Here is a 133,563-nt window from a genome sequence, read left to right on the forward strand (position 1 = left end):
TGTGCCTTTACTGGCTCTTGGGAGTGAAATTCTTTTCCTCTTGAGGGCTGCTACTCTCTGCCACTTCTTTGCCATCTTGATTAGTTTCTTTGTGCTGATCATTGTTTCTAAAGAAAGCAAGCTAGAAAAAGAGTATGTGAAATTCTTCTTCTTTGAACAATGGAAGTGATTGTTAATCTGCTGCAGAATGCAATGGTGCTGGATGAGTTATATACCACTAGACCATTGAAAGAGTTATTTTCATGTGGGGTGACCTTGTGAGGGGTTAATGGGTATACAGCCATGTGATATGTGATTATAGGACATGGACAGTTTTGTGATAGGTCATATAATATTGAGTAGGTTACATTTGTGGCTGTGCATCCATGAGCTCCTCACCCACATGGACCACTATGTTTAGATAGTGAGAGGATATATTTCAATGGTGCAATGTTTGGCTCGTTGGACAATCAATGAGGATATTGTAGAACAACACAAAGCTTGAATTAATGGCCACCTGCAGGAGGTTTAGCAATGCATTTGGGCGTGGAAACTTCTCTAAATCTTCTTCTATGTGTAAAAGAATTCAGATACAGATGGATTAATGATGTACAAAAACATGCCAGCCGTATTGTACAACAAGATATAGTCCGAATTCTTTAGCTTGCTGCCCACTACCTATACAGGAGTCAGAACCTTGTAAGAAAAATGAATCATAATGTTCTTTAACTATGATTGCATTCTTGGTAATTAAATTGGAGATAGAGGCTAGGAAATTTTAGACATTTTGATTACTGTTTAGAAATTATAGTTACATTAATGAAAGCTTTGGCTTTAGCCACATAAGTTTCTTTTTTCTTTGCTAGTAACTGCTAAACATGTTGGACCAAGATGCTATGTCTTGCACATGCCTAGATCTGCCAAATCTTTCTCACATTTTTTGACAAGTTGAATCTTCTAAGATCTTGAAACAGTTAAAAATTAATAGAAATTAAGGATTAGAATATGGTGTGTTTAATATAAAAGAAAGATAAGTGATATATTATATGTGTCCAATCATCTGTGCTTTTGTTTTCTGGTCCTTAGAAACAGTGGTAGAAACATATGCCACATGTTTTTGTATACATGAATACCCTCAAAGTGTAACCCACATGAAAAGAAGTGTCTCACTGGTCTTGTGTTATATAACTCATCCAATCCTGTTGCATTCTGCATCAGTCAGTAATCCCAATTTTCCAGTACTCTAAAAAGAAGTTATCCATCTCTTTCTTTTTCAGGTTAATTTTCTCAAGGACAAATGATCAGCTCAAAGAAACTCATCAAGATGGCGAAGAAGTAGCAGTGTCTAGTAGCCCTCAGGAAGAAAAGAATTTCACTTCCAAGAGCCAGCAGAAGAGGAGATCAAGACACACCATCAGTGGCAGATAAGGGCCACTTTATTGTTTATACTGCAGATGAAAGTCGCTTTGCCTTCCCTATTGCATATCTCAACAATCCGCTTATCATCCATCTCTTTGAATTGTCAAAGGAAGAGTTTGGCCTCTCATATGATGGACCAATTAGATTACCTTGTGATTCAGTCTTCATGGAGTATGTCATCTCTTTGATAAAGAGGAATGCAGCTAAAGATATTGAGACTGCATTGCTTATGTTCGTGGCAGCCCCTCCCTGCTCACAAGTTTCACGTCTGCATCAAGAACAAAGTAACCATCAGTCACTAATTTGTGGCTTTTGAACAAATTTTTTGTAGGCAGATTATACTGCTGTAGATTAGAACTAATTAATTAACAGATTTTAATTCAAAGTGAAGAATCCCAAGTTTTCTTCCTTAATTCTTTGCTTTTATTTATTGTCTTAAGAGAAATTGTGGCCATATGCATCTAAGAAAGCCATTTCATGACTAATAACTTCAAATCTATTACCTTCTAAAGTTCTTCTCTTTAATATAATCATCAAGGTAAATATAGTTTTCGTATTAACATATTAGAGGAATTTCCTGACGTCCAGGACACAAGTAACCGTCACCAAACAAATGTTTAGGTCCTCAAACTCGAGCTCAGATTGTTGCACTGAGTTCATTAATTACATATATTTCTAATATAGGACGTGGATACCACAAATATGTCTACTCCAATCTTTAATGTACTCATCAAGACCAAAAATTAAAATTGCAATTTATAATCAAATGCTTATAAAGTCGAAGATTGTGCTAGTGTGAAAGCATTCGGCTAGCATGTATTTTGAGATCACATCATAAATCACAATTAAAAGTCATAAAGCTTATACATGCTTTGATACCACTAAATTGTGATGGCCCATACCCAACTGGGTAATGTTGCAGCGTTGCATGTTTATAGAAATACGTCTGAAATAATAAATAATAAATAAATTCTTCGAAGTACAATTACACATGTTCTCTTATCTCTCTCTTCTTGAACTCTGCTGTCTTAGCCCTTCTTGGAGCTCCACTAACTTGATTTCTGGAATTACCCTGCAATAATTTCATATTTTTTTACTCTTACTTCTACCTCCAACTGCTACAGTTTCTAATATAGTAAAATTCTGACGGAAAAAATAGAACAAAACTATGGCACACGAGGAGAATTTTATTAAACCTAAAAACTTTACTTTCTGGCAGTCTAAACAGATGCTAAATTATTTTCTTCTAATGCTCATGAAATCCACACATTGGCAAACTATGGCATCTTTACTTGGCAGGACAGTATCCTTTGTAAATATTTAATAATCTGGGAAACACAAGACATCCAGAAATTTGTGAGAAATCTAAAAAACGTTTAGACAAGAATAGCTGGCATAACAGTGTCTATCCACAATTTTTCTGTTCATACAATCATGATATTCATTCTCAATGACTATAATGAAATATGAACTCATTTGAAAGAAGCACGCAAGCTACTGAGGGAGCCTGTTGGTAACATTTGGTATAGAATTGCAACATGTCACATGGGATGAACTGGGGAAATTACTTCTTGTAATTGATCTCTGTAACTAACATACAGTCATGATATGTTAGGTATAGAATTGCAACATGTCATCAAGAGGTAGTTTTTTTTTTATCCTGAAAAGCATCAAGTTCAACTGTTAACTTTTTTTATATAATGGTGACATAACTAAAGCTTGCTAAATAAGGGGATAGCATCAATCCCACTGTCAACCATGAGTATTGTACAAGAGAATTCAATATCACAAGGGAGTTTTAAAGAAATTATTGGCAATGGCAGTGCAGTATGAAAATGAAGTTGGTAATCCATTGGTGTATTAATTGAAGACCTTCAGTATGTCATATACAAAATTGTTTGCATATAAATTTGGAAATTAACAGAGAAGTGATTGCCCGCTACATTGTTCTCGATGGAAAGAATATGACAACATGCATCTGTTACAAGCAATTGACACTAAATACTTTCCCCAAATTTCTTATCAACATGTTTTTCAATCAAATTCGTCCTCAGATATTTTGAAGAGTTCTCTAACAATGTGAATGCTGAGATATGCTATAATGAAGGCATACCACAGTAGAAAATGCTTGTATGATTCTGCATCACTCCTGCTCAGGAAATAACCATTAACAAATATTCTCTCTCCTAAGATCAACTTGTCTAGAATTAAAATACACTCTCTAATTGCCTATAAAACAGAAAAAGCCACTCTAGACGAAGCTTTAACCTTCCAAATCTGCCTTTATGGTATCTCTATACAATGTTCATCTTTCTCAGCCAAATGAAAGTGGAAGTACTTTACATAAAAATTCTCTAGAGTTAAGCTCTAAATAGGATAATCTTCAACCCATTGGGAATACATTTAGATAGAACCAGGAGAAAATATTTATATTCATTGATTCTTTAATCATTAAGGTTCCATACATGCTCCACAATCCACGGTCCATTCCAATGATCCATAGAAACACTCCTCGATGCGAACTCCTTATGACTGAGCCGTAGCAAATATCCAGGGTAAACTAAAGCTTGAGGCTGTATAATCATTTATGTAATTCGCACACGTAATCCAGATGCTTAGGATCTTCAAAGCCACGTAGCTGGTACATTTAGAAATCCTCAAAGCCGCCGAAAAGAGACAGCAGGAGAAAATTATCTGAATGTAAGACTGGCTTGACCACCCGTCTGTAAATTTCATCATAATCGACCCCTTCTGTTGCTTGAAACCTTGTGTCACTTACTGTGCTTCAAGATATTCAAGAATGCCATCAGATTTTGTTTAACCCAGTACACCCATTTAGAGCTGAAATGTTAATTCTAAGAAGAGGACCTAAGGACTAGGTGTTGTTTTCCAGGAGGTTGTTTATACTCAGCTCTCATTGCATGCTTCCAAGCAGAGTGTTTGTTAGCTACTGTGGAAGGGTAGGAGATAAAGATGAGGCTGATAACTCACTAGGACAGTAGCAAGAACGATTGGAATTTTATTTGGATTCAAGATTAATTTCCATATTTTAATACTTGATGTGTGTGATTGTAACATTCATGGGGAAAAAAAAAACAAACTTGATAATTAGCAATTACATACTATGTTTGGTGATGGGAGTTAAAGAATACGAAAACACTAAAACATGAATTTACTCTTTGAAACAGTATGCAGACCCCAAGGATTGTCATTCCTTAGTTAAGGTTAAAGTCGCTTGGGGTTCTGCATATTGTTTTCAAAGAGTATATCTTTTTTTTATATCTCTATCAATCGATTAACCCCATTATTCAGACCTTCAGACACATTTATACAAGCATTATGATCAGAAAGGAATTCAAAAGATACCACATACTCGGGCAAAACAAAATCTAAAATATGACGAGTTGCAAAGAAATGATCAGAGAGAAGTTTGGGGTAAATCAATGAGCAGTAATCCTATCTTATTGCAGACAGTACATCTAGCCCATTCATGAACGGAAAGAAAAATTAGGCATGCATATTTACCCTGTAGCTCATCCCTCCATTTTCATAACACAGTCAAATGATTGCTGAATCAAAAAATTATGCATGAAAGCTGTCATAGTGGATACAGAATGTGTTCATGGGTTCATTTGAATGGAAACAGCTAAATTAAAGTTCATTAGCATTCCTAACACTCTTTCACGGTATTCATGTTAAGAAACTTTCATTCATGGTGACAAGTATCTTCCTTCTCTTTCAATTTACCCATCATAGTCCTCATTATTAGGACATTTTGCTTACAAGAAGCACAATTCAAATCAATTTCCAAAGAATACAGATTTAAATTCATTACCAGGTATAAATTATGAAGACAAAGTCAATAGAATTTACCCCCTGTGAGCTTCGCAAAGCTGACATCACGACATTGCTTCCAACATGCTTCTGATCTTTGACTGCAAACTCCTCCTCTCCCTCCTTTCTTTTTTCCTTTCCCTCTGCATTTTAATTCCTAATCCCCTGTTTCTGTATTTCTTTTCTTTTTGCTCCACCATCTCTCAACCTTCTCGGCCTTGCTTTTCCTTCTTCTCAGCCCCCTCGCCTCTCGTCTCCCCTGCTTCTGTTTTTCTTTTCATTTTCCTCCACCAACTCTCACCTTTCTCGGCCTCGCTTCTCCTTCTTCCCAGCCCGTCGCCTCTCGTATCTCTGTGTTTTTTTAATGGAGGGACAATGAGGGAAAAAAACAGGACTTCAGGAATTTGTAAGACAAGCAAAAAACGTTTTACATAAGAACGGCTGGTATAAAAATGTCTTTGCTGAAGTTCCTTTCCAAACGATCATGATTCGTTTAAAATGTAGTCATTGACTCGTTGTCAAACGCCGCAAAGAAATGTGAACTCACTCGAAAGAAGAATGCTACTGTAGCCGCCTGCTGATACTGTTAAATACATGAAATTGCAAAATATCACATGGGATGAGCTGGAAAATTACTTCATGGAATTGATATTTGAAAGGGGTAGTTTCCTTTTTGATGTACAGCACCAAGTTTCAACTTTTTACATGAACTTTGGATAAAGTTTGGTTGAAAAACTATGAAATCTTTTAGAAAATAATTAAGCCTGCTCCACAAGAGCATAGAAATGAATTTACAGTCCTAGTATTAGCATTCTATAACAGAAGGCAATCCAACAGCACAAGAATTTTAAAAGAAATAATTGCCAATACTAACAAAACACTAAGATGATGTTGATTTATCCATTAAATATATTATTAGTTAAAGAACATGTATCAGTATATCATGTACAAAACTGTTTCTGTATAAATTTGGAAACTAACAGACAAGTAACTGCTGGAGACTCTGTCCTTGATGCAGAGAATTCGACAATGCACATCTATTACTAACAATTGACACTAGCAGTGCTTTCTCAGAATTTCTGTCAACACATTGTTGAATCAAAGAATCTACATACTCCATGAAGGCTGCCTCACAAGGCAACATTATTGGTCCATCACTTGGTAGACCAAATACTTCCTCGGACATCTTGAAAAGTTCTCTAATAATGGGATTGTTTAGATACGCTATAGGGAAGACAAAACGTCATTCATCAACTGCGTAAACAACAAAACTGCCTTTATCTGCCACTAACTTTGCATTTTTAGCAGTTTGGTTTGCATCTCCACTTGATCTTGGCAACGAAATTCTTTTCCTTTTGAGGGCTGCTACTCACCGCCACTTTCTTGCCATCCTCATGAGCATTTTTGTGTTGATAATTTTTTTCTAAAGCAACTAAGCTTCGAAAAGAAAGAGGTGAAAATCTTGTTTGTTGAGTGGTGGAATGTGATGGTTGATCTGGTGGAGAATGCAAGGGAGTTAGATGAGTTATTTACCACGAGACCATTGAGAGAGTTTTTTTCATGTGGGTTACCCTTTAAGAGGTTCATGGGAACACAGCCATGTGATTATTTGACATGGACCATTTCTTGAGTCGTGGAATGTGATGGTTGATCTGCTGGAGAATGTAAGGGAGTTAGATAAGTTATTTACCACTAGACCATTGAGAGAGTTTTTTTCATGTGGGTTACCCTTTAAGAGGTTCATGGGAACACAGCCATGTGATTATTTGACATGGACCATTTCTTGATAGGTCATAATGTTGGATAATTTTACATTTATGATTGTACATCTTTGAATTCTCTCATCTCACATGGACCAGTATGTTTAAATCCTAAGATATTAAAGATCCCTCATCCCACATGTATATTTTATTGGTGGATTGTTTAGCTGTTAGAGTTACAAAAGATATTAGAGATTACAGGTTGTCTAACAATGTATTAGGCCCCAGCAACTAATCTCAAAGGTCCTCTATCCATAAAAGAATTGAGATGAAGATAGATCGGTGACATTGAAAAACATATCACTTGTGATGTATGACAAGAAAATTAAGATGAAACTAAAATTGGTAATATATTAGTAACAGTATTTCTACTAATCAAGTGGGAGCTAACTGGGTCTGTGTGTGGCCATCAAGTTTCTGGGACCTTGCTATAATATTGCATTCCAAGTGGAGACTCAGATGGGCGAGCCTTTGTTTTCTGTTGAAAAATATCTAGAAAAGGCTTGCTTTGAGCCACAGATAATTTTTTTTTTTTTTTTTGTTTGCTAGTTAATGCAGAACATGTTGGAACCAAGATGCTATGTTCTGCACATGCCTGGACCTCCCAAATCTTTCTCATGCTCTTTTTGCAAACAGCACCTTCTTGAAACAGTTACGGATTTGCATCACTTAAAGAAGATAAATTCTTGAAATATTTGTATGTGTATACATATAATCACATAAGCTTTTGTTCCTGTTTTCCTGAAAACTTTGGGAGATTATTCTTTATTAGTTGCTAGCTTGGGGACCCTACAAAGCATAATTACTCACATGCCTGTGTAAACATTAACTTCAAAGATTAACCACATGAAAAGAAGTGTCTCACTGGTCTTGCCTTCCATAACTCATTTGACGCCATAGCATTCCTCGTCTGATAAAAAATAACATTGTACTACTCAACGACGAAGTTATTCTCTTAATTTCGTTTTTAGAAGTTCACTTGCAATGATCAGCACAAAGAAATTCGTCACGATACTAAGGAACTAGCAGAGTGTAGCAGGCCCCAGAAGGAAAAAGATTTCATTCCTAAGAGCTGGCAGAGATGCTAAATAAAACACTAGCAATGTACACCCAGTCATTAGAGAACTCTTCAAAATGCCAGAGGAAGAGTTTGGCCTACCCAGTGATGGACCAATTACTTTGCCTGTGATGCAGTTTTCATGGACTATGTCATCTCTTTGACTAAAAGGCATTCAAAACATGATGTTGAGATTGCATTGCTTATGTTCATTTCTACTGGCTGCTGCTTACCAGTTGCAAGTCTGCGTCAGGAGCAAAGTAACCAACAGTCACTAATTTGTGGCTTTAGAAGATGATTTTTGTAGACAGGTTACAGTGCTTTACATTGATAGTAAATATATTAATTGAGTTTTTTCCCAATTTTCTGGTTGCTTTTATTTATTATCTTTAAAGAGCGAGTAAAAGAAATTTTGATTAGTAGCATCTAACAAAGTGTTCTACAATATAAATCATTACTCCAGGTGTATAATATGCCTCGGTTGCTGTCTTGTACTAGGATAAGAGAACATAATAGTCGTTTTGGCCTTTATACGATCCTATATTTGAGATTGGATTGTAAATGTTGAACTTTATGCGAGAACTCAAGTCGTTCACCACTAATAGCTTTGAGCTTGAGCTTTTTGAGTTTCCATAGTTTATATTCAAAAAAGTAGTTTCAGTATTATAGAGACCTTCTCCAATGCAAAACATGGAATAGAAGTTTCTTCACGATACGACAAAAATAGATTTTCTCAAAGTATTCAATCATGATCTATTCTGGCCAAAGATATAGTCACAGGCTTGGGCATTGCCAAACCCGACTCATTGCATAGTCTTGGGTACAAACATGATCTAACCCAACTCGTGGTTAGATCCAAATGCTGCTCCATCTTCCACAGAATCCTTAACTCAACCTCTAAACTACTATAGAATTAAACATAAAATTAATTTAGAATTAGAGCATTATTTTGAATTAATCTTATCATATTTGTATTATACTCTATTCCTACATTTCAATATAATAAAATTCGATTTCACAAAATTAATATATTATAAAAGTAAAAAGACAACAAAATGGAGTCTGTACCAAAATTGTTTAGGCAATTACAGCTAGGTAACACCATGTGCAGTTCCTGGTGCATGATTCAATTTAGACACTATCTGGTTTCTTTTTCTCCCTTGAGTTATGATTCATTTAAAATGTTAAGTCATTATCAAAGACAGCAATGAAATGACGCTTAAGCACTTCAAAGATGCATGATACTGGGGCAGCCTACTGATAATAATGGCTCATAGAACTGAAACACATCACATTGAAGGACACAGGGAATTACTTCTCGAGTATTGGTCTTTGTAATTACCACCAATAGGTAGGCTTTCTATGTCATGAACAACATGGATTTCTAACTTATTCTAAACCGAATGAATTTGCATGACAGAATGAAATCTTTGGATAAAGTTTGGCTTGAAAAATTATGAGCTACTTGATCAGATAAGTCACTTATCTCCCCTATAAATTATTCTTTTTAGACAAGAGAATATGAATCAAGACAAAATTCCAGTAAAAATGTTAGCATTCTACAACACAAGCCAACATCAGGAGTTCTGAAAGAATAATTAGAAACTTCAAAAGAATATGAAGATAAAAAGTTGATTATCTATTAAGTTCACTAGAGAAAAACAATCAGTGTGTCATATACAAATTTTTGGCTAAGATTTTGGAACTAACAGACAAGTAACTGCTGGCTACTATCTTCTTGATGCAGAAAACACGACACTGCACATCTATTACTAGCAATTGACACTAGTGCTTTCTCCAAATTTCTATCAAGACACTTTTGAATCAAAGAAACTATATACTCCATGAAGACTCCATCGCAAGGCAATATGATTGGGCCTTCGCTTGGGAGACCAAATTCTTCCTCGGACATCTTGAAGAGTTCTCTAATTATGGGATTGTTGAGAAATGCTATTGGGAAAAGAAAACGCCATTCATCAGTTGTGTAAACAACAATATGGCCCTTATCTGCCAAAGATGGTGCGTTGCTAATGTCCTTTTTTGGGCCTTTACTGGCTCTTGGGAGTGAAATTCTTTTCCTCTTGAGGGCTGCTACTCTCTGCCACTTCTTTGCCATCTTGAGTAGTTTCTTTGTGCTGATCATTGTTTCTAAAGCAAATGAGCCTGGAAAATAAATAGGTGAAATTCTTCTTTCTTGAACAATGGAAGTGATTGTTAATTTGATGGAGAATGCAATGGTGCTGGACGAGTTATATACCACTAGACCATTGAAACAGTTATTTTCATGTGGGGTGACCTTGTGAGGGGTTAATGGGTATACAGCCATGTGATATGTGATTATAGGACATAGACGGTTTTGTGATGGGTCATATGATATTGGGTAGGTTACATCTGTGGTTGTGCATCCATGAGCTCCTCATCCATATGGACCACTATGTTTGGATACTGCCGGGATATGATTCAATAGTGCAGTGTTTGGCCAGTTGGACAATTAATGAGGATATTGAAGAGGAACCAAGACCTGGAATTAATGGCTTCCTTCAGAAGGTTTAGCAATGCATTAGGGTACTGAAACTTATCTCAATCTTCTTCTATCTGAAAAATAATTAAAATACAGATGGATCAATGATGTAGAAAACATGCCAACCAGATTGTATAACAAGACAGTCAGAATCATATAGCTTGCAACCCACCACCTATACACGAGTCAGAACCCTGTAATACCAACCATAATTGCATTCTTGATAATTGAATGGGAGATAGAGGCTAGGAGATATTTAGAACTTTTGATTTCTGTTTAGGAATAATAACAACATTAAAGAAAGCCTTGGTTTCAGCCGTGTAAGTGTCTTTTTTCTTTGCTAGCTACTACTGAACACGTTGGGACCAAGATGTTGTGTCTTGCACATGCCTAGATCCGCCAAATCTTTCTCACTCATTTGCGAGAAGTTGAATCTTCTAAGATCTTGAAACAGTTAAATATTTACAAAAATTAAATAATATAATATTATATGTTTTATATAAAAGGAAGATAAGTGATATATTATATGTATTTTATCGTCTGTGCTTTTGTTTTGTTGTACTTAGAAACAGTGGTAGAAACATTGTCACATGTTTTTGTATACATGAATCCCCTCAAAGTGTAACCCAGATGAAAAGATTAGTCTCACTGGCCTTGTGTTATATAACTCTTCCAATCCCATTGCATTCTGCATCAGCTAGTAATCTCAATTTTCTAGCACTCTAGAAACTAGTTATCCACCTCTTTCTTTTTCAGGTTCATTTTCTCAAGACAAAATGATCAGCTCAAAGAAGCTCATCAAGGTGGCAAAGAAGTGGCAGCGCCTAGCAGCCCTCAAGAGGAAAAGAATTTCACTGCCAAGAGCCAGTAAAAGAGCAGACCAAGGCACACCATTAGTGGCAGATAAGGGCCACTTTATTGTTTATACAGCAGATAAAAGGTGCTTTGCCTTTCCTATTGCATATCTCAACAGTCCCCTTATCATCCAGCTCTTTGAAATGTCAGAGGAAGAGTTCGGCCTCCCAAGTGATGGGCCGATTAGACTACCTTGTGATGCAGTCTTCATGGAGTATGTAATTTCTCTTATAAAGTGGAATGCAGCAAAAGATATTGAGACTGCGTTGCTTATGTCCATGGCTGCAGCCTGCTGCTTACCAATTTCACGTCCGCATGAAGAACAAAGTAACCATCAGTCACTAGTTTGTGGCTTTTGAAGAATTTTTTTGTAGACAGATTATACTGCTGTAAATTCATACTAATTGATTAACAGATCTTAATTCAAAGTGAAGAATCCCAAGTTTTCTTCATTAAATCTTTGCTTTTATTTATTGTTTAAGAGAAATTATGGCCATAAGCATCTAAGGAAGCCATTTCATGAAAAATAACTTCAAGTTTTCTACCTATTAAAGTTCTTCTCTTTGATATACTCATCCTGGTAAATATAGTTTACATATTAACATCTTACAAGAATTTCCTGATGTTTAGGATGCATGTAACTTTGTGCAACCAAATCCCTAGGTCCTCAAACTCGAGTTCAGATTGTTGCAGTGAGTTCATTAATTACATATATTTTTAATATAAAACATGTATACCACAAACATCTCTATTCCAATCTTTAATGTACTCATCAGGACCAAAAATTAAAGTTGTAAATTATAATCAAACGCTTATAAAGTCAAAGATTCTGCTAGTGTAAAAGCACTCGACTAGCATATATTTTGAGATCACATCACAAATCACTATCAAAAGTCATAAAGCTGGCATATCTTTGATACCAATAAATTGTAATGCCCCAAACCTAACTGGTTAATGTTACGAGATTGCATATTTACAGAAATATGTTTCAAATGATAAATAAATTCTTCAAAGTACGATTACACATGTTCTCTTATCTCTCTCTTCTTGAACTCTGCTGCCTTAGCCCTTCTTGGAGCTCCACTAACTTGATTGCCGGAATTACGCTGCAATAATTGTGTATTTTTTTACTCTTACTTCTACCTCCACCTTCTATAGTTTCTAATATATTAAAATTCTGATGGAAAAAATGGAACAAAACTATGATACACGTCGAGAATTTTATTAAACCTAAAAACTTTACTTTCTGGCAGTCTAACAGATGCTAAATTATTTTCTTCTAATGCTCATGAAATCCACACATTGGAAAACTATGGCATCTTTACTTGGCAGGACAGTATCCTTTGTAAATATTTAATAATCTGGGAAACGCAAGACATCCAGAAATTTGTGAGAAATCTTAAAACAGTTTAGACAAGAATAGCTGGCATAACAGTGTCTATCCACAATTTTTCTGTTCATACAGTCATGATATTCATTCTCAATGACTATAATGAAACATGAACTTATGTGAAAGAAGCACGCAAGCTACTGAGGGAGCCTGTTGGTAATGCTAGGTACATGGAGTTGCAACATGTCACATGGGATGAACTGGGCAAATTACTTCTTGTAATTGATCTCTGTAACTCAAATCAATAGGTAGTTTTTCCTTTTTCCTGAAAAGTATAAAGTTCAACTGTTAACTCTTTTTAATAGAATAGCGACATAACTAAGCTTGCTAAAAAAGGAGATAGCAACAACCCCAGTATCAAGTATTACTATTGTACAAGAGAATTCAACATCACAAGGGAGTTTTATAGAAATTATTGGCAATGGCAACGCAGTATGAAGATGAAGTTCGTTATCCATTAGGGTAGTAATTAAAGAACAACTATCAGTATGTCTGTTAGTCGAAAACCGAAGAGCTTTGAAGTAGGCTCTGCAGAACAAACTTAGAGAGAGAGTTGAGGAGAGAGAGAGGGCAGCAAAACAGAGCAAAAACCTGCAACTGACTCTGTTTTGCTGTTTTCTAAGAGGAGTTTCACTTTCTGTTTTTTGAGAGAAGAAGATAATTGATCTTTTTATTTCAGCATATATATAGAGATATCGATTACAAGTGATCAAGTCAAATCATCCGAAAACCATTCATACACGTCTCGTGAAGTTTACGTATCCTACTGTGATACATCTTCTCGATACATTTCCTTCCTTTTGAATTCAAACTGAACAGATAAAAAAAGTCATTAATTTTAACACTCCCTCTTAATGACTTTTTCCACCAACCCCTATTTTTTCTCGTAAATCCTCAAATTTAGCTTTAGACAGGGCCTTGGTTAGAATGTCAGCAAGTTGATCATCAGTGGAGCAATGTATCAGCTTGATTTCTTGATTCCTCTCAGCCTTACGTATAGCATGATACTTAACGTTGATGTGTTTAGTTCTCCCGTGCATTACAGGATTTTTCGCAATGGCAATTGCAGACTTGTTGTCAACATACAACACTGTAGGTGATTGTTCTTCCAGCTTTAGATCGTTGAACACCTTCCTCAACCAAATTGCTTGGTTAGTTGCTGTAGCTGCGGCTACATACTCAACCTCAGCTATGGATTGAGCCACAGTATCCTGTTTCTTAGATGCCCCATGAAAAAACACTGGAGCCTATTTTGAACAAGTACCCAGTTGTGCTACGTGCATCTTCTACGCTTCCTGCCCAATCACTGTCACTGTAGCCGACTAATCCACATTCTGCTCTTGCTTTGAATTGAACACCAAAATTCCAGGTTCCTTTCAAGTACCTCAGCACATGTTTGGCAGCTTGTAAGTGTGATTCCCTCGGTGAAGCCATGAACCTTGAAAGTAAACTTACTGCAAACGAAATATCTGGTCTGGTAGCTATGAGATACAGAAGGCTCCCAATTAGACTTCTGTAATTCCCTTCTTCAACTTGGCTACCTTTCTCATCCTTTGACAATTTCATGTTGGACACCAGTGGTGTAGATACTGATTTACAATGATTCATATTGAATTTATTTAGAATTTCTTTGGCATACTTGCCTTGTGAAAGAAAAATACCCAAGTTGCTTTGATGAATCTCCATTCCCAGGAAGTAGGTAGTTTCTCCAAGATCAGACATCTCAAATTCCTTCTCCAATTTCAGCTTGAACTCTTTCATTCTCCTTTTGTTGCTGCCTGTCACCAGTATATCATCAACATATACTGCAGTGATAAGTCGGTCTTCTTTTCTATTCACATACAGTGTGCTTTCTGTCATACTTCTCTCAAACCCACAGTGAAGTAAGTATGAATTTAACTTATCATACCAGGCTCGAGGAGCCTGTTTGAGGCCATATAGGGCTTTGTGAAGAAGATAGATATGACTCTCCTTTCCAAGTTGAATGAATCCCGGTGGCTGCTCAACATAAATTTCTTCATTTAGCTTGCCATTTAAAAAGGCCGATTTCACATCCAGGTGCATCACACTCCAACCAAACTGAGCTGTCATGGCCAGAATGAGTCTAATTGTTTCATATCTGGCCACAGGAGCAAAAGTTTCTGTGTAGTCAATTCCTGGAAGCTGGGAGTATCCCTTTGCCACAAGCCGTGCCTTGTGCTTGTTTGTTGTCCCGTCTGGATTGAGTTTCACTTTGAACACCCACTTGACTCCAATTGGTTTTTTATTTGTACTTAATTTTACCAGAGACCAAGTATTGTTTTTGTCAGTCATTCTGATTTCCTCTTCCATAGCAAGTCTCCACTCTTGTTGCTGAAGTGCTTCCTCAACAGAGGAAGGTTCTTTTGAGGCAAAACTGCACCTTTCATAGATGTCAGCCAGACTTTTCAATTTTATTCTCTCTTCTGCTTCAGATTCTTTATCTTCTTTATCTTCTTCATAATCGTCATCATTTTCACCATCTTCATCATCTTTATCTTTCTGAGTTGAGATTGATATTGTCACTGATTTCTTTCCTTCTTCAATTGTGACACAGTCTTGTTCGACTTTCTGCTTCTCTCAATTCCAGTAGCTGTTTTCATCCACCGTTACATTTCTTTGAATCATAAGCTTGTTGGTTCTCAGGTTAAGAATTCTGTATGCTTTTGCTTCAATACTGTATCCCAAAAATATTCCCAACTCAGCCTTCATATCTAGCTTGGATCTCTTTGTCATCCGAGACATGGCAGTAGCACACTGATCCAAACACCTTTAGATACTTAGTTGATGGTTTGATGCCACTCCAAGCCTCCACCGGTGTCATCTGTTTTACAGCCTTTGTAGGCAGCATGTTAAGCAGGAACACAGCAGTGTTCACTGCCTCAGCCCACAAGGCTTTAGGCAGGTGTTTGTCAGCAAGCATGCTTCTTGCCATTTCCATAATGGTTCTGTTCTTCCTCTCAGAGACACCATTTTGCTGAGGAGAATATGGTGCCGTGAGCTGCCTTTTGATCCCATTCTCAGAATAGAAATCATTGAATTTGCTGGAATTGAATTCAAGCCCATTATCTGTCCTTAGACACCTCAGTACGCTGCTACTTTCTTTCTCTGCTATAACTTTGAACCTCTTGAATTCACCAAAAATTTGAGCTTTATTCTGCAGGAAACAAACCCAAATCATCTTGGAAAAATCATCTATGAACAAGCCAAAATACTTGCAACCACTCATAGAGTTTTCTGTCATTGGACCACAAATGTCAGAATTGATAAGTGTCAGCTTCTCTTTCGCTCTCCAATCTGCTTGCAGAGGAAATGAATTTCTTGCCAATTTCCCCATCTGACATGCTCCACATATTATCTCAGTGACAGCAAAATTTGGGAAGTCCTTGGTTAGACTTTCCTTCTGCAGTTGTTGTAGCCCAGCCGCATGAAAATGCCCAAGGCACCTGTGCCAAATCTCGCCTTCAGTTACAGAGGCAACACTGGCTCTTTCAACTACATCTCTTAGTTTCAAGGAGTAGACTTGATTCTTCTTTTGGATGAAGGCAATCAAGCGATCCTCAGGATCATATATCCTGCAGCAGTTATCCTTGAATCTAACCGAGTAGCCTCGATCAGTCATCTGATTAATACTGAGTAGATTCTGTGAGAGGGTAGGAACAAAATTTACATCAGTGATAAGTTTTCTGCCATCTTTGGCCTGTTGCTGATTTGTCAAGTGACACAAACATGGCTTCATTCTTGCACATGAGTGAAATGCAACCACTATCAACAACTTAGAGGCTGTCGTCTTCCACTATCAATTCACTTGAAGCAACAAGTATTGTATTACTTTGCTCACTAGATATCTCAGTGACATTTACTTGTTGCAACTCCTGCTTAGATTGTGCCGCTTCCATCTTTTGTTTTTGCCGACAGAACTTCTCCTTATGGCCCAGTCTTTTGCAGAAATTGCATTGGATAGCTTTCTTTCCCTTATACCAGCATTCATTCTCAAAATGATTTGTGAGGGAGCAAATGTTGCAAGGAGGATACTTCTTCTGTTTTCTGAAACTTTGGTTTCCAGTTTGATTTCCTCCATTCCTTCTCCCTTGATACTGATTTGAAGGGGTATCTTTGATTTGAGATGAGAATAAGGCTCCTTCAATAGGTACACGAGCATGCATGTTGACACGCTGCTCCTGTGTTTGCAGCTTATTGATTAGTTCAGCTGAAGAAATTTTATCAATATCTGCAAGTTCCTCCAAAACTGTGATTTTATACTCAAATTTTGGTGGAAAGCTTATAAGAATTTGTTCTACCACCATTGATTCAGGAAAGTCCTCCCCCAACAATCTCATTTTATTCACAATATCCGAGAGTTTGGAGGCATAGTCCCTAACAGACTCATTTTCCTGCATTCTGAGTAATGCAAATTCACTTTTTAACCTCAGTAGCTTGATCTTCTTGCTTCTGTCTCCTCCATCAAACACTTCCTTCAGTTTCTCCCACGCTTCCTTAGGTGATTCATAGTTCATAATCCTAGAGAAAACCCTGTCCGAAACCGCTGAGAAGAGATAGGCAAGTGCTTTTGGTTTCTTGGTCTTCTCTTCCTCATGTCTTTTAATCTGGTTCAATGTAGCAGTTTCTTGTAGTGGGGTTGGTTCACTATCGTCTATAATAACGTCCCATAAACCCAGAGCTTTGAGGTGAGCTCTCATCTTTATTGCCCACACATGGTAATTTTCTCCGTTGAACTGCGGAGCAGGGGTAGTTCCTGAGGTTGCCATCGGGTTTGAGAAATTTTTTTTGATTCACCTGATACGGGGGAAAACCAGGCTCTGATACCAGTTGTTAGTCGAAAACCGAAGAGCTTTGAAGTAGGCTCTGCATAACAAACTTAGAGAGAGAGTTGAGGAGAGAGAGAGGGCAGCAAAACAGAGCAAAAACCTGCAACTGCCTCTGTTTTGCTGTTTTCTAAGAGGAGTTTCACTTTCTGTTTTTTGAGAGAAAAAGATAATTGATCTTTTTATTTCAGCATATATATAGAGATATCGATTACAAGTGATCAAGTCAAATCATCCGAAAACCATGCATACACGTCTCGTGAAGTTTATGTATCCTACTGTGATACATCTTTTCGATAGATTTCCTTCCTTTTGAATTTAAACTGAACAGATAAAAAAAGTCATTAATTTTAACAATGTCATATACAAAATTGTTTCCATATAAATCCCGAAATTAACAGAGAAGTAATTGCTCCTACATTGTCCTTGATGCAGAGAATATGACAAGAAGCATCTGTTACTAGCAATTGACCCTAAATGCTTTCTCCAAATTTCCTATCAACATGTCTTTCAACCAAATTCGTCCTCAGATATTTTGAAGAGTTCTCTAACAATGGGATTGCTGAGATATGCCATAATGAATGCATACCACAGCAGAATATGCATGTATGATTCTGCATCACTCCTGCACAGGAAACAACCATTAACCAATATTCTTTCTCTCCTAATATCAACTTGTCTACAACTAAAATGCACTTTCTAATTACCTAACAAAAAAAAAAGGCCACTCTAGACGAAGCTTTAACCTTCCAGATCTGCCTTGATAGTATCTCTATACAAGGTTCACTTTTCTCTGCCAAATGAAAGTGGAAATACTTTACACAGAGAATTCTTCTAGAGTTAAGCTCCAAATAGGATAATCTTCAACCCATTGGGAATACATTTAGGTTGAACCAGGATTAAATATTTATATTCATTGATTTCTCAATCATTAAGGTTCCTTAAAAGCTCCACAATCCACGAGCCATTCCTGATGATCCATGGAAAGACTCCTGGATGCGAACTCCTTATGACTTAGCCGTAGCAAATATCCCGGGTAACTAAAGCTTGAGGCTGTATAATCATTTATGTAATTCACACACATAATCTGGATGCTTGGGATCTTCAGAGCCACGTAGCTGGCACATTTAGACATCTTCAAAGCCACCGAAAAGAGACAGCAGGAGAAAAATTATCTGAATGCATTCATCATAATTGACTCCTTCCATTGCATGAAACCCTGCATCACTAACTGTGCTTTATGATCTTCAAGAATGCCATCAGATTTTGTTCAACCTGGTACACCCCTTTAGAGCTAAATGTTAATTCTAAGAAGAAGACCTAAGGACTAGGTGTTGTTTTCCAGGATGGTGTTTATACTCTGATTTCATTGCATGCTTCCGAGCAGAGTGTTTGTTGGCTACCGTGGAAGGGTAGGAGATAAAGATGAGGCTGATAACTCACTAGGACAGTAGCAAGAACGATTGGAATTTTATTTGGATTCAAGATTAATTTCCATATTTTAATACTTGATGTGTGTGATTGTAACATTCATGGGGAAAAAAAAACAAACTTGATAATTAGCAATTACATACTATGTTTGGTGATGGGAGTCAAAGAATACGAAACAGAGGGTGCTGCAGCCTTGTACTCTATTTTGCAGTTCTCTCTCTCTCCTTGACTCTCTCTTTATAAATTTACTCACCGTCTCAGCTTCTTTTAAAGCTGTTACTCATCCGATCCAACAAGTAGTATTAGAGTCAGGTTCTCCTACGTATCAGGTGAATCAAAAATTCCTCAAATCCGATGGCTACCTCAGGAACTACCCCTGCTCCATAGTTCAACAGAGAAAATTACTATGTGTGGGCAATAAAGATGCGAGCTCACCTCAAAGCTCTGGGTTTATGGGATGTTATTATAGACGATAGTGAACCAACCCCACTACAAAAAACTGCTACATTGAACCAGATTAAAAGACACGAGGAAGAGAAGGCCAAGAAACCAAAATCAATTGTCTGCCTCTTCTCGGCAGTTTCGGACAGGGTTTTCTCTAGGATTATGAACTATGAATCACCCAAGGAAGCGTGGGAGAAACTGAAGGAAGAGTTTGATGGAGGAGACAGAAGCAAGAAGATCAAACTACTGAGGCTGAAAAGTGAGTTTGCATTACTCAGAATGCAAGAAAATGAGTCTGTTAGGGACTATGCCTCCAAACTCTCGGATATTGTGAATAAAATGAAATTGTTGGGGGAGGACTTTCCTGAATCAAGGGTGGTAGAACAAATTCTTATAAGCTTACCACCAAAATTTGAGTCTAAAATCTCAGCCTTGGAAGAACTTGCGGATATTGATAAGATTTCTTCAGCTGAACTAATCAATAAGCTACAATCACAGGAGCAACGTGTCAATATGCATGCTCGTGTACCTACTAAAGGAGCCTTATTCTCGTCTCAAACCAAAGCTACCCCTTCAAATCAGAATCAGGGCAGAAGGAATGAAGGAAATCAAACTGGAAACCAAAGTTCCAGAAAATAGAAAAAGTATTCTCCTTGTAACATCTGCTCCCTCACAAATCATCTTGAGAGTGAATGCTGGTACAAGGGAAAGAAAGCTGTCCGATGCAACTTCTACAAAAGACTTGGCCACAAGAAGAAGTTCTGTAGGCAAAAACAAAAGCTGAAAGCAGCACAATCTAAGCAGGAGCTGCAGCATGTAAATGTCACTGAGATATTCAGTGAGCAAAGTAATACAATTCTTGTTGCTTCAAGTGAATTGACAATGGAAGATGATAGCTTCTGGGTTGTTAATAGTGGTTGCACTTTTCACATGTGCAAGAATGAAGCCATGTTTGTGTCACTTAACAAATCAGCAACAGGCCAAGTAAGACTTGGAAACGGTATGCTGGAATCCATAAAAGGCAAAGGTAATGTTGCTATAAAAACGAGAAAAGGTAGAAAACTTATCACTGATGTGAATTTCGTTCCCACTCTCTCTCAAAATCTGCTTAGTGTAAATCAAATGACCAATAATGGATACTCAGTTTCATTCAAAAACCAATGCTGTAGAATCCATAATCCTGAAGACAGATTGATTGCTCTCATTCCAAAAAAGAACCAGGCGTACTCCTTGAATCTCCAAGAAGTAGTTGAAAAGACAAACATTGTCACAATACCTGAAGGAAAGCTGTGGCATAGACGTTTTGACCATTATCATGCTGCTGGGTTACTTCAGTTGCAAAAGGGAGACCTAACCAAGGATCTTCCAAATATAGGAGCTACCGAAAAGGTTTGTGGTGTCTGTCAGTTGGGAAAAATGGCTCGACAGACATTTCCTACTCAGACAGATTAGAAGGCAGATCAAAAGCTTGTACTAATTTACTCGGACATATGTGGTCCAATGAGTGAAAATTCAATGAATAGAAACAGATAATTTAGTTTATTTATTGATGATTTTACCAGGATGACCTGGGTGTGCTTTTTACAGAACAAAGCTCAGATAGTAGACGAATTTAAAAGATTTAAAGTCATGACAGAGAAGGAATGTGGCTATGTGTTGAAGTGCTTAATAACAGACAATGGACTTGAGTTCAATTCCGATTAATTCAAGGAATTTTGCTCCAAAAATGGGATCAAACGACAACTCACAGCACCATATTCTCCACAACATAATGGTGTCTCGGAGAAGAAGAATAGAACCATTATGGAAATGGCAAGAAGTATGTTTGCTGACAAACATTTACCAAAAGTGCTTTGGGCTAAGGCTGTAAACACTGCTGTGTTTCTGCTCAACATGTTGCCCATAAAGGCAGTGGAAGGAATGACACCCGTGGAGGCCTGGAATGGCATCAAACCATTAACTCAGCATCTGAGAGTGTTTGGGTCGATTTGCTACTGTCATGTTTCAGATGACAGAAGAACAAAGCTGGACGAGAAGGCTGAATTGGGTTTGTTTTTAGGATACAGTGCAGAAGCAAAAGCATATCGGGTTTTGAGCATGAAAAACAATAAGCTCATGATCCGGAGAGATGTTTTGGTAGATGAAACAAGCTACTGGAATTGAGAGAAAAGGAAAATAGAAACAGATTGGTCAACTGTTGAAGTTATAACCAAATCTAGTCCAACTCTAACATCTAGCTCAATTGATGCAACAGAGGAAGAAGGTGACAGTTCAGATGAGGAAAGCATAAGACCAAAAAAAAAGAAAAGCCTCACTGATATTTATGAACGCTGCAGCCTTGCTGTGGATGAACCTGTAACCTTTGAAGTAGCTACAAAACAAATTCAATGGGTTAAAGCTATGGAAGAGGAAATGCGTGTAATTGTGAACAATGGAACCTGGACCCTGGTTCCAAGACCGGCAAACATAAAACCAATCGCAGTGAAGTGGGTAGTCAGGCTAAAGCAAAATCCTGAAGGTGAAATCAACAAATATAAGGCCCGGTTGGTTGTAAAGGGCTTTGCACAAGTACCTGGTGTTGATTTTGCTGAAATGTTCGCACCAGTAGCAAGACATGAAGTCATACGTCTTATTTTGGCACTTGCAGCTCAGTTTCAATGGCGAGTAATACACTTGGATGTCAAGGCTACCTTCTTAAATGGTGACCTAAAGGAAGAAATATTTGTGGAGCAACTGAAGGGATTTTTAGTTGCAGGACAAGAAGATCACGTGTATATCCTGCATAAGGTTTTATATGGATTGAAGTTGGCACCCCAAGCTTGATATGAGAAATTGAATGATTATCTCCTACAGTGTGGCTTTAAGAGAAACAAAACTGAAGCTACTTTGTACGCCAAAATTGAAGGAGAATTAAAGATATTCACTGTTGTGTATGTGGACGATATATTGGTCATGGGAAGCAATGAAGCAGAGATAGATGGATTCAAGAAGCAGTTAGGAGATCAATTTGAGATGTCAAGTCTAGGGGGAGCTGCTTATTTTCTTGGACTGGAGATCAATCAAACAAAGTGATGGATCTTCTTAAGCCAGTCCAAATACGCTCGAGAAATCTTGAGTAAATTTAAAATGGAAATGTGTAAAGCTGTAGGGACTCCATTAACGCCTAATCTAAAGCTGTTAAAGGATTACGGTGGAAGTGAGGTTGATGAGGGTACCTATCAAAGTCTGATTGGTAGTATTCTCTATCTCACTGCCTCAATGCCAGACATGTTATATGCAGTGAGCCTTCTATCAAGATTTATGGCGGCTCCCAAACAGATGCACATGGCAGCAACTAAGCATGTGTTGAGGTACCTGCAGGGGACTTGTAATTTTAGAATATGGTATGATGCCAAAGTAGGTGAGCTGCTAGGATATACAAATAGTGATTGAGCTGGTTGTATTGATGATGCAAAGAGTACTTCAGGTTATGTATTCTCTGTTGGCTCAGGAGCTTTCTCGTGGGCTTCAAAGAAATAGGAGGTAGTTGCACAATCAACAGCTGAAGCGGAATACATTGCAGCTACTGCGGCTTCAAATCAGGCCATCTGGTTGAGGCAAGTAATGGCAGACTTGGGGCATGCATTACACAGGCGAATCGTGATACGAGTAGATAACAAGTCTGCAATTGCTATCACCAAAAATTCAGTCATGCATGGACGAACCAAACATATCAAAGTAAAGTTCCATGTCATTCGAGATGCTACGAAAAACCAAGAAATTAGTTTTCTACACTACCCAACTTATGAGCAGCTTGCAGACATCTTTACAAAGTTGCTGCCTAAGGCTAGGTTTGAGGACTTGCGAAGAAAAATTGGAATCGGAGATAAAATCATTAAGGGGGAGTGTTGATTTTACTGATCTTATCCATTTACTTAATTCAAATTCAAATTCAAATTCAAAGTAGGTTGTGAAGAAAGTGCTTCATAGCAGCCTGCGCAGCTGCCATGCAGCGTGTTTACATGAATCTCTGAGTTTAATTTTATCGGCTCATCTTTGGTGTAATCAAGCACAACTCCATGCTTATAAATGTAATCGTGCAATTCAATAATTAGTTTTTTCTTCTCTTAAAAAATAAAAATCAATATCCTTCTACAATTAAAGAAACAGAGTGTGCTGCAGCCTTGTACTCTGTTTTGCAATTCTCTCTCTCTCCTTAACTCTCTCTCTCTAAATTTGCTCACCGTCTCAGCTTTTTTTGAAGCTGTTACTCATCCGATCCAACAAATATCATCTCTTCTTTTAATAACATTGTCAACGTATACTATTATGATAGTCACTCTACCCTCTTTGTGATTGAAGAACAATATGTGATTTGTCTATGACTATATATAACCTTGTCCTTTTATTGCTTTCATGAATCTGTCAAACCAAGCATGTGGAGACTGCTTGAGGCCATACAAACTTTTCCACAATTTGACTACCTTGCCATGGCTGCCATTATTAAATTCCGGTGGTAGGTTCATAAAGATATTCTCATCAACGTCTCCGGTTAAAAAGACATTCTTTACATTTAATTGTTATAAGGGCCAATCTAAGTTAGTAGCAAGAGATAGAAGTACATGTACCGTATTAATTTTTGCAATAAGAGTAAAAATTTATTGATAATCTACAGTAATTTTTGTGATTAGTCTGACTTTATATCTTCCAATAGTACTATTGGCCTTGTATTTCACTTTGAAGACCCACTTCCATCCAATAACAGCTTTGTATTTTGGCTTTTCCACCACATCCCAAGTCTGGTTCTTTTCTAATGCACGTATTTCTTCCAAAATAACAACTTCCATACTGGTTTTTTCAAGACTTCACTCATTGTTTTTGGAATCTCTACCTCTGTCAGATTTGTAATAAACGGCTTGTAATGTCTAGAAAGTTTACTATACCCAACAAAATTTGAGATTGGGTGATGAGTGGAAGACTTAGTTTCCTTTCTCACATCCATAGGAACTTTTAGGTCATGATTCTCAATATTTGAATTGGGATTTGAGGTTTGAGATTACAGAGGCTCAATGTCCTTTGCTTTCTTTCGATTTTTTCTTCTTGACAAAGTTAACATATCTTCGACTCTATGATTGACAATAGGGATAGGCTGTAAAGTTTTTCCTGATGGTGAATTTGTGTTTATGGTCTCGGTTTTTGTTAAGAAGATTATTTCTTTATTTTTCATCACAGATTCTGATATAGACTTAGTAGAATTTTCTACAACTTTTGGAGTTTGTGAGACAGGATTCCAATTCAACTCCCACAGATTTAAGGCAAGGTTTAGTGTGATGGGATTTAATTTTTGAATTGAATCTGAAATTTTCTCATTTAAATCTATATCTAGAGATTTGGACTTTAAATCTAAAAAAATAATCTCATCATTGCCTATTTTAAATTGTTCCCAGAAATTTGGATCACTCTCACTCTTCTCTATAGGTAAATTTTGAGTATAAAAAATATAATTCTCAAAAAAGGTAACATCAATAGAGGTATATTTTTTTTTTTGGGACAATAACACCAACAACCTTCTTGGGTAGCAGAATATTCAAGAAAAACACATTTTAGGGAACGAGGGTCTAATTTCGACCTCTCTTAATTAGGCACATGAACAAAAGTGACATTTTCAAAAATCCGATACTATAGTTGAGAAACAAGACAGTAATTTGAAAAGAAAGTTGAGAAATATTCAAGTGGTATTCTAAAGTTTAGTATTTTTTATAAAAGTCGATTAATCAAATAGCACGCAGTTAAGACTGTATCCCCTTAGAAATGTTTAGAAATGTTTTGGAACGTTTGTTGAAAACATGAGAGCACATGCAAAATCAAGGAGGTAGTTTTTTCTTTTAGCCACACTGTTTTGTTTTGAAGTATTAATACATGAGCTTTGGTATAAAATACCATTGGTTTGGAAAAAATTACCAAGAAAAAAATTGAAGTATTATATATTATTATCAGTACGAATAATTCGATTTTTGTATCAAATCGTGTTTGAACCATTTGATAAAAATTCTTAATAACTAATGAGACATCTTATTTGTCTTTTAGAACATAAACTCAAAATATCTGAGTATGATCATCAATAAATATGATGAACAATCTTTGAGAGAAAAGTATAGAAACACGTGAAGAACCCCAAATATCACTATATATGAGGGTAAAAGGTGTAGATAGATGATAATTTTGAGTGGGTAAGAATGTGCAAGTGTGTTTTGCCAATTGACATATATCACATTAAAACATTCGACTTTTATTTGAAAATAAATGAGGAAACAAATGTTTCATATAGGTAAAACGTGGATGACCCAATCGAAAATGCAATAACATTGTTTATTTTTCAACAGAAATGGCAGACAAACACATAGAAGAGCCAACATTATTCATTAGTAAAGAAGAAACCGAAAGATAGGAAAGGTCATTTAGTACTGCCCATCCTCCTCCCTACCTTTAAATCCTAAAAACACAAGCATTTTTTGATAAATTAACACTACATGGCAAGTCGATAGTTAGTTTACAAACAGAAACTAAATTATAGGTTAATTTTGGAACATAAAGAACATCCTGCAAAAAAATTATAGGTGATAGACGAATAGTTCCTTTGTCAGCCACTACAGGAAAAGTTTCATCTACCAATTAAGTCTTTTGTTGTCCTGAACTAGATGAATAAGACAAAAAAAAAATGAAATTACCAGTCATGTGATCGGTAGCCTCGAAATCAACAATTCATTACTCACCTAAATTTAGCACACTTGAAATAGAGGGTCCTGAAATACTTTGTCTTGCCATGAGAGAAGTGCTTGTTGTAGAATTACTTGTGACAGAGGTAGAAGAATTGGAAAGAATGCTACACAAGTGTTCGACTTGTGCTTTTGTGAAATTAACAATTCTTGATTTATTAGTTAATAATGCTGCCCTTTTCTTTTTTAATTGATTTGGTACAAAATTCTCAGGCTTTCCATAAATCAGCCAACAAGTCTCTCTTGTGTGATATGCCTTGTTGCAGTAATCACACTAGGCATGTTTTTCTGCAGAATTTTGTGATCGATTGGAAGGAGGATAGTTCACAGCAAGAGCAGAGGCATCCACTCGGACAGCTGCGGTGTTACCAAGCATAGCTCGAGGACGATGATCTTCACGACGAACCTCTACAAAGATTTCATCTATAGATAATAAAGGTCGCACACTCAGGAGACGGTCACGTACATCATCCAACTTTTTATTTAAACCAGTCAAAAACTCATATATATGATTTGTTTGGATTAGTGTATTGAAAATGTGACCATCACCAGGATCTTTCCAAGGGGTTGAACGAAACATGTCAACCGCTTGTCACAATTTTCGCAAGCTGCTATAATATTGAGTTACATCCATATCACCCTAACAAAAGTTACGTACGCGATTTCGCAATTCAAACAATTGTGATAAATTTTCCAAATCGGAATAGGCCAATGGCATCCCATATCTCTTTTGTCATGGAATGAAAAAGATAAGTTTCACCTATCTCATCCTCCACATAATGAATTAACCACGCCATGACTAAGAAATTGTTAGTGTCCCATAATGCATACGAGAGATTATCCAGACGAGGAGAGGAACCGTCTATAAAGGCTATTTTGCCTTTTTTCCTAATCACCAAAGCTGCCGAACGAGACTCTTGCAAGAAATTCTTTCCTTTCAATTTTTGAGCGGTGATCTGTAAATTATGATAAGTATTTTTTGCAGCAACAATAAGAATAATTGTGAAAACAGATTGAGAAGCTCCAAATTGAGCCTCCGAACCATTTTCTTTTATTCTCCAACATGGTTCTCTCAACTTACTAGTTCCTTTTTTTCGTGGTTCTAATACCATAAAAGAGACTAGCAAGAAAAAAACCTTATGTGTATACTGTACTGATTTGAATAATCTTCATCATTGAAAAGAGAATAATGTACAACGATATTATATAGTAGAGTAAGAGAAATATACAGACCCTAATTAATGGGATTCTGTCATCCTAATTTAATCATTCTAAATATAGAAGATTTATAAAGTATTATAAAATATTAAAGATTTACAAGGTATTATAAAATATTGCTACATCCTAAAATTACAACCAATCATCTTAAATATAAAATAAATAATTAATACTGAAATTACAGTCATTCAACTTAAATGTAGAATAAATAAATAATTGACTTTCCTTCGGTATATCTTAAATATAAAATAAATAATTAATACTGAAATTACAGTCATTCAACTTAAATGTAGAATAAATAAATAATTGACTTTCCTTCGGTATATCATATACAAAATTATCTCTGTATAAATTTGGAAACTAACAGACAAGTAACTGTTGGCTACTCTGTCCTTGATGCAGAGAATTCGACAATGCACATCTATTACTAGCAATTGACACTAGCAGTGATTTCTTGGAATTTCTATCAACACATAGTTGAATCAAAGAAACTACATACTCCATGAAGGCTGCATCACAGGGCAATGTTATTAGTCCATCACTTGGTAGACCAAATTCTTCTTCGGACATCTTGAAGAGTTCTCTAATAATGGGATTGTTTAGATACGCCATACAGAAGTAAAAACATCATTTGTCAACTGTGTAAACAACAAAATGGCCTTTATCTGCCAATGACTTAGCATTTTTAGCTGTTTGCTTTGCGTTTCCACTTACTCTTGGCAGCAAAATTCTTTTCCTCTTGAGGGCTGCAACTCGCTGCCACTTCCTTGCCATCTTCATGAGCTTTTTTGTGTTGATCATTTTTTTCTAAAGCAACTGAGCCTGGGAAGAAAGAGGTGAATTTCTTGTTTCTTCAGTTGAGGAAGGTGATGGTTGATCTGATGCAGAATGCAAAGGAGTTAGATGAGTTATATATAACTAGACCATTGAGACAGTTATTTTCATGTGGGTTACACTTCGACACGTTCATGAGAACGCAGCCAAGTGATTATTTGACATGGACCATTTCTTGATAGGTCATATATTGGATAATTTTACATTTGTGATTCCAAAGTTGGATAAGCTTCTGGGACCTTGCAACCTCGCAATGATATTGCATTCAAAGTGGAGACTCAGGTGGGTGAGCCTTTTGATTTATGTTGAGAAATATTTAAAATGGCTTGCCTTGAGCCACAGATAATTTTGTTTCTGTTTGCTAGTTAATGCAGAACATGTTGGGATAAGGATGCTATGTTCTGCACATGCCTAGATCTCCAAACCTTTTTTATCCACTTTTTTCCAAACAGGACCTTCTTCAAATAGTTATAGATTTGAATCACTTAAAGAAGATAAATTCTTGACATATATGTATATGTGCATACATATAATCGTCTGACCTTTTGTTCCTGTTCATCCTCAAAACTTCAGATTATTTTTTATAAGTCACTGGCTTGGCAGCCCTCCAATGCATAACTACTTACATGCCTGTGTGTACATGAACTTCAAAGTGTAACCACAAGAAAAAAGTGTCTCACTTGTCTTGCCTTATATAACTCATTTGATGGAATCGCATTCCATCTCATATCAAAAATCAATTGTACTACTCAACAACGAAGTTATTCTCATGATTTTTTTCCCAAGTTCATCAGCACAAAGAAACTCGTCAGGATACTAAGGAAATGCCAGAGTTTAGCAGGCCTCAGAAGGAAAAAGATTTCGGAGAGGACGAAGTTATTCTCAGAAGGAAGAACACAAAGAAGACAAGGAGACAGTGAAATCAGAGAGGACGACCACGCAACCTGCGGCTTCAGAAACAACAAAGGCCGTTGGAGAAAGAAGAGAGGGATGAGAAGCGCGAGGGAGGAGAAGGTTTTTCGAATAAAAAGGGGGAGCAAGCCGAGGGAAAGGAGGATTGAGTAAATAAAGGAGGACTGGGAGCACGGTAAGCCGACAGAGGGGGCGGGGAAAGGAAATCAAAGAGGAATTGAGAGATCGAGCCGTGTTGTGTAACCAACTCGAGCTGGAATGAATGAGAGAGACCAAGTGTGGTTTCAGACGAAAGTTTCAGTGAGAATGCTAGAAATAGTAGGAGGTAACATGATTCCCGCTGTAAATCTAGGTGTTTTGGTTGAAGGACTGTGAATGCTGAAAACAGGATTTAAAAGGGCTTGCGAAGGTTTAGATTAGGGGGGTTCTGATTTGGAGAGGCTGGAGCTCCAGGAGAGGACAGACACGATAGAGGGTGAAAACAGGTCTGATGCGAGAGATAACAGAGGCTTGTAAGGAGAACGTAAGAGAAGAAAACTGGAAGAGATTCTGGGATTTCCGGGATGAGAGGCCGAGAATGACGGAGGGGATTTGCTGATTGGAAGAGGCTGGCTCTCGTCTTTGTTGAGACTCATTGATAAAGGGGTAAAATTGATTCCTTTCTCTTCGTCCTTTTATCTTCGTCTGTGTTCTTACGTGTACTGTTCGAGAGGGTGGAAGTAATTGATTCATATGACTGAAGGTCAGGAGTAATGGAAGCGTTTGAATGCATATTAATTTGTATGATGAAAATGGTCAAAACGTTTAATTGATATGATTTTTTCTATTCCAACCTAATCTTGGATTGCATGTAATATCTTTGATAAAATGAACCAGGGATAAATCCTTACTCCAATTAAATACTTGTTTGTTTGTGGAATTGGACTGCAACATGCACTCAATTGGGTGACCTTCGTGTTGCTCTGGTGTTTCCCCTTGTTGCCGCACATAAGCAAGTTGCTTCTTGGTTAATTTCCGACTGTAGACAGAAGCAATTTTGTGCTCTTAGTATACTTAATTGATAATCAATTCTTATCTTCATGTTCTTCTGATTATTTATTTCTTTCAAAATTCCTTCTGATTTTACCTTTTTCTGTTGTAGAATGCTAATATTTACAATGGAATTATAAACTATTCCCATCATCTTATCTAACAAGACAAGAATAATTAGAACGGAGATAAGTAACTAATTTGATCAAACAATTTAAAATTTTTCCAGCCCAAATTTAATCTAAAGATTTCATTCTGTTAAGCAAGTTCATCAGGTTGGAATCTAAAAGATGTACGCATGAACTTCCTACTAACTTAAAGCCTATGTTAAAATCTTATAGAAATAACTATTAAAGTCCATGTTGTTCATGACAATAGAAAAAATAACCTATAATGAATTATGAAGATCTTTCTCAAGAAAAACTAATTACAAATATCAACTTTTAAGTAATTTCTCCTGCTCCTCCAGCGTGACATGTTTCAATTCCATGAGGCGACATTATCAGCAGGCTACCCCAGTATCATCCCTCTTTTCGGTTTTTAAATGTTCATTGCTGTCATTGATAATGACTAGCCATTTCAAATAAAATTTGCCTAGACAAAGAAAAAGAAAGAAAAAATTGGCAACCTCTAAATTGAATCATGCACAGAGAATTGGACATAGTTGGTGTTGAACTAGCTGTTCTTGCCTAAAAATAATGTCTTGTCTCTGATTGTTTGGTTCTTTCTCATTTCCCCTCATGTATAGATTTCCAAATAATGACGTTAAAAGTCACCAATCCTATGAAGCAGTCCATACAGGGAAAGTTTGCTTTTCCTCGAGTGCATTACAAGAATTTAGCTTTAAAAAGTGTCTTGAACATGAGACAGTTCCCTTTTTCTTCCATTAGAATATGTGTTTATCTATGTAATATATATCTGCCTGTACAGACTATATTTGTTCTCTTTTTTTAACATAACAATAGAGTAAATGTGATATGCCTTGCAAGTAACTAATTAAATGATTTTGTGCTGTGTTGGGACAGATTACCAAAATCAGTCGCAAAGTTCCCCAGCTTGTTAATTGGCTATAACTTAATGATAGATCTGGTCATTTTTTACCTATTAAGAAGTATTTGAAAAAAAATTCAATTTAACATTGTTATTTCATATGGTATCAAAGAGAGAAATCTAATATTTAAATCTTCTATTAGGTTCGATACCAAAAGGCATATAAGTATATAAAGAATATGCTAGATTATCTTCTTTCAGTGTAAGTTACAGATACTAATAATCTATCAAATAGAACAACTTTAGAGACTGCTAATTACCATTATTATTTTAAGAATGAGTTATTTTATGACACTTTGTTACGTGTTGATGATCAATAATTTGTCTTTGAAAATAACAGTAGCATCCAGTTATGGACAATATTCTGGAATTCTTCATTTAATTAGTATAATCTGTACAACAGTATAACCTTTTCTACAAAAAGAAAAATCCTTCAAATACTGCAAATTAGTGACTGGCAATGAGATTGCTCCCTGTGCAGATCTGAAACTGGTAAGCAGCAACCAGTAGCCATGGACACAAGCAGTGCTGCCTCAATTTCTTTAGCCGCGTGCTTCTTTATCAAAGAGATTACATACTCCATAAAAATTGCATCACAAGGCAATCTAATTGGTCCATCACTTGGTAAGCCAAACTCTTTCTCTGACATTTCAAAGAGTTGTCTAATAACTGGACTGTTGAGATATGCTATGGGGAAGGAATAGCGTCTTTCGTCCATGGTATAGACAACAAAGTGGCCCTTATCAGCCACTAATAGTGTGTTACTCTCTCTTCTGGCTCTTGGTAATGAAATGTTTTTCCTCTTGAGGGCTGCTACTTGCTGCCACTTCCTTGCCATCTTGATGAGTTTCTTTGTGCTGATCATTCTTCCTTCAGCAAGTGAACTTGGAAGAAAGAAAGAGGTAAACTACAGATTCTTTGTTGGGAGTGGAATGTATGATTGTTGATCTGAGCAGAATGCAATGGAGTTGCATGAGTTATATACCTCATGAGAGCTAAGACACTTCTTTTCATGTGGGTTACCCTTTGAAGGATTCAACACTACATAGCCATGTGTTTAGGTTCTGGCAGGCTATTGGCACATGTTCCTGTCTATAGCAGTTTATCCAAAATAAGGCCCCCAGGCCGGTAAGTGAGAATTTCCTGTGGTTTTTTGGAAGAGAAACAAAACATAAGGTTACTAAATAGCAAAAATTGTCTTCTTTGAGTTACATTAACTTTATCAATGTTTCAGATGTGTGGGGATAGCCGCAATTTATTATTAAAGATAATAATTCTTGGCATGTGCAAGAAATAGCATCTTGGTCCGTCATGTTCTGCAGAGACTATGAAACAACAAAAATTATGTGGCTCAAATCAATCCTGCTTTAATATAGCTTATCAAATTGAGTCTTCACTCGGGATGCAATATCAGCAGACCGTAGTCTCTTCTTTTTTGCATCCTCGTATTTCACATTTCCTTGTTTGTCTCATAAGAAATGCCCGTTTTTGTTTGAGTCCTAAAAGGTAATATCAGTAATGTTCCTTAAAAAAAAATATAGGATTTTGATCTTTTGTTTAGGTTCCTGCTCTTGTTCATAGGGGCAAAAAAAAATGGTTACTTATTACTTGATGATAATTACAAAGAAGCAAAATGCGTGTGAAATGTTGCAATTTGATGAGGCAACATTATCGCTGGTTTGTTTGTAGCATTCATCTTTGAAGTAAATTCTACTTTAATCACTGCCTTTGGTAATGATTATTGCGCCAGCGCGAAGAACTAAACCAATACATGCTCTTATACCATTGTATATATTCAGCTCATGTATGACTATGTTAATAACTTTTTGTTAATTTGTCAATCTTCAAAAGTTCAAAACTAAGTTACTAATAATATTTTGAGTTGAGTTTTTACATAAAATTCAACAATTATATACCTTTATAATGTGCGATTGAAGTACCATAAATATATTATATGAAAATTAAAAAAAAAAAAAAAAAAAGAGGTTGTGGATATCATTTTAAAAGAATCACGAGAAAAAAAATAACTTTGGAAGTAGTGAGTGTTTATGTATTGTTCTTACTTTGCTTGAAAATTTTAGCAATTGTCTTTTGTTGCATTGATATTTTTACTTTGTCTGTTGAGAATTTAATATGAGAAAAATTATCATGCCTAGCAATCACTAATTATATGTTAAGTTCCTCAACTCAGAAAATAGTTTTATGGCTGGGGCTTTTGAATGAAATCACAAACAATGATTACTCAAGTGATTATCTCCCATTGAAGTGGTGGTCAAATAGTCTTGCATTCTGTACTTTAAATAGGAGATCTTCTATTAAATAATCAAAATATTAATTCGTAAAATTTTATCTGAAATTTTTAGATATCATTAAACTCCTATTCCGGGAGTTAATTGAATTACTAGTGTCCCAATTGAAATGGAGGGTTTCTTCAAATAACAAAGAGGTGAATCAACTATTTAATCAAATGATACTGATCATACTTTTAATTTCTTCTGTAGAAATAAGTGGGCTATTTATTTGCAAAACTGTGCTCAATTCATATGTAACAATTGCACCAAGATCTCTTCTTAATTGGGGAAGAATCTGCACGAATCAGATTTTTCAAGGAACATATCAAGAGAGAATTAGATTTGGTTAGATAATGGTTGGTAAACAAGGATCATATCATCAAATATTCAATTCGATTCTGTAAGATTTAGTTTTGTTTAAATATATTGCCAATAACTTGAGTTTAAGATTTTAAGGATCAATTATTAGAATTCAAAAGGTTGTCAAGTTAATGATACATAGATCTAGGATATTACAAATACTATAAGAGTGCATGTTAGTTCAGTGACTTGTAAAAATTGTGATACCCCAATCTTACATTGAAAAAATATGTGATTGTTGATTTTCATCAAAATCTGATACTATTGATAATATTCTGGTCCCAATACCACTAGTCCAACAACTTATTTGACCCAAACAATTGACTCTCAACTATTGCCGATAACTTTTGAGCTTGAACTATTGACTGCTAGTGGTTTGGATCAGAAAGTCGTTAGGCCACTGGTTTCTTAGGTCTATAGTTTTAGATCTGGGCACTAAAAATTATATAAAAGTATATTTCAATTTGGGAACTCCGAACTGATGCGATCTTGGATCTTGTGAGTTTTTATATTGTGATTTATAATTGTGATATATAGTTTTGATGACTTGAAGTTTTTGATTATTTATGGTTTGGGTTAAAAAGTGGTTGGGTCAATAGTGTTTGAATTTGAAAGTTGTTAGGTCAGTACTTTTTATGTCCGAGTATTACAAATTATATATAAGAACGTGCTAGGTTGGTGATGCCAAGCTAGTACGAGTTGGGTCTTGTAGTCCTCTAAATTATTATTTATAATTTTGATATGTGTTTTTATAAGAATATTAATGATTTAAATGGAAAAAATTGTAATTTTCTAAGCTAACATAAAAAAATATGTGATTACTGAACTTCATATAAATGTTCAAGCAGATGCTACTAATAATTTAAGATTGTGTTTCTGTAGGTCAACAATTTGGATATGAAAGTTTCATAGATTAGTGGTGCTTGGGCTTAGGTGTTGCAGAATTTCTTCCATGTACAAGTTGTTTCATCCTTACCTAACTTGAATATAATATTTGAGAGTGTCTCAAGCATATCCCTTTCCACTTTCTTCTGAAAAGGACCCCAGAGTTAACAAGATATTGGGGAGGTTGCATAAGAGAATAAAGAACTATATTGGGTCATGATAGGTGAAGAAATTGTTGTTTTATTCTGTAAGATCAGCATTTTATATTGGAAGCAACCCTGGAGGGATGAGAACTTTGATTATATAAAAAATCCAAAACTGCTACATTCAGTACCCACTAACAAGTGATTGTTGCCCTGCATATTCTTCATGAGAAAAAGCAGCTAAAGAGCAGTTACCAATAGTAACAGAATTGATTACTGTTCTCTCTAACTCTCTACCTAAACCTTGTCTAACAAGCAACATTATGTAATCCATGAACATGGAATCACATGGAAAAGTTATTGGCCATTTGCTTGGTAGTCCAAACTCCTCTTCAGACATTTTGAACAGCTCATAGAAGATTTTGTTGCTGAGAAATGACAAGGGAATTGCAAAGCGCCTTTGATCACTCGCATAAATAACAAAATTTCCCTTGGTGGAAATAGATTATCTGTTTTATCTATCCATAGCAAAAATTCCTGCAACTCGCAGAATAGAAATTCTTTGCCTCCCTAAAGAAACTATCTTTCTCCACTTCCTTGCCATTTGGACGAGCTTCTTGGCACTGACCATCCTTGGCTCACTTTGATATAAGAAATGAATACTTGGAACAGGAAAGGAAGGCAATTAAATATTTACTTTGAACCCTGAAATTATGCTTTGGAAGCAAGTGAAAGCGAGGTACCTATATATGCAGGAGGACTGATAGCCTTTCCCCGACTATTTCTCTTTCTGCTGTTAATTCAAAGCGAAAAAGCATGCAAGAAGTTACGTGGTTTCAATTGATATTTTCAAGGGAATATTTGCATATGATGTGTTGTAAGAAACCTGTCAATGGGGAATCCATGCTGTATTTTTCTTTGAGGACACAGCAGCTACTATTTCCTTAGGATGCTAAGCGTTCGTTTGCTTAACTGTCAAACTTCTGAAGTCCACAAGAATTACAGATTAACTAATGGAAATTCACAAGATTGGATCTATAATCAATGCTAGAATACTAAAGTTTTGTTAGGATAAAATTATTGTTCGATAAACTTCTCTTGAGTGTGATAGGATCTCACAGTTTTTTCTTTTCCCTTTTTCTTTTTCAGTATTTTACTGTCTTTGAAATCTCCATACCTCGGAACTATCACCATTTCATCCTCTTGAACCAACGAATTCCCATTAAGAGAGAAACGTTTAGTATTTAATAGAATCTTAGCTCCATTTAGAACATAAAACATCTTTTAGTTTTCGTATCTTAAATTTTACATGTTTAAACATAAAATAGTATATAGAGTAATGTCCATGTGAGGTACTCAAGTACAATTAAAAGTAGTGTTCTAAAAGAACATTAAAAACATATCATTTTTAGAACTCAGGCCACATAATATTATTTTTTAAAATATTGTTTTCTTTTCCTAAGTTTAAATTACCACTAATATTTTTATGTACAAAGACATAAATATAGAAAATAAAATTAAAAGATATTTCTGCACCAAATAAAGCCTTAACTTCTTATGAAGAAGATTTTCTCTATTATATTCATGCAGAATGAAAAGATAACTTCATTACAAGAAAATTTTTTTAGTTTCAACCAATGTAATATGAAAACTTTTTATAAACCAATAAAAAAATAATAGATTATGTAATTTCCTACTAACTTTCGAATTTTCTAGGATCCCTTTTTTGATATGAAATTGTGGTATCACCAATCCCTACCTCACTGATTCTTGATAACATAAGTCGTATTTACAAACATCACAAGTCAAAGCCCCACAAGTCGTCAAATTGTGTGAGCATGGTATGGTATTCAACCTCCATTGGAAAGAAATAACATGAACTTAAAATTGTAGTTTCGATCTAAATTGTTATTGGGTTAATGGGGTTTAGGTATGAGGCTTTACGAATGACATTAGAATACTGGTCAATTCATCGATTACAGATTAATACAACTTTCAGATTTTTAAATTATGATTTATGATTATGATACATGCTATTAATTAGTACATTAAAAGTTTGATTGGTAAAAATTGTGATAAAAATATCATCAATTTTCAAGCATGAAGTCATATTGATATATATATATATATATATGTATATAATGAAATATTCAATTCAGAATAGAAAATATTCAAATAAAAAATGAACATCTAGTTTTAACAGCATATTCATATTTTTGTTACTCCCAACTATAGGAGCAACTTAAAAATTATCTTTGTTGCTATCCTGATTTGTAAAGAAACATCAAAAATTCCTCTAAGAAAATGAAAACTATAGACAATGTTTAAGAATTTGACATCAATTAATTGAAGTTAAAACCTTTTGATACACTTGTTCAGCAAACTTAAATCAGTGAAAGATGCCTTTATTCATCTCTGATGCATCTGGCAGTGCTGGAAGAGTCCAAGTATCAGAAATGACAATTAATAGATGAAGTAGCATCTGATATTCATTATTCTAACCATTAAAGCTGCAATGAGAAATAGATAGAGTGATAGTACCTAAAGAAATTGTTTCTCATTCTCTAGTATCAGTATTTTACATTAGAAGCATCTCTGAAACATAGAAAAAGCGTTGATCATCTACGAAATCCAATCTAATAAATATTCAGTGATCACTAACAAACAAATGTTGGCCTGCATATTTCTGGTGAGCATAAGCAGCTAAAGAATCAGTTAGTGGTATTAATATAATTGATCACAGCTTTCTCAAAACTCCGGCCTAAACCTTGCCCAACGAGAAAGACCATGTTATCCATGAAGACAGAATCGCATGGCAGTGTTATAGGCCCTTCACTTGGTAGTCCAAACTCCTCTTCAGACATCTTCAAAAGCTCATGGAATATCTCATTGCTCAGAAATGACAAGGGAATTACAAAGCGTCTTTGATCCATCGTACAGATAACAAAGTGACCCTTGTTGACAACAGATGATTTCTTACATCTGTCCAGATCAATATAGCCACTTACTCGTGGAAAAGAAACATTTTGCCTCCCAATGGTAGCTGGTTTCCTCAACTTCCTTGCCACTTGGAGGAGCTTCTTGGTGCTGACCATTCTTCTTTACTTCGGGAAAATCTTATGCAGGGAGTGAAGAGGAGGGATTTATCTTTTGAGTAGAAACAAGTGAAGCTGTGGAATTTATGTATTGTGTTCACAAGAGTTGATATAAACTAATGAAAAATCACAAGACTGGGTTCACAATCATTGTTAGAATATATGTGTTTGTTACTTGTTAATAAAATATTCTCAATCTTTGCTGTCTTTGGAATCTCCTTGTATTGGACTTACCACCAGTTAATCTCTTGAACAAATAAAATTTAACATATTTTTATAAATTAAAAAAAAAAAAAAAAAAAACATTTTTACAGTAACAATAAAATTAGCAGAATCTTGATTGCTTGCAGCTGCCTGATTTCAAGCACTAGTATAAGGCCAATGGTTCAACAAAGTACCTTTTTTCTAGTTTACATATCCAATTTTGGGCAACCTCATAATTATGAGTATGAATCTCTTAGTTCCGTAGTTAAAAATAGGATATCTATGTTTTATATTACCTTATTAGAGATTTGTATTTCAACCTAGAAGAAAAAGCTTCTGTACCAAACAAGTAAGCAAAAGCTTGTGTAATTTTTAAAATGATGTCGACTTTATCAGCGAGAAAATACTCTGTGAAACATGATTCTCATATGCTTCCAAGCAGCTATTTTACACAGCATCCTTGCCAATTGAATGAGCCTATTTGGGTTGATCATGATATTCTCATGTATTCATTTGTGTTTTTTATGCTCACCTCTCAAGTGACATTGTGTAATATGATAAATTGCAGAGTCAACTCAATAGCAGAAATAAAAATTCACAGAATTTAGATAGTTCAATAAACCATGACATATTCTGTGAAAAGGATGAATCTCAATTCACTGTGAAAAGAAAACTCTAAAAATTACAATGTGTTCTACATCTCAAACTCGACTTTTGCATACACAAAATCATAAAATATTTCTTAATAATTAAAACTGAAATTTATGAGAATATTTTAACTAAAAAAAGATATGAACACACTTTGTTTGTATGCATAAGGTAAGATAAATAGAAACTTTTCTGATATATGTGCAAAATATACAAAATTAATTTTCTTGGAATAAGTCAATCATTACTTAACAAAATGATTGATATATTTTTTTTTTATATATATAATATTGTAGATTTGAGTCGGATTGTATTCTTTATATATATATATAATTATTTTAAGATTATTTCTGTTATTATATCAGTGGTGTATGTATATCACGTAATTGATACATGTATATTTTTTTTATTAAAAAAATAAATATTTACAAGATAAGTGTTCATAAAATACGATACTGCTGTCTCGTTAATTGACAAGAAAAGCAATTTCAGCGTAAAAGAATTGACAAGAGGAGAAAAAGTTAAGAAAGAAACCAGTAATTAGCAACACAACGAATTCACATGGATTTGGAGGAGATGAATAGAAGGCAGACGAACACGAACGGCAATACTAAATGACAAGAAGAGCAGTTTCAGCAGAAAAGAAGTGACAACACAACAAATTCACATAGATTTGTCTCAAACCATGTTGTCATGTGAGAAAATGTTGTCGGGGATAAAAACTATGGAAATTAACCCTCTGCAGAGAGCAATGTAATTTAATGGTGGAAAAGTTAAATTACCATGAATTAGGCAAAAATAAATAAATAAATAAAATCAGGAATATGAAGGAAAGAAACAGATTAAAAGCTGTTTAAACTTTTACCTCTTTCCAGCTTTTATTATATTGAGAATGATTTTAGTTGTAAATCGCTTTTTGTAAATACCAAAAGTTTACTATTTCTAAAATTATTATTTTAAAATTAAAGTAATATAATTGATTTTTTGAATATTATTATAGAAATCATATAATTGAGAATTTGTTAGTAATAAAATATGTTTATTATTTAATTGTGATTAGATTAAATAAAATATTAGGGCAACTTCACTGCAGGTTTACCAACCCGAAGACAAGCCACTGCAAATTTGGATCTTTTTAAATTTTCAGGACCTCTGTCAGGTTTGCATATTATGCAATTCATTACATTATATTTATATCAAAAAAAAAAAAAAAAGATTTATTAATAATTATATTTATCAATATAAACACAATTATATTTATTAATATAATATATTATTTTATTAATATAAATATAAATATATTTATTATAATAAAAAATTAACATGGCGAGTTGAGTTTCAAGAGATTTTAGAAGGTTCAATTCAAAATCTTTTCCTACCAATTCAAACCTGACCCGTGATCCAAAACTTAATACTTTAGTTAAAAAATTTCAACTCAGATTGATCTAATTATAGTACATACTCTTTGAACACGTGAGGGTTGTAAAACATGGGATGCTACTAAAATCTAAAATCTTTGTTAGTGATGGTAGAATTATTTTTACTCGAGGGTTGACAATTTTGCTTTCAACCAGAACTTTTTTGTTTTATATGCAGCCTTTGGTCTTTTTGAGTCGTAAAAAGCTTGTGTATTATCTTATTTTAGTTTGACATAAGCTGTCTTGGATGGCTGGTTATGTTTGTCTTTAAAATGTTGAATAATGCAGAGATAAGCTGTTCTTTTTTTTTGTCTTTGATTTTTCTGGGTTTTTCACTTTGCATTTCCCTCTGCCTTGAAAAGAAAGTGAATTCAGATTTACTAATAACAAGTCTTACTTTAAAAGCCCAATTTAAATCCTTTATTTTTCACAAGGCTATTCTCCTATTGCTTCCTTATGGGCTTAAAAACTTTAGCAACAGGCTACAAAAGAATTACCCCCCATATATAAGTATACGTGGGCTTGAAATCTAGAGAAATACTAAATTTAAAAAAAAAAAAAAAAATTAATATTCTAGTTGATGCGATATTCAATACGGTAGTTGAAGTGACTAGGGAAAAAAAAAAAAAAAATTAAATAATTCAAAAGTTTCTAAGTGTATAAGTTTTTTTTGTTATTTTTTCGAAAGGAAGTATTATTATGATAAGAACTTAGTAAAATACTGTTCATCCATAAATATAGCTGTGAAGGCTGCAGCGCATGGGTAGAACCGAAGTGATTGCAGAATAATTATAATATATATCAATCAATTTATAGCACCAGCAGTACAAATTAATATCCAAGTAAAATATTAATATACATCTGGGTTAATGGCAGTTTCTCACTTAATGAATCTCGAAGGTTCTCTATCGCCATATTAGGTACATCATTTAAAATGCTCAACCAGACACATGAAGCCATTAATGTAACTCAACTACCAAGCCAAACACTTCCTCTATATATACAAACCCTCACTTGAGGGAGCATCATATACAAAACTACCTAGCTAGCAAGAAAACATATCCCCGGAAATAGCGAATATGGCCATGTCCTCGAGCACAACAATGAATTGGTTGGCGGCCCTTGTGGTGATAGCAATGATGGCAGTACAGAGCGAATCAGCAGTGACATGTCCTCAAGTGGTGTCGAACCTGAGGCCATGTGTGGTGTACGTTGCAAATCAAGGGCCATTGCAGGCTGAATGCTGCACTGGAATACGAGCACTCTATTCCTTGGCTCAGACCACGCCAGACCGTAGAAATGTCTGTAACTGTATTAAAAATGCAATATCTGGATTTTCATTCAGTTCGACCAACCTTAATCTCGCGGCTGGCCTTCCTGCCAAATGCGGCGTCAACCTTCCCTACAAGATTAGTCCCAGCACTGACTGCAACAAGTATTAACATTACTATTAACCTTGACATTAATTAAATATACCATTCTTCAAATCATTTATTTATATAATGCATTTAACATGATGTTGATCCTCGTAATATTATATTGACTTGTGTTATTGTTTTGCAGCATCGTGTGAGGAGATATATATGTATAAAAAGATATGGACAACCAGACAACTCCCTCCATGATCAAGAAGTACTATGAGAAATAAGGGACGGCCGGCGCCTGCCTCTCTTGGAGTTGGGTTTCCTATATTATTTATAGAACCAGCTCTTTTAGATGTCTCCCTACCTATTATGTTCACGTAACTCCATCTATATATATATATATATATATATATATATATATATAGTTATCTGGAAGTAACGTATGTTTTAGTTGCAGTAGTAGAGAGGGAGGTTGTACTTTGGTTATCTGCAATCTATTCTCATATATTAATTTAATAGTAGCTTTTTTATTTGTGTCTTAATTTATCTTCATATAATTATTTTTAAAATATATTATACTTAATTGGTAATTAAACATTCAAATTTATAATATTTATTATTGTTGTTATTATTATAGAAATATTGAATATAAAATTTAACACCTTTTTTTATTTTGATCTGTTTAATCTTAATTTTTTTTTTGTATTTTTGTGTTTAAAACTCTAGACATTTGCATAAATTCTTTAATGAACTGAGTTTTTATTTGTAAAATAGACGGTGAAAAAAAGAGAGACGCGTACATAAATTAAAAAATTTAATTTACAAAATTGAAACTAAATCACTTGAAAAAAAAAACAAAAAACTGCAGTGCTACTAAGTTTTTTTATTCACAGGTGTAATGAAAACATAATTCAACATCATTTTACCAATATTTATATTGGCACCTGAGAATTGATGGCAGGTTAGCTCGTGCCAATTTCACCTGCAGATCGACTCAATTGAGCTCAGTCTATGTCTGAGTGGACTCGACCAAATTCAACTTTATCTGGTCTGCCTAAATCAACTCAAACTTTATAAGACAAAATTCAAACTGACTCAAACCCAACTGGAATGACTGCTCAAACTGGCCTCTTAAAACAACTTGGGCTTGGTTTAGATGTCTTTACCACCTTTAAGTTAATCATAAGAAAATAAGAACAGTTTATTTGACAAAAGTAACCTTCCATTCATTTGAAGGTACAGTAGCTTTGCATTATTCAACTAAAGATAATCTTTTGCATCTTGTATAGTAAGGTAGGTAGGGCCGTGAAAGATGTTCTTACCTAACCAAATGTTTGTCTATAATTGAGTAAGACAAGAATTAGCTAATCTTTCAAAGCTATAAAATATCAACTATTTTAATTAGTATCTTACAAATTAATATCTATTAATTTTGTATAACTATAAATCTAATTTAATTAATTAGTATTTACAGCTAGCATGAGATATCCTTATCATACCCAGGACATTTTTTAAAAAAAGAAATCTAAAGTGTAAAAATATAAAAGATAATATGTCTTAAATGTGTAAAAAATTACAGAGAAATCAAAAATAAAATACATACTGAATCAGAACAATGTTAATGGATTCCTAATATACATAGTAACAAAACAAGCACTCATTAAACTTCGAAAACATCAGTGTCTCCTCTGTATGTATTAAAATAGAAAATTCATTTACCGCAATCCAAAATATAGTTCAATTCTACTACAGTTAACCTTAAATTATTATCTATTCAACATTTAGATCAAGCAACAGTCGGCAGTCTGTCCATCTCACCAAGAACAAAGAAAGTGTGGACCTTCTTCCATTACTTGATATTGCATCAATAGCTTTGAACATCTCTGGTTGTGTGAGATTCATTTTCTTCAACTGATCTTTCTTTGTCGTTCTCTTTGCTACAATTTAAGTACTGTACTATTTTGTCCATCTCGAATCCAATAGCATCAAAATATCCCTCCAAATTGTCCAACATTTTTTCAATTTTGCTAACCGATGAATCATTTTCTTTACTTTCCTACCTAAAACGAATAAAACTTTGTATCGGTAACCCAACACGAGAAACTGTCAACTCAAACAGGTTTCATTCCCTAAACATCTTCCATCTGAACGCAAGTATGAAATTTTTTTGTAGTCTTCACGATATATTCAAACTCCTCAAGGGCTTGTAACTCATTTGAAACAAAAAGAATATATGTACATACAATTTTTTTTTTTTTTTTTGAGGAATTATTAAAAATGTCGTAGAAAATATAGATTATCTTTTGAGGAATTATTAGAAATTTTCATACAAAAATACAAACTATAATGCTCTGGAACTAGTACCTCTAATCCAAATTATCAGGCGGCAAGGCTTCTCCTCTAATCACCCTCCAAGGTCCCTTGTAGAATGTTGGTTTCATTAGAGGCACAGCTTCACCAGGGTGATCTTCCCAGTACTTCTCCTGCCAAGTATCACCAGAAAAATCTTAAATGAGAGCCTGAACAATTACTACCTGTACTTGATTGATGTTCAAAATACAAATTAGTATAAGGTCTTGAAATAGACAAGTTAAAGATTAAAACAGTTAACACATGTTATATTTTTATTTTAAAAAAAACACATGTAATATAGTTATTTCACATATTCATCGGCCACAAGTTCGAGAAAAAAATTTCTCTCAACCAGAAGTTGAAATAAGATAAGGGAAAAGTGGATATTAAGAGAGCAAAAACAACCCAAAAGGAAATCTTACAGATTCGACAATGTGTATATATACGGCCCTTAGAAATGTGAATACAACTATATCATGGGCAAAACTTGACAGAAATTGAAGAAAAAGGCCCTGTCAGAAATCCATATAGAATTTGCAAAATCAGTAAAGACATCCCATTGACATAAGAGATAGGCTACTCAAGATGTCAATAGATGATTCAAGATTTTTTTTTGGTGTTGGGGAGGGGGAGGGGGGGGACTATTTATGCCCATAGCAGCATATGAAGATTCATGAAGGTGAGATAGTTTGAGGAACAGCCTAAGTACATGATCTTGATGAGAGGAATATGAGTGATCTGGTTGGCAAAGAATGCTAGAATTTTCCAAAAATACAATTATCTCTTTTTACTCATTAGGATAAAATCTGTTTTTTCAGCTTCTGTGTGAGCTAAGGCCAACAAGCACTTTAAGGATATTTCTTTGTAAGTTTAGTACAGAGATTGACTTGCTATTCTTTCGAGTGATTAACTAGTCTTTCTCTTTTCTCCTTTTATTTTATTTTGGGCGGGTACTTAATCCATCTCTGTAACTTCTCTCTTCATTATACTATCTTCTCTTTTCCTACAAAAAAGAATAATGTCGAAGTCATTTAGAGATTATTTACTGGAGAAAAGGTGGCATTCTCACGATGTAAAAATCTTTTGAACTAACATGTTATCAGGATTAGTAACTTGAGAAGTTCAGAACACAGGAGAGCCACATCCAATAAACGAAGAGTCCATCTATGAACTTCATTAGAAACTTCAATAGCCTCTGGAAGGTACTTAAAACATATTTGGTTACTCAAAGTGCTGAGAACTCTGTTATTTCAAAAAAAAAAATCCCAAGGAAGTGGTGCATACAGATAAGAAAGTTAATTTACTTCGTGCAAGGAATTGAAGATTAATGGTATGGATTTCAGATTGCTTCTTTACTTTGGCAATATAAGTAGAACTTAAACTCACGGTCCTGGAACCATAGAGACAACATAAAAAGTTCACCAATTCATAGAAGAAAAAAAAGAAATTCAAAGCATAAAAAGGATCATGTATGAACTATCCAATCTTGTAGAACAAGTTTAAGCTACAAAGACACTTTCTTAATTCCTACATCTCCCTAGCTTCTGTTCAGATAGTAGGTGTATATCAACTTCTCTTCATGCTACAGCTCTATGAAAAAGAATGAACAAAAGGCAGCAACAAACAAGAATAGACGAAAGTGTGTCAAAGGAGCTGAGAATTTTTTCATGAATATAACATATCAAATGAAAATAGGCATAACATGTCTCAGCAAGCTAAAGCAAACCCTATGTTAAGAGTTAAATATGGCCTCCCACATTACCACAGTTAAAGATGAATCACCTGCATGTCCGACTGTTAAGAGTGCATCTAATTTAGCAATTGCATTCTGGAGATGAAAAATAATGTTCCTCAAACCCACGAGAAATCTTCTGTGACTTTGGCACTAAGCTCAGTGTTCGATTGCAGTATAAGCCTAACCCTTCAAATCACTAGCAACTAAGGAGAAAAGTGCATTCAAATCTTGCAATTCAGTTTTAAAAAAGCGGTAACAAGTACTAAGGAAGATTTCCAGAATTCATAACTTTGGCAAATGAGACAAGCAATTGTCACATCAGGAAACACGGTTCCAATTATCAGTTATCAAACAAATTCCATTTGCAACATCATAGTTCGAAAAATTCTACATAGTGCAATGGAAATTGTAACTAACAAAAAGCTTAAAAACCACACCACAACAATCTAATATATTTCTATTGAAACGCAGAATCAAAATAACAGAAACAAACCTCTTCAAATGAATTAACAACAAAAACCTTTTATTTATTCAAATTAGAAAAAATGAATAGTGAATTAAGCTGTTACAGATCGAATGATATACCTTGTAGAGTTGCTCAGTGATAGCAGCACCAATGACCCCAGTGTAAAAAGCTGCGACATAGATGGTGACCAAAGGTGTAAAGGATTTTGGTCTTCTATAGGGCTCCACCATGTCCCACAGGAGCGTCCTTTCCCATTTTGTGTAACGATAATCTGCAAATTTTCTCCACAGATAGCTAGCCATTTTTCAATTATTTTGCTCCTATTTCTTGCCCTGTTAATAAAGGAATACTCCCAGGTTAGTGTGAACTAGGAAGAAGAGTTGGTGGACGGGTTATATCGACATCAAAATCTTAATAAGTAAAAGAAAATAGCCTTCCCTAACCATGCTGTATAAGAACTGAAATATAGGCATCACAATCCACAACCTAAAGAGATTCATTAAAAAAAAAAGAACATCTTCTCTCGCCCTCAGTCTGTAAATCTTCTTTTTTTTTCAAATCCACGCCACTCTCAACTCCAGCCTCTTCTTCTCTCTACTATGGAAACACCAAAAAAAGCGCCACCGCCAAATTCCTCTGAAAAATCTAATAAATTTTTTAAAATGAAGAGAGAGAGAGAGAGAGATTGAGAAGCTTACAGCAGCATACATACTAGCAGATGAAACAAAGAAACCCAACGAATTCAGAAAATAATGCATCTGATTTCAAACAAAAAAGAAAGTTTTACGCAGACCCTACTAGAAACGTGATCCAACAGCCACCGGAGACAAGGAAGGCACGCCGAGTGACTGATAGCAGTGACGGAACTCGGAAATGATGAAGAACGGCAGCTTTGGGAATGGCTGAGCCGCAAGAGAAGAAGGCCGAAGGCGGAAAAGAAGGAGCAAATCAGAATCCTGGGCCAAGCGACATGGGCTCAATGACGAATAATCTCCCATCTCGAATGGAGTTCGCTTTCTCGGTTTTCTTTTTTTCTTTGGATCAAAAAGCAGAAAAAAACTATTAAAAGAACTTCAATATATCATGTGGGGCCGACTAGCAGCCCATTTGGCTAAGTTATGAGTGAGTCCATTAAGGGACCGAGGAATCTTAGAAAATTTACTTACAACAGATAAGATCCTTGCTAAAATATCCTGGCCTCAGTTGTAAGGATTTTTCGACGACCCAACCAAGGTATGAAAATGGGAAGCATAGATCCGTGGGCTTGTTGGACTCCAATATGTTCCTTCCTTGCCTTGTATTCAATGAGGTTGTCTCGTCAGCAGACTTAGTAGGTATTTCTTTGAGTGACATGGTACTGTACTTTCTTGTCATCTCCGCTTTTAATTGGGTAGAAATTGATAAACCCTCAACTTTAAGCCGAAGATCCAGAAGGATTCCCGTAAGGAATCCCAAATACCTGCAGTAACCACCAATTACTAGCAAAAGAAGCGGGCAACAAAGAAACTCTCTCTCCCCCGAGGCACACAACTCCACGATCTGCTCTTCCACTAAGACCAGTATCTCCTCTATTTTTATTTCTGTCCATTGATAATTATTCAGTAGCAGCATAGATATAGGAAAAGCAATTGTAACTTTCTCTATTTAAACACCGGAAATCATCAATGAAGGCATAGAAAAATTACAGCTTTGTTCATTGGTCTTTTCTCGCCAAAAGTAGAAGTTTACTTACTGTATTTGTGCCTCTGACTGGGATCAACAGAAGTACATTAATGTTAGGATCTTTTGCTGATCTTTAGCTTCTTTCTCATAAGGGCTGAGGAAACAACCTACCCTTGAACTTGGGCCTGTAGAACTTAAATGAATAAGATATGTTGCTCTATCTTTTGTGGATCATCAGCATCTGGGCCCATCCTTTTGGATTATCGCACAGGCTGCCAAGAGGTTGTTGCGGCAGATTAAATTCAGACCCCATCCACTAACTCAAGGGTTTTGGCCAATCTCCAGATGGTGACTTGATAAGTGTAGGGAGCTTAAAGGGACAGTCTTTTATATCATGACCAACAATACCGCAGTTATAACAAAATTTTGGTAAAGATTCATACCTGAATTGAACCCAGTGCTCGTGATTTTATGGGTTGAATAGGAAGAAACCAGTTGCAAGAGGTACTAAAATGTTAATTTTAACTGACTTTTATGTAATATGTCCAGCAACCTTCTTTATCAACCAGTTCCACTTCTTGTACGTTAATGCCCTACTTTGCTGGAGATTGTTTGAGCATTATTCTTGTAATCAACCCAAAAGGAAGTCCTGTGATTCTCATCCATAATGGAGTAGTTGAGAAGTCAAGCTCTTTTCAGCTCAGCTTTGCATTCTTTTGAGATAACTAAACAGCCTCGTTCGTTCCATGCACATCTTGTGAGGATTTCTTCAGGTCTGCTTCATGTTTAAGTGTGTACGGGAACATATCTTTGTCTATATGCTGGAAAACAATACTTTGGCTTGGTTTCCATATAGAAGATAAGACTACTTGTATTGTCTCAAAAGGGATGATTTTGGATGTGATTATTTTACCTATTAATGATAGCTGATCAGTTTCGGTATCTCTCCGGCTCCTCTGAGACAAATAAGATATCTTGTCTGTTGATGTTGCTCACTTTTCAGGTTAACATATTCATATCTGCTTTTGCTTCTTCGGGCATTATTGTTGTCTGTACAGATTTTCAGGGATTCTACTTATTCCTTGTTTCTTCTGAAGTTTCTCCTGCTTCTTATGTGATCAGCTGCATGATAACAGCATGTGGTGGTTAATAAATGATGTGCTAATGGAGCTTCAGGTGGTGGAAAAGGGAACTAAACGCAGGAGGGTGGATAGGATCTAGAATCTTGGTGGCTTAAAGAGGAAGGGAAAAAGACGCTGGAGAAATGCATTAACTCCATTCCAGAGAGGAGGGATACTTCACAAAAAAAGATTCTTGCTTGACAAAACTTGTAGTTGGTTGAATTTTGTTTTTCAACAGCTATGAAAGTCGCACTGGTTTGGGTTTAAGACCCTTAACAAGCATTCTAATCAACAATAATTTTTAAATTTAAATTCATAAATTTTATTAATTTAGTAACATTTTTACACTAATAATAATAATTTAATTTAAATTCAATTTTTTTTTTATTTTAGATTTATGATAAAAAAAAAAAAAAGTGGGAGAAAAAATATTTTATTAAGACTAAAAAAGTCAAATTAAAAATAAAGAGAGTTTAATTAAAAAATATGTAAATTTTGAAAATGTTTGTTTTGCTTCCATCAAATTGATGAAAAGTTGAAACAAATTTTAAAAAAAAAAAAATGCATCACACAATAAAGTTTTTTAATATTTTTTATTAAAATATTTTATAAATATAGTAAATTTTTTATTTATATATTTTTTAATTGTTTTATTAAAATTTTAACTTATAATTTTTAGATGACCAAACACTCGTTTTCTATGGATGCCTTGAATTAAATTAGGGGAAAAAGAAAAAACTTGAAACAAACACATTTTTTGGTTATTTTTTAATAGTTTTATAAGCTTTATAAATTTAAATGTTTCTTTTTTTTTTAATTGAAAAAACAACTAAATGTCTTGAGAAATTAACTAGATATTTTATAAAGACACATTCTTTACATACTTTTATAAATAAGCACATAATAAATATTAAAAATTATTTTTATGAAAAATCTTTTCTTTTTTTTTCAGTAAACTAAAAAAAAATTTGACAGTTAAAATATGTGGATGTCCGAACAAGGCTTATCTTCCAAATTTAGACCCAGAAACAAAATGAAATTTTACAAACAGAGGCTTTCAGTTATCTGTTACCCTGGAGCGGAGTGACAGAGGGAGTCGCCATGGCGACCCTGAAACTCCCACCATATTCCGCCCACATCCTCCCCGCCGGAAAACCTCTTTTCTCATTTCCTGCTTCAACTCCCTTCTTCGCCAAATCAGCTTCCCCTCTCTCCCCCGATTACAAATTAGCGATGCCCACCGGTAATTTTCCTTTCCTTCCTTAACTTTTAATTTCTCTTTAAGTAGTACTAAGGTAAAGAAGTTTCCAATTTGGTTCTTTGTTCTGAAAATTAGCGTTTTATAAGTTATTCCTGATTCACTTCAAGCAGACCAATTTTGTTGCTAATTACTTGCTTCTTTGGTTCTGGGTCGCTTTAGTACACATCAGGTGTTTGTTGCTGTGTCTACATTGCAAATTGAATTCATTTATACTTTTTTTCTTCTTTTTTTTCCTGGGTTCGTTAGAATATGACGAGTCTACATATATGTCTATGTGTGTGTTTGTGTATATATATAGAATTTCAGCCACTGCATTGTACTAAGTTATTAAGGACTAGACATCAGCTTCTGAATAGTAGTTTTCGCGAATATGCAGGTTCAACTACAAGAGTTGTAAGACTTTTTGGTCCTGGTATCCTACTGTATCAACATAAAAAGGCTAAAGGACTGAGTGCTCAGCAGTTCATAACAAGAAGTTCATCAGGTTGTCTTTGTTATTTCTACAAATATTTTCCTTAGAGCTTAATTAGTCATTCTTTGGAATCATTCTCCAGAGAGCATATCATATTTATGTGTTGCTTTTCAGCATCAGTACAGCCTGTAACTGAGGCATCGGTGGAGAATAAATCCAAGGATCTCCCTGTTACGGGAGACTCCATAAGACGTCGGTTCCTTGATTTTTACGCTTCTCGTGGTCACAAGATCCTACCAAGTTCTTCTCTTGTGCCAGATGATCCTACAGTTTTACTAACAATAGCGGGAATGCTTCAGTTTAAGCCCATATTTCTTGGAAAGGTACAGGATTGACTCTATAAAAATGAATGCCATTTCTGCTGCATCTGAATATAGAATGTTGCTAGGATTTATCAACTGAAGCCAACAGTTATTTTAAGATAGATACTGGATGTGAGTCATGATCAATGTTTTTATCTCTTTCATTGTCAAATGCACATAGAATAGTATTATGATTGGAATTCGTAATTTTATTTTTAGTTTTCATGATCCACTAGACTTTGTAAGTCTACTTCAACCACAATTCCCAATGAACAGTTCTCTGTCTTGCACTTGAGCATGAATCTGTAGGCAGTATGTGGTTATAGGAATTCTCTACTGTGATTTGCTGTCTATATCAACAAGTTTATTTACATATTGGGATTTGATTATTAGAACATGATAGCAAAATTCAAAGACTTGGTCTGATGTTATAAACACTGTCTAATCAGGTTCCCAGACAAATACCTCGTGCAACAACAGCACAAAGGTGCATACGTACAAATGATGTGGAGAATGTTGGGCGAACAGCTCGACACCACACATTCTTTGAGATGCTCGGGAACTTCAGTTTCGGAGATTACTTCAAGAAAGATGCAATTAAGTGGGCTTGGGAGCTTTCAACAGTGGAGTAAGAAATCTGTATATTAACCATCAAAACTGTAAAATGATCTATGCTATTAGTTTGAGTCATGAAGTCATTGCCATGGTCACACAGTTAATTTTTTTCCCTTTCTGAAAATAAAAATTAATTTTCTTGTTTATTATTTATTATTTATCTGCTTTTGTAGATTTGGCTTGCCTGTTAAAAGACTATGGATTAGCATCTACCAGGAAGATGATGAAGCTTTTGACATATGGCATCATGAGGTAGGGCAGACTAGAATCCATCACTTACATTGTGTTTACATGCAGTTTTTTGTTTCTGTTATTATATTCATGCTAATCTTTATTATTTATGTGCTTATCAAACCATTGGGTACATTTAGAAGGATTGCATATCTTGATAATTGTCCGAGTCTTCTCATCTTTGTTCCTTCTATCTTTCTGCTGAGGATTTGTATCATTTCTAGCATAATTTTTTCTACATTTCTATCTTTTCATATCTTCATCTGTTGTTTTGACTTTTCAGATTTTCTTCTTTAAATTTATTTATGACATTTAGGGAACCATAGAATTTTGGTGAGAATCATGATGAGAAGCAAACAAACAACCTTGGGTCTTTATCTCCTTTTGTAGTCTAGTTCTCTTTTTTTCTGGCACGGAATAAATTTGCATTATGGCATTTCCCTTATGTAGTTCTAGTGTTATAGCTGGAAATCTTGGACAAAAAATTAATTAGACAGTCTTGCATCAGGTGGGTGTTCCTGTTGAGCGGATAAAGAGAATGGGTGAAGATGACAACTTTTGGACAAGTGGAGCTACTGGCCCTTGCGGTCCATGCTCTGAGATTTATTATGATTTCCATCCTGAGAGGGGATCTTTGGATGTGGTATGTATCCAATGACTGTCAGGGGTTTGGTTTTTCATTTATTTTTTTCCAATCTTTTTTACTTTCTATGCAATTGGTTGGAGAATTACTTGTACTAATGATTTTTCTTTCCTTTTTCATTTGGATGATTAATTTGCAGGATCTTGGGGATGATAGTAGGTTCATAGAGTTCTACAATCTGGTTTTCATGCAGTATAATAAAAATGAAGATGGATCCCTTGAACCCTTAAAACAGAAGAATATAGATACCGGTCTTGGGCTGGAGCGGATGGCTCAGATCCTTCAGAAGGTATTCACAAGTCTACCTACCTCTTTAGTAATGATCGAACAACACTTTTTCTTATGTGATTTACATCAAGAAAAAAAATTTATATTCCATTTTCAAATTGAATGGCGTACTTTTGCATCATTAACGTGTCACAATTATTAATATTCTTCTAAGCCACTCTTACTGTAGGTACCAAACAATTATGAGACGGACTTGATTTATCCAATAATAGAAAAGGCCTCCGAATTGGCAAATGTCTCATATCATCAGGCTGATGATGACACAAAAACAAACCTGAAGGTAATTGTTTAGAAGATCCATAATGTCTTTAAACATGTTGCTTCTGAACATGGTCTCTTTTAGCAACAAGTCTACTTATTCCTGTATTCTTTTTCAGATAATAGGAGATCATCTACGTGCAATTGTCTATCTCATATCAGATGGGGTTGTGCCATCAAATATTGGTAGAGGTTATGTAGTACGACGGCTAATCAGAAGAGCTGTTCGAACAGGAAAGTTGCTTGGTATAAAGGGAGATGGTAAGGGAAATCCTAAAGGGGCATTTCTACCTACTGTTGCAGAAAAAGTGATTGAACTGAGTACTCATATTGATTCAGATGTAAAAACTAGAGCACCCCGCATTCTTGACGAGCTGAAAAGGGAGGAGCTTCACTTTAAACAAACATTGGAGAGAGGAGAAAAGTTGCTCGACCAAATGATAGCAGATGCATTTTTAAGTGCTAGTGAAAATGGAACTAGCCCTTGCCTATCTGGAAAAGATGCATTTCTTCTGTATGACACCTATGGATTTCCTGTGGAGATAACAACAGAAATGGCCAAAGAACTTGGTGTTAGTGTTGATATGGATGGGTTTGACATTGAAATGGAAAACCAGAGGCGGCAATCTCAAGCTGCGCACAATGTTGTTAAACTTACAGTTGGAGGTGATGCGGACCTTGCAGAAAATATTTCTGACACTGAATTTCTAGGGTATGACACTCTTTCCACCCATGCAATAGTAGAAAGCCTCTTGGTGGATGGGAGGCCAGTGATCCAGGTCTCTCAAGGAAGTGAAGTAGATGTCTTGCTGAACAGGACTCCATTTTATGCTGAATCAGGTGGTCAGATAGGGGATTGTGGTTTTTTATACGTAACTGGAAGTGAAAACCAACGGACGGCTGTTGTTGAGATAAAAGATGTTCAAAAGTCTCTAGGTAACATTTTTGTTCACAAGGGCACTATTAGAGAAGGTGTTTTGGAAGTTGGCAAGGAAGTGGAAGCTGCAGTGGATGCAAAACTAAGACAGCGAGCTAAGGTAGTTACCTAGTGGCAGTCACTAATTTCTTTCTGCAAGAAAAAAAAAAAAGCACAATTTAAACTACATAATTCGAATTTAGCATCCTAATTTCCTAGGTGATTTCTTTCACTCAAGCAGACTGATTTGATGCTAAACATTGATATTGAATGATATAGTTTCACTGTTATCTATGCTATTTTTATTTTCCTATTTTCAGGTTCATCATACTGCTACTCATTTGCTACAAGCTGCACTTAAAACAGTGATAGGACAGGAAACGTCACAAGCTGGTTCATTGGTGGCATTTGATCGGCTTAGGTTTGACTTTAACTTTCACCGACCACTTCTCGACAGTGAGCTAGAGGAAATTGAAGGACTGATCAATGGGTGGATTGGAGATGCTACACTTCTTCAAACAAAAGTAATGCCCCTTGATGATGCAAAGAGAGCTGGTGCTATTGCAATGTTCGGAGAAAAGTACAGCGAACAGGTTTCAATATCTCCTTTTTATAAGATCTGTCTATTCAGATTTTTTTTTTCGTTTCATTCACAAAGCATATAAAATAGATTCAGATATTTTGGCAAATTGTTCACTTTTATATTTTTCTATATGTGTATGCATGTGTGCATATATGTATATCATATATATATATAATCAATATACATATATATAGTTTGTCTGACCATTGGCTATAACTGAACATGAATCTTAAAGCATATCTGCTAACAAGCAGAGGACAGAAGAATATAGTCTCTCAAAATTCTCTCTTAATTGGTCATTTAAGAAATATCATTTTCACATCTTCTGGTCTGATTGAATAGGAAATTCAACTTTAGGGAGCTTTGATCAAAGTAAATTTGTGTTTCAATGCTTCTTTTTCCTGTCACGAATTTATCAATCATTTTGCAAAGCACTGACAACTGGCACCAGCGCAGCAATTTATGATTTGGGTTTGTGTTTACATAACTATGAGGAACATTTCGGGAATATGAATACAAAATATATATAGTAGACATTATATTCTGGGTGGAACATTCAGGAACCAAATGACGCGGTTTTCCTTTTCCTCTCGGTTTGCTTAGGTTCGTGTTGTAGAAGTTCCAGGTATATCCATGGAACTCTGTGGTGGGACCCATGTCAGCAATACTGCTGAAATACGTGCCTTCAAAATAATGTCAGAACAAGGTATTGCATCTGGAATCAGGCGTATAGAAGCAGTTGCAGGTGAAGCCTTCCTCGAATACATGAATGCCAGAGATTCCCAAATTAAACGTCTATGCTCCACTCTCAAAGTATGTTCTCTTCTGTATTGCATATGATTGCAGCACAAAGTTAAAGCTTATACTTGATCGATGCTGCTTTTTCCACTGACAAGATTAAAATTTTGAGAGATCCCTTTCCATAAAATACTTAATTTTCACCAAATAGTCAACAGCTCCGCCATACTGAAAGCAAGAAGAACTGGTTGTATCTAGTATCTTAGAAGATTCAGTGCTTTAGGGACCCCACTAGTCCATGGGAACTTGTGGCTGGACAAAGTTCTTTTAGCAAATATGCTGTTATCTTAACCTGTTTGGTGCTTACATAATTTAGTTTTACTGGTGTTTGTCTTATCCATTTTTTTTAATTATGAATGTTGTAGTTAAACTGTTGTTTAATACCATTTTTGCAAAGGTGAGAGCTGAAGAAGTGACTACCAGGGTAGAAAATCTTATGGAAGAGCTACGGATGGCAAGAAATGAAGTTTCCAGCTTGCGTTCAAAAGCAGCAGTTTACAAAGCATCAATTATTTCAAGCAAGGTATTTATGGTGGGAACTTCACAAAAGATAAGGTAATTATCTTCTTTCTCTGTATCTTTCCATGGCAACAATGTGTCTTGAGTTCTTCACTTCGAAACCTAGAGAAGGTAACAAAATCATTTTGGTTTAGAGCATATACCCTCAAAAGCTTTCTGCAGAAGTATGCTTTGCCTGAGTGATTTGCCAGATGCTTGAATGTTGCCACTTGATTATGCTAGTGTTGTATAGTCTTATCTGAAGGTCAATAAAAAATATGCCTCTCCTTAATGATTTTGATTGCTTGAACATTCTGATGTACTTTATATCAGGGTTCTAGTTGAGTTAATGGATGATATTGATGCTGACTCACTAAAAAGTGCCGCTGAGCATCTGATGGATATATTAGAAGATCCAGCAGCCATAATCCTTGGCTCATGTCCAGATCAAGGGAAGGTGAGTTTAGTTGCAGCATTCAGTCCCACGGTGGTTAAAATGGGTATTCAGGCAGGGAAATTCATAGGACCCATAGCTAAGCTGTGTGGTGGAGGAGGTGGAGGCAGGCCAAATTTTGCTCAGGCAGGTGGGAGGAAACCTGAGAACTTGTCGAGTGCCCTTGAAAAAGCCCGAGAAGATCTTATTTCAATTCTGACTGAAAAGGGAAGCTGACTTAATAGGCTGTGAAGTTGAAGGTCGGAGAAGCTTCATCATTTGAAGGCTGTCTTTGCAGCTGAGTTCATGTTTCATCACACGTGAAAATACTGAAGAAACTTGTAAGAATCAGCTATTTTTCTTTTACTTTTTTGATAAGAGAAGCAAAGAGATTGTACAGTATTGTTGACCATAAAGAAAACCTGTTCGTACACATTCATCACCATCTTGTAAAAGCTTTTGGCCCTTACAGAGTCTTGTAATAGTTTCAGTTGAGGGGGAGGGGGGGAAGAGAACATAACAGATGTATTAAAACGAACTGTTTCCGTTCAACGTGTTACCGGTTGTATTCATGCTTGAACCTGCTTTACCAGGTTCCGAATTCAATAGTTTCAATATAAATCCTTATGATGATTAAGGTTGACTATTTTTGTGTGCTGTAACAAAATGGTACAGGAAACTACTTCCTCAAGATCTGATTTCTCCTCTTTCATTTATAGACCATTTATCTGATTGATCATAGGTTATATAACAAGAGAAACCCTTTTATTTTTGTTTTCCCATTATAAGCTCGAAAAATATTAGAAGATTCAAGCAAATTTATATGATTGCGGAATAACTGAAAATGTTTGCCTTTGTATAAAATTATTGCATATTATATTTGTATCATTATTTTATTTAAAAATTATGTTAATTATAACAATATGTTATTTTAATATTAAAATTAATAATTTTTTTATAATTTAATACTAATGTAAAAAATATATAAATATTATTTTTTAAAATTAAATAATTGATTAAAAATCAATAATCGTTTGACCGAAATGATTGATACGTTATTTTTTTTATAAAAAATTATGAATTTTAAGTCTTATATGTATTTTTATTTAAAAAGTTTTTGTGTTACGTTATAATTGTTGTATGTATATTAAATAATTAATAAATTTATAGTTTCTCTCCTCAAAATTTTTTTAAAAAAAATTAGGATATGCCATGCACTAGCATATAACATGCAACAAAACCCAATCAAAGCTACTGAAAGTGAAGATGCAACAAAAAATAGAATGGTGAAGATTTCGTGAAGATGCTCTGTAATTTAATATCAAATTTGTCTTGCTGTGGAGTCAAGAGACGTGCATACAGACATATTGTGCATTTTGTAGGCTGTCCAAAAATTTGAACCCACTGAGAAAAGAAACAGGCCAACACCAAGTTTTACTTTTATTTTTTCCAAAGTGGGAGGAATAAAGTAATCATACGCATGCTTTACTGAACTTCTAATCATCAATAACTTTGTTGCCCTAATCTATGCGCACTTCCATTGACATTCCTCAGACACCGTTGTTGATTTTGCCCACCACAAGGTATTGCTGGATTAAAACATTCAGTACCAGTTGCTATTACCATAGATTCAAGCTGTATTGTTAACTTATAATTGATTGTGATAATAATTTCTAAAAATCCAGCGACTCGGCCTCCTAATTAAATTCGATTGAACCGAAAGTGAAGTCGTCATCATATTCACTGGGCAGGTGGATCCAATTTGTTGAATGACAATCAATTGGAAAACATGATCATGATGACCAATAGTTTGCATAGATGATTGCAAGGAAGATGCCTGATCTAAATCATATTATTCTAAAATACTAAGCACATGGAAACATTAATCATCTAATTAATTAAAAATATTGGGTTAAATTTTAATTTTAATTTTCTCATGAAATTTTTTGAAAAAAAAAAAAAAAAAACAAATTGCAGATACTAATAATAAATTTTTGTGAATCTAACTGCGGCCTTAAAAGGGTATTTAGTTATAAATGGTGTGTGATTAATTAATTAATATATTTTATATATATATGTATATAATAATAATAGGAGGTGCAATATGTTGGCATGACAAATGGGTTTTGGGTGTAGAATTTTTGTTCTTATCAACAAACAAATGCAATCATCATCTTCAACAAACTTTATCACAATTTTTTCTTTCCTTTGTTGTTTGTTTTGTCTTTTTCTTCGGACCGTACACCTACGCATCCCATTAAATTCTTTTCCATCTTCATAAAATCATTATGTAAATTAAAGATTTTATAATTTCTTCCCCAAACAATTTCAAACATTGCAAAACTTTTAATTTTATTATATAATTCATTTTTATTTTAATAATAATGAATTTAGTAATTAGGACTAATTAACTCCATAAACCTTTTAATTTGATCCCACAATTAATAAAAATAAAATAAAATAAAATTGAATTAGCTACAAAGTAACCAAAACGTGAGTAAATTATACTTCTGTCCGATCTCATAATTAGCTCATGTTAATCAGCTTATGATACCTAACCATTTCTTTAACATTTTCTAGCTGCCAACACCATATTGTTTACGGACATGATCAATTTTGAAAATCAATCACGTTTCATTTCAATATAATATATAATATTTATATATATATATAATATTCTTAATCATGATATTAATATAGTTGAATATTACAACTATCCAAATATTAACTTTTTTGTAAACTCAATTAAAAATATATATATATATATATTTGTTTTTTACTAAATTGGTTGTTTAGTCTTTAATGTTTGCATACTATTTGAATCTCACTTTTTGGATTATTATTATTTTTTTAATATAATCCATATTTGATTTTGTACATTATCTCTAATTTTAAATGTTTTTTTTTTCTTTCTGTTAAATTTTATTACTTTTTTACTATATTTTATTATTATTTAACTATTAATTTTTATCATCTTGACTATGTTAATCAGTATAATACCAAAAGCCAACAATAAAAAATAATATTAAAAAGTAACGTAAAATGATAGTCAAATAATAATAACTTGTAACTAAATTTAATAAATATATGTATCTTTATTAAAGTAATTATGTAAATTTTGTACACTTACAAAAGTAAAGATTGACTCAATTGATGATGGATTTGGATTCAACATTATTATGTACGTAGTTTAAGGAGAGTTGTCAAGGATCAACCTAATTAATATACAATTCAAACATTTCTCATTATTTTTTTTAAAAAAAATTAAAATTAAAATTAAAATTTGGATCCCTAATATCAATGAAACATCTTACGAATTTTATAACGATAGAACATTTACCTGTTTTACATAAACAATTAATTAATTATAATTAAAATTTAAAAAATTGATTAATGGAAAATAAAATTGTAAATATTTGATGGGATTAGTAATTAGTAAAATTTACAATTCTGAATGTTCTCACATCACCAACAGCTGTTAGTGGATAGGCAAGAAGTCGGTGAAGGACCCCATCAGCTTTTCCCCTCTTTGTCTCCCCTCTCCGCGTCTGAACCAAAAAATCACCATCTTCATTTCTTTCTTTTTAATTTAAAGATCAACCCTCCACTTCTCTACACGTCAAACTGAAATCTGATTATTAAAAAGGAATTCACATTACAAAACCTTTTTGGAAATGCTGACCTGTACTCCACACTAATCCATCTCCCTCCTTCATACTTTTATATACACACACACACGCTTTGTAAATGTATATGTACGTACCAAGAACTCCCTTTTTTCTTCACCCTTGTTAAGTTTTTTGGTAACTAATCAGAAAAAGAAAAAAAAATAAAATGGCTCTCTTCCTTCCTTTCATCTTCTTGCTTTTCTCATCTGCTACTGCTTGTGATCGCTGTGTCCACCAATCCAAGGCAGCGTTTTTCTCTAAAGCCTCCGCACTTTCATGTAAGTCTCTATACAATTTTTTCTTTCCTTCTTTGTTTTTTTTTTTTTTTTTAATTTTAATAATACCCAGATGGTTTTTTTAGCATAAATTGCAAAAATTAGAAGTACCCAGATGATTTTTTGATGAGAAATTTAGTGGGTAATTTTCGTTTTGTGCATTTGATGCAGCTGGGGCATGTGGGTATGGTTCTCTGGCATTAGGGTTAGGGGGAGGACACCTAGCAGCTGGCGTTCCTTCTCTTTTCAAGGATGGTGCTGGTTGTGGTGCGTGTTTTGAGGTATATTTTAGGCCACCTCTGTTTTATTTTTTAATTGCTCTGCCTTGTTAGATTTTGAGTTTTGACTATTTTTTATTTTTATCTCGGAAAATTATTTGTTTTTTAACATTGAAAGTATTGTGCTTTTGGCAGATAAGATGCAAGAACAAAACTCTGTGCAGTAGCAAAGGCACCACAGTGACTTTGACTGACCTTAATCACAGCAACCAAACAGATTTTGTGCTCAGTAGCAGAGCTTTCATGGCCATGGCTAACAATGGCATGGGCAAAGACATTTTGAAACTTGGCATTGTTGACGTGGAATATAAGAGGTAGCTGGGTTTTCCTTTTTAAGATACTATTAAAATCTTATCCATAATAATAATAATTTTAGAAAAAGTTTAAATTATATTAAAAGTATTTCCTATTGATGGTTTTGTTGCACCCACCACATAGAAAGTCCAGTCCCATGGGGACCAGCTTAAAAAAATAATAAACCCAATCCTGTTTCCTCATGAACAGAACACCAGGACCATTAATGGCTATCAACGGTCCAATTTGTTCACCATATTAATATACATATATATGTAATAAACAACAGTCCTCTTTCTCTGCAACACAGTTCCAATTTTCCTCTTTAATTATGTGAAATGGAACAGGGTACCCTGCAACTACAAGAAACAGAACTTGGCAGTGAGAGTTGAAGACTCAAGCCAAAAACCACATTACTTGGCCATCAAATTGCTCTATCAAGGTGGGCAGACAGAAATTGTTGCAATGGATATCGCTCAGGTTGGTAGCCCAAAAAACCCCATATCACACTTTATTTGGTCACCTATTTGTACTATCTATTTTAAATCAGAAGTTTAAGTATTTAAATTATCAAAGTAATGTGAATTAATTAGAGTAAATGTTGGTTTTTGGCAGGTTGGATCCTCAAATTGGAGTTTCATGAGCAGGAACTTTGGGGCAGTGTGGGACACAAGCAGAGTACCAAGTGGTGCATTGCAATTCAGGTTTGTGATAACAGCTGGGTTTGATGGGAAGTGGATATGGGCAGAGCATGTGCTGCCTGCTGATTGGAAAAATGGAGAAATTTATGACACAGGAGTTCAAATTACTGATATTGCCAAAGAGGGTTGCTCACCTTGCGATGATGGTACTTGGTAAATTTGTAATTCCCAATTGCGGCCATACATAAGTTAATATGTATACAAATATAGGGTTTTGATTTTTATTAGGTTTAAAAATATGTATACGAAGCAAATAATGTTATAGAGACATTTAGATGACGATGAGGGTATAGTTTCTTTTTCTTTTGTTGTTCAAGTGTAATTTTGTATTGTTTGTAGTCATTTTTTTCCAATTTGTAACCTACCGACGTTGTTCGTTTCTAACCATATTTGTTTGTCTACAATTCAATAAAGAATATCGGTATGCCCTCTCTTTCATGTGGAGCCTTTAATTACCTACAATCCAATATATTCTATAGTAATTTGAAAGACGTATTGTTTTTTTTTTTTAATTTTAAAAAGATTGAGAATTTTTTTTTTTTATAATGTGAGAAAATAGTATTAATATAGAATTTATTTTTATAATATTAAAAATAATAATCAATATGTATTTGATTTTAACTAAAAATCTAAAAATGATATCGTTATTAATATATATAAATTATGTTAATTTATTTGACTAAATAATTTCTCTCTCTCTCTATAGTTAATAGATATCGTTAAACTTTTTATTTCACTTATTTAAAATATCGTTTTGTACACATTTTTAAAATTTTATATACTGGTGAGACATAAAATTAATAATTATTAAAAATTGTGAGAATTTATTGATAACTTTAATTCTTGAAATTTAGGATAAAATTATTTGTAATCATGTTATTTAGTCTTAGTTCTTTCAAGTCTCCAAAAAGAATTTTGATCATAAAATTGTATATCAACATATTAATGATATATTGGGTTATTTCCTATAAATTAAAACTTCTAAGATAGTTGATTTAGCCTATTGTTTAAAATGATAAAATATCAAATAAGGTATGTTACCTGTTAATATACTAATTAGGGTTGGATGCAAATAAAAAAAGTTATACTTTTTTATGTATATATGGTGTACGTATAAAGCCTATACCCACTCTATGTCCATATTTGCCATGTATAAATGGCGTAGGTATCAAATAAGGCATGTTACCTGTTAACATGTAATACACTAATTAATTTTAATTGTAATTAAAATTAATGAATAAATATAATTTTTTTATTTTTATTTAAAATTAAATAAAGAATAAAATTAAAAATAATTTTTAAAAAATGTGGTAAAAATGGTGTACGTATAAAGCCTATACCCACTCTATATCCATATCATATTTGCCATGTATAAATGGTGTCCGTATCAAACAAAGCATGTTACCTGTTAATATACTAATTTATATTTATAGTTAGTGTTTTATTAGATTTTTGGGTTTAATGATTTGGCTTGAATGTTGTTTATGAGAAGACATTTTTATTTTTAATATTATATTAATTATTTTATCAAACTTATAAAATTTTAAACTCTTTTGACTTTTAATGTAAATTAGGTAGATAAACATAATAAAGCGATGGATAAATAAAACGAGAGCAATTATACAAGCAAATAGCAAATAAATGAGAGGTAGAAATAATTATCTTTATGGAGTTATATCGAGTTAATAGATATACATAGATTAAAATATAATATAGATATATCTTAAGTAATATAATCGTGCGTTATGAAAATAAATGAACTCCAGTAATTTCATCTTGTATATATAAGATTGGGTTTAAGTCAAATTTTAATTTTATGAAATATTGCAATATAAAAATAACAAAAATTTGAATCGAAATGACTTTTTAATTCTACATCAATTCTATGTTAAATTTCAATTTTGTGCTTTTATGATTCTACCATTTGCACGTGAGAACATAATATTATTGTTGTAGAAAGAGACAGGAGTTGAGTTTATTTAATTATTTCTTAAATATGAAAATCACGAGTAATATCTATATACAAATTATTTGACATTTTGTAACACCCAAAACTTTTTGTTTTATTATTATTGAAATTTTTTTTATTTTATTTTATTTTAATAATTAATTTATAAAATTTTAATTTAATTTAATAGAATTAAAAATAATAATAATAATAAAATGGGGTAAAATAATTTTTGGGATTTAATTGAAATTGATTTTGGAAAAAATTGATGAAAATTTGGATTCTGAGAGTGTTTTCGAAAAAAAAATCGAAAATCCGATGTCAAAACGCAATTTAAAAAAATTACGCCACGTCAGCAGTCCGGTCAGAAGCTCTGGCCAACCAGGACACGCTGCGTGGCAGGGACGCTGACGCGGGAAGCCACGCGAGACGGAGACACGTGGGTGATCCGCGTGCGCGCGATCGGACGGCCCAGATCCGTTCCTGCGTGCACGGACGGCCTAGATCTCATGTGTGTGGACGGCTCAGATTTGATCATGCACGGACGACCCAGATTTATTTCCAATTTAATCGCGATCGGACGGCCCAGATTAAATCGTGATGGACGGCTCAGATTAAAATGAGAAGTTTATAAACAATCTCATCTACACCCAACCCCAAATCCTAGCCGCCAGAACCCTCACCGGAGAAGACAACCCAGCCATCGGAGGAACCGACCGCCCCCACCCCCCGCCGCACCAGAGCACCTTCTAGCCGCCAAACGAGGTAAAATTTCTCCCCTTCGCTTGTTTTTCGATGCTGAACCTCCCTGTGGCCAAATCAGAGCCAAACCACCGGTCAATTGGCCGAAAAATACCGCCGAAGTCCAGCGGCGCTGTTGCGGATTTTTTCAGTTTTTGCCTCCGATGAGGCCCTTCCCGGTTCTCGTTCGATGTAATTTTTACACCACTGTGACCACCGTCCTTTTCTCTACAGGTTGACTAGAGCAAAACACCAAATCGCAACTCGCACCGAAGGAGTCGTCGCACTCGAGAGCTCCGTCGTCGGTAAGTCTCCATTTTCTGTAATTTTTTTGCCCACCGAGGGTGCTAAGAGTGTTTTATCACAGGAACCAATGCAAGTTTGACTGAATACGACCAAAAATGATCGGCAACGTCCAACCCAAGGCGGATCGCCACCGTGGGCGGCGGCGCCGACGTTGGAGCACGATGGAGCCGACGTTGGAGCACGGCGAAGCCGCCATGCTGGAATTTTGAAATTGACCGAATAAGCCTTGGGTCTGATTTGAGGTTTTTTGGGGACATGTGCAAGTACTGGAAGTGTGTTTTAGCTTCCGGAGAAAAATTTAGGGAATCTAAGGACTGCCCGTAGGCACAGTGAGAATCCGATTTCAGACTCCGAAACAAGTAAGGATCTCTCACCCTATTTTCTATCACGGTATTAAAGTCTAATAAATGATAAAATGGTATTTTATGAATTTATGGATATGTATAATTAATTAAAGTTGTTAATGGAGCCTGAATCTGATCTATTTTTTGGTCAGTTCCTGTTCGATTTATTGTACAGTCTAAATGCAGTGTAGTATCTGATTTGTTTATTCTGTGGCTCCGTATGCATGAATAAATGTTTAATCTATTATGATTTGAATTATTGTGAACCTGATGTTGTGTTGCCTTATTTGGTGTGTGTTGCTGGTTTACGTATTTATGTTGATTGGGTAATTGAGACTAAGTAAAATAAGGATGGTATGTGAATTTATAAGTGAATAAGTCGACAGCCTCACTAGATATCCTAGGAGATGGTGGACAGATAGGGTCCATAAGGAAACCGGAAACGTGGTCTCTCATATCGGACGGGGTATAGAAACTTTAAACGTTTTGGCACTCATACCGGACGGGGTATGAGGACGGACCGCTTCACCCTCGTACCGGACGGGGTATTGAGGTTTATGGTTTTAGCACTCATACCAGACGGGGTATGGGGACGGTCATAGAATTAAGGAGAATGGTTCACGTGTAGCGGGGACCCCCTATGGATCTCCATGTATACTAATAGGCTGATAAAAGATGAAATTTGTTGCATGATAATTGAAATACAAAAGTATGATATGTGTTATGTTAGAGAGTGTGCATGATCTTATGATGTTTATAATGTTATTATTTTCATAAGTTGTTTTCATGAATCTCACCGAGGTAAGTAAACCGTAAAGGGTTTTATTATTAATAAATAAATTTGTTATGAATTATGCTCAATTGGTCTTTTTTTTTTCTACCAACCTTTATTACTGTGACAGTGAGATAGTGTAACATCTTTACTAGGATAGTATAGCTTATTACTTACTTAACCATTTCATATCAGGAAGACTTGGTTCCCGAGTCCGTTCAGCAGGAAGATGGTGAATAGAAGCCTAAAGATTTATTTGTTTTCCTTATAGTATTCATTTATAGTATTTCCTTCAGTTAGTTTTTTCTTTCATATCTTTAATACATTTTGATTATTTTGTAAGGGATGTTAATAATAATCTATTTTATTTCGCTTCCGCACTTAGAATAAATATATACATTTCATTTTAATTTACGGGGCCGTTACACATTTTTTCACTTTATAATATATACTATTATTATCTAAAAATAGAAAATTTATCATTAACAAATAAAAAATAATTTTTTTATTTATTTTCTACTATTTATATAAATTTGTTAACCATCTTATGTTATTAACTATGTAACTTTCATATTCTTTTGAAAAATATAGTTTTTTTTTTCATTTTTCTTATAAAATAAATGGTAAGGAAATTTATAAAATATGTTACTATTAAAATTGTAACGACTCGAAACTTGATAGGAAATAAATTACAAATTAAATGCGGAAACGAAATAATAGCGTTAATATTTACATTTCTTATATAAAAATTCAGAATACTCAATAGAGATACGGAAATGACATTTCTAAAAGAACAACGAATAATTAAATAAATAAATGTAAAGTAAACAACTGAACATCTTATCCGCAACCATCTTGTGGATCAGGATCTGAATCTTGGTCATCTTAATCTGAAATGATTAATAAAAGAGTAAGCTACACTAACTTAGAAAGAATATCATACTGCTCACCGATACAGAAATAAAAGTTGGTAAAAATCATGAAAATAACTAATATAGCTCTTAATTTAAATAAATTCGTTTATTATAAGTAAAATTATTTATTGTACATTTACAGTAAAGAAATTTTCAAAACTGACCTATAGAGTCAATAGAACAAACAATATCATAATCTCATATTCAATTAACCAAAACAATAACTTTTCCTTTTTATCTGCTTACTGGTATCTATGGGCGCCCATAGGGATGTTCCCACGACGCGTGAACCCTTATTCAACATTTTCAAATAACCAGCCGTCCCCATACCTTGTCCAGTAAGAACACCAAAAATATTATCCATCAATACCCCGTCCGGTATGAGGCAATTTTCACGGTAAGGTTCCTTATGCACCCAGTCCGTCCACCATCTTACAGGATATCTAGTAAAGCTACCATTTAATTATTAACTTAATAAAATAATTTTTCGTTTACATTTAATTTTTAGTTTCACAATTTAACTGTAAATCACGCAGAAGAAGTAATACATTCATCAAGAAAACACCACAACATCATCATATCAATTTCAGTGTAATATTATGCATTTGAAATAGTAAAATCAATCAAACAGGATCAACAGTGAATAATAACCAGTTCCGGATCTATTAGTAACTTATGATTAATTATCGAGATTTTTTAAATTATACAAAATGCCACATTATTTATAATTAGACTTTAATTTCATAATAAGGAGTAGGTTGAGGGATTCTTACCCGAATTAGTGTCTGAATGCTAAACTTTGAGCTGCGCTTATTAGCGGTCCCCGAGTTCCCTGAATTTTTTTTCGGAGATTAAAACACGTTCCAAGTACCTAGAAATACCTCAAAAAATTCAAAACTGGTGTTAAAACCCTTTTTTGACCAATTTTGAAACTCCGGCACGGTGGCGGTTTACCTTGAGCTGGCCATTTTCAGGCAGGTTCGGCCGATTTGGGCTAGTTTTGTATTCATCCCTACAAGAAAACACGTTAAAAGAATTCGATTGGTCGAAAAAAGTCAAAAAACAAAAGCTTACTGGCGGTGGAGTTTTTTGGTGCGGCGGCTCCACCGATTCACCTACGTGGTTGGACATTTTTCTTCGGTCAATCTGTGAAAAATAAAATGGTGAATACAATTACGGAAAAATTACACGAAAAAGGAATCGAGAAGGGCCTGATTGGAGGTGGTTTTTTGTTTTTCCTACAGCAACGCCGCCGGGCTTTACCCACGGTTTCTAGCTCATTCGTCGTCATTTTGCTCAGATTTGGCCATGTAGGTGTTCAAAATTAAATTTCGAGCGACTGAGAGAATTTTTTACCTTTTTTGGCGGCGATCAACTCCCTTCCGGGTGACTGGTTCTTTTTCTCTATGGGATGGCTGGCGGTTTGGGTTAGAGTTTAGTGTGAAGTGAGGTATTTATATCCATATTTTTTTAATCTGGGTCGTCCATCATATTTGATCTGAACCGTCCGATCGCATTTAAATAGGAAATGAATATGGGTCGTTCATCGCAATTTGATATGGACCGTACGATCGCGTTTAAAGAGAGAACATATATGAATCGTTCATCGTATTTAATCGGGACTGTCCGATCGCACCTGAGGAGGGAAGGATCCGGACCGTCTATACGTGCGGGAACAAATCTGGACCGTTCGATCGCAGGCATGCAGATTGCTAGTGTGGCCACCAGTGTGGCACTGCGTTAGCGTGCCATTGCCACGCAGTGCGTTCCGGTTCGTCGGGACTTCTGACTGAACAGTCCTATGTGGCACATTTTTCTTAAATTACGTTTTAACCCTCAGTTTCTGATTTCTCTTTCAAAAATATCTACCGAACCCAAATTTTCACATCTTTTTTTCTAAAATTATGTTTAATTTCATTCTCTATCTATTTTTCTTAATTTTTACATTAAATTAAAATTAATAAATTTTAAAATTATATTTTATACATTAATTTTAAATATTAAAAAATTAATTTCAAATATTACTAAAATTATATTTGAAAAGTAAAATATTTTTATATAATATAGTAAATGTCAGAAGAGAAAATATAGGTTTATAAAATATTGAAGTATCTAAAACAGGACATTGCTATGGGCATAAGATGAATTTAGTATTTGTTATGGGCCTCATTGATATTTTCTGTAAGGCCCATCTTGAATATCAAAGAAGGCATTTCACTCTGTTCATATGGGTTTTTAATAACCATAAATTAAAGGGAACAAAAAGATTATTATAATGTTTTATTTGATTTAATGTAATATTAAAATAATTAAATTATTTAAAGATAATCAATAATATCTTTTTACCAATTAAATCATAAGTTAAGCAATTGGTATTCACCATCTATTTATTTATTTTTATTTTAATAAATTAAAATAAATATGTTTTCTTTTGTTACTGAATATATTCTAAAGCATTTTTTTTATTTTTATTATTATATATTTATTTGGTTTAAAATACATATACTCTAAAAACGCTTAATAGAATTTATTCTTTCAAATCCAACTGAAAGCAAGGCTCCTTTTTAACTTATTTTTAATTTAGTTTTAAGTTAATTTAAAAAAGAAAACCTTTGGCCTAACTATACTCCAATATTATTATTATTATTGTCAATTGTTAAATAAATTTAATGTTTATTTATTATTAAAATTTTAAGTTAATTTAAATTATCAATTATTTAAAAAATATATATATATATAAATAAACTTTATTCATAAGAATTTTACCTATTATCGAAATAATGATAAATAATGAATCTTGGATTATATTTATGATTTATAATGATAATATTTATTATAGAAATATATGTATATATTTTTATCATAATTTTTCTATTTAAAAATAATTCAAAATTTAGATTTTTTTTCTTCTTATTATTGAATTGAGAGATTGATGTCATGTTAGGAAATTAGATATTGAGGTGGGAGTTTTAGAAAGGGTTGAATTTTGTGTTCAAAATCTAATTGAATTAGGTATTAATCGTTGTTATCTTCTGTTTAAAACGATTGATTGAGCAGCCACGTGGCACATACAGACAAAAATTGTTTAATCTTTACTGGGTCTAAATTAAGAAGTTTGACTTCAGGTCAAAACTTCAGCTTGTTATAAATGCACACCTCATTGTTATATTTATTTATCTTCTGTTTAAACCGATTGATTAAGCAGCCACGTGGCACATACAGACAAAAATTGTCTAATCTTTACCGGGTCTAAATTAAAAAGTTTGACTTCATGTCAAAACTTCAGCTTATTATATTTACACACCTTACCATTGTATTTCTTTTTTCTTTTTGTCTTTTTTTGACCAATAACGATTCTAAAGTCTTTTGGAAAATGTTTCTGAACTCTTGGATGCCTTTTCTTTTCTTTTTTTTTTTTCTTTTTCCAACGAACAACAACGTTTGTTCATATAAGGTAGACAAAAAATCAATCATTAAGGTTTAAATTTTATTATTAATAATATACTTATAAACAAACATTCGCTAGTAAATTACAGTAATGTTATGATATTAACTTAATTTATTTAAATTGTTTATATTGTTAAATTAATTTAATGAGTTTGATTTATTTCTGCATGATTACCATGACATTTGAATAATTTTGACTAACATATTTATAGTTTAATATTGTGATGCCCCTAATTTAACCCGGGCATTACGAAGGTCCCCCTCCCTTATATACACGGAAGATTCTATCTCACTTTAAAATTCAAGTCAAACAATTCAATATGAATCTAAACGGAAATAGCATTCTAATTCATTCATTTAATATCCAACTTCCTCGATCATACAACTATCTACATCACAACTTTAACATCGATACTCTACTTTCAGTCAATTACACAATAGCTTAAATTTAACATCGACTCCCCCAATGCAGCCTCCTCTAAGTACTAAGCTCGGAAGAAGGAAGTTTCGACCCAGCTTCCTGTTCTACATCATCTGTAAACAAGACATAATAAGAACATACAAGCCCAGTAAAGTAAAATCAAAGATAAAACAAAGCATTGAATTAGGCTAAATGCCTACATTATAAGTCTTATCCTTTACCCCTACTTTTGGAAGTCTCTTTATTTTCTCACATTCACACCCCACCTTTACCCGTTTACCACAGCTCTAGTCACACTCCCCTTTATCCAAACTCATCTGCCAACACGTCTTCTAGACTCTCTCTGCGTCTCAATTCCCCTTTTATAACCCAATTTTGGTTTCCCTATCTCTCCCTTCTCCATATCACCCCCTAGAAGACACACACCTACTAATTCTCTCTTTCTGCCTAATACATGCATCTCTTATCTTCTTCTCTTAGGGTAATTGTCTAAATTTTACTATTTTATACGTATTTCGTGTAAGGGCTCGTCCTTTATCTCAGCTCATCCTTCCCGTCGCACCACCCAACATATTTCCCCACTATTCTTCACTCACAATCCTAATAAAAAATTCAAATAATCATAACCCCTCCTTTGCTCTCCAATCCCTTCGAAAAACGACATTCTCAGATTCCCTCTATAATCCCTACCACACCGTAGAGACTCAAATGCCAAATGTCATATCAACATTTGCAATTTTTGAGTTTACATTACCTCTTGCCTCCATTGTCCTCAACTTAACAATAGTTCTCTTCCAATTCGTCTGAATCTACTCTTCCTCTGCAGCCCACTCCTTCTCCTTTCTCCCTCGACAGATTTCCCTCTTTCCCCTTTTTTTTTTCATTTTTCTCTTCTTTTTTTTTTCTTTTCCTTTTTCTTTTTGAATTTCCTCATACTATTTATACATACCTTGTGGCTCATCCTAGCTGTCCCTTTCTTTTTCCCTAATTTACACCATTCTTTTCATTCTTCCATCTCTCTTTCATTTTATTTTCACTCTTCCCTCTCTCTTTTTATTTTATTTTCTTATTTGTTCATTTATATATACATATATATCTTTTTTTTTCTCAGTTATTACATTATTATTTCTTTTTTAAAAAAATTTGGTCTTTCAAATTTTCTTATATTACCTAGAAGAGTTGTGGTTAGTTGTTCCTCATCTCGTCCTCCCGTTCCTAGGTTGCTTCCCTACTTGCGTGAGTCGCCACAAAACCTTCATCATAAGTATTATTCTACTTCTCAATTTCCTTCATTATCATTCAAGGACACAAATAAATTCTTCTTTAAAGGTTAAATCTTTCTCTAGTTGGAATGACTCATACTACAAAATGTGCTCTAGATCAAGTTAATATTTTCATAGCATAGAGATATGAAATATATTGTGGACCCCACCATACTGCAGAGGAAGTGCTATCTTATAATCAACCATACCCACCTTCTCAAGAAATCTCAAAAAGCCCAATGAAACAGGGGCTTAGTTTCCCATTTTTACCAAATTTTAACAAACCCTTCATTAAAAACACTTTTAAGAACGCATGATCCCCTACCTAAAAATTCAAATCTCCCATGCGATTATCCGAAATTTGGCCCGAAATTAATTTTAAAATTAAAAAATATATTTATTTACAAAAATATAATTTTTAAATTTATAAATATTTATTTAATGTAAAATAAAAAAAAGTGGATGGTAAAATTGAAAATAATTTTGAGAGAAATGAGTAAAAATTGGTATTCGGGGGGTATTTTTGAAAAAAAATCAGAAAATCGAAGTCAAAACGCATTTTAAAAAAATTGCAATATGTAGTACCATCCAGTCAGCAGCCTCGACGGACCGTAGCACACCAAGTGGCAAGGAATGCTAACTCGATGACACCCGGGAGGCCGCCCTACATCCCGTGTGCTGGGGATCGGATGACCATGATATGTTTTCGTGCGCGTGGACGCTTTGTATCCGTTCCCTTATTAGCAGTCTTGATGAATCGTAGCAAATCGCGTGACAAAGAACGCTGACTCGATGACACACGAGAGGCCACAATGCATTCCGCGTGCCGGGGATCGGACGACCTTGATGTGTTTCCGTGTGCGTGGACGCTTTGTTCCGTTCCCTCCTCAGGCACGATCGGACGGTCGCGATTAAATGTGATAAACGGTTCAAATTTGTTCCCTCTTTAAACGTAATTGTACGATCCAAAACAAATCGCGATGAACGGTTCAGATTCAATTCCTCCTTAGAAGCGATCGGATAATCGGGATCAAATGTAATGAATGACCCAGATTCAAGGGTGACCGGTAAAAATATCTCACTTATAACCAAATCTAAACCCTAACTGCCGGCCCCCTATCAGAGAAGAAGAACCAGTCGTCAGAGAAGGGAACCGTGCACTTCCCGCTGCCGCGTTGCACTCACCTCCGACCGCCAAAAAAAGTAAAAATTCTTCTATTTGCTTGAAATTTTATTTTGAACACCCTCATGGTTAAATCGGGGTAAAAAAATTGTAGATTGGCCGAAAATCGCAGGTAAAGCCCGACGGCGCTGCCACTACAAAAGCCAAAAATCGTCTCCGATGAACCTTTTCCTGTTTCCCATCTCGTCTCATTTTTCCACTATTTTGTTCACTACTCTTTTTTTTACAGGTTGACCGAAGAAAAACGTCTAGCCACGAAGGTGAGCTCGTGGAGTCGTTGTTCTGAAAAATCCCACCGCTGGTAAATTTTTATTTTTTAACTTTTTTTGGCCAACTGAGACCTCTTAACGTATTTTCTCGTTTGGACGAGTATAAAACTGGTTGAAACCGACCAAAACTTGCCAAATTGGCCAAAACCTTGCAAAAAACGGCCAATACAAGACAAATCACTACCGTGGACGGTGGTACCGTCGAATAGCACGGTGGTACCACCGTGCCAGAATTCCAGAATTAACTAGAAAAATTTTTTAACACAGATTTTTTATTTTTTGGTATTTTTTTAGGTATGTGAAATGTGTTTTTACCTCCGTAGAAAAATTTAGAAAATCCCGGGACCGCAAGTTGGCGCAGCTTAAAGTTTAGTCTTTCGGACACCGATTCGGCTAAAAATCTCTTTCCTTATTCTCTGTTACAGAATTGAACTCTAATTATAAGTAATAGTATATTTTGTAAAATTTAGAAAACTTTGATAATTAATTACAGGTTATTATAGGAGCCAGATTGAGTTATTTATTATTGTTTGTCGTGTTTTAACAGATTATTTCATTTTGCAGTTTTAAATGCATGATAATAGATTGACAATGGATAAGATGATCTAGTTGTATTTTCTTAATAAGTGAATTATTTATCTTGCGTGATTTACAGTTAGATTGTGAAACTGAAAATTAAATGTAAACGAAAAATTAATTAGTTAAGTGAATGAATAAATGATAACCTTACTAAATATCTTAGGAGATGATGGACGGACCGAGTACATGAGGAATCCGACCGTGAACGTCGCCTCATACTGGATGGAGTATTGAGGATTGGTATTTTTGGCGTTCATACCATAAGAGGTATAGGAAATGCTCGTTTCAACCTCATACCAAACAAGATATTCAGGGATGGTATTTTTGACGCTTATATCGGACGATGTATGGGGATGGCCCGTTTCACCCTCATACCGGACAGGGTATGCGATGACCCATTTCACCCTTATACCGGACGAAGTATTGATGGATGGTATTTTTGACACTCAGACCAGATGGGGTATGGGGACGACCAGTTAATTGACCAGTTTTGATACGGTTTCCCGTGTAGTGGGACATCCCTATGGACCCTATTAAATACCAGTTGGCAAATAAAAAGGAAAAGGTGTTATTACTGTTTACTTAAATATTATATTATGATGTTGTTGAGTTATTGTCTCTATAAGTCGATTTGGGAAATCTTGCAAACGGTAAATATACGATAAATGGTTTTAATTTTAATTAATAAATTTACTTAAATTAAGAAATTTATTAGTTGTTTTTATGATTTTTACGAACTTTAATTTTTGTATCGGTGAGTAGTGTGATATTTTTACTAGCTTAGTGTAATTCTTCCTTTCTTTAACTATTTCAGATCAAGTAGACTAAAATCCAGATCCTGATTAATAAGGGGTTGTGAATAGCCTTCAAAGGCTAGTGATGGTCGTCTTAGAACACTTAATTATTTACTTTTCTTTTATTTCTTAATTTTTCACTTGTTCATTTAGAATAGTTATTCCCGTATCCCTATTGAGTATTCTTAATTATTGTGTAAGGAATGTAAACCCTAACTTAATTATTTCGCTTTTGCATTTTATTTTTTAATTTATTTATCTTTTTGTTCCAGACTCTTACAGTATACCCCTTCTGTCTACTTTGTCTCGTCTGTAAATTTTTTTCGTATCACTGACACCTTTGCTGTATTTTCTTCACTAACTCTGGCCCGATCAACTATCATTCTCCAACTTTATCCCAGCAGACTGACAACCTTCAAGGCCTACTATAAAGAGCCTCATAAGGGGTCATGCAAATACTAGCATGGTAACTATTATTATAGGCAAATTCCATCAAGAGTAGCATATCTTCCCAATCACCCCCAATTTCAAGAACATCGGTCCGTAACATGCTCTCTAATACCTGTATAGTCATCTCTGTTTGTCCATCCGTATGTGGGTGGAAGGTTGTACTAAAAGTTAACTTTGTGCCCAACGCCTGTCGTAAACTCCTTCAGAATTTAGAAGTGAATATTGGATCCCTATCTAAAATAATCGATACCGGAATACCATGTAATCTGATAGTCTCCAAGATATACAAGTTAGCCAACTGGTCTACTGAGTCTGGCACTCTCGTTGCCAGAAAATGAGAAGATTTGGTTAAACGGTCAATCACCACCAAGATACTATCATTTTTTTACAGTTCCTGAGTAACTCGATCACGAAATCCATAAAAATATGCTCCCACTTCTACTCTAGTATTGGTAGAGGTTGTAATAAACCCTCAGGTCTTTAATGTTCGAGTTTTACTTACTGGCACGTCAAGCATCTCAACACATACTCAGTAATGTCCCTCTTCATACCCATCCACCATAAATTCTTCAATAAATTCTTATACATTTTGGTGCTCCCCGGGTGCACGGTAAATTTTATATTACGAGCATTGCTAAGTATTTCCTTCTATATCTCTTAGGCATTTAGGACACAATGCTGGTTTAAAACCTGAGTAACCCATCACCAAGCATACTAAACTCTGTCACTATCCCTTCCTCCACTTTCCTCTTAATCGACTTTATCTCAATATCTACCTTCTGTCCTTCATTGATTCTCTAGACTAAGGTAGGCTGAGCTCTAAATCTAGGCACATATTTCCCTCTACTTTCTTCTCAAAATTTTAACTATTGCATTGCCCTGCGTAAATCCTATTAAGATACCACCAAGTGTGCTAACACTCCTGTACTCTTACGACTTAGGGCATCTGCCATCATATTTTCCTTTCCGGGATGATACCGGATCTTACAGTCAAAATACTTCAACAGATACATTCATATTTTTTTCACACACTAAGTTCTCGGTGGGTGAACAAATATTACAAACTTTTATGATTCGTATAGATAACGAAAGTCTCCCCATAAAAGTAGTGTCGCCACAATTTCAAAGCATAAAGTACTGCAACTAACTCCATGTAATGTGTCAGATATTTCTTTTCATGTATTTTTAATTGTCAGAACTCATAAGTAATTAGTCTCTCGTGTTGCATCAGTATACAACCCAGCCCTAGACGAGATGCATCACAATACACTCCATAACCCCATTTACTAGACGAAATGCTAATATTGGGGTAGTAGTGAGTCTCCATTTAAGTTTCTGAAAACTATTTTCACAATCACCATTTCACTCAAACTTTATATTTTTCTTGGTGAACTTAGTGAGTGGTGTTGCAATACTCGAAAACCCTTTGACAAACTGGCGGTTGTACCCGGCTAGCCCTAAAAAACTCCTGATCTTTGATACAGTATTTGGTCTTTCCCATTTTATCACTGCCTCTACCTTTGCTGGGTCTATAGATATTCCATCCCCCAATACAACTTGGCAAAAAAATGATATTTGATCATGTCATAATTCACATTTTTTAAACTTTGTATATAAGTTGGCTTTTCAAAGAATCCCTAATACGACCCTCAAATGTTCAGTATGTTCCGCTATATCCCTTGGAATATATCTATATGTCGTCTATGAATACAATTACATAACGGTCTAAAAGGGGTTTGAGCGCACTGTTTATTAGGTCCATAAACACTGCAGGAGCATTCGTTTGTCTAAAAAGTATAACAAGAAATTCATAGTGTCCACAACCTGGTACAAAATATCATCTTTACGATATTTTCTACTCTAACCTTGAATTGATGATATCCGAAGCATAAATCAGATTTTGAAAATACTCGTACTCCTTCCAATTAATCAAATAAGTTATTTATCCTAAGGAGGGGATATTTATTCTTTATTGTCACTTGATTTAAATCTCTATAGTCGATACTCATTCTCACGGTTTAATAATTCTTCTTGATAAACAGCACTAGGGTCCCCAAGGTGATGCACTCAGCCTGATGAATTTTATTTCCAATAATTCTTGTAATTGCTTGCTCAGCTCTAGTAATTTCGACCTCGCCATCTGGTAAGGAACCTTGGAAATGGGGTTTCTGCCAGGCTGCAATTGTAATGCCTAAGTCCGAAATTTAGCCCGTGATCAATTTTTGTATTTATAAAAATAATGAAAAAAGTTATTTTAATTTTATTAAATTATTAGAGAAAAATAGGTTAGGGACGAAATTGAAAATAATTTTGGGGAAGAGAAGTGAAATTTTAAGTTTGAGGGGCATTTTTTGAAAAAAAAATTAGAAATAGAGGTTCAAAATGCAAAAAGAAGAAATTCAGCCACATAGAACGGCTCAGTCAGCAGCTACAATGAATTATAGGACACCGCATGGCAAAACACGCTGACATTGATACCACGTGGGTGATCTGCGTGCCCAATGAACTAATGGCCCAGGTTTAATTCCTCTTGCGTGAACGACTTAGATGCATTTCCTCATTAGGCATGATTGAACGGGGAAGATCAATCGCGCGGTCCTGATTCACTAATGCAATCGGCCTAAACAAGCAGCGATCGAACGACTTCCTCGCTCCACGTTGATGTGAATTGACGATGCAGATCGACGCGGGATATATATATAAGCATCGCGTCGCAGAGGAACCCTAAGTCTAGTCACACTTGGCCTAGCCGGAGAAGAAGGTCCAGCCACAGGAGAAAGAGACCGACCCGCGGCCACCGCCGCATCGGAGCCACGATTAACTACCAAAAAAGGTAAAATTCTCTCATATCTACTCTGAATTCAATTCAGAGTCTTTATGTGGCTATATTAGAGCAAAATAGAGGGCGATTGAGCCAAAAACTTCGGGCAAGGCCTGACAGAGCTTCTGTGGCTGAAACTAAAAAACTCCTCTGATGAGCTCCTTCTTATATTTCGTTTCACACAATTTTTTTACTATTGTATTCACTATCCATTTTTGTGCAGGTTAGTCAAAGAAGAAATTCCAACTGTGAAGGAAAACCGGCAAAAACATCGCACCCAGATACCACCCGCTGGTAGATTTAGTTTTTTTTTTTTATTTTTTGGCCAACTAAAGCCCTGTAACATGTTTTGCCATTGGGAGATTGGCATAACAGGCCAAAACAGGCAAGGCTTAGACACGACGATGGAGTTAGTGCCAAAGTACGGTGGTGGTGCCATGTTGGAACACTAAAATTTACCGAAAAGGGTTTTTGGCAACGGTTTTGGATTTTTGGCGTATTTTTAGGTACATGACGAGTATTTTTTATTCTTGCATAACAAATTCAGAAAATCCGAGATCCATTAAGAGGCTGAGTTGATGGCACAGTGTTTTGAAATGTTAATCCAGGTAAGGATGTTTCACCCTATTCTCAATCATCACTAATATCGGCAACCAACTTATTTACAGTTCGATAACTCCCAAACATCATCAATATCGATAATTGACTTACCTTTTTGAGTGACGTAAACCTATATCGGGCTCCCAATCCCATGCCAACATTATAACAAACAATATACCATCTCCACAATCGTACTCAAGTACCACACATACATGCATATTTAACTCACATGCAAATTAATTCAATTTAAAATATTTACAATCAATTAACATCTCCATACAGGTTTCAAAAACACAATCACACTTACATTGAACACATACACACACAGTCACTGTTCTCTATCCTATCTTCCCAATCTCTTTCTCTTTCACTCAATAATTCACCTCCCACCTACACACCCGCACCTTTTGTAAACTCTCCCCTGTTCTCTGTCCCTCTCTTTTCTTGCCTCTACCTTTCTCACCTCACATCACTTTTCTCTCTATCACCCTCAATCACTCCGTAAACCCATATGCTTCCATTAAAACCCATTCCCTGCATTATGTTCTGCCTCGCTCTCCCTTCTGTCTCTCTCCTCACACCAATACCCTCTTCAGATTCTCTCTGTGTCTCAATTCCCCTAATGCAACCCGATTTGGGTTTTCCTATCTTTGCCTTCTCCCTATGACCCGCTAGAGCACGCACATTTACTCATTCTCTCTTTTCGCCTAATACTCGCATCTCCTATTTTCTTCTCTTATGGTAATTGTCTAAATTTTACTCTTTCATACGTATTTCGCATAAGAGCTCTTCCTCTCTCTCGTCTTACCCTTCCCGTCGCAACACCCCACGGATTTCCCCACTCTTCTTCATTTACAGTCCTAATCGAACCTTCTAGTAACCATAATCCCTCCTTTACTCACTTATTCCTTTAGAAACTGACCTCCTCCGATTCATTCTATCGTCCCTACTACACTGGAGAGACTCAAATTCCAAATGTCATTTCAATGTTTGCAATATTTAAGTTTACATTACCTCTTATCACCATCGTCCTCAACTCAGCAACAGTTCTCTTCCGATTTACCTGAATCTGTTATTCTCCTTCGGTCCACTCGTTCTCTTTTCTTACTCGACCGATTTTCCTTTTTCCTCCCTTCTTTTCGTTTTTCTTTTCTCTTTTTCTTTTTTTCTTTTTTGCTTTTTTTTTTCCCCTATTTCCTTGGCTTATTTATACTTCACTTGTGATTCATCTTAGCGGTCCCTTTCTTTTTCTTTAATCTACAGAGTCCTTTTCGCGCTTTACTCTCTCTTTTTTATTTACTTATTTGTTCATATATATATATATATATATCTTTTTTTTTCCCCAATTATTACAAATATAAATTTATTTAATTGGTAGGATTAAATTGGGTAATTATTGAATCGAATTAAGTGTATAAATTAATTAATTAGTGCAAAAAGTCAATTCAAATCCGACTCTTACCATTCTCATCAAAAGTGTTGGAGGCACATAAAATATGGAAAAAGAAAAAAAGTCTTACTTTCAATGTGTTTGGGATGTCTGCGAGGAGACATCTTATTTTCAATGTATAATATTTATGGTAATGCAACAATTCCTTATTTTTTAATAACTATTTTATATTTAAATGATAATTATTTATTTATTTTTAAAAATATTTTAAATATAAAAATAGTAAATAAGTATAATAATATTTTCATATAATTGATGTTTACATTAACTATAAATTATAAATTTATATAATATATAAATTTTTAATTACTTATATTTCTGTATACTTCATTTATTTTTCAGATCTTTTATAAGAAATTAATTTTTTTTATATTTATACCATAGTTTTTTATTTTTATATAAATTCCGTTTTCATAATGTGCTAATAAAATTTTAATGACTTAATTCCTTTCACGTCTAATTTATTTTGTTGAATTTTTCATCAAAAATTCAGAGATGACAGTTTTTAATATTTATATTAGGAAATTTTAATTATTATATAATTTTCATTCACGTAAATAATACTCTTAATGCTTTTTATATAAGTATAATATTTATATTTACATATCTAATTTCATTTTATTATAAAGTAATTTTAGGAAATTAACAATCATATTTTTAGCAAAATGAAAAATAGAAATGAAGTGGGAAGAAATGATTGGTTGGGCGTGTGGCCCTGATCATAAAACACCTGCACCTACAGCCACTAGAACATAGCATGTGGCACTGCAACCTAAACATCATCATTAACAATCAATCAAATGGACGGACACGATTGACGATCATCACGCCTTCTCGATTTCCCATGTTACATATCTAAACCTATTTTTCTAACAAACAATATTTTTATTTTATTTTCTTTTTTTTAAAAAAAGTAGAATTAATTCATGATAAAACTAGTTCATTCATTATTTATGTTTTTTCAATATTTAATTTACTTAAAATTATAATATCAATTTAGACAACGAAAATTAATTGACAAAAAAATCATCGATATAGATAAAACTAAATGTATTTAATGACATGAAATTAACTTTTTAACTCTAATTTTAATTTAAAATTTCTATCACACAAAAATTAAACGTAAAAAAATTTAAAAAGGAAAACCAACAAAATTGAATTGAAGGATAAAGGGGTGTAATTGTAAATGTCGATATAGATATACATATACATATATTGATTTGATGAGTACAGTCCAATGACCAAGAGAGACGGCGCAGGATAATGATTGCGCCGCTCTGTGCTCAGATCACCCCATTACCCTTATGGTCACAGCAATTAATTTAATTTTTATTATTTATTATTAATAACAATCTTTGTTTGCTCAAAATCAAATAATGTAATTTAATTTAATTTAATTTAAGAACACAAGTCCCAAATATAAATCTGTTCTGATGAATCGAAGCTTTTTCCCATTCTCTCAAGAGTGGGCCCCGTAGTAGTAGAGGTACTGTTGGCTGATATGAAATTTCCACCGTTGATCTCATCAGCTTTGCCCATGATTACTCTTTTAATGTAAAAATTATGGTACACAATTGTTTCCACACCATGCATGCATGCATGCAGCCACTCCCTACCAGTAATCTTACATATTATTATACTTTTCAAAATACAGTAATTAATACACAAGCTTTAGAAAAAAAAAAGAAAAAAAGAAGATGATGAAGAATTAAAATTAAAGACGTTTCTGTGGGACCCAGTTGATGCCACCTATGCAATCTGGTGATGACACGTGGACTGACATACACTAGTGAGATAGTGCAGAAGAAAAATTGAGGGGATAGGCATTTAATGAAAACGTGGCAAAGAGGGAGTGAACAGAGCGCCTATATATACACATACCATATCCTATATATGCTATGTATGTATTTGTGCTGAAAAGATAAATTTTTTTTTAAAAAAATGAAAATTAGAAAGATGAACAAGTGGGTCCGTCCCCCTGTTTGATGCTCTCCTCCTCCCCAATGCCCAGACCAGATGTTGTCCGCGTGTGAGAGTTCTTAATTTTGCTTCTCAATAAAACAAAATTAATGGAGGCTAATCTCAATAAACTATTAATTAAATTAAACCAAACCCCTAAAATAATACCAAAATCAAAGCAATTTCAATTAAGTTTTAAACTATATTATGTTTTTTATATCATCATTTTAATATTCCATAATAAATTACTTGAATAATTAAAATTTATTATTGAGAATTAAATTTTTATAAATTAATAAAAAAATTACTATTTTGCACTATAATTAATCGATTAAATTTTCAAATAAATAAAATAGAACTCTTTTAAATACTAAAAATCTGTTGGCCGAATAGTACATGCATTTTTTTTTGTTGTTGATATTTTAACATATTTGATTTAACCTTTACTACAAGTTCTTAAAGATTATAAGAGATGATTTATATAGGATTTATTAAGATTTTTTTTATTTATTTTAAATTATTATTTTTGAATAAAATTATATATTTTGTTTAAAATAACACATGCACGTAAACTATAATACAAAAATGCACAAATTATAATTAATATTTATAACAAATGCATATACACATAAATTATATTATATATGAAATTTTGAACCCATATACTAGTAAAAGAATTAAATATGAATAGCTTACGAAATTAATCTTAAATATTAATAATCATTAAATTTCGACAATTGTAATTATTGAAAAAATAATATTATAATTAAAAAAAATTTGTTTATTTTTAGGTAGAAAGTACTACAAAAGTTCAAATCATTAATTCGACGGTTTTATATTTAGATTGTCAGGATGCACGGTGGCGCGTGTGAAGTTGCGGCGAAGTTACACGAGTGGACATGACATGATTGATGGAGGGAACGTCGATGTCTGGGTTTCATTCATGGTTTGATGATCACGCGCCACCTTTGGAAAGTTTGGTTGGCTCCGCAAAAATTACCATTCTTCTTTTTCTGGGGATAACCAAACTGTTGCTGGGCTATGAGGATAACTAGAAAAGTGAAAGTTTTCAGCTACTTCTGTCATCAATTGTGAAATGACAAAACTCTTTCTCATTTTTAAAAATTGCCAATTGTTAGAACAGAGTTCTTCAATTTAGTACAATTTTTTTTTTTTTTGTTCTAACTGGAAAATGTAAAAACATGGCGGTAAAAATAAAATTTTTACAAAAATTTAAAAATAAAGTTAGTATTTTTATAAAAACCCATTAGTTTCATCATTAATTAAACAGATATAATTTTATTTTTTTAAAGTAAATTTATCCTAAACATATTACCAACTTACTTAATTTAACTGGAACAGAGCTAAAATTATATTTATTCAATAAAATTAGAATTTGGAGTTAAATTTAAACGGAGCTCATGCTTGGAAGCTAGGATGGTGGTCTACTCTGATCTTGAAATAACACGAGTTGAAGATTTTCTGTATATAATACAGGTGTTCAGGAAATACTGGGCGTTCTTTTTCTTCAAAAGAAAATCGCTCTTTACAAGAGCTTACTTGTGGAAGAGTTTTTGCTTTAGTGTGTGGACAAAGATGCTGCTAGTGGAGATCAAATTTGTAGCCTTTCTCATCTTCTTTGTTTATTTTTCCATTTTTCTTTCTGGGTTTTTCTGGTTTGTATTATTATTATCATTATGTTTTTTTGGAAATGAAAGATGAAGAAACTGTCGCAGATGATCATCCTCAGAGGAAGAAATCTGGGTAGAGTAGACCAGTTTTTTAAGCTGATAATCTCTGGTGCTATCTGTTTTGAGGCTCTAATAACTGTCCAAGCCAATGGATTGTTTAATACACAATACTAATTATATTAAACATTAACGATCAATAATTAATCTCTGATTTGATCAGATGAGATGAGACCCTGCTGCACGTGTTATAGCAGCCACAAAGTTATGATCGCGTGCATTAAAGAAAGACAAAACCTTTGTCTCCCATTTTTAAAATTTTTCTTTCTTTTTATAAAAAAAAAATTCTTGATTTGATAAGCCATGTCTTACAGGGATGAAGACGAAATCTTCATGATTCTTGCATCATATTTTGACACGTGTAAACCGTGGGGAGTGGTGTACAGGCCTACAATACTTCCCCATTCTGTCTCCATTTTGCCTTTTTGTCTTACTTCTTCCCTGTCCAATCATCATACTCGTTTCTCTTTTATTTTTCTTTTAATTTCTTACAAAAGAAAATACCCCTTTTATAATATTTATCTAAAAACTTTTAGGAGGCTACCAAATTTTTTTTTCTTTCTTGTTTTTAAGATTTCTTTTGAGTCAATATCCTAATAGTGTGTGTATGTAAGTTGGCGGAGTCTATATATACACTATTGTGGCGACCTTCATTTTGCTTGTGTCCTGTGTAGCCAAGTGAAGCAAGAGGGTTACCTGGCCTTGCCTTGTCCCACAACTTTTCAACTTCCCTTTTTGCTTCCATAAAACTCTGTATTGGAAGAAACCCAAATACCCAAAGAAACTGTTTCAATAGAAAAAAAGCATGGATGTTGAAGTTGTGAAGTCAAGATTCAAGACGGTGTGTGTTTTCTGTGGCAGTAGTACTGGCAAGAGAAACTGCTACAGAGATGCTGCCATTGAATTAGCACAAGAGCTGGTACGATATCATCAATGTTCCTCTCTCTCTCTCTCTCTCTCCCCCTCCCTATATGTATATATACATGCATATATGCTAAACTGCTTGATTAATAAAGGCTGCTACTTATTCATTCTTGGTCATTTTGATTTTGATATATACAGTTTACTTGGTGTGTTATTTATCTGTGTTGTCTTGAAAGGTGGCAAGGAGATTGGACCTTGTATATGGAGGAGGAAGTATTGGGTTAATGGGTTTGGTCTCCCAGGCTGTTCATGGAGCAGGAGGCAATGTTCTAGGGTAAAGCTATGAAAATGCTTATTTCCTTTGCCTAACTTTTCATATTTTTGCTAGAAAATAATATTTATGTTTGTTGGATGTTTGTTTTTATGATTCACAGGATCATACCCAGAACCCTGATGAGCAAAGAGGTAAATATTAATAGAAATAATCTCACTTTAGCTTTGTTTTAGATCATTGCTTGTTTTTTCAGTTCAAACAAATTTTGCATTTTCTGTTTAAAGCTTGGTACTTTTATTTTCAATGGTGCTTATAAAAGAATGTTGACTTGTATGGGGAGCCACAGATAACTGGTGAAACAGTTGGAGAGGTAAGGCCAGTAGCCGACATGCACCAAAGAAAGGCAGAAATGGCCCGCCACTCTGATTGTTTTATTGCCTTACCAGGTCACTTCTCTCTCCCCCCGCAACCCACCCCTCTCTCTCTCTCACTCTCTCACTAAACATGTAGTGATCTGCAACAACACAGTAGTTTTTTGTTTGCCTAAATATGATTTGAGTGTTTCCTCTCTTGGTCCTCTTATCTTTGTTTTTTTCAGGTGGGTATGGAACATTGGAAGAATTGCTGGAAGTAATCACTTGGGCTCAGCTTGGCATCCATGACAAGCCTGTAACTCATAGATTCTTTGTTTATTAATATTGTTTATTATAAACGAAACCCATATAAATTCTTGTACCTTTATTGCGTATTAATTAGCATTATTTGTAACTTTAGTTTGGAATATGTACAGGTGGGTTTGCTAAATGTTGATGGTTACTACAACTACCTCCTGACTTTCATTGACAAAGCCGTGGATGATGGCTTTATCAAACCATCTCAGCGCCACATCATTATCTCTGCACCAAATGCCAGGGAGCTAGTACAAAAGCTTGAGGTGGGTACCTGGGTTTTTTGGTTCCTTGTTTTATAGTCGTAAGCAAATATTTTTTTTTCACATAGTAAATGATAAAAACTTAATGAAGGCTATACACATTTATGGAAATGACAAACTGGTGTTTGGAAAAAGAATCTTTTCTCATATCATCATCTTGGTGTCTGAGTGTCTGGTATTGTTTTTAATGAGTGTTTGGTTGTATGTACATAATAGCATGGCACATAACACTGTTTTGTTCTTGTTTGTGGCTTTGATTAGGAGTACGTGCCAGTGCATGATGGAGTGATTGCCAAGGCCAGATGGGAAGTTGATCAGCAGCAGCAACAAGCACAGCAACAGGTGGGGTTCAATGCTACCACTCTGCAGACTGAGATAGCTCTATAAAGAGAGACATTGAAAATGAGAAGTTCAAAAGAAACTAAAAGGAAAAAAGAAAAGGTGTTCTAGTCCCTCTTTTCCTTTCTTTTCAACTCTGATTTTTGGTGTCATATACAAAGTGCAAGATGGTGTTGGTGTGTGGTAAGATTGTGAATGATTTAGAAATTTCAAAAACAAAAAAAAAAAAAGAAAGAAAGAAAAGAAGGGAGAGAGAGTGACAAAAGTAGTTGGTATTTTTTGTATCTTAAAGGGAAAAGAAAAGGTAGCAAGGCAAAAACAAAAAAGCTAATTGAAACTTAATTAGCATTACCCTTTTAAGCACTTTTTCTTTTGTATTTGGTATCTTGACTTATGTAAATACATTGAAAGAACAAGGAACCAAGCTCCAAAAGTTGCCAGCTTTATTCTCTATCCAAAACTCTCTCAGGCAAACAACATGCATGCCTTGATGTTTAGTCTTCATAGTCTTCTTTTTGTTATCCTTTCTTCCAGTTCTTTAATAAGGTATATTCGTACGTATGTGTCACGATGCATATATTGTGTATGCGGGGTGTATATATATATATATATATATATGATATATATGCATATATATATGTGTATATTTAGTGACCTTGAATTTTTGTGGCTTTGTGGGGCTTTTAAGGGTTGGATGATGAGTCTTACAAGTTGTGAGGGTGTGGACAATTCTTATTCCAACTGTGTTTGGTTGGATTTTGGGGGTCCAGTTGCTCATTTTGCAAGTAACAAGGATGTTTTTGAACTCTAGCTATTCTAGCAAGATACCAGCTTGGAGATAGTTCTGTTCATTATTTGCCTACTGCAAAAAGCACTGCAGAGGAAAAAAAGACTAACTGTGATCAACTAAAATATTGCAAATTCAGGAGAAGCCCCTTCCCAGTGACTTTCCCTTTCCCCCTTCACCTGTAAACACACACACACACACACACACGCAGCGTATGTCATAATATATTTTCTCTAAGCTTTGGCTATGGTGTACTTGGCGAGATATTAGCTGATGTGGGAAAATAAGAAAAGTATGTTGAACTTTCGATGAAACAGCAGTGATAAGAAAGTTTGACTGAGATCAAAAATTTTGATTTGAGTCTTTGGGAAGATATTTAACCAAATTGATTAGGAGGGAACTGTTTGATTAGAAAAGGGTAGTTGTAGTTAAATGTTTGGTCAGGGATGTGATAGTTCCTCTATATATTGACAGATACACGCATATACATGTATATGTTATGCATTAGGTTTCGCAGTTTGATTTTGACAGGAAAATAGTATACTTGATTACTTGTCCAGGCTACTGTTCTATATCCTTCGGGTGCGAATATCCTCTAGTGTTAATTAATAAATCTCTTCAGTGTAAAAAAAAGACTAGTAGGGACCTCATGCCCTAACCGCATTTAACTCCAAACCAAGATGCTGAATTTGAAATTATGCGCAAAAAATTCTTCTGGGCCTCATCCCAAATCGCAAATGATTGAGACTTGTTAAGTAAATTATATCACCAACCCATAATATATGTTATTTATATGTATGTATGCAGAGAGAGAGGAAAGGAGGAACAAGTGATAGTGTATAGATTTTGAGTATAGATGGAAATGTCTGGTCCAAGAATGGCACAAAAAGCATGGGCATGGGGCTAATTGATCCCCAAAAGAAGTTATTGTGTTGGAGGATTTTGGTTTGGGACAGTCTGACTCTGCAATTGGGGGACCAGTTAAAGTCATCTACCAGCTTCTTCTATACCTTTGTTCACCGCTCTTTTGGGTTGCCCAATCATCATTTCACAAAACAATTACCCCTTCCTTACCTTTAATTAAAAATTCTGAGATATTTTCCTTCTTTATTTTTAACTTTTCAAGTTAATCTTTTGTGATAGAAAAGGAAATTACATTCTGGGTTTTCTTTTAAAAAAAAAGTGAAAAATTGGGGACCGTATTATATTATATTATGGTTGATTCCTACTTTTCTAAAGACAATTTGTAGGAATTAAAATCAATGTATTTAAACAAATGTGTATGTGGGTATGTAATTACGTATTATGCCACAGGAGTAGGAGACTTGAAGTGGGCAAATCACATTCTCTTAGAATTTAGTTTTAAACTGTTAAAAAGCAAAGATTCATAATCACAAGTTTTCTTTTTAGCAGGAAAAGGAAAATGGTTGAGGGGAATTTGGTTCTCGCAATAAAATATATATATTTTTTAGAGGATAAATTATCAAATTAATTTTAGAATTTTTAATATTTTAAAATAATTAAGTAATATTTGTATATTTAAAGATAGAAATATTAAAATAACTTTAACTAATTAATAAATTATTAATCTATTAATTAGTTAAGATTATTTTTTTTTTTAAACATCAAAATATATAGTACAACCATTTTATTTCAGGAATCAAACGATAACAATTAAGTGCCAAATTTCAAGAATTAATTTGATCATTTGTTTTTATTTTTATTTACCAACTCATTTTCATTTAATCTATTTTTTTTGTACTATATTACATTTAATTGATCTTTTAATTCTCAAAATTTTATTGAATTCAAATATACTCTTAATTTGGTCTTGGAAATAAAAATATTAGGAAAGAAAATTATTAGAGCATAACTTCAAAGAAATTTAACAATGAGAGATATTAATTTTTTATCATTAAAATAAATGAATTTGACAAAAGAAAAGTGTATAATATTTATAAATATATTTTTAAAATATTAACTTCAAAACGAATTAAAATTTATTTTCATTCTTCCGAACATTGTCTTAAATGAATATTTTATTATGACTTCAAAAATATTGGGCATTTCCTCCGTTAAAAAGTTTGCGTTGTTAAGACATATCATTATCAAATGATTCTGCTAATAAATCACTATCTAATTACAGTATTTTCAAATTTCATTTTTCTATTCATGCTGCAAAGGGAATAGAATCTATATGTATATCATTTTTTACAGACAAAAACAGAAATCAAATTGATGGATTGGTGCTAATAAAAACGTATCTTGGCTTTGCCTTTATTCTCACCAAATTGTTTATATATTCTGTATTAATTTCCAAACAAGTTTGAATGCTTTTGTGCTGAGTAAAGGAATAAGAATTGAATTGCATAACCAGAGAACATGCAAGACCTTGGTCGAAGAATGAGAGAATTGGATGAACAAATCCTTACAAGAATTTGCAGGAATATTAAAAGGTTTTTTCTTTTCTCTGGGTTTGAATTGAATAATTGAATGAATATTCAAAATAAAATAGTTTAATTAATTATATGTATTATCTCTAAACAAACAGGTTTTGAAACTGACCCACTATTACAAATATGCTAAGTCAAGTATTCTTGGTCTGTTATGGAATTCTAAGTAGGATGAAAGACCAATTTTTCAAACTAGGTTAGTGCTATAACACCTTACTAAAGATAGATGTATAAATTAAAAGAGTTAAAATTATGTGACAGCCCTATAAAAGTTATCCAAGTCAATCTCGCTAGAGTCTTGGAGGCAGTATTTGAGGTAAAATTTGTCTTGTAAAAAATATTTGCCTTATAAAAAATCTTCTATGAGTCACGATAAGTATACGCGACTAATGTTATCAAAATTTTATAGGGTCTCCGGTAAAATATGTATAGTTGAAGTTTTGTAATGTCAAAGATGTTTCAATTTGGAGCAAAGGTGAATCATGACCGATGTAAAATAGAAAACTTTAGCGTACGTGTATATCATATATATGTATGTGTATGTGTATGTGTATGTGTATGTGCGTGTATCTATATATATATAAAAAGCTCAAGCCATGTCGATTGCTGGAACAGTAGGTTTTATGTCACGAGAGAATAAGAAGCTACAACATCTTTAGGCTACTCAACAAATTTAATGTGGCCCAACCATCGGCCCTATAGTTAAGAGTTGGAGGCCGTAAGCTTTCTTGGATCTAGAGGATTTATTATTTTGGGCCAATTTTTGTATAGTGAGGTTTCGGATTCTTTATATGGCCCAAAAGATACCATAAAAATGGGCCGAGTTTTTTTTTTTTGAAAATTACCCTTTATGTAGGAGATGGAATTTTAACACTAGTTAGAATAATTTTGGGACAAAGGATACCAAAACAAATGTGTCTAACTACCTAAAAAAACAATGAATATCATTCCAAAAAGAAAATTGTCAATTTATTTATAAAGGCCGGTTTAATTACAAAGATAAATAATTTTTATTTTGGTTTTATTTTTTAGTTTAATTGTCATAAATAACACAAATTTTCTTACGAACAAAGAAAATAAAGCTCTATGTCGATCTGTGAGAAGAGAATCAAATGGAAAGAGATGAAAAAGAGGCAAATAAAGGAGGGGGAAAAAAGAATTAAGCAAAGAATGGCGAGGAAAAAGGCTAACAAGTTTAGGTTTTGTTTTTCTTGAATGTTCTACTTTCTCCAATGGAGAAAACAACTTTTATATACTTATAAGAAATGAGACATACGAACACTCCTAATGCACATAGTCATTTTCTTTTACCCTAAATGCTCATATACATACACATATATATACAAGCACACTATAGGGTTTGTTCTAGAAGATATTCTTTCCATTTCAACCTAGACTCTATTTGGGTTAGTTAAACCTGTATTTTGACATCCTCTTACAAAATGGAGAGTATATATTTTCTACTTGAATCTTGGACATATGAGAATGAAGGAAACCACTTGGGAATGCCTTGGTGAATATATCTATAACTTTTTATTTGTTTTCGACATGTCTTGTCTTAATGTTTCTATTTTAAACCTTCCCACAAATCAAATAACAATTTAATTCTACATCTTTAGTTTTCTTATGGAAGACATAATTTGTTGTAATATGTATTGTAACTTTGTTGTCATAATGCATGATAACATTTTGTGAGTATTTAATAGCTAAGTTACTTAACAGGTACTGTTGGAAAAAATTAATCCCTGAAGTATGCACAATTACACCAAAGTAAAAGAAGAAAGAAAAGAACAGAAGAATTTTATGTGGTTCAGCAGTGTGCCTACGTTTACGGTCAAGACCGACAAGAAAAAATTTCATTATATAATTTAAGAGTACATCGCTAATAGGTTAACAAACATATTTATATAGAGACTAGCAGAGCTCTTAACAAATAAAAACTTTATAGAATATACATCAAATATTCTCCAAGATAAATACAAAAAAAATTCAAATAAATTATTCTCAAAATATAAATAAAAATTGCCAAAATTCAAGATACATCAATAAATCTTTCCATTAGCTTGAATTTCCTCTATCATCAAAATAACTAACCATTCTGTTGCACTGTCTTGCCAACATGCTCCCACAGGGGCGCTATTGAGCATCACAAACTCTAGCCAAGTTTAGACTGCACCTAAACTTGCTATCTGATCCTTGAACAAAGTGACATTTACCATCAAGTTCTTCACACACAACACCAACCATCTTATCAGCATCTGAACTCCCTAGTTCCTGCAAATCAACTTGTTTCGCAACTGATAAATTATATCCAACCAGATTCTTATATATCTGTGATCGTCTAATATGTCTTCTCTCACTGCCTGTTGCAATACTATATGGTTGTTGTTGATCAGGTGAACTATAACTTAATTGATCATGCACTTCATTTTTTAGACCATTTGACTGAGCTTCTAACTCTACTTGATCTTTAACATCGTGATATGATTTTGCTATTGTTTTCTCCTTTTGACTGTCTAATAAAACAGACTCATTAAATATCACATCTCTACTGATAATCAACCCTAGAGACTTGGGGTCCCTACACCACAACCTGTAACCTTTTATTCTAGATGCATACTCTAGAAATATGCACTTCTTTACCCTCTGTTCAAGCTTACTATCCCTAACATAAGCATAAGCAGGACAACTAAACACTCTCAATTGAGAGTAATCAGCTTGTGATCGAGACCATATCTCAAAAAGGAGTCTTACTCTCAATAGCTGTGGATGGAGATATATTAACCAAGAAACTCGCAGTATTCACAGCTTTATCCCAAAATTCCTATCCCACACCTAAATGAGACAATATATTTCATGCTATATCATAAAGCGTTCTATTCATGCGTTCTGCAATACCGTTCTATTGTGGTGTCCCAACACAAGTACGGGGTCTCACTATACCTTCCGTACTGAAATAATAATCAACCTCATGATTGCAAAATTTCAACCCATTATCAGTCCTAAGATACTTGATCTTCCTCTTTGTCTGTTTCTCAATCATGTTCTTGTATTTGACAAATGTTAGGACTGATAATGAGAACTCTTTATAGGAAATAATTATCAATCAATGTCATAAAATATCTGGCACCACTATTTGAGGGAACTCTGTATGGACCCCATAAGTCAGAATGAATATAATCTAACTTACCTCTGGTCTTGTGCATTGCCTTTTTGTTGAATTTTATTCTGGTCTGCTTGCCAAACACACAATGTTCACAGACTCAAAGCTCCTTCTTTATGCACATTCAACAAACTTTGTCTGCTCAAAATAGATAACCCCTTGTTGTTCATATGACCTAAATATAGATGTCACAACTGATTATGATTACTGCTCCCTGATGCTACAACAGCTTCCCCTGAAACTACATTTCCCTGAAGGACATACAATTTAAATTCTAAAATACTTTTCATGAGTACCTTAGAGCCTTTACAAACTTTAAGACTACCATTCTTTACATGATATTTGTAACCCTGAGCCAATGTAAAAAGAGAAATCAGATTTGTAATACCTAGGTCCGAAAAATGATCCGATATATTTGGTATTACTAAATTATTTTATTAAAAAAATAATTTAATATACTTTATTTTTATTTAATTAAAATTTTGAGAAAAAAATAAATAAATTAGGGAGAGATTGAAAATAATTTTGAAATAAAAAAGTAAAAATTTGAGTTTGGGGGTATTTTTGAAAGAAAAATTAGAAACAGGGTATCGAAGTGCAAAAAGAGAAAGTTCGGTAATGTAAGACTGCCCAATCAACAGTTTGGATGAATCGAAGCACGTGGTAAGACATGTTGACTTCAGTGCCACGTGGGCGATCCGTGTGCCCCGCGATCGGATGGCCCAGGATTGATCCTGCGCGCGTGGACAATTGGGATTCGTTTTTCCCTTAGGCGAGATCGGACGGTCGAGATCAGTTGCGATAAACGACCTAGATTCGTTTCATCATTAGGCTTTATCAGACGGACAAGATTGATCGCAATTGACGACCAAGATAAATATAGGATGAGTATAATCGGAATTCGATTAGGCGGCAGCTTCCCTCTACCCGCTCAGAATTCGATTTCGAGCACCTCTGTGGCTAAATCGGAGTAAGAAGAATGACGAGTGAGCCAAAAACTGCGGGTAAAATCCAACAAAACTCCCACAGCCAAAACTCTAAAATTCCTCTGATGAGCTCCTTCTCGATTCTCATTTCATGTATTTTTTTATCATTATATTCACCATCCTTTTATGTGTAGGTTATCCAAAGAAAGAATCTCAGCTGCAGAGGAGGACAGGCAGGGTTGCCGCACCCAGAGGTTTTCCCCACTGGTAGATTCAGTTTTTATGATTTTTTAGCCAATTGAGGCCCCATAACGTATTTTTCTACGGGGATACGACTAAAACTTGCCAAAACCGGTCAGGTAAAAGTGAACCGCTGCCGGAGCACGACGTCACCGCGGTGCTTCGACCCCAAAATTGGTCGGAATGAGTTTTAGATACCGATTTTAAATTTTTTTGAGTATTTTTACGTATGTGATGAGTGTTTACAATTCCACAGAAAAATTTAAAAAATTCGGTACTCGTTAAGAGGCGTAGTATACAGTTCGATGTTTTGAAGTACTAATCTGGGTAAGAATCCCTCACCATATTCTCTGTTACGGTAAATTGAGGCTTAATGATGTATAATTTCATTTTTTTATAAAAAATTAAAAAATTATAAAAATAATTACAAGTTATTTGTGGAGTCAGAACCGGTTAGTTCACAATTGTCTTAATTTTTCGTTTTTTTTTTCTATACTTCTTACTTGCTTGATTGATCCACCGTATGATTTAAATTATTACTTTTAATTATTTTTTCATTTTTTGATTGTCTAATTATAATCTTTATCTGATTCATTGATTTAAAATAAAGGCCCTAATCACGTTTCTTAGTTCTTGAGGTATGAAATCGTACTATTTACTTAAATGTCATTTGATTGATATGTGAATATATAATAAGATATTGGTACGTATTTGTTGGTTGTTCATTGATGAAAATTTGTATATGAAATACTTACTGGGTACCCGAAAAAAGGGCGAACGGGTGCGGTACATAAGGAACCCTATCATAATGTTACCTCAGTCAGACGGGGCTGAGAAGTCCATTACTAGAAAGGTTTGAGAGATATGGTTCACCCTCATACTGGACTTGGTATCAATGTATTGGAATATTTGGCGCCCATTACCGGACGCAGTATGGGGACGACCAGTTAATTAAAAAATTGGATATCAGTTTTACGAGTAGGGGAGACATCCCTATGGACCCCTAGGGGTACCAGTAAGCATGTAAGAAAGAAAAACTATTGTTTCTTATTCTCTTTTGCGTGAAAGTGAAAAGTGGTATGGATATGGGTATTCATAGTTGTCTTTGAAAAACTCGTTGTGGTAAGTAGTAAACAAATATTTTTAAGTTTAAATGTATTTAAATAAAGCAAGGGTTCTATCAGTTATTTTTCTGTACGAATCTTCAGTTTTCCGTATATGTGATTAATGTGATATTTTTACTGAGTTAGTGTAACTCACCCTTTCATTAACCATTTCATATCAAGAGGAGTATGATTCATATCTCGATCAGTAAGAGGGTTGTGAGTAGTTCACCATCAGACTCCCTTCAAGTACTAGTGAAGGTTGCCCTAGGGTACTATTGTATTCGTTCTTCGTTTAATTTCTTTAATTGCCATTTGTTTTTCAAAAGAGATATTTCCGTAGTCCTATTAGACATTCTAAATTATTTTGTAAGGAATGTAAACTCTAACTCTATTAATCGCTTCCTTATTTAATTTATAAATTTATTTTTATTTAAATTCTAGGCTTTTACAAGTTTCCTCTTTATCTGAGGAACATGCCAATACTCAATAGTCTTAATGATACCATTAAACATTCTTAATATGATCTTACCAATCTCTGATACAGATAACGAAGTGTCATATCTTATATATACGGTACCACTCATTTGCTTGTAAGTAACAAACCAATATTTATATGGACACATGTAGAATGTAGCACCAGAATCAAGAATCTAAGAGTTCTTTCTATGATCCGAATTTATAGATAGAACTAACCCAATACTGCTATCACTATCATCAGAATTATCCATGTTAACTAATATTAGTAGAACTTTCCTACTCTTTTCCTCTCTTCAGCATATGACACTCTCTCCTAAAGTGACCCTTCTTTCCACACTTAAAACAATTTTCCTTTTTACCTCTAGATTTTGATTTACCATTTCTCTATGTCCTTCCTCTAGTTATCAGACCTTCCCCTTTTGTTCTATACTCAGTAAAGTTCTTTTGTAACTCTTTCGATTTTCATGTATTGCTAACATTATCTAGTGAAATACTAAATTTTTCATACAGTAGAGTATCAACAAAAGTCTCTTAAGAAGATAGTAATGAACATAGAATAATTAATGCTTGATCCTCATTTTCAATCTTAATATCTATGTTATATCTTATCCTCATTTTTAAGGTGTTGTTTAATGGCGCACCTTCACTCATTTTCAAATTGTAAAGTATTTTCATCATATAACGGCAATTTGTCAGTGATTTTACAGAGTACAAATCTTTTAGTTTCTTTCACACAGCTGAAACGGAAATTTCTTTAGTAATCTATCGCAGAACATTGCCATTAACACTCATAAAAATCACACATAAGACTCTGTCCTGCATACTTCTTTTTTCTGAATCTTTCATACCCTTAGGATATCTTTCTTCAATTGCCCATCACAAACCTTGTAGCACCAAGGACGATCTTATTCTAATCTTCTACAGACTGAAACTAGTACCACCATCAAACTTCTCTATCTTATATTTTGTGGACATCATCTCGAATCTATAAACTGTGCATCAAAAAACCAAATAAAGAGAAAAACACTCTCAGAAAGAAAAAAAAAAAAACTCATAGGGGGTCACTTCTATATAGAAAACTTTGAACGCAACTACTGAAACACAACACGCGCCTCCATGCTCCTCCACATGCCGCAACGCGCTGTCATGCACACAGCTGCTGGAGATGTCATACACAGCTGTCGGTCACCTCTTGCCGCTGTTGAAAAACACAAAAAAAGCACTGAAATGTGTGACTTGACGAATCCAACACATATATGGTAAAAACGTGCCGAAACACCATTGGAAACACTGCAAATTGGGTCTTGAGCGAACCAAGTGCCGCCGTGCTGGTTCATCTTCTCCAGTGTGCGTTCTCTTTCTCTGACTTTTTCTGGTTTTTCTCCGTCTGTTTGTTGTGCACAGCCACAACTCTGGTCAGATCCAACCTCTTTTATTATTTCTTGCCGAAACTGAAACTGTCTGCGGCTCGTTCTTTCTCCTTGCAGATTCGGCGAGCTTCTGGACACCCCTGTAAAGCGTCGCCGCCTTCAGACTTTCTGGTTCCATGTTGCACGTGAGATATGTTCTTCTTCTTCAAAAATCTGTCACTCTTCGCACTGATTTGAGATGATCTACCGCCGACAGTGACTGCTGCTTATGTTTCCTTTGTCTGATATAATATGTAGATCGTACACTTTCTCACTCTCAAACTCAGTTCAAATTCGAGCTCTAGTTCCCCTTATTGAGAAAAATTAATCCCTGAAAGATGTACAATCATACTAAATTAAAAGCATAAAGAAAAGAACACATCAATTTTATATGGTTCGACAGTATGCCTATATCCACTGACAAGACTGGTAAGAAAAAATTCTATTATGTAATCTGAGAGTACATCTTCGATAGGTTAGTAAACCTATTTATAGAGATATTAGTAGAATTCTTAACAAATAAAAATTCTGTAGGATATACATCAAATATTTTACAAGATAGCTATAAAGGACATCCAAATAATTTATCATCAAAATATAAATAAATATCACCAAAATTCAAGATATTTCAACAGGTATCTTGCACATGTCAGCTCACAATAAAAGTTGTCTGTTGGTGCGACTTGAATTTTGGGGATGCTTATTTGTATTATGGGGGATAGTTTATATTTATCATAGTGCGTATTTTATGTATATCTTGGAGATATTTTGTATTTATCGTGGGAAAATATTTGATGTATATTTTAAAGAGTTTTTGTTGGAGAAAAACTCTAATAATCTCTCTACGTGTAAGTTTGCTAACTTATTGATGATGTACTCTCTTTTGACCATAGTGAAATACTTTCTTATGCTGAACCACGTTAAACCTTGTATTTTTTTTATTTGCTTTCACTTTATTGTGATTGTGCACAATTTAGAGATTAATTTTTCTAACACTATCATTACACAATACTTTACTTTTATCGAGGATTATGAGATGGTGTGTTATTTCTTTGGCCTCTAGGAGATTAGGATGATCTAAGAGCTAGACAATATCTAGTGATTAATTTTTGTGTATCTGACAAGCTCCTAATGGTTATCATTATAAACATTGAGCTGTAGTTCTCAAGAGCATGAGTAAAATAAACCTATTCCGATTAATGTACCATAAGATTTTATAGGCTATATCTAAGCATTAATCTCTCTGTTACTCCATGAACTAATTAAGAAGCTATATTAAATAAGATAAGCTTAGTTTTTTCAAAGTTATGTACATTAGTCTTCTGACAAGCCTCTTATACATGGTTGGATTGGGAATCACTTTATAATCATCCTTTGATATTTTAAGATTTTGATCAAACGATAACTTTGATGCCCATGTACCCAAATTCAGGATATATTGTGTTAGTAGATGTGAATTTTCTTGTTTAGATCGTGTAACTTTAACATTAAGAAAATATTTGATCATATATAATGTAAAATAAACCCTAGCCCGATGCATGTTTGATGTGCCTCAAGATCTTTTTAGCTATATTCAATATTGATCTCTCAGTTGCTCCATGAACTAATTCAAAAGCTATATTGAATAAGATAAGTATTGTCTTATCAGAGTTTGGTACATAAGTCTTCGACAAGTCTTCTATACATGGTTAGATTAGGAATCACTTTACCATCATCCTTTAACTGATTAACATTTTAATTAAGTGGTAACTTTGATGCCCTTGCAACCAAATTTAATGTGTCATTCAATAAATCCAGGGTAAATTTGTATTTGCAGTTGTGAATTCCTTTTTTAGATTATTTAACTTCGATGCCGAGAAATATTTAAGTTCCTCAGGGTCTTTAATTTTGAATTTTGAATTTTGAATTCATTATTGATACTTGTTTATCAATTATACTCGTGTTATTTCTTACTATGATTATATCATTAACACAAACAAAAAATCCAATAAAGTCTTTCTCACTCGCTCGTGTAAAAGCTATGATTTGCCTTATATTGTACGAATTCCGTTAAAACAATAAAAGTTGAAAATTTTGTATAATATAGCCACGAAATCTGCTTAAGCCGATGTATACACTTCAACAACCTGTAAACCTTAGGTTAGGGTAACTCGATTGCAACTTAATGTAGACTTTTTCATGTTCAATTTTTTTTTCAATGGAAAAATGCATTATTAGCATCGAATTGATGAAGATGCAATTTAATGGTTGCAAGTGCTAAGAGTAGCCTCACACAACCAATCTGCAAAAAAAAAAAAAAAAAAAAAAAAATTATGATAATTCAGACACTTTCTTTGAGTAAAACACTTTCCTACAACTCTTACTTAATGTCTTCATAATTTTTATAATATTATTATCAAATTTAAATATGATACATATGTATAGATATATTTAAAAAATGTAGGCACACAAATGTTATATATATATATATATATATATAAAGATTGTATAACTTTACAGGTAAATAAAAATAGAACAAAAATTTATCGTTATTTGTATTTCTTTATTAGTATATATATTTTTAGATGTGGTAATTAAAGGAAAATATTCAGCAGTATACTTGAAAGTTTGGAATTCAATTGTAGGAATAATTCTGGTAGATTATGTAATGCCCGGAAAGAGGGGGAAAAAAAAAAGGGCCACGTCAGCAGACCCAGTCAGCAGTCCTGGCAAACTAGGACCTGCCACGTGGCAAAACCACGTCGACTGAAGACGGGCCACGTTGGCGATCCGCGTGCGCGCGATCGGACGGTCCAGATCAATCGCGCGCACGGACGGTCCAGATTTAATCGCACGGACGACCCAGAATTAATCAAAAACAGACGACCCAGATTAAATCAAAATGGACGGCTAAGATCAAAAGGTAAAAGGGTATAAATATAACCCCCACACCAGACCACAAAAACCCTAGCCGCCTGCCCTCGCCGGAGAAGACGAACCAGAGCCGGCCGCCGCCGCCCGCCGCCGCACCGGGAAAATTTTCGACCGCCGATCGAGGTAAATTTCACACCCCCGACTCGTTTTTCCACGCTGATTCCCCCTGTGGTCAAATCAGAGCCAAAATCCCGGCCAAAAGCCAGCGACGCCGCCGCGCCCCTCCTCGGGTTTTGCCTCCGATGAGGCCCTTCCCGGCCTCCGTTTGATGCAATTTTTATATCACCGTGATCACCATTCTTTTTTCTACAGGTTGACCGGAGCCGAATCACCAAAAGACGAACTTCGTCGGAGAGCCGCCGCACCCGAGAGCACCGCCGCCGGTAAGCTTCGGTTTTTCGTAATTTTTTGGCCCCCCGAGGGCCGTAGGGTTGTTTATTCACAGAAACCAATGCGAGTGTGGCCGAATTCGGCCGAAAACGTCCGAAAACAACCAACTCGAGGCGAATCGCCGCCGCAAGCGGCGGAGCCGCCGTGCCGGAGTTGCAATATTGGCCGAAAGGGGCCCTGGACCTAATTTAGGATTTTTTGGAACACGTGCAGGTATCAGTAGTGCGTTTCAGTTCCCCGGAAAAAATTCAGGGAATATTGGGGACAGCTTGTAGGCGCACTGTGAAGCCGTGTTTGGACTCCTAAACGAGTAAGGACCCCTCACCCTATCTCCTATCACGATATTAAAGTTCAATAAATGATAAAATGGTATTTCATAAATCAACGAATGTGTGAAAATTGCTTAAGGTCGCTAATGGAGCCCGAGTCTAGTGTGTTTGTCGGTTAACTGTTATTTGGCCTGTTTTACAGTTTTAAATGCAGTATGAGGCTTGATGTTTTCATTTTATAGTTTCGTGTGCATATTTTACTGTTTTACTGATTATGGATCGAATGACTGGGATGTTGATGCTGTATGTTGTCTGTTTGGCATAAATTACCGTTCTGCTTGTTTACATGTGGATTGATGATGCTGACTGAGGGAAAAGAGAATGAAAAATTATGTAAATGGGTAATTGTATAATGTGGTCAGCCTGACTAGATATCCTAGGAAATGGTGGACGGACCTGGTCCGTAGGGAACCCTACTGGGATTGTGGTCTCTCATACCGGACGGGGTATGGAGATCGTATGTGTTTTGGCGCCCATACCGGACGGGGTATTGAGGTTTACAGTTTTAGCGCCCATACCGGACGGGGTATGGGGACGACCCTGGAATCTGATTACAAGTATTAAGGGTAACGGGTAGCGGGACCCCTATGGATCCCCATGGATACTAGTAGGCTGGTGAATGAGGAAAAGTAATTGTGAAATGATTGAATTGCAAGGGCGTGATAAGTATTATGTTACACAGTTTATATGATTTCATGATGATGATAATGTTATTGCTTTCGTATGTTGTTTTATGAATTTCACCGAGGTAAGTGAATGGTAAAAAGTTTTATTACTGAGAAATGAGTTTATTGTAAATTATGCTCCATTGGTCTTTTCGTGTTTTCTACCCACCTTTACCTCCGTGACGGTGAGATATCGTGATGTTTTTACTGGGCTAGTGTAGCTCATTCCTTATTTAATCATTTCAGATCAGGAAGACATTGTTCCCGAGGCCGTTCCGCAAGAAGACGACGAAGGGGACGCCTAAAGACTCCAAAGTCATATTCATAGCTTTACTTTCGAATTCCTCTTTTAGTTAGTTTGATCTTTTATATTTTGAGCACGTTTTTTTGGTTTCAGTGTAAGGGATGTTAATCGAATTTTAACTTCGCTTCCGCATTGATATTTTAATACACTTATTTCATTTAAAATTTCCGGGGCCGTTACAGTTGGTATCAGAGCCGCATTTCCTCGGACCCATTGGCCCTTACACAATAGTTCCTTAGAGAAATACTCACCTATTGGTCGTTACTCGACCATTCCTTGTGAATGCAGGTACACATAAATGAGGAGAGGAAGGCCCCCACTAAACCGAGCGGCTCAAGATAATTCGCTTTGGGAGGATTTAGACAGATTATATGAGATGGTGGAAGCTCTCGTAGCCGCCCAGCGAAGGCAAGAGGAGAGAAGGGAGTTACCCGAACCTCCTCCGCTAGCGGAGGTTGAGCCCCCGCTGCAGCAGGCTGATCCCGAGCCAACCCGGCAGGAGCTTGTTCCTCCACAGTACCACCCGGCACCACAGCCGCGGTACAACCCGGTACCACAGCCACAGTACCAACAGGTGCCGCCACAGCACATTCCAGTGCCCCCACCACATCAGCAGGCGCCACCACAGGGTCCCCCAGTTCACCCTAAGCCGGTCCCAGTCCCTCTACCTCGGGATGCCGCTCCTTCCTTGATCGACCCCGGCTTCATAGAGAGGTACAGAAGGCTGAACCCTTCTACTTTTGCAGGGGGATACTCTTTTGAAGAGGCCCAATACTGGCTGGCAGAAACAGAGAGAGCTTTCGAGACATTGGGAATAGTTCCTGAGCAGAGGGCTGCCATTGCCTCCTACATGCTGGTAGGGGAAGCAGTGCGCTGGTGGGAGCTCAAGCGGACCACCCTGCCCACACCAGCTACTTGGGAGCAGTTCTTAGCGGCTTTCCACGCGGAGTATCTCCCAAAACACATTCAACACTTAAAGGAAATGGAGTTTGCTCAGTTGGTCCAGGGAAACATGACAGTGTCGGAGTATGCCCGTAAGTTCTTTGAACTGGGTCGACATGCCCCAGAGACACTGATGGATGAGGGCCGAAAGGCCAGGAAATTCCAGTGGGGTCTCCGCCCAGAGATTAGACAGCACTTACTGATGATGGAGCTCGAGACATATTCGGCAGTCCTAGCAAAGGCGCAGATCATAGAAAGGAGCTTCGACACCCGCCCTCAGCTAGCGGGAAGTTCCCAACCCTCAGCCCCGCTCCGTAGGCCAGCACCTACCATGCCTGTCCAACCCAGTAAGAGGCCTAGACCCGCCATTCAGGCTCCTCCTTAGGCTACGGGAGTAGCACGCGGGAAAATCTGCCAACACTGCGACAGGGATCACGGGGACCGACCCTGCTACCGCCTCAGCAACACCTGTTGCATATGCGGCAGTGCTCAACATTATGCAAGGGAATGCCCGAGGAACCAGAATCAGAGAAGGCCTACAATCTAGGGCAGAGTTTACAATCTTACCCAGAAGGATGCCGACGCAGACCAGGACGTGGTACATGGTATGTATACTATCTCTGGTCATATTGCTCATATTTTGTTTGATACTGGTGCATCACATTCTTTTATTTCACATGCTCTTGCTTCCAAAATTTGTGTATCACCTGATAGACTTGATTCATTATTGCTTGTATCTACCGCTGGGGGGGAGACATTGCTAGGAGAGGTTGTCTACAGGGCATGTGCCGTGGAGATGGCAGATAGGAAATTGAGGGTAGACCTGATAGGGTTAGACACGGGGGATTTTGATGTAATCCTAGGAATGGATTGGCTAGCGGCGTATCACGCCACCATAGACTGCTTTAACAAAAAGATTGTATTTAACCCTCCCAACGAGGAGCCATTTACAAGTTAATAAAATTATTCAGTACTGATTTTCTCCTAATGGCAGGTTGTCTTAATTCCCAGTGCCTTAATCTTGTATTTTCTCTAACTAGGTAAACCCAAGAAAGAAGTTTGTATTCAGGAGATTACAGTAGTCCGAGACTTTCCAGACGTATTTCCGGATGAATTGCCCGGTCTACCAGCGGACAGAGAAGTTGAGTTCACCATAGACTTACAACCAGGTACCCAGCCCATCTCGGTTGCCCCTTACCGAATGAGCCGCGTCGAGATGGAAGAACTAAGGAAACAGATCACTGAGCTACAAGACAGTGGTTTCATTAGACGCAGTGTTTCCCCATGGGGTGTCGGGGTTACTTTTGCAAGGAAGGGAGATGGAACGTTGAGACTGTGCATTGATTACAGAGGGATAAATAAGGTAACAATTAAGAACAAATATCCTCTCCCCCGGATTGATGATCTTTTCGATCAGTTGCAGGGTGCATAGGTCTTTTCTAAAATAGATCTGCGATCACTTTACCATCAGGTAAAGGTAAGAGCAGAAGACATCCCCAAGACGGCTTTCCGAACCAAGTACGGACACTATGAGTTCCTGGTCATGCCGTTTGGGCTAACCAACGCCCCGACCATCTTTATGGATCTAATGAATATAATCTTCAGAGAATTCTTGGATCAATTTGTCATCGTGTTTATCGATGACATCTTAGTCTACTCAAAAAGTAGGGAAGAACATCCTCATCATCTTGCCCAAGTCCTACAGGTACTCAGGGAAAAGAAGTTATATGCAAAGTTGAGTAAGTGTGGATTTTGGCTCGAACAAGCCGCATTCCTGGGACATGTTATATCGAAGGAAGGGGTATCAGTGAATCCCGAAAAGGTTGAAGCGGTACTTGGTTGGGAAAGGCTGACAACAGTTAAGGAAATTCGCAGCTTCCTGGGGATGGCAGGTTATTACCGCCGGTTTGTCGAAGGGTTTTCTAGTCTAGCAGCCCCTCTAACCCGACTCACAAAGAAGAATGCAAAGTTTGAGTGGAATGAGGACTGCGAAAGGAGTTTTTCAGAATTGAAGAAGCGGCTGACTACTGCACCCGTGCTGGCTCTACCGAGTGGATCAGGAGGGTATACAGTTTATAGTGATGCCTCCTACCTGGGTCTGGGTTGTGTCCTGATGCAGCATGGAAATGTTATAGCATATGGGTCCAGACAGCTGAAAAGTCATGAGAAGAACTATCCTACTCATGACTTGGAGCTTGCTGCAATCATACACGCCCTGAAAACCTGGCGCCATTATTTGTATGGAGTGACCTTTCAGATCTACACAGATCGTAAGAGTTTGAAGCACATCTTCACTCAGAAGGATCTCAATATGCGTCAGAGAAGGTGGATGGAACTCCTCAAGGACTATGACTGTGACATCCTATACCATCCAGGTAAGGGCAACGTAGTAGCCGATGCCCTCAGCAGGAAAAGTGCAGGCACCCTAGCTCATTTGATGGTTTCAGAATGCAGGTCCATTGGGGCTACGCAGCAGGTTCGACTGCGAGATCTGAAGAGGGCCACATGTTTGGGCCACCTAGCAGTCTAACCCGAGTTAATCCAAAGAATAAAGGAAGCCCAGTCAGTTGACCCCACCCTGGTAACCCGCAAGAAGGATGCAGAACAGGGAGTGAGTTCAGAATTCCAGCTCTCTGCCGACGGATTGATTCGTTTCAAGGACAGAGTGTGTGTCCCAGACGACAGTGAGTTAAGAAGAGACATCATGACGGAGTCCCATAGTTCAAGGTTTGCCATGCATCCAGGGAGTACAAAAATGTACCAAACTATGCGGCCTCGTTTCTGGTGGAGTGGGATGAAGAGAGATATATCCGACTTTGTATCTAAGTGTTTGGTGTGTCAGCAGGTCAAAGCAGAACATCAACGCCCGGGTGGATTACTTCAGCCTTTACCGATTTCAGAGTGGAAGTGGGAACATATCGCCATGGACTTCGTATCGGGACTACCCAAGGCACGATCAGGACATGATGCCATATGGGTAATTGTTGACCGACTCACTAAGTCTTCCCATTTCCTAGCCATCAGAATGACTGATTTCTTGGACAAGTTGGCAAGAATGTATATCCGGGAGATAGTCAGACTGCATGGCGTCCCAGTGACAGTGGTATCCGACAGGGACCCCAGATTTACTTATCAGTTTTGGAATAGTTTCCAGCAAGCTATGGGAACAAAGCTGTCTCTTAGCACTGCCTTCCACCCCCAAACTGATGGACAGTCAGAGAGGACAATTCGTACGCTTGAGGATATGCTCCGAGCTTGTGTCCTTGACTCCGGGGGCCACTGGGACGACTATCTACCCCTGTTAGAGTTTGCCTACAACAACAGCTACCAAGCAAGCATCGGCATGGCCCCATATGAGGCGCTGTACGGGCGCCCGTGCAGGTCACCGATTTGTTGGGAGGAAGTAGGCGATAGAAGATTGTTCGGTCCGGACTTGGTAGAGGAGACCACGTCCAAGATAGTTAAAATCAAGAAGAACATTCAGACAACGCAGAGTAGACAGAAGAGTTATGCAGATACCTGGAGGAGAGACCTAGCTTTTGAGAAAGACGACCGGGTGTTCCTTAAGGTCACTCTTTTCAAGGGGATTAGTAGGTTCGGCAGGAGAGGAAAATTAAACCCCAGATATATTGGACCCTTTGAAATCTTAGACAAGATTGGTACTGCTGCCTACAGACTTGCACTGCCACCTGAGCTTTTCCGGGTTCATAACGTGTTCCACGTGTCTATGCTACGGAAGTACAATCCGGACCCTTCTCATGTCTTTGCTCATGAACCGCTCCCACTCCAAGAGGACCTGTCTTATGAAGAGTACCGGTCGGTATCACGGGCCGAGAGAGCAGAATACTCCGCAACCGGGAAATCTCATTTGTAAAGGTCGTGTGGCAGAACCACACGCCCAGGGAGGCTACTTGGGAACTGGAATCAGAATTTAGGGCCCAATATCCCTATCTGTTCGATCAAGAATAAGAGGCAAATTTGGGGACCAAATTTCTTTAAGGAGGGGAGAGTTGTAATGCCCGGAAAGAGGGGGGGAAAAAAGTGCCACGTCAGCAGCCACGTCAGCAGACCCAGTCAGCAGTCCTGGCCAACCAGGACCTGCCACGTGGCAAAACCACGTCGACCGAAGACGGGCCACGTTGGCGATCCGCGTGCGCGCGATCGGACAGCTCAGATCAATCGCGCGCATGGACGGCCCAGATTTAATCGCACAGACGGCCCATATTTAATCAAAAACGGACGGCCCAGATTAAATCAAAATGGACGGCTAAGATCAAAAGGCAAAAGGATATAAATAGAACCCGCACACCGGACCACAAAAACCTTAGCCGCGTGCCCTCGCCGGAGAAGACGAACCAGAGCCGGCCGTCGCCGCCCGCTGCCGCACCGGGGAAATTTGCGACCGCCGATCGAGGTAAATTTCACACCCCCGACTCGTTTTTCCACACTGATTCCCCCTGTGGCCAAATCGGAGCCAAAATCCCGGCCAAACGGCCGAAAAACATGGTCGAAAGCCAGCGGCGCCGCCGCGCCCCTCCTCTGGTTTTGCCTCCGATGAGGCCCTTCCCGGCCTCCGTTTGATGCAATTTTTATATCACCGTGATCACCATTCTTTTCTCTACAGGTTGACCGGAGCCGAATCACCAAAAGACGAACCTCGCCGGAGAGCCGCCGCACCCGAGAGCACCGCCGCCGGTAAGCTTTGGTTTTTCGTAATTTTTTGGCCCCCCGAGGGCCGTAGGGTTGTTTATTCACAGAAACCAATGCGAGTGTGGCCGAATTCGGCCAGAAACGGTCGAAAACGGCCAACCCGAGGCGAATCGCCGTCGCAAGCGGCGGAGCCGCCGTGCCGGAGTTGCAATATTGGCCGAAAGGGGCCCTGGACCTAATTTGGGATTTTTTGGAACACGTGCAGGTACTAGTAGTGCGTTTCAGTTGCCCGGAAAAAATTTAGGGAATATTGGGGATAGCTTGTAGGCGCACTGTGAAGCCGTGTTTGGACTCCTAAACGAGTAAAGACCCCTCACCCTATCTCCTATCACGGTATTAAAGTTCAATAAATGATAAAATGGTATTTCATAAATCAACGAATGTGTGAAAATTGCTTAAGGTCGCTAATTGAGCCCGAGTCTAGTGTGTTTGTCGGTTAACTGTTATTTGGCCTGTTTTACAGTTTTAAATGCAGTATGAGGCTTGATGTTTTCATTTTATAGTTTCGTGTGCATATTTTACTGTTTTACTGATTATGGATCGAATGACTGGGATGTTGATGCTGTATGTTGTCTGTTTGGCATAAATTACCGTTCTGCTTGTTTGCATGTGGATTGATGATGCTGACTGAGGGAAAAGAGAATGAAAGATTATGTAAATGGGTAATTGTATAATGTGGTCAGTCTGACTAGATATCCTGGGAGATGGTGGACGGACCGGGTCCGTAGGGAACCCTACCTGGATTGTGGTCTCTCATATCGGACGGGGTATGGAGATCGTATGTGTTTTGGCGCCCATACCGGACGGGGTATGGGGACGGCCCGTTTCACCCTCATACCGGACGGGGTATTGAGGTTTACAGTTTTGGCGCCCATACCGGACGGGGTATGGGGACGGCCTTGGAATCTTATTACAAGTATTAAGGGTAACGGGTAGCGGGACCCCTATGGATCCCCATGGATACTAGTAGGCTGGTGAATGAGGAAAAGTAATTGTGAAATGATTGAATTGCAAGGGCGTGATAAGTATTATGTTACACAGTTTATATGATTTCATGATGATGATAATGTTATTGCTTTCGTATATTGTTTTATGAATTTCACCGAGGTAAGTGAATGGTAAAAGGTTTTATTACTAAGAAATGAGTTTATTGTAAATTATGCTACATTGGTCTTTTTGTGTTTTCTACCCACCTTTACCTCCGTGACGGTGAGATATCGTGATGTTCTTACTGGGCTAGTGTAGTTCATTCCTTATTTAATCATTTCAGATCAGGAAGACATTGTTTCCGAGCCCGTTCCGCAAGAAGAAGACGAAGGGGACGCCTAAAGACTCCAAAGTCATATTCATAGCTTTACTTTCGAATTTCTCTTTTAGTTAGTTTGATCTTTTATATTTTGAGCACGTTTTTCTGGTTTCAGTGTAAGGGATGTTAATCGAATTTTAACTTCGCTTCCGCATTGATATTTTAATACACTTATTTCATTTAAAATTTTGGGGGCCGTTACAGATTATGTTTTCTCGGACCAAATAAAATTAATAAAAACAAAAATCAACATAAAAGAAACTAAGACCTTCTTATGTTATTTTAGTATTAGATATATGTGTGTACATAAAGTATCTGTATTTCCCTTCTTGTGGTCTAAGTCAAAATCTAAATCTAGAGGGTCTTTGTTTGATCAGTCGGTCAATGAAGTTGTTGCCCTTAGAATCCATAAACTTGAAATGATATTTGCTATATATTTCAAAAAAAAAAAAAGAGAGAAAATAAAAAGGCTAGCTTGGTCTAATCTTATCCAGCTTTGGGTTGAGTTTATATTTCCTTTTATATATATATATGTATATATTTATTCTGAATAAATTACAGTGAGTATATACTTTTTAAAATCGAGGTAAAAAGAAGATTATTGATTTATTACTTCCACTAGATAATTACCATACTTTCTAAACCACGTATAGATAAATAGGTAAAGAAAATTATAGTAATTCATATTTATGTTAGTCATTAAATAGTTTAATGAGTTATTTATATTTCAAATTTTTTCAATAGTTAAATTTTGTTTTCTTCTAATATTTAATTTAATTTAATTTAAATGTTTACTTTTGTTGATGTGATATGTTGTAAATTTGGGTGATTAATTAAATAAAGTCTTTAGTTAAAAGTTTGTATTTTCATCAAAAGTTAAAAAAAAAAAAAACATTTACTTTTAATATAAAAATACTTGTATTTTTAGTATTTATCTAACTATTCATGCCTTGACTTGTCTTTGAGCTTCTAGTTTGATCACAATTTACAAGGTCTCATATCTTGACTTTGAAGAAATTAACCATCTTTGATGTCATGCATTATTTTAGATATATTAATTTAGTTTATAAATTTTTCGAACGAGAAATTAAAAATTTAATCGTCACTTTCCCTCTACTTTTCTGGGAAACATGTGTTCTTACAATTAAATGCCAACAATTTCAAATGGGCAAAATAAAAATAATGTCAAAAAACAAGAAAATTCAAGGAAATTGCACGGAAGAAGATCAATAATGTCAGTCCGTAAGTAAATATGTTTGATAAGATCATACGTAAATTATTTCATGAAATAATTTTTTGTATTTAATTTATAATTGAATTAATTCCAACATATATTTATGAACAAACTATAACAATTCTTTATTTGAAGTTAATATGAAATTAATACGAAATTAAAAAAATGTATTTTCATTCAAAATGTTATTATCATCATTAAATACAATTAAAATTTAAATAAAACTCAATCTTATTTTTAATAATATAAAAAAAAATAATTAAAAAAAAAACTACTATTTTAAGGTAGCTAGCAAGCACTTGATAATCAGCAATAAGCATCAAAGAGTTTTGATCTGATGATGTTAACAGAGAAAGAAAGAAAGAAGACTTCCATCCAAGTCTTGTCAGTAGACTTTTTAAGTCAAACAAATAATCAAAACCATGAATTTTTTTTAGGTTTTTTTTTTTTTTTTTTGTCATTGTCTTTGAATTGACAACTTGGAAAATAAGATATTCTGTCATGGTGATGGTGGTGGGCTGTCTTTCTGTCAAGACTTTGGAGAATCTATAGAATTGATAAACCCTAGTTTGTAGTTCATCTCTCTTTAGGGTATAATTATTTCAACAAAAATTGTGCTAAAAATTTTAAATTAATTATAGCGAATTGCAAATTATGACACTTTCTCCTTCAATTCCGTTGTGGAATATGACTGGTGTATGCAAGTCTATGAACTTGAAAATGTTGTTAATGTGAAAACAAAAACAAAGTAAAGCAAAAGATTAAAGGATTTAAAAATCATATAATATATATATATATATATATATACATACATTTAGTTCATACCAATTCTTTTTTGCTTATTAAGACTAAGTCTATTTCTTTCAATAATTATAAACTTTTGTGGAATACAAATTTTCTCCTACTTTATTTAACCAAATTCCAAGGTACCCAAGCACATAAATATATATATATATATATATTTAATTTATTCGGGTAGGCCATCTATGGTGGGATCCGATTCGGTTAGAGTAATTTATTTATTTAAATTTAAAATAAAAATTATAATTAATTATTACATATAGTGAAAATTATTATTATTTAAATAATTTGTAAAAAGAAAAAATATAAGAACAAAAAAAAAACGCAACGCACACACTCTCTCTCTCTCTAAAAAAAAGTTCAACTTTTGGTTGTTTTTTCTTTAAAAATTTAAATTTTCATAAAATTTTTTTATATACGTTAATGTAAAATAATCATAAAAAATTAATTTATAAATTATATATTAATTTTATAATAATATATAATTACACTAAACGTATACCAATAAACAATTATATATTAAAAAAGAGTAATAATCTTCTTAATAGTTATATAATCATATTAAATGATTACCAGGGAGAATAAAAAGTATTATTTGTTTCTAGCATTTCCTAAAATTTTTAGGTCGGTGTCAGTCCATTTTTGGTCATAAGCAAGAATTGAAGTCATACCCAATTCTCACTCATTCTGAATGGAAATAAATTAAATATTGACTCCCAAGCTTTCTGGTTTTAAATCTCTAATTTAAACCCAAACACTTTAGTTTTTAAATTAATTAAAGTGGAGAAGTGGGCTATACACGTTTATTGTATTAATATATTAATTTTTTAAAATTATTTTTTACTATTATCACTATTTATTATATATATATTAGACTTAATAAAACTATTTAACTTTAACAACCTATTCAACGATTGTAGAATTAACATAATTATTACTACCTTAATTAAAAAAAAAAAAAAAAGATTGAGCTTATGCTGAGTTAAACTAACATTTCTACTTGAAGAGTTTTGAACGGTATCATCATATGACCAATTCAACTTAAATTTATCTCCTACTGCAAAAACTGGGTAGACAAGAAAGGGACAAGCTGACCACTCAAATTTACCACTTTACAGGCATAGAAAATTCTTCCCATTCTCCATAATTTCCCAGTAAACTTCCAGAAAATGCGAGCAAAACAAAATCAAAAATCAAAAATAAAAAATCAACTGCGAGCCATGCCATAATTTTCTCCTCGACAATTAATGCTAATTATTATTAGGCTACTGGAGATGAATAGATAAATTTCATAAAGTATTGACAAGCTAATTAATTGATAAATCTCATAAATATAATTAATTAATTTCAAATACTAATTAAAAATTAATTAAACAAAATCTTAAAATACCTAGTAAATTTTCGGTGTTGGCCTCATTCTCCACCACCTCCTCCTCCTGCATTTGTCAATAGTAAAACTAAATCTAACTCGTCACTGTTTATATAGAATAAGTCATTAGTTTTCACATAATTTTAACGTGCTTAAATTGCTCTGCTTTATGTAAATTAACTAAAATAAATTTATTAATTAGGTTAACGACAAATTCAATAAAATAATTTAGTTATGATACAAGTAATATATTATAATACATATATTTAATTTTTAATATATATATATTTAAAAAATATCATATAAATCTTTAATATATAGATTTGAACTAATTTTTTAAATTCCAAACACAGAACTAATCAATCGATCTCGAATTCACACGAATTACTAATTCAATTTGGTTAATCTATATCCGAACTATTGAGAGAGAAAATAAAAAAAAATAAAAAAAACCAAAACGACTTGGTGTGGATGATTGAGCTTCGACGAAATTTTTTTGCCATCCCTATTCTTACCTCTCTCGTCATTTCGTCTTTTCAGTCACCTTCGGGTGACATTATTAATTTTTGGATTAGTAAGCGTGTGGATCCCACCGGTGTTATCAGTCAGCAGATGCTTACAAAAATTTCAAGACTTGGTCTCATGTAAAACTTACATTCACCCACCAATATCCTTTACCTATATAAATATATCCAAAAGTGTCTGCTTTACACAACTCTCCTATAATTCCCTTTATACATACATACCTATACATGTTATACCCTTCTAACACCCTTTTTGCATTAGCAAAATTCAAAAATGAGTAAAATGGCCATAGATTTCGAACTTCCAGGCTTCAGATTCCACCCGACAGAAGAAGAGCTTCTGGATTTTTACCTCAAGAGCATGATTTATGGCAGCAGACTACGTTTTGATATAATTGGTTTCCTCAATATTTATCGTCATGATCCTTGGGACTTACCTGGTACACCGTTACTACTTCGATCACTTGCATCTCTATACATATATATATATATATGCTCATGCTTATATATATATATATATATGTTATATGTATGTTTTCATATGGGTATTGATTATTGTTCTCTTCTGTGTCGGCTTAATATGAGAACAGGACTGTCAAAGATTGGGGAGAGAGAGTGGTACTTTTTTGTGCCGAGGGACAGGAAGCATGGAAGTGGAGGGAGACCTAACAGGACTACTGAAACCGGCTTCTGGAAAGCAACCGGTTCGGACCGGAAAATCTTCAGCTTATCGGAGCCTAAACGAATCATAGGCCTGAGAAAGACTCTTGTTTTTTACAGAGGAAAAGCCCCAAGAGGAAGCAAAACTGATTGGGTCATGAACGAGTATCGTCTGCCAGATAATTGTCACCAGCCAAAGGTATCTCCACTTTCAACTTTCAATTTTCGTTCATGAAAGTTCTTTTTGTTTTTTTGGTTTGTGGGTTTCAGTTTTTAGTTCATTTAAATAAAGTTTTTTTATAAGTATTTCATTAAAAAAAAAAACCAGAGATAAAACAAAATTAAGCATAAAAGTTTTTAGGAGTATATTTTTTTAGTAGTACAATTATACTTAAAAAATGGGCTCAATTCCAGAAGGAAAATTTGTTGATATTTTCCACCATGTGGAAATGCAGGAGATTGTTTTGTGCAAGATATACAGGAAGGCAACTCCGTTGAAAATGCTAGAAGAAAGGGCAGCAAAGGAGGAAGAGTTAAGGACAACAATTCAAGCATCTTCTCCATCTCCACTATCATCGCTAGAGACAATCTCCTTTCCTAGTCCAAATCAAGAAGATTTAACCCTAACCCATCAAATGATGTTTGAGAAAGAATCAAAGGAGACACAAATGGCGGCTGAAGTGAATTACAGTAATGATCAGGAGACAGAAATGAGAAAAGGGTCCCTAACATCTTTGCAATTGCCCTTTGGAAAGGACAAATTGCCTGACCTCCAAGTGCCCAAAATGGGCATGGAATGGTCATTTCAGGATCCTTTTTCAAATCTTAGCCCTTGGCCCCTGAACTTGACTCCTTGTACTATTGGTAACATTCTTAATTTCTAGGCTGTCAAAAAAATTATCTTCCCAAGCAAGCTTAAAAATTTTCTTGTAGATAGTACTACCCTATTTTACTCTTGTTTCTTTTTTTCCATTACCAAGTTTTTTCTCGATACTACTCTGTTATTGGGTTTTGCTTTGAATGTCATATTCTTACTCAGTAAATAATAAGTTTATTAAACTGAGGCTGTAAAATAAGAAGATTCCAAACTGTGATTTCTAAATTTGAAAGTGTTTATTTTGATTCTCTGCGGGTGAACACATTTGTAATTTTATCTATTTCTTTATTAGATATTTTATAAACAATTATCTTATCATTTCGAATAATAATATTTTTTAATGAATAATTATATAATGTTAATCTTATCGAATTAGTTGGAAGATTTAGAAAGATGGTTTCTCATGTACCACAAGATTTTCCGGATATTTAATGTTCCAAAATATAAAGAAATTGTAAAAAAAAATTTTAATTTTCATTAATGTGATAATTTTTATTTTTAATGTTGAGTCTTTATTTTTGCTACTCTATCAGCTCTTTGTCTGCCTTACTTTTGAAGCCCAAAAAAGCAGCACATATTGGTCAAGAGGCCCCAAAAGTCAACATTGCAAAGTAGTGAATTTCCTTGCAATGGTTCCCTATTATCAATTACACAATAAAAATATTAAGCTATTTGAATTTAATAATTTAATTTTTAAAAATAATAATTGTTAATTTTTTAAAGAATAATTATAAGAATAATAAATAAATGTAACACTTCTATCTTATTTAAATATTCTAAATAAGCACTTTACATATTTTTATATTTATATATACTATAAATGTTCATTTTTTATGTTCCAACAAATTCTATTCTAAAAAATTAAGATACATGTTAAATTTTGTTAATTAATATAACCTAAGATTCGAAACGTTAGATTATTTCAATATTACATCAGTTTCATAATTTTTTTATTTTTTTATTTTTATCGTTTTAATAAATTTTTTTATCAACTCTAGTTAAATAATATATAAATTTACTAATAAATTTTATAAAAATTCTAAATTTATTCTGAATTCGAGGATCTCTACATCATTTACTTTTTAGCAGTCCCATGCCTCTCTTGCCAGATCTTCTACCCACAGCATGCCAACACAAATCAATTCTCATGTTCCATTTTGATTATGAATCGAAGTTTGTTTTCTGCTACTGGAACAGACCAGAAGACGAGATCTGCATTCATGGCCTTGCCGTGAATTCTACCGTTGAGAACATGCTGTGAGGTTAGTAAGAGAGTGCATGCTAAGTAATTGCTTCTGTTCCTCAGAGGAAGGCAGTTTCCGTATTTCTGTTTATACCTAATTGATGGGAGGGGTTTATAATTAATCTACCCTCTGAAGCTCATTAGCTTTTTAATAGTGTTAGCTTAACACGATTGTAGTCTTAACAGCTTTGATATTGATTGAAATTGCATAGAATTTGTACTGTTAACTCTGGCCTTTTTCGTTAGACTCTTATATAGTGTATGCATGTGAGTAGGGGTAACAAGTTGGGGTACTAATCGGATGTTATCCGTAAACAGGGTCAAAATTTCATGTTACAATCTAATTACTTTTTCAGTTTAATTTAAAATTGGTCAATTTTATCTTACCCTCTATATCCAATGTTGCATTGTTGGGTGGTGCCAGAAATTGTTAACAGATACACAGATCATCAGAATTAGATGATGACTCGTAACTTGACTCCACAATTGACTAAATTTTCTTTTTCTTGTCATGATTTTTGATGTTTAATATGAACTAGTTGTATGTAATAATACTTGTTGCTTCTGTGGTTGGAGGTATAAAGATTAGTTTCATTATCAAGCAATAGCGTGGAATATGGTATCTGTCGTTGTATTTGCACAAATGAATGAATACTATTGAAGAGAAGAAATGTAATAACATGGAGCAACAAATGGTTAAGAAATGGAATCATATAATTTTGTATCTAAATTATATCTGCATAAGTTTCCTGAATGTACATATCGAAAAATTTTTAGCCAAAAAATGCAAATGAATCTCAAAATTTGGTATCATTGCAACTTGATTTACAGGGTTAGTGATTGAGGATATTGAGAAAGGAAACTCTGGTTTTGATCAATCGTCTAGAAAGGCATTCAAGGCCATCTTCAAGATCTTGAATGCACTGCTCCAAGTTTTTTAGTTGGGCTTGAATACTTTGAATGAGCATGCTGTAACCACATTTGCTTGTCTTGGGACTGCAGAGAGACTGCAAAGCGCTGTCCATGTTGGCAAATTCATTATTGTCTGAAAATTCTTCCTCGGGAGCCACTCTTTTGTGGTGGATCAGTTTAGAAACTAATGACCAGCTGCTTGGCTTCGTTTGCAGATTGGACCCTGAGATTAGGGACAATAAGGACTCAAGAGCAGTGGCAGTTACTGCTTCAGCTTCGCGTAACATGCTTAACATTGCGGAAGCTTCCTTGTCTAAATTGATGGGAGAGGAAGTGCGGCTCTTTTCAATACCTTTCAATTTCCTCAGAGCTTTGTGGATTGCCTTTTTCACCAATTTTCTGGAAGCTAAGTATTTCTTAATCTCAGCTTCACCTCCACATCTTCGGCGGAAACTTGACTGAAGTTCACGTGTGGATTCCTTTGTCAGAAGTAATACATCTTTAGCGGAGCTGCACACATCCAAGAGCCGGAGAGATCCATCTAGTAGCTCTGCCACACCTTCTTCATTCAACTCTCGGGTTAATGTTTGTTGGCAGAGAGGCAAGAGAAGCAGCTTCTCAACACACTCATACAGATCTTGAAGGGCACTTATTTTGCCACAAACTGATGTTGATAATGTTGATGCAGATACTGAAGACTTTATTCTGCACAATTGGACATCAACTTGTTGTAGAAAAGGATGTGTTATGCAAGGGAAGCTATGGGACCGAGCATGGTAGGCAGCCATTTTTTTTAGAGAAAAGAGAGGGTTAGCAGATGAATTCTGATTTCACTGTAAACAATTTGCCTTGTGTCTTTTGCTTCCCCTCATTATATATTGCAGGTCAATGGAGACAGAAAGAATCTTTTTTCTTCTTCCTCTTCGTTATCAATTATTAAAAGTGAAGAGTGTTCTGGATTTAGGTAGTCTGTCAATAATGTTTATGCATGTCTCCCTCTTACCACATCTCCAGGTCAGCTTTCCTAAAGAATATACAGACGCTTGAGTGGCACTAAGAGAGCCCTAGGACAAGAGACAATAGCCTTACCATCTCATCTTTACTCACTGTATGTTGTTGCTTTCGATTTCTTAAAATAATTTCATCTGCCAGTCCATCTCCACATGAAAATGACACCAGTAATCTCTATCTAATTGTACACAACCATTTCCACCTAAATGCATCAATAATCCATGTTAAGGACTGATTGAAAAATTTGATGTTGCATGTTCCTTATCTGGCTTCTGCACAAGTAGTATGCAAGTTATTCATAATCTAATATCACCTTTTCTTTTTTTTTTCTTTCATTGAAAATGGCTTGAGGCTGAACTAGGCTGGATAAATCAGACTGTCTCTCCAAACAGAGAAAGCCAGAATATCTTCTTTAGTTTTTGTCAATATTTAATCTTCTGCCTATAGACAATTCAGGTCAGTAGCATGGAGGACGCAAATAATATGCTTTATATGTATCTCTGTAAAGTCAGGTTTTTCCCTCAATGCGTGCCTGTTGGATGTGCATGGATGCTAACTCCAGTTTATTAATAAACAATTTACTTGAATTTTCACTTTAATCAGCATTTCCTGCAATATTTAGATGAGATCTGCATACTCGGCCATAACATACCTGACAAAAATGGAGACAAATGGTTAGTGAGGACAATAACTCTGCCATCCTCTATAAAATGTTAGAGTACTTTCACTTTTATAAAACACATTTTAGACATGTTACCAAGTCTTGTGAAAAGATTATAGCTAGTGATAGAAAAGGTATATTCATCTTGTAATATCAGGTCTGAGTCTTTCGAGTTCTTGTGCATCAATGTGGATGCTTATGGATTTTTATATCAATCAATTGATTTTCCTCAAGACATATATGATGCTCTTAAAAGAAAAAAGGACAAAAAAATAGTATGGCTGCAAGATCTTCTGAGAACCAGTGTTTAACTTTAGTATGAATTGAAGAGTACAAATACTTTTAGTCTATATACAGAGCATCATGATTTTTTTTTTTTGGCTAGTGATTAGCGACATTGATAAAGGAGACTCTGGTCCTGATCAACTTTCTGTATATGCACTCAAGTCCTTCTTCAAGATCTTGAATGCACAACTCTAAATTTTTCAACTGCCCTTGCACATGTTCAACAAGCATGCTGTTGTCATATTTGCTCATCCTGTGACCATAAAGAGATTGCAAGACACCATCCACCTTAGCAATTTCATTTCCGTCGTTCTCTTCATCCTTGCATGCAACTATTTTGTGGTGCATCAGTTGGGAAACTACTGACCACCCTCTAGGCTTCAATTGCGAATTTGAGCCCGAGATATAGAGCAAGAATGAGTTGAAGACGTTGAGGGTAAAGGTTTCCACCTCTGTTAACATGCTAACCATGCCACTGTCTCATGGTCTTTGTCACATTGTTTTTGCATTCCCTTCAAGCTCCCCATAGCCTTATAGGTTTCTTTCTTAATCATCTTTCTTGAGGCTAATAATATCTTAACCTCTTCTTCAACTCCACATCTTGTCCAAATGATTGAAAAAGTTCTCATGTGAATTCCTTTGTTTGCAGCAAGGCATCCTTAGCAGTGCTGCAGATGTCCAAGAGCCTAAGAGAACCATCCAGCAAGGCGTCCTTGTGCTAATGTTCTTTGGGTGAGAGGTGAGAAGCAACTTTTCAACACAATCATGCAAATCCTGAGGGCCAGTTAGATTGTGGTTTATTGATGAGGACTGTGATGATGCTTCTTCTGAGACCCTTATTCTGCATAAGTTCTCTTCAACTGTGGGAGGAGAGGATGTTGTCTGGAAGGCCAACTGTTGGAGCGAACATGATAGGCAGCCATTTTTACCTACAAAAAGAGAAGGCATAGAAAGTGAATATTGCTAATTTCCTGTTTGCTTTCCTTCTGTTCTTTGCATACCTTCAATGCATATATTATAGGTTAAGAGAGACACAAGGAATCTCTTCCACTTCAATTATGGATCATTAGTAGAAAAATATTGATTCGGATCTATATCCTATCTCAGCAATGTTTATTTATGCTTGTCTCCCCCTCAGCAGACCCCCAACTCGTCATCACATTACTAAAAACTCCTAGAATCAAACGTGTTGGTCCTATATTATATAGGAACATTGCACGAGTGGCTGAATAATATGCGTACGAAATGACATTATTGATAATCCTCAATACTAATTCAAACATTTAGAGTGCTCATCAGATTGCTGTGCAGTGGGCAGGCAAGATCTTCATAAACGGGATTACTTGTCTTCCTCTAAAATATCAAAACTGCAAATAGCATATGAAATGAATTATTAGTTGGCTAGGTGAATAAGACTTTTTCTTCAAACAGATGAAGGGCCAGGCTACTTCTTAACTGTGCAAGTGTCATTAATTTGTTTCTGGTAAGTAGTTGATCATTTGCTTGGAGAGAACTAGCATCTTAGACCATGTGGGATCTGAGTTCACCAAGTGCAACAGATCATACACGGGAGAGAGAAGACTGTGTATTTATCGTCAAGATTTACTTATTATTTATCAATTAAAACTTAAACTTACCATGCTTGTAATTTATCTAATCTGAACTCACACATCGTCTGTGATTTTTTTTTTTTTTTGAAATATAAAGCATCTATGGTTATTCTTAACTAGATGGTCGAATACTTGATGGTTGAATTTTGTTTCTTTACCAACTGAATGTAGAATGAGATATTAGCCGTAACATTTGCACAAACGAATGTTACTGAGAGAGAAGAAAGACAAGATAATAGAAAAGAGAATTTATTGAAAATAGTATTTAACTGTAGTATAATATTATTACATGTGTAATTTCTCTATGTACAGATCCCAAAATTGAGTATGGTTAAGTCTTGACTCTCTTGCTAGGCTAGTGATTGAAGATATTGAGGAAGGAAACTCTAGTTTTAATCAATCGTCTGTACAGGCATTCAAGACCATCTTCAAGTTCTTGAATGTACTGCTCCAAATCTTTTAGCTGGTTTTGTACATTCTCAAGAAACATATGTTTATCACGTCTGCTTTCCTTGTGACCGTAGAGAGATTCCAATGCGCCATCTGCCTGCATAAATTTGTCATTGCCTAAAACTTCTTCAGATGCCACTCTTCTGTGGTGCATCACTTTCGAAACCAATGACCAACCACTTTTCTTTTTTTGCAGATTAGACCCTGAGATAAGAGACAATAGGGATTTGAGAGCAGCGGCAGTTACTGCTTCAACTTCTCTTAGCATACTTACTACAGCCAGAGCTTCATGGTCTTTGTTGATGGGCGAGATACTGCATTTCTTTTCCACACCCTTCAAGTTTCCCAAAGCCTTTTGGATTGCCTTCTTCACAATTTTCCTGGAGGCTAAATATTTCTTAATATCTGTTTCATCCCCACATCTTCTCCGCATACTTGATTGAAGTTCACGTGTGCATTCCTTTGTTTGCAGCAACACATCCTTAGCAGAGCTACACGCATCTAAGAGCCTGAGAGATCCATCCAGTAGCTCGTCGAGACCTTCACTCTGCTCTTGTGTTAATGTTTGTTGGATTAGAGGCAAGAGAAGCAGCTCCTCAACACAGTCATGCAAATCTTGAAGGATACTTAGTTTGCAGCATACTGATGATGTTGATGTTGATGCACCTTCCGAAGACTTTATTCTGCACAGCTGCTCATTAATTTGTTGAACAAATGGGTGTGATCTAGAAGGTAAACTATTGGAGCGAGCATGGTAGGCAGCCATTTTCCACAGAGAAGAAAAAGAAGGATTAGCAGATGATTCTCAATTCAGTATTCTCTCAAATTTGCCTTGTGCCTTTGCTTCTGGTCACTATATATTTCAGGTTATGGGAGACCAAAGGAATCTCTGTTTCTCTTGGCTTATGCATTATTAGAAGCAAATAATGATCTGGATTCACGAAATCTCTCAGCAATGTTTATGAAATGTCTCCCTCCCACCACCTGTCCAAGTCAGCACTCCTAAAGAATATGTTGACGCACAAATGGCAATGAGAGTCCTCGGACAGATAGTAGATACAATAGTCTTGTTATCTCATCTGTATTTATACTCACTGCTCCTTTTTATTTCATAAAGTAACTTCATCTGGCACACCTATAACTCAATACCTGCTCCACCTGCCCATGACAATGAGACTCTCTTCAGGGCATCTTTATTTGTGAATTATTCATTACCTATCTACTTGAGAACACGCATTTCTGCACAGATGCATTGGAAATCTATATATGGTAGATTAAAAAAATGGGATGCTGCATGTCCCTGATCTGGCTGTTGTACAAGTAGCAGACAGGTTGTTCATACATTTATTTAACTATTTATTCTTCAATAAAATGGCTTGAGATTAGTGAAATAACTAGGCTGGATAGATCAGATGTCTCCCTAAACAAAGAAGCCCGGAATACTTTTATTAATTTAGGTTAGCATTTAATTAGCTGCCCTGAGGAAATTGGTATCTTGACCTCTTTGAGAATAATCATATATTCATATATTACATTATAGAGAAGGCAAGAAATAGTTATGTTATCTAAATGCCTGTTTCTCCCTAACTTGCTTTTGGTGAATGTGCACGGATGCTAACTCCAATTATATTAGTGAACAATTGATTTGAATTTTCAGTTTAAATTTTTGATGCCCCATGATATGAAGACAAGATCTGGATTCTTGGCTTTGACATACCTCACAGAGATGAGGAGAAATGGCTTGAGGCTACTGAGGATGCTAATTTGACTCGACCATTTGTCAAGAATAAGGCGGGTAGGGAATGAATTAGGGTAGTTTGAATTTTAAGTTACTGCTAGTTAGTTACTAGAAATATGATGAACTATTCATACCAGCTCATGATGACATATGTTGGTACACTGCTGTCCTTCGCTCCAATCATTCTGTCATTTGTACCAATAATTGGTAAATATGAATGGCGAATGATAACTTTTGATTCAAAAGAATTTGATTGAATGACTTGATATTTTTATGGTATTCTTTAATTGAATAAATAGGTGAATGTAACAAAGTTAAAAAATTAATTTACAGTAATTTATAATGATCAAGTCTGATATCTCTCTACTCACAATTTTATAATCTAATTATGAAAAGATGTAAAATATACAAATTTTAAATATTTTTTAATATAAAATATACTAGCTGTACAAATTAAATGCTTCTTTTTTATGGCAGCATACCCCCTCAAATTGATGTTGGTTGATAAAAAAAAATCAATTTATCAACTAAAAATTGATGATATTGTCGAATAAGTGACTTAGTAAACATATTAGCAATTTACAAAGTTGTGGAAACATGTGGAAGAGAAATAACATGATATGGGTAGCCTCTCGAATGTAGTGGCATTGCAATCCACTTTAATGTACTCGGTATGCTTATAGTAGACTGAATTGGTAGCAATCTAAATAGAATTTGTATTATTTACATGAAGAGGAGTAGGAGTAAATTGATGGAACCCGTGTTCAGTCATCAACTCTCTAAGCCAAGTAATCTCAGAGTATGTAGCAGACATGATACAATACTCAAATTCGGTGGAAGATTTAGAGACCCGATCTTATTTCTTACTCTTCCATGATATCAAGGAATCCCCAACAAACATATACCAACTTGTGACAGACTGACGAGTATTTAGACAACTAGCTCAATTTGTGTCGCTAAAAGCACTAAGTTGCATAAAAGATCTAGCAAGAAAGAATAAATCTTGACAGGGAGAACCACAGAGATATTTAATGATGCGAAAAACTGTAGTCAAGTGAAGGTGTCGCGGAAAGTGCAAAAACTGACTAACTTGTTGGATAGTAAAGGAAATGCAGGTCTAGTAATAGTCAAGTAGTTTAAACTCCCTACTAATTTTCGATACAAAGATGGATCAAAAAGTAGTTCTCCCTCTTCTATATGGTACTTAACATTCGTTTCTAGAGGAGTATCAACTGAAGAAGAATTCTAAAGATCAACCAAAGAAATTAAGTCTTGAGTATATTTATGCTGATATCAGTAAGAATATACCAGAAGAGTTAGAGTGAACTTCTACACCTAAGAAATATGTAAGTTAGTCAAGATCCTTCGTATGAAATCAATTGCGAAAATGATGCTGAAATTGAGTAATCAATAAAAAATTTATTCCCTTTATAATAATATTGTCGACATAAACCAGTAGACGCATAATTACAATAGAAGTTTTATGCAGGAACAAAGAAGAATCATATTGATTTTGCACAAATTTAAATCAAAGCAAGATAGATTGAAACTTCTCAAATCATGCATGGGGAGCTTGTTTTAAATCATACAATGAGTGATTCAACTTACAAACTTCAAAAGTAGATGAAGCGAACAAACCGAGAGGTGTCATATAGATACTCTTTGAGATCACCATGTAGAAAATATATTTGACATCTATTTGTTTAAGTGGCCAACACTTTGAAGTAGCAATGACAATAATTATTTGCACGGTAGTCATTTTAGCCACAAGAGCATATGTTTTCTCATAGTCCACCACATATTTTTGTCGATTATTAAGTGCAACCAACCTAGCCTTCTAATGTTTAAGAGTCCCATCAGAGTGAAGTTTGAGTGTGTGAAAAGTTTTGGAGAAAAATAAATTACTAATTTTTATTTCGTTTGTTTTGTGTTTATACTTAAAAAGTATATATGGAATAGTTATCCTTATTCTAGGTGGGTTCTAATTATAAAATATAAATTTATTATTAAAACTCTAGATAATAAAATATCATATTTAACATAATATTCTACTTAGCATGAAATCCTTATTAACACTCCCTTTTAAGTTGGCGCAAAAAATCACACATACCAAACTTGCAAATCAGGTTATGAAAAGATTTATTGCATAGTCATCTAGTGAAAATATCAACCACTTAGTTGCCAGAAGATACATGATATAAACATAGAGAGCCATCAACCACATTTTCTTTTATAAAGTGTCGATAAATTTCAATGTATTTTGTCCTGTTATGTTGAACTGGATTATGAGTAATGTTAATGGTTGCTTTATTGTCACAAAATAGGGTTAGTCTCTCATTTTTAAGCAGTTTAATTCCCTCATTAGTTTTTTCAACTATAGTAATTCATATACTCTTTGGGCTATTACTCTATATTTTACCTTAGCATTGGAGCAGACAATCACACTTTACTTCTTACTTTTCCATGTGACTAAGTTGCTTCTTACAAGTGTGCAGTAACTAGTAGTTGATCTTCTATCATCTAAAGATCCATCTCAATCAGTATCTGTAAATATTTCTATTTTAAGGTGACTATGCTTAGAAAATAACAGACATTTTTTTGATGCAGACTTCAGGTATCGTAATATACAGAAGACAACATGTAAATGAGTATCAGAGGATCATGTTGAAGATTAATGTAGAAATTATAATTTATTTTATTTATTAGTTTAAATTTAAATAGAATTTATTTTTAATTAGATTTAGAACATATTTATTTTTTAAATATTATGTTATTAGTAAAAATTTATCTTTTAAGAGATTTGATTTATATTTATCTTTTAGATAGTGATAGATTATTTTTAAAAAATTTAAATTTGACGTAAGTTTATTTAAAGACACTTTAAGTTGTTAATTAGGAAAAGTGAAATCAATGAAAATTTAAATTTTTTTTCAGTGGTATAAGAGCATTTTTTGATCATGGTTTTATGAGAAAAAAATGGAGAGAAAACAAGTGAGTTTCATACATCAAATATGATCTTAAATACTATTCCTTTGGCTTCACCTTCCGTTTTTACAAAAGAAAATTATCAACTATGCACTGTGAAAATACAAACATATCCACAATCTTTTGATTTGTGGAATGTAACATATGCAAAAAAAAAAAAAAAAAAATACAAGCTAAAGAATGAACAAGCAAATATTGCTGAAGAAGAAGAATTTCTTTCTTAAAAATTGGAGAGAAGTACTCTAAAGGATTTTGATGAGAAATGCATAAAATAATTGAATTTTAATGAGAAATGCATCAAATAATTGAAAAGTGACGACAAATGCATCAATAACTGGATGTTGGTGAGAAGTATATCAACAATTGAAGAAAAGTGATTCAAAATATGAAAATTAAATAAGAAATATTGGAGAAAAATGTTCCAACAAAATAAAATTAATAATTATAATTTTTACATTAAGAGAGAGTGTTGAAGATTAATGCAGAAATTATAATTTATTTTATTTATTAGTTTGAATTCAGATAGAATTTGTTTTAATTAGATTTAGAACATATTTTTTTCAAATATCATATTATTAGTGAAAATTTATATTTTAGGAGATTTGATTTATATTTATCTCTTAAATAGTGGTAGATAATTTTTAAAAAATTTGAATTTGATGTAATTATATTTACTGATACTTTAAGTTATTAATTAGGAGAAGTGAAGTCAATAAAAATGTTAGTTTTCTTCATACTGTAAAAATTCCAACAAATTATGCATATATGGGCTCACCAGACTAACTGCATATATTATATTAGGTCTGGTATGTGAGAGATAAATGAGTTGTGCAACTAGTTTTTGGTATCTTTCCAAGTTAATTGATGTACCACTACTTGCTTATAGTTTGTCGTTGCTCTTAATAGGTGATTCTACTGGCTTGCAACCCATCATATCAGTCTCTTCTAGTAAGTTTAAGATATACTTTACTGAACTTGACAACTTCAATTCTAAAAAAATATTATGTTTTTTCTAAATCCTATATTTAAAACTCTTGAGCAAGAAGTTTATTCAATCGAACCATCTCCTTTGTGTCACCTGGAGTCACCACAATATCATCAACATGAACAATAAAAAGAGTGACCTTACCTCATGATGTTTGATAAACAAGGTATGATCAACATTGTTTTGTTGATATCCAAAAGAGATTATAATTCTTCGAAACCATTTAAACCATGCTCTTGGAGTCTATTTTAATTTGTACAAGGCATTTTTTAATTTGCAAACTTTCTTTGTCTTCTCATCTTCAAATCTAGGTAAAATTTGTATGTACATCTCTTTTCTAAGTCTCCATGGAGAAATACATTTTTTACATCAAATTGTTGTAGATCTAAATCAAGGTTAGCTGCATAAGACAAAAGTATGCTAATTATGTTCATCTTTACAAAATGTGGAAAGGTCTCCTGATAGTTAATTCCATAGGTCTAAGTAAATTCTTTAGTCACCAATCTAGCTTTGTACCTTTCAATCGATCCGTCTGCTTTGTGTTTTACGGTGAACACTCATTTGCAATCAACTGTCTTCTTTTCCTATCGAGATGAAATAAGTTCCCATGTTTCATTTTTTGTCAATATTTTTATTTTTTCATTCATGAATTCCTTCTACTTGGGATCTCATAGAGCTTCTCTCAAACCGGTGAAATAGACAGAGAAAGCAGACAACATAAAAGCTCAAGGAGATAGAGATTCATAGGAAATAAAGTTAAATGTAGGATACTTCGTGCAAGTTCTTTTTTCCTTTCTAATAACAATAGATTTATCTGATAAATCATAAAAGAAAGATAAATCACCAATATATTCTGAAACCAGAGGAGATTCTTGACTTAGGACAGTCTGTATGATGACTTTTTCTGACTTCTCTCTCTTTGAAAACCTTTTCAAGTCTGGTTTATTCAGACATCCAACATTATCTACCAGAATAATGCCTTTCGTAATAGAACTCTCTCCCTGACTATGATTCTCAATTGTTACCTAATTAGGTATCACTTCTTCCTTTTCACTCTTCCATTGAAGAGATGTTGCGTTTGAGTTGAAGTAAAACTCGTTTCCCTAAAGGTAATATTCATAATTATAAAGTATTTTCTAGACAGTGAATGATAACACTTATATCCTTTTTGGGTAGAAGAATATCCAACAAATACACACTTAAGAGCTCTAGATTTTAGTTTATCTACATTTCTAGTATGAATAAAGCACACACATCCAAATCTTTTTGGGAGAACAATGTAGGAATTTTTTGTTTACAAAACTTCCATAGGACTTTTAAAATGCAGGACCCGTAAAGACATTTTATTGATAAGATAGATAACTGAGAGAATGTTTCTCTTCAGTAACTCTTTGGTCGATTCATGGTGAACATTAGTGATCGAGTTATCTCTACTGTGTGTCTGTTTTTTCTTTCGTCAACTGTAACGGCCCCAGAAATTTAGAATGAAATATGTGTATTAAAAAATGTCAAATGCGGAAACGTAATAAAAATTTTGATTAATATACCTTACACTAAAACCAAAAACGTGCTCAAAATATAAAAGAACAGACTAACTAAAAGAGATACTCGAAAATAAGAACTATAAATATAACGATGGAGTCTTTAGGCGTTCCCTTCGCCGTCTTTCTACAGAACGGGCTCGGGAACAATGTCTTCCTGATATGAAATGGTTAAATAAGGAATGAGCTACACCAGCCCAGTAAAGATATCACACTATCTCACCGTCACGGAGGTAAAGGTGGGTAGAAAACACAAAAAGACCAATGGATCATAATTTATAATAAACTCGTTTATTAATATAAAAACCTTTACTGTCCACTTACCTCGGTGAGGTCCATAAAATAACATATTAAAGCAATAACATTATCATCATCATGAAATCATATGAACTGTATAACATAATACTTACCACGCCTTTACATTTCAATCATTAAATAATACATTTTCCTCATTTACTAGCCTACTAGTATCCATGGGGATCCATAGGGGGACGTCTCGCTACCCGTGAACCCTTAACATTTATAACCTGATTCCAGAGCCGTCCCCATACCCCGTCCGGTATGGGCACCAAAACCATGAACCTCAATACCCCGTCCGGTATGAGGGTGAAACGGGCCGTCCCCATACCCCGTCCGGTATGGGTGCCAAAACACAGAAGGTCTCCATACCCCGTCCGGCATGAGAGACCACGTTCCCGGTAGGGTTCCCTACGGACCCGGTCCGTCCACCATCTCCTAGAATATCTAGTCAGGCTGTCCACATTACCCACTTATCAATTCACATAACTTTTTTTCCCTTTTTTGTGGTTTCAATCATCCAAACACACACAATATGTAAACCAGTAATGGACAACAAACAAGAAAACATAGTATCGGGTTAAGCATAATACCAACCATAATAAAAGAAACCATGATTCATGCCTACGAGACCATAATATAATTACATCAAACATCATGCTGCATTTAATAATAAAAATTAAATCAAACAATAACAGACCAACACAGTATCAGACTCGGGCTCCATTGGCAACCTTAATCAATTATACATCTATAAAGTCACACAATACAGTTTAATTATTTATTTAGCTTTAATTTCGTGATAGGAAATAGGGTGAGGGGTCATTACTTGTTTCGGAGTCTGAATACGGCTCTACAGTGTGCCTACAGGCTGTCTCTAATTTTTCATGAATTTTTTTCCAAGGAACTGAAACGCACTACTGCTATCTGCACGTGTCCCAAAAAATTCCAGATTAGACCTAGGGCCCCTTTCGGCCAATATCGTAATTCCGGCACGGCGGCGATCCGCCTCGGGTTGGTTGTTTTCGGCCGAATTCGGCCATGCTTGCATCGGTCCCTGCGATAGAACAACCCTAGGGCCCTCGGTGGGTCGAAAAATTACGAAAAACCGAAACTTACCGGCGGCGGTGCTCTCGGGTGCGGCGGCTCCTCTAGCGTGAGTCGCGTTTTGATATTTGGGTCCGATCAACCTGTAGAGAAAAGAACGGTGATCACAGTGGTATAAAATTTGCATCAAACGGAGGCCGGAAAGGGCGTCATCGGAGGCCAAAATCGAGGAGGGGCGCGGCGGTGCCGCTGGGTTTCGGCTGGGTTTTCCGACCGTTTGGCCGGTGGTTTGGCTCCGGTTTGGCCATAGGCGGACTTAGCGTTGAAAAACGAGCAAGGGGGAGAAAAATTACCTTGATCAGCGGTTGGAAACTTCCGTGGTGCGGCGGCGGGTGGCGGCGGCCGACTCCTCCGGCGTCTGGTTCTTCTTCTCCGGCGAGCACTGGCGGCTAGGGTTTCTTTGGTCAGGTGTGGGTGGTGGTATATATACCCTTTGCCTTTTAATCTTGACCGTCCATCAAGATTGAATATGAACCATCCAATTGCGATTTAATTGGGATTAAATCTGGGCCGTTGATCGCGATGCAATCTGGGCCGTCCGTGCGCACGTTTGATCTGGGCCGTTCGTGTGCGCGGGAACGGATCTGGGCCGTTCGATCGCGCGCACGCGGATCGCCCACGTGGCCCGTTCCCTGGTCAGCGTTGCCTTGCCACGGGCGCGTTTTGGTTGGCCGGGACTGCTGACCGGGCCGCTGACGTGGCTCAATTTTTCTAAATTGCGTTTTGACCCCCGATTTCCGATTTTCTTTTTAAAAATACCCCTAGAATCTAAATTTTCACCCATTTTTCCCAAAATCAATTTCAATTAAATCCAAATAATATTTTTACCCAATTTTATCATTATTATTATTTTTATTTTCCTTGATTTAAATTAAATTAAATTAAATAGAAATCCAAATAAATAAATAAAACATTTATTTTTATTCGGGTGTTACATCAACTCCATTTTATTCATTGGTGTAGGCACAACTTGTCTGATGAATTATCCTATTTGACTCGAAATAGTCATAGAACCCATTATCCATATATTCTGTACCATTGTCAATTCTCAGAATTTTAACTTTAATATCAAACTGTGTATATATTATTTTATAGAATGATTGAAAACGATAAAATACATCACGTTTTGCTTTTAACAAAAAAATCAATATTAATATAGTACAACAATTAATAAAAATAACAAACTATTTATGATTAAAAAGATAGGTATTCTGAGTAAGTCCTCACATATTAGAGTAAATTGTCATAAAAGGAGTAGTACTTCTATTATTATTTAAATGATAAGAGTTCCTTTTATGTTTTGCAAGTTCGCATGCATCACAAAACAAAGACTCCATAGAAATTCTTTTAAATAAATTATGATATAATTTTTCTGAAATAAAAAAGGAAGGATGTCCCAATCGTTGGTGCCATTGTAGTATCTCTATATTGACTTCTTTATTCTCAATAGTTGTTTGATTCCCAATTAAGTTATAGTGTCTATTTAAGATATATAAGCCATTTTGCTGTCTACCATTGCCAATCTTTTTTCCAGTTTAAAAATCCTAAAAGATGCAATGATAAAAAAAAATTCAATTTTATAGTTGAGTTCTCTAATTATGGCATTAATAAATAAAAGATTGTCAGAAAAATTAGGTACATGTAAAGTAAAAAATAGTTTAATAGTAGGAGTAAAATTAATGTAACCTGTTCCCCAGAAGGGGGTGTATGACCCATCTGCTATACGAACATTGTCACCTTTAGTACAAAAGGAATAGGTTAAGAATTTTTTAGAAGAGACTGTCATGTATCTGTTAGTTTCAGAGTCTATAATCTAATTATTAGAAGTGAAAATAGGATAGAAATGAACAATACCTGATTTTACCATATTTAATGTGCCAACAGTTGATGAAAAGTTAAGTTGACTCAGAAGATACTTCAGGCTTTGAATTTCTTCAATGAAAAAAGCTCCAATAGATGGTGAGCCAGGTGTTTCTCTAGCTTTAACAAAATTTGCTTGAACTATTGTGGTTCCATCTCTCTTTCCCCCTCAACCTCTAATTGGTATTTCATACAACTTTCAGTAAGTCTTCTTAGTGTGTTTTAGCTTGCCACAATAGTCACACTTCTGTGTATCTCTGGATTGATCAGACTGAGCAACTAATCTACCCTTCTCAACTGGCGCAATGGGAAGTATGACATTTCTTCTACTTTTTTCTTACTGGACATAAGTATAAGTTTATTCTAAAGAGAAAAAATGATCCTTACCAAGCACCTAGACCCATATTTGACCATATTCGGTATTCAAATATGCTAAAAAAATCATAAATCTACTAATTTTCTATCAAGTTCTAAAATTTGATTGTATTTGCAGGACAATCTATTTGAAAACCTTGATAGTAATTTAACTCCTACCATAATTTATTTAGTTGAGAAAAATATTGAGAAATAGTCATCTCTCTTTACTTTGTACCATGAACTTTATTCCTGAGTTCATAAGTTTGAGCATCATTACCTATCTGTGAATATATAAAAGATGTTGCATTTCATATCTTTTCAACAGTGTTAAGCAATAGGTATGTTTTGGTAATGTGGGGTGGCATGAAATTAATTAGTTATGATATTACCAAGAAGCTCTCAGAGTCCCCTATATTATATTCTAAATTACTAACGTCTGATTTTTTCACCTTACCAATAATATAACCTTGTAATCCTCTAGATTTAATGAACAATAAATAAGATCTCGATCAAGTAAGATAATTAGTTCCATCAAGTTTTACAGAATTGATTTGTGACGAAGGGTTATCGAAACTAGTAACACTCACATTTTTTGCTTTTATCATTTATAGTGGTAAAAATGATGAGAAAAATACCCAATAAAGAAAGACGAACCTCTTAATCTGCATTAAAGGAGCAAAAAAAGGATAAAAAAATTGAGAAAAGGACAAAAAATTCGGAATCAGATCTGGCTCGAATCGGCTTGACTCAGCTTGACTCGGCTCAACTCAGCTCGACTCGGCAGCAGCTCGTACGTAGATAATCGACTCAGGTGCAGAATGACTAGAATGAGTCGGCCCAGCACGCAAAATGGCGAGATTGGACATCCTCGTGTGTTCAGTGCACGGCCAGAGCGGGGTGGTGCGTAGGAGGTCAAGACGAGTCGCCTTAAGGCGCGGAACAGTTAGGACGACGCGGCAGAAGACGTGGTATGGCGGATTGGCTGAATGTGAAATCTGGAGTCTGGATGCGCGATGCATGTTGGATCGCGTGCGAAACACCATAAAAGATCCTTATCTAGGTACACGACAACTGTGCGACACGATTCTTGCCGAAATGAGGTGATTCTTAATGGCCCCTGGGGTTCACACGCTTTTACTACCAATGGCTTGTGTGGCTCACGTACGGTAGAGACTCCTCTGGTCTGGTGTCAGTGAGCGGTGGCTTCTTCTGAGTGGTTGGTGAGATTGAATTTTTTTGATAGGTGAATACCAACTTAGTCTATTTTTCTATTTTAGGGTTTTGAAAAAAACCCTAATATTAGTACCTTAAAATCAGCTTTATTTTCGCTATGATACCATGAAGATTTTTAGAGAAAAATAAACTACTAATTTTTATTTCTTATATTTTGTGTTTACATTTAGGAGACATATATAAAATAGTTATCTTTATTATAGGTGGATTCTAATTGTAAGATATAACTTTACTATTAGAACTTTAACTAATAAAATATCTTATTTAACATAATATTCTACTTAGCATGGAATCCTTATCAATAGTGTGTAAATCCCCTTACATCCAATAGGTTTGACTGTAGGTAGACATGGAACAATGTCCCAAGTATGATTATCCTGAAGAACCCGAGCTTTCTCTTGCATTACTTATTGTCGACACTCATGCTTAACTGCTTGTGAGTAAGAAGATGGAACCATAATAGAAGATATAACAGTAATAAATGATGTATAATCAAAGCCATACTAATTAGTAGGACAAAAGACTCTAGTGGAGTATCTTAAGGGTAATGGTGTAGGATCAAATGGCGAATTTGAATTAGGAAAAGGCAGCTGCGAAGGACGTCGGTCTTTACTATTAGAATTCTAACCAATAAAATATCTTATTTAAAATAATATTCTACTTAGCATAGAATCCTTATGAACAGTGCATAAATCCCCTTACATCCAATAGGTTTGACTATAGTGGACACGGAACAATGTCCCAAGAATGATTATCTTGAAGAGCCTGAGCTTTCTCTTGCATTACTTACTGACGAAACTCATGCTTAACTGCTTGTGAGTAAAAAGATGAAACTGTAATAGAAGATAAAGCAATACTAAATGATGTATAATCAGAGCCATACTAATTAGGAGGATAAGAGACTCTAGTGGAACGTCTCAAGGGTAGTGCTGTAGGATCAGATGGCGGATATGAATTAGGAAGAGGCAACTGTGAAGGACGTCGGTCATACACATATGCAGAATTGAACCGATTAAAAGACGAAGACAAATCATCAAAACTAGAAAGAATAACTACATCAAGGAATGCTTAATCACGATATGAAACGAAAAATTAATTTTCAAAGAAAATGACATCATGAGAAACACAAAACTTCTTAGAAGAAGAATCATAGCAAACCAAATTTTTGTGATTTGTATTGTATCCCAGAAATACATATTTGACAGATTGAATAGAAAGTTTATGACATTTATAAGGGGGTAAGTGAATGAAACAAACGCAACTAAATGTATGTAGATGCCCATAGTGAGGATACTTTTGATAAAGATGAAAATAAGGAGACTCAAAGTTTAGAGTTTGAGAATATAGTCTATTAATAAGATAAGTTGTTGTAGATAAAGTTTCAACCCAAAATTAAGATGAAACAGAAGATTCGAGTAACAATTTACAGGTAACTTCTAAGAGATGTCAATTCTTTTGCTCTACAACACTAGTTTGTAGAGGTGTGTGTGGACAAGAACATTGTAAGAGGATATTTTTTTTATTTATAAATTCATGAAATGCAGTAGACATGTATTCTCCACCAAAATCAGATAAAAAAATTTTAATGACAGTAAAAAATTAAGTTTCAAGAAATACAACAAAACTTTTGAAAGTTGAAAAGACCTTATATTTAGAACGAATGAATAAATCTAAGTAAATCGATTGTGGTCATCAAT

At 34.9% G+C, this 133,563-nt stretch overlaps 9 protein-coding genes, 3 long non-coding RNA genes and 4 pseudogenes across 19 annotated transcripts; 7 read left to right on the forward strand and 9 right to left on the reverse strand.

The window, feature by feature from the left end:
• Positions 1-1,470: 1,470 nt before the first annotated feature.
• LOC110818980 (uncharacterized) lies at positions 1,471-7,262 on the reverse strand. Of its 4 annotated transcripts, none has more exons than XR_015821731.1 (3): positions 5,272-7,033; positions 2,388-2,470; positions 1,471-1,666 (listed from the first exon to the last, which is right to left on the reverse strand). It is a non-coding gene; the product is annotated as an uncharacterized LOC110818980 (long non-coding RNA). The 4 variants fall into 4 exon arrangements; XR_002540564.2 differs by lacking the exons at positions 1,471-1,666; positions 2,388-2,470 and adding an exon at positions 3,229-4,176 and having other exon boundaries at positions 5,272-5,815; positions 6,214-7,013; XR_015821729.1 differs by lacking the exons at positions 1,471-1,666; positions 2,388-2,470 and adding an exon at positions 3,229-4,176 and having other exon boundaries at positions 5,272-7,262.
• A 2,405-nt stretch (positions 7,263-9,667) lies between these two features.
• LOC148253280 (auxin-responsive protein SAUR67 pseudogene) lies at positions 9,668-10,742 on the reverse strand (annotated as a pseudogene).
• A 604-nt stretch (positions 10,743-11,346) lies between these two features.
• Positions 11,347-11,784, forward strand: LOC148253281 (auxin-responsive protein SAUR68 pseudogene; annotated as a pseudogene).
• Positions 11,785-12,626: 842 nt separating this feature from the next.
• Positions 12,627-13,456, reverse strand: LOC148253282 (uncharacterized). The gene is made up of 2 exons (XR_015821609.1): positions 13,166-13,456; positions 12,627-13,080 (listed from the first exon to the last, which is right to left on the reverse strand). It is a non-coding gene; the product is annotated as an uncharacterized LOC148253282 (long non-coding RNA).
• A 3,153-nt stretch (positions 13,457-16,609) lies between these two features.
• Positions 16,610-17,602, reverse strand: LOC148253283 (uncharacterized). The gene has a single exon (XM_088223305.1). The coding sequence runs from the start codon at positions 17,600-17,602 to the stop codon at positions 16,610-16,612; it is 993 nt and encodes a 330-aa protein (XP_088079431.1).
• Positions 17,603-28,468: 10,866 nt separating this feature from the next.
• Positions 28,469-30,347, forward strand: LOC148253284 (uncharacterized). Its single transcript, XR_015821805.1, has 2 exons — positions 28,469-28,623; positions 28,707-30,347. It is a non-coding gene; the product is annotated as an uncharacterized LOC148253284 (long non-coding RNA).
• Positions 30,348-31,765: 1,418 nt separating this feature from the next.
• Positions 31,766-32,170, reverse strand: LOC148253285 (auxin-responsive protein SAUR68 pseudogene; annotated as a pseudogene).
• A 5,552-nt stretch (positions 32,171-37,722) lies between these two features.
• Positions 37,723-38,106, reverse strand: LOC148253286 (auxin-responsive protein SAUR68 pseudogene; annotated as a pseudogene).
• A 3,284-nt stretch (positions 38,107-41,390) lies between these two features.
• Positions 41,391-42,270, forward strand: LOC110819007 (non-specific lipid-transfer protein 1-like). Its single transcript, XM_022048081.2, has 2 exons — positions 41,391-41,811; positions 41,940-42,270. The coding sequence occupies exons 1-2, from the start codon at positions 41,456-41,458 to the stop codon at positions 41,947-41,949; spliced, it is 366 nt and encodes a 121-aa protein (XP_021903773.2). The 5' UTR covers positions 41,391-41,455; the 3' UTR covers positions 41,950-42,270.
• A 1,130-nt stretch (positions 42,271-43,400) lies between these two features.
• EMB2752 (embryo defective 2752) lies at positions 43,401-48,062 on the reverse strand. 3 transcript variants are annotated; one of them, XM_022048090.2, is made up of 4 exons: positions 47,092-47,327; positions 46,413-46,625; positions 44,105-44,223; positions 43,401-43,800 (listed from the first exon to the last, which is right to left on the reverse strand). In XM_022048090.2, the coding sequence occupies exons 2-3, from the start codon at positions 46,593-46,595 to the stop codon at positions 44,107-44,109; spliced, it is 300 nt and encodes a 99-aa protein (XP_021903782.1). In that variant the 5' UTR covers positions 46,596-46,625; positions 47,092-47,327; the 3' UTR covers positions 43,401-43,800; positions 44,105-44,106. The 3 variants fall into 3 exon arrangements, with proteins under 3 accessions (XP_021903782.1, XP_088078683.1, XP_088078684.1); XM_088222557.1 differs by adding an exon at positions 47,460-47,848 and having other exon boundaries at positions 43,763-44,223; XM_088222558.1 differs by lacking the exons at positions 43,401-43,800; positions 44,105-44,223 and adding exons at positions 44,230-44,604; positions 47,460-48,062 and having other exon boundaries at positions 46,992-47,327.
• Positions 48,063-50,088: 2,026 nt separating this feature from the next.
• On the forward strand, positions 50,089-57,020 carry EMB1030 (Alanyl-tRNA synthetase, class IIc). Of its 3 annotated transcripts, none has more exons than XM_088222680.1 (13): positions 50,089-50,319; positions 50,714-50,821; positions 50,924-51,132; positions 51,561-51,739; positions 51,900-51,978; positions 52,466-52,600; positions 52,740-52,889; positions 53,058-53,168; positions 53,266-54,183; positions 54,383-54,655; positions 55,249-55,458; positions 55,841-55,998; positions 56,275-57,020. In XM_088222680.1, exons 1-13 carry the CDS (start codon positions 50,178-50,180, stop codon positions 56,609-56,611), a joined length of 3,009 nt encoding a protein of 1,002 aa, XP_088078806.1. In that variant the 5' UTR covers positions 50,089-50,177; the 3' UTR covers positions 56,612-57,020. The 3 variants fall into 3 exon arrangements, with proteins under 3 accessions (XP_088078806.1, XP_088078807.1, XP_088078809.1); XM_088222681.1 differs by having other exon boundaries at positions 50,930-51,132; XM_088222683.1 differs by having other exon boundaries at positions 50,286-50,319; positions 50,935-51,132.
• A 3,084-nt stretch (positions 57,021-60,104) lies between these two features.
• On the forward strand, positions 60,105-62,028 carry LOC110818908 (expansin-like A2). Its single transcript, XM_022047935.2, has 5 exons — positions 60,105-60,320; positions 60,489-60,598; positions 60,731-60,909; positions 61,237-61,369; positions 61,505-62,028. Exons 1-5 carry the CDS (start codon positions 60,209-60,211, stop codon positions 61,745-61,747), a joined length of 777 nt encoding a protein of 258 aa, XP_021903627.2. The 5' UTR covers positions 60,105-60,208; the 3' UTR covers positions 61,748-62,028.
• A 22,234-nt stretch (positions 62,029-84,262) lies between these two features.
• Positions 84,263-86,452, forward strand: LOG5 (Putative lysine decarboxylase family protein). The gene is made up of 7 exons (XM_022056482.2): positions 84,263-84,517; positions 84,699-84,796; positions 84,897-84,927; positions 85,083-85,182; positions 85,335-85,405; positions 85,527-85,670; positions 85,929-86,452. The coding sequence occupies exons 1-7, from the start codon at positions 84,404-84,406 to the stop codon at positions 86,052-86,054; spliced, it is 684 nt and encodes a 227-aa protein (XP_021912174.1). The 5' UTR covers positions 84,263-84,403; the 3' UTR covers positions 86,055-86,452.
• Positions 86,453-112,227: 25,775 nt separating this feature from the next.
• Positions 112,228-113,839, forward strand: NAC036 (NAC domain containing protein 36). The gene is made up of 3 exons (XM_022056481.2): positions 112,228-112,494; positions 112,645-112,913; positions 113,170-113,839. The coding sequence occupies exons 1-3, from the start codon at positions 112,329-112,331 to the stop codon at positions 113,596-113,598; spliced, it is 864 nt and encodes a 287-aa protein (XP_021912173.1). The 5' UTR covers positions 112,228-112,328; the 3' UTR covers positions 113,599-113,839.
• A 1,827-nt stretch (positions 113,840-115,666) lies between these two features.
• LOC110825936 (uncharacterized) lies at positions 115,667-116,534 on the reverse strand. The gene has a single exon (XM_022056483.2). It carries the CDS (start codon positions 116,532-116,534, stop codon positions 115,668-115,670), a length of 867 nt encoding a protein of 288 aa, XP_021912175.1. The 3' UTR covers position 115,667.
• Positions 116,535-117,799: 1,265 nt separating this feature from the next.
• On the reverse strand, positions 117,800-120,684 carry LOC110825932 (uncharacterized). Its single transcript, XM_088223307.1, has 4 exons — positions 119,670-120,684; positions 119,517-119,524; positions 118,400-118,632; positions 117,800-118,081 (listed from the first exon to the last, which is right to left on the reverse strand). Exons 1-4 carry the CDS (start codon positions 120,527-120,529, stop codon positions 117,800-117,802), a joined length of 1,383 nt encoding a protein of 460 aa, XP_088079433.1. The 5' UTR covers positions 120,530-120,684.
• Between the last annotated feature and the right edge of the window lie 12,879 nt (positions 120,685-133,563).

Source organism: Carica papaya, chromosome 6, assembly GCF_054855325.1.
Source record: "Carica papaya isolate Zhongbai chromosome 6, ASM5485532v1, whole genome shotgun sequence".
Lineage (NCBI taxonomy): Eukaryota > Viridiplantae > Streptophyta > Magnoliopsida > Brassicales > Caricaceae > Carica > Carica papaya.

What these genes read in the sequence shown, in the direction of transcription:
- LOC148253283 (XM_088223305.1), bottom strand. Translation starts at nt 17,602, where the DNA reads ATGGCAACCTCAGGAACTACCCCTGCTCCGCAGTTCAACGGAGAAAAT.
- LOC110819007 (XM_022048081.2), top strand. Translation starts at nt 41,456, where the DNA reads ATGGCCATGTCCTCGAGCACAACAATGAATTGGTTGGCGGCCCTTGTG.
- EMB2752 (XM_022048090.2), bottom strand. Translation starts at nt 46,595, where the DNA reads ATGGCTAGCTATCTGTGGAGAAAATTTGCAGATTATCGTTACACAAAA. An exon ending in TCACTGAGCAACTCTACAAG is followed by an intron (nt 44,224 to 46,412) that starts GTATATCATTCG and finishes GATACTTGGCAG; the next exon opens with GAGAAGTACTGGGAAGATCA.
- EMB1030 (XM_088222680.1), top strand. Translation starts at nt 50,178, where the DNA reads ATGGCGACCCTGAAACTCCCACCATATTCCGCCCACATCCTCCCCGCC. An exon ending in CAAATTAGCGATGCCCACCG is followed by an intron (nt 50,320 to 50,713) that starts GTAATTTTCCTT and finishes GCGAATATGCAG; the next exon opens with GTTCAACTACAAGAGTTGTA. An exon ending in TTGACATATGGCATCATGAG is followed by an intron (nt 51,979 to 52,465) that starts GTAGGGCAGACT and finishes GTCTTGCATCAG; the next exon opens with GTGGGTGTTCCTGTTGAGCG.
- LOC110818908 (XM_022047935.2), top strand. Translation starts at nt 60,209, where the DNA reads ATGGCTCTCTTCCTTCCTTTCATCTTCTTGCTTTTCTCATCTGCTACT. An exon ending in TAAAGCCTCCGCACTTTCAT is followed by an intron (nt 60,321 to 60,488) that starts GTAAGTCTCTAT and finishes CATTTGATGCAG; the next exon opens with CTGGGGCATGTGGGTATGGT. An exon ending in GTTGTGGTGCGTGTTTTGAG is followed by an intron (nt 60,599 to 60,730) that starts GTATATTTTAGG and finishes TGCTTTTGGCAG; the next exon opens with ATAAGATGCAAGAACAAAAC.
- LOG5 (XM_022056482.2), top strand. Translation starts at nt 84,404, where the DNA reads ATGGATGTTGAAGTTGTGAAGTCAAGATTCAAGACGGTGTGTGTTTTC. An exon ending in TTGTTTTATTGCCTTACCAG is followed by an intron (nt 85,183 to 85,334) that starts GTCACTTCTCTC and finishes TGTTTTTTTCAG; the next exon opens with GTGGGTATGGAACATTGGAA. An exon ending in TTGGCATCCATGACAAGCCT is followed by an intron (nt 85,406 to 85,526) that starts GTAACTCATAGA and finishes GAATATGTACAG; the next exon opens with GTGGGTTTGCTAAATGTTGA.
- NAC036 (XM_022056481.2), top strand. Translation starts at nt 112,329, where the DNA reads ATGAGTAAAATGGCCATAGATTTCGAACTTCCAGGCTTCAGATTCCAC. An exon ending in TGATCCTTGGGACTTACCTG is followed by an intron (nt 112,495 to 112,644) that starts GTACACCGTTAC and finishes ATATGAGAACAG; the next exon opens with GACTGTCAAAGATTGGGGAG. An exon ending in ATAATTGTCACCAGCCAAAG is followed by an intron (nt 112,914 to 113,169) that starts GTATCTCCACTT and finishes GTGGAAATGCAG; the next exon opens with GAGATTGTTTTGTGCAAGAT.
- LOC110825936 (XM_022056483.2), bottom strand. Translation starts at nt 116,534, where the DNA reads ATGGCTGCCTACCATGCTCGGTCCCATAGCTTCCCTTGCATAACACAT.
- LOC110825932 (XM_088223307.1), bottom strand. Translation starts at nt 120,529, where the DNA reads ATGGCTGCCTACCATGCTCGCTCCAATAGTTTACCTTCTAGATCACAC. An exon ending in CAAGGACGCCTTGCTGGATG is followed by an intron (nt 118,082 to 118,399) that starts GTTCTCTTAGGC and finishes TCGCAATTGAAG; the next exon opens with CCTAGAGGGTGGTCAGTAGT.